The sequence below is a fragment of the Vidua macroura genome, chromosome 1, assembly GCF_024509145.1.
Source record: "Vidua macroura isolate BioBank_ID:100142 chromosome 1, ASM2450914v1, whole genome shotgun sequence".
In the NCBI taxonomy this organism is placed as follows: domain Eukaryota; kingdom Metazoa; phylum Chordata; class Aves; order Passeriformes; family Viduidae; genus Vidua; species Vidua macroura.
The window spans coordinates 8,618,733-8,762,911 of record NC_071571.1 but is presented as its reverse complement, the minus strand read 5'-3'; the positions used below and the strand labels follow the sequence as shown (position 1 = coordinate 8,762,911).

Sequence of the window (144,179 nt, the reverse complement as noted above, 5' to 3'; positions counted from 1 at the left end):
TGCTCCCAGGTTGCTTGACAATAGCTAGGAGGAGAATGAATCCATATGTCTTCACTTTATATTAATTTCTAACACTGTCAGGAAGACGAAAGGGCTGCTTTACCCCAGGCAGTGTGAGCAGAACAAAAGAAAAACCCCTGACTCTTGCACAGGTTGTGTTGTTGCTTTTGCTCAATGACTGATTAAACTATGCTCAGTTAACTCAATTTAACTGTCTAACTAAACTGATATAATACATAAGGGAATTTATTATCATCATTGGGACTGCACCAGTTTGTAATCTTCTGGTTTGGGTCTGTGCATGCCCCAATTCTTGCTGAGTTTGGTGTCAGGATGCACCAGAACTGAACAGGAACTTTTCAATTAAATCCTTTCTAGTTAGGGAAGTCTTTTACAGAAACACATCAGTTTAAAAGGAAATGTTTCCTCACTTCTGGTTGGAATTTTTGGCCAGAAAGGGGAACAAAAAAGATTGATTTCAGGACTCACCTGCCACAAGTGGAAAGGGTCCAGGTCTCTCACCCAAGCAAGTTCTGGCAGCTGCCAGGTTTGGTTAACAAGGGCTGTGGAGGAGACTTGGTGCTTATATCTGAGGCAACTGCTGTGCATAAATCACTGGTAAAGCAATAGCAATGGCACCTGAGGTAGCATGAGGACCATCAGGCATGTTAAGTTCATGGGATTCCATCCAAACCCATTGAAATATAGGAAAGTTAATTCAAGTCACTTCAAATCATGAAGTTGCTGTTGATCCAAGATAAGGCAAGTGAGACAAAGAGCAGCCATGAGATTTGCCTGCCACAGTCACAGGTAACATCCACTGTGCTTACAGAGGGTATTTCTGCAGAAGATAAAGGATTTGTAGGCAGTCTTTTGCTGAACAAATTTAACTTTCTGTTTTACTCTTTTGCAAGATCATTCAGAAATTACCTAGGAGCTGTCACTACGTAGTTAGGTCAGCTGTTTCAGCTCATGTTCACAAATTATATAGTAATTTTTCATGAAGTATTTATTCTCTCTGACACGTGCCACAAGGCTGATAGATAGGCAAGGTGAAACTTAGAGCAGGACAAATCTTACAAAATGATTGTCAGGAAAGGCCAGTTTTGGTAAGGAAAAGGAGGTATCCCACTGGATACCATCGTGTGGTGACTCAGAACAAGGGCAGAAAACACACTTCCTCCACAGACACAAGCCACACACCATCCTGTCCCTGAAGAGAAAATTAGAAGTTTAGGTTGTTGAGATCAGAGATCCAGAAAAAGGTACTCTGGTTCCTCTTCCTCACTGGAGCAGCAACTTTCACTGTTAATCACACCAAACTGGAGCTTTTTCACTTCATCCTTTGGACTTGGTAAACAAGGCTGTGCAACCATCCTTCTCCAGGGATTTCATTTCAAAGCTTTTGCAGTTTTTTCTCTCGTGCATACTTTCAGCCATTGCCAACCTTCCCTTCTTTTTCTTTCCACCTTTCCCACTTCTAGGCCTGATGGGACATCAGACCTGCTTCACTTTTTAAGGGTTTGGCACAGAGCCACCATCTTGATCCCTGTGGTCCCAGAGTAAGTTCAGCAATCCTCTTCTGCCACAGCTTCTCCTCTTCAGGAGTGGCTCCTTTTCACTGCAACTTTTTGCTGACTGTGTTGCTTGCTTTCTCAAGAGATTAATAATAGAAGGTTTGATGATTCTCTTTCCCTGCTTGCCAAAACCAAAAAACATTTAAATGCTTACCTTGCCTCGCACAATGGAAAGAACCTAATGTGCTTAAACATGGGTTTGCGAGTTCGTAGGCAAGAGGAGATTGCCAAAGTTTTAAAGTCATTCATTTCCAAAACAGAGGGAAAAGCAATTCTGTCATGATCTGTATTTTATTATCTAGCTAATGATTTGTAAGCCAGGAGGACAGAAGGGACATTTTCTCTCTCTTGGATTGGCCAGAATAACTCATAGCTCATTTTAAAATCAATTATATTACATAGCAGATTTTCAGCAGTTCAGCCTGGAACTGCTCTCAGATCTTAGAAAATAGGATTGTCAAAGACCTTGAGAAGTCCTTGATTCAGCCCCCCAGGGTGTGATCAAAAATATGTACATAATCTCTGATTGAACTTTTGTTAGCCAGATCTACTAAAATATATTTTACTGCATTAGACTTCAAGCCCCTCCTGCTTCTGGATATATCTCTGCATGCTTTACAGGCTGCTCATGCAGGAGAACTGACCTTCCTTATACAGCCCAGTCCAGGATCAAAGTTTGAATCTGTCCATTACCTTCAGTTCCAACTTTACTGTATACCTGGTGTAAAAGGTTTATTCTTAAGGCTTTGGTTTCATTCAACAAAAGTGTAACTCCCAGAAATATGTTTATTTGATGCTATTGTGTTTCCTCCATGGTTCAGTATTGGTACTGGAGGGTTCTGAATGTATAAAGACTAGAGCTACTCTTAAATATTATTTAAACTTTTTTTCAAATTTTTTTAATATTTAAATCAGAACAGATGGGTTTGTTGAATCTGAAAGACCATACAGGCAACAAATCAATAACCTTTTCAAAGACAAAATATCTGAACTCCTGGGTAAGCCTCTGGATCATGGCAAAACTGCAGATGAAAAGTGGGGCCTGTTTTGCTCCCAGCCTGCATGTCTGCAAGCAGATCCCATTCCCAGGAGCCACCTACAGAAATTCTGACTAAAAGTTTAAGAAAAGGGCTGGCCTTGGTGATTACTACCTTACTACTTTTCTTGACCCTTTTTTCATATGGGTTGAACAGAAAGAGATGACACAGCAGAGACTGGAGAGGCATTGGCTCTCTGTCCCAAGTGAGGAAATTTGTTTGGAGTGAACAACGAGGCCCTAGGAAATGAGCCTAAAACCAGATATTTGGGCAGGAGGCAGTATTTCTGTTGGAGTGGAACTAGGGATGTATAACCTCTACTGACTAACAGCTCCACTAAGTAAAACTTCACCAGAAGCTTTGAATGGCCATCCTTTTTTTTTTTTTTTTCCCTACTCCTTGTGCAAGGCTTAAAAGTCCTGTGTTTAGTTAAATAAAGATTCATTCAATTCCAGTGGTGAATGGCAGCAAAGGTGAAAATCTCAGCAGTGCCACTAAGTGAGAAACTGTCCTCCTCTAGGAGCAGCCCCATCTCTCACTGTCCTGCAGAGGCAGCTGCCAACAGTGATGGGGAGTTGTGCAGTAGGAGACTCTTCAGCCATACCCACCTGCACAACAGAGAATTTGCTCAGAAGTAGATTGCTTACCAAGCCCAAAATACCTGTGGCTGTTTGTGCATGAAATGGTCATTGCATTACAGCCAGCAGTGCTGATAAAGGTTAATTACTTAGATAAATTGAAAAATCTATGCTCATTTACAAATGGACATAAAATGAAGTCTCAATTATTATAATTTATTTACACTGTCAGCTTAGATGACAACATATTCAGAAATATTGCTGAAAGCTGGAGCCCTGGGGCTGATTCTTCAGAGCCTTACCCTCTGAGTAGCACCACTGAAGTCAAAATAGTTCAGAGAGAGGTTTGTGTTTGTGGAGAAATAGAATCTAACTTTTATAAGAGTAGAGTGTGTCAAGAATTTCTTCCTTGCCCAAAAGTCATGCATATTTGATTTGGATAGTCTAGAGGATTTTTGTGCTACAGTAAATTCACAGCAAATATAAAAAGACACTTCCATATATTTATTACTCCAGAGAGACTTGTAGATGGATTTCACCTCACTTACCATACCACAAGCAAATTATGTTGAAATCCTTCCAAGATCTGAAATGATATGTTTATAAATTCTCCTTATTGAACTCTTGGCCTCAAGTAACTTTATTATAATAAAACATTTAGGTGTTTATTTATTTATTTATTTATTTATTTAATATTTTCTGTTTACTGTGAGAGGGGTGGAAGCAGTTTGTAACTTCACGTCCGTCAGCTGAATTTTATGCTGCAAAACAATCATAAAGCAAAATGAACCAAATAAAAAACAACACCCCAGCATATCAGATATGTAATGAATTTCTGTATGTACTGTTGTTTTCATTATGCTGATTTACAGCCACTTTAATGTACCCAGCCTTCTTAAACAACTTAGACTTGATTGTTCTGGAACTAGACTGTGACTCAGGACAGCATAGTGGCTCTTTGCCATCTTTTAGGAAAATTCTAAACCCCTCTGGGAGCAAACAGCCTTGTATTAAAGAGTTTGGGCTATTCAACATACAAATGATGTCCTAGCCACTAAAAGTAATTGCTCAAATGTGGGGGAAGCAAAATCAACACCCCTGGAGGTGGAGACAAACAAGCAGTGGAGGATTAGTGTCTGCAGGTATCTGCAAATCACACCTCAGACCTTAGGTACTAAGAGTTCCTGGTGCACTCACAGTAATTTCACTTGAGGATTTGCCTTTAATGGCACAAGGCAGTTCTGGCATTGCTGGGTGTTATTTGTATTCCCCTGCAATAGCCTGGCAGAGTCCTTTTTGACAGTGGCACTCTGGCTGGTGTGTGCAGGCAGGAGAATGCAGAGAGAGCCTCGCCGCAGGAGGACTGAGCTTTCCAGCAAGGTCAGCATTTCAACCAGTGCCCCACATCTCCAGAGGCTGGAGGAATGAGACCCTCTTTGGAATACAGTCAGTATCAATGTACCTGCTACACTTCCAGGAAATACTTGCATCCTTCAAACAGCAGAGAAAAAAAGGCAAGTCTGTATGTCCCAGAGACAAATCAATGTAACTACAAATGCTGCAGCTCTGTTAGAGAAAAGCTGTCATTACTGGACACAAAATGAGTATACAGAAGCTTGGTAAGTTCAAAAGAGAAAAGGAGTCAATTTTATTTCTGATCTCACAATATATAGAGTTCCAAAAGTGACAGTGGATTGGAGGATGAAATTGCCACCTGTCCAACCACACTGGTCAAACCAACAGTCCATCAATTCTCTCTTCCCACAAAGAAGAATGCAAAACAATCATTATTTACATGAACAGTGTGTGAGAAACTCCAGTAGAAATATGTAAACATCAGAAGGCATGGAAAACTTTTAAAATAACTTTAAAACTTTCAAAAGAACTATAAAAGAAAACTTAACACTTTTAAAAATCAGGGCAACAAAAAGCATCATCCTGAGCTTTTCTTTTCTGACCACTGCCAGTCTTTCAGCCCAAGGGTGGCTTTCAATGCTGTTTTTTCATTTTCCCATCCACCCCACCACAATGTCCTGTGATGTTGGTAGGTCCCCAGTATTCCTGCTGTGGATGGGGTGTGCCAGGCCCAGCTCCTCCCTGCCTGCCTGGAGCCCAGGCTGACACAGCTGGAACCTTCCTGACCCACCAAGATGCCCCTGCTCAGCCCCTGAGGATGGCAGGGAGTAACACAATTCCAAGTTACAGGAATGCTTCTTCAGCTGCTGCTCAGCAGCTTCTCACCCAGATCAGTGCAAGGCTGAGCCAATACCTGCTTGTCACCTCTGTGATTGAACCAAATTTGCTGGTTAATGGCAAGGTCTGGGAAGCCAGCTGTGAAACTTAACTAGACAAGAAAACAGAAACTTAACTGGACCCCACAAAACCTTGTGAACCTCACATTTGCAAGAGACCATGCCAGGAGGGGACTCTGTGTTTTCCTCCTCGAGCATTTCCCTGTAGCATTGCTGCCACAGTCGCTGTCACTGAGCTCTTCTCCCTCTGCTTTGTCAAGACAGCTCTGAGCAGCAGCTTCTAATGTCACCAGCAACAAAATCTCTCTGATTCATTCCCAAATCTGACTTTTCTTGCTCAGCACCCTCTGTTCCCCTTTACCATCCAACACCCTTGCAGGAGCAGGCCCTGAAGCTACAGAGCCATAAATGCCAGCAGTGACTGCAGCAGGAGTTGAAACAAGAACTGCACCAGAGCTTGCTGCCAGAAATGTCACTGAAATTACTGCTACTCTTCTCTCTTTTAATCTTATCTCTTTTACTCTCATCAGCTTCTCAGTGAGCTATAAGTATTGTAATAACATTAATTAGGTGTCCATTAGTATCGCAGATATCACTTTTCATGCAGCATTACGGAGATACAGATTTATAAAATGTCAATATTTTCTTTCCCTGCATTATGTTAATCATGCTGTGAGTTGCCACATGAACGGGCCTGGTGGAGGCTGTGATATTTATGCTGATTTAACATTTACAAGCCGCCAGTCTGCCTGGGCACTGTGCTCTGCACAAACACATGTGAAAGGCTAATGGGCTGGACTGAAATATGTGCCTGACTTAAGTAATTTTATAAACACTTTAAGCACATTAGGACACTTACACTGCTCTGCAGACACAGGGCCTGGTCCTATTCGCTGTCAAACTGGTGGCAAAATTCCCACTGAATTCCCTGAGACCCAGTTCACTGGGCCTCAACTAAACAAATGTGCAATAAATGTGCAATAAATGTACAGTAAACGTACAGTAAATGTGCACTAAATGTGGAAAATGCAGACTCACTTCCACCCAGAGCAGAGAACACCTTGAGTCCAAGATGCACAGGGAACCTGCTGGGAGACAGGACCATGCATGGGCTGGGCTGAGCCTGTGATGTCGAGGAGGTGTTTTACACAAGTTTAATATTTGGATCAGGGTTTATTCCTGCCCAAATTCCTTCCCAGGGTAGGTGCCTGCAGTACCTGTGCCGGGTGAGTTCTGTCAGCCAGTTCCACATTTTGTGATGCCCTTCTGGGCTTAAGGCTGGACTGAGTGGACGCGTGACAGAGCTACTCAGCTGGGCTACAGTGTTGGATGGACAGGTGGATCAGGACACAGTCAAGAATATTCCCCAAATGTCACACTGCAAGGAAGTAAGGTGATGGGACATACCAACTTATCTCCCTTAAACATACTGATTACCTTCTTAAACACACACCTAGTTAGAAAAGGTGTTGGGGGACTCCGACATCAGCTTTTCTTTCCCATCAGCATCAGCTTGCCAACTCCCACTCCAGTTCTCCAGCCCCCTCTCCTTCTCTGTAACCCCATGAGTCCCCAGAGCATCACCCTCCTCATCCTTCACCTCTCTCCTTTGCACACAGAAAATTCAGCAAAGCAGAGGCCACTGCCCCTACGTTGCCCATGTTGTCTTTCGGACTGTCCTTGCCATGTCCCCCTTACAGATATCTGCTGTCGCCATCTGTGGCAGCTTTCTGAGCCAGGAGGGGTTGTGCAGGTCTGTGTTTGCTCAGCATCAAATGCTGCAGGGATTGATCCACCACAAGAGCTCCCGGGCCTGATGGAGCCCAGTAGCTGCTCCTGCTTCTGTCAGAGTTTGTACTGGAGGAGCCTTGTTTGTTTCTTTCCACGAGAGCAGTTTCTGTTGGCATTGGTTGGTCTAAATGTCAGCATCACGGTATCCTCATTTTGCAGCACTTATTTCATGTAGTCCTGACGTGATAGCTATGTCCACTTAATCTTGCATGGAAATTTCTTTTCAGTGTCCATTGGCCTGCACTGATTTATGCAGACACTGCTTCCTTGTGTCACCGTGAACTGCTCTCCATAGATTTTCTGTGTCATTGATTTGCCATCATCTCCACAATCCAATACAATTTTCCTCCACTTGCATTTGATATTCTTATGTTGACACCAAAGACCTGCATCACTAATATTGTATTAACATCATTTTGACATGGGAGGAAACCCTCACGCTAATAACATTTACTGATATTAACTCACCATAATGCAGTTACCAGTAATTTGCTTCCAGAGGATTGAGTCTTTGGACTTGACGTTCACCCATCCTCTTCAAAGTGTTCCTGATGATTGTACCCTGCAGTGCACTTTCCTCTCTAAATGAGTATTAATAATGCAATAGCAATAATCTGATAGACCAGATTTTCAAAGACACTGCAAGCATTTAATTCTCACAACAACCGAGGCAAGAAATCCTCTTCCTGTTGCATATAGAAACAAGCTGGAGAGGTTTTTAAGTTTGCTTTATGACAAACCAGTAGATGGTCCTCGGAGTAAGGAATAGCCCAAGAGCTTTGTCAGTTATGTGAGAGACTCACAGCCCTTCAGCTCCTCTACCTGACCCAGACAGGCTCCAGATGGCTGCCCTGACCTGCTGGCCATTCCCCATTCAAAGATTTCATTTTTTTGTTACAGTCAGAGATTCTGGCTCAGGCCCTAGCAATCTCTCTCAACAAAATTTAATCAGTACTGATATGTTCCCATGAAAAGTTTCAGTTTTAATAAATCAGCATTTTCCAAGAGAAAAACATCTGGTTGGAAAACTCCCAGCCCACTCACATCTCTGCTATCAGCTACAGAAAGTCAATATTATTCTCCATCATCAGGACCACCTTCTACACTCCAATTTTTTACGAAAGTTAAACTAAGGTCCAGGTAAAAAATACTATTTTTTAAAGGTGCCCAAATGATGGAAGACCCCAGCAATTTCATAGGATTCCTGTTCCAAAGTCACTCATAAGCTTTTGAAAATCCCAGTTTAAATCTATCATTTTGAAGTGCAGTTTGTTTTTACAGTCTGGGATTCAAAGGCATGGCAAAAGCTAAACAAAGCTTTTTTGAGACCACAAAGCAAGATGATACTGTACACAGAGTGGTGAGAAGGGGAAGTTTTGAGCACTCCTCTCTTTCACGTGTGGGTAGGGCAGCAAACCTGGGCTCTTGGCAGGTGGAGACAGCTCTTTTTTCTTTTTAATAGCCATGTTTGTCACCTGGCCTCAGTTCCACTCATTTACCAATGTAATTTGAACTGTCAAAAAAAGCCAGAGCAGGGCCCCTGCCAAAAGGTGATGTTGGAGCCATGACCCACAGGTACCTTTTTGAAAACTACATTGAGCTCAGCCAGCAGAAGCTGTGGATGAAACCACTCCTCTGTGTATTACCCATTGTCAGAGTCATGGAATCACAGAATCATTGAGAGATTTGGGTTGGAAGGAACCTTAAAGATCAGCCATTGGCAGGGATTCCACCCACTAGACCAGGTTGCCCAGGTCCCCATCCAACGCAGACTTGAGGACACAAAGCAGCCCAGTATTAACTTCCAATAGCAATCCTGAGGTACTCACAGCCCACTGAGAAACTTTGGGGGAAAGAAAAGGATCTTCCAAGTTGCCCACAGCCCCTTTTCTACTTGCTGAAATAATCTATTCAGCACAGAGCTTTTAGGAGAGCTCAGTATTAAACTGTTATTTTGTCAATAAAATGTCATTTCATCAATAGTACGTCCAGGTGGCCAAATGTTTCTGCATAATTAATTCAACTGATGCATTAAGGAATGTTATACACAATATTAATCAAAAACTACTGTCAATATAAGGATCATATATAAACCCAGCTAAGAAAACTACAAACCTGTTTGAAAGCTGAGCTTTTTTTTTCCAAGATGATCCTTCAATCTACAGAGATGTGGATTCTGCTATCGAAAATACCATTAAGAAAATAGCATGATAGTCCATGGAAATATATTTTTTAATTCCTCAACTGTTTTGTCATCAGAAGGCCATTACTGGGATCTGAACTTAAATTGTACCATCGGATACCCAGGGATCACTGAGACCAGAGCCTTCAAGGAAGCAGCATTTGTGGTTTTTGGGAAACTCTGTAATTTTGACATTTGGGTTTATTCTGAATGAAAATAAACTGCAAACGCTGTTCAGCTTTCTGAGAAAACAGAGCTTTGAGAATTCTCTGTCAAGCCAAGTAAAAGCATTTTCTTGCAGTGTGGATTGAAATGGTTTGCCACGTCAAATTTTTTGCAAAGTCGGTTCTGCAGTGAAAATGAGGTTATTTAATCCCAGGATGTCAGGAATTCACTCCTCCGTGGGCGGTCGCTAAGCACAGCAGCAGCAGCTGATTGAGCAGAGCACTGACCACTGCCAACCACCACTGACCACCACTGACCACTGCCAACCATCACTGACCACCACTGACCATCACTGACCACCACTGACCACCGCTGACCACCACTGACCACCGCCAACCATCACTGACTGCCACTGACCATCACTGACCACTGTCAACCATCACTGACCACCACCGACCACCACTGACCACTGCTGACCATCACTGACCACCACTGACCATCACTGACCATCACTGACCACTGCTGACGATCACTAACCACCACTGACCACTGCCAACCACCACTGACCATCACTGACCATCATTGACCATCACTGACCATCATTGACCATCACTGACCACTGCCAGCCATCACTGACCACCACTGACCACCACTGACCACCACTGACCATCACTGACCATCATTGACCATCACTGACCACTGCCAACCATCACTGACCACCACTGACCACCACTGACCATCGCTGACCATCGCTGACCTCTCCCTCTTTGCCAGCTGCCCCGCAGGCGCTGCCTCTCACCGCCCCGCCGCCCCTCCTGTCCCTCCTCACCTCCCAGCGCCCTGTCCCCTCCCCCAGCTCCAGCATCTCTGTCTCTGGGGTCCCCCCAGCTCTGAATTTCCTGCGGTACCCGCCGGGCTCGGGAGCATCCCTGACCCGGCTCCCGCTGTCCCCGCTGTTCCCTCGCTGACCCCTCGATCCCCTCGCAGCGGCTGCTGCAGCCCATGGGAGGCAGAAAAACCAGCGACAGGGAGGGAAATCCTGCTCAGACCCCGGCCAGGAGCGAGGGCAGCCCCTGGGAGATGCAGCTAAGCGGGATGTGCAGCTCACGGAGGAGCCGCTTTGGAAAGTTTTACGATTTGGCCAAAGGCTGGGTTTGTGGGATCAGTGACCGGAGGTGCGCCCTGTGCCGGGGGGGCCGATCCCGGCCAGCCGTGGCTGTAAATCAGGGCTCAGTGGGTGTGCAAACACCCTCACCGGGAGACTTTAAACCGGCTGAAAAAAACTAGATTATTTCTTAACCTGGGTCTTCGAAATGGCTGAGCCATTTTTGGTTTTTTTGGGTTTTGTTTTGTTTTGTTTTGTTTTGTTTTGTTTAAAAAAAAAAAAAGCAGGCAGATATTTCAGATATTCAGGAATTTCAGTCCACTCTGATCAAATGTGTGAAACCAGAAGCAAGTAAAAACAGCTCTTAGAAAGGGTATTTTAGGAATATTTATTTTCAGATAAAGTCAACAGCTCTGCTAACAGTAATAATAATTCAGACAGGGAAAATACAGCACCGTTCTCACTCCTAAGTTACCAGTATAAGACTCAATGAACAATGCAGCACCATCTACATGAGCTCTGCTGCATTTTATATTGACAATATATATAAATATTTTCAGAAAATTTTCAACCACAAAAATTACTCCACTGTAATCAGCTGCAGAAGCAAAGCAATTTAATTCTGCTCTTAAAATGAAGCATTTTATTCTGAAGTTAATAGTATGAACTTCAAATGATTTTCTAGCCTTCTATAAACAAGATCATGTTCTAGAAAATTTAATCAGAAATATTTTTAATTCCATTACCTCCTTGTAATTATTTCCTGTCCTTAACATGGAAAAAATTATTATAGGCTGTTATCTGTCCCCAGAAAATTTTAGGTGTCACAACAAGTTGACAGGTTCTGCACAAATAAGCCACTAAGAAACCACTTAGATTTATCTATTTTATTTGTGTCTGATATTCTCAGTGTGTCTGCATTTTAAATGTATTTTAATGTAAAGGTTAATGGAGTTTTAATAAAGGGCAGATGGCTACTCTAATTGCAGAACACACAGCATACTCTCTTAAAAACCTCTTTAGCTGGCTAGACAGATATTAATAATTCTGAATGCCATTAGAAAAGCAGAGGTTTGAATCAAATGATTCTTTGAAGTTACATTTATTATTAAACCAAAACTGCAATCATTGCATGCATTTTGCAAAGAAAAAAATTGTATTATCAATATATTTCCCATCAATTTCCCATCAAGTAATCCTGTGAACTATCTATTGTCTATTAAAATTATTTGTATTAAAGCATCAAGTCTTCAACTTCCTATTACATATTGTTTTTCATCCAGATGTCAATTTTCAGCCTTTTTTTTTTTTTAATTATCTAAACATTTTGCTAGGCACTCAGTCTGCTTCCCACTCCACTAATTTGATTTTTTTTTTTTTTTTTTTTTTTTTTTTTTTTTTTGCAAGAGCATGATTCCTGGCTCACATACCATTATGCATGCACATTGCAATCCCTGGTATATGTCTTAAAAAAGAGAAGAGAAAAGGAAATAAAAGGCATGAGCTATTTTGTACTAGGCCCTGCGCCAAGCAGAGCCTCCTACCTCCGGAAAAAACAGTGAAAGCAAACAGTATCCATTAATATCTTCAGAGTACCAGTTCACTGGGAGTGGAAGGTGGCCAAATTCTATGCAGAAATCAAGAAGCCACAGGTAAAAATACTGTGGGGTTTATCACCAAAATAATTTGATTTTTTTCAGCACTTAGAGTCAGGCATTTCAAAGTGCTGGTTAAATCCTCAGGAGCTCTGATGTGAATCTGAAGGCACAGCAGAATGACCATGTAACACCTAAAATAATTTAAACCGGACAGCAATTTTCTGCTTTGGAAATAATTCCTCTAACCTCTTCCTGCCCCTACTGCAGACCCCTCAGCACAAGCCCATGTACACCATAACCACCCTCATCACCCTCTGAAATGAGCAGTTACATTAACAAGGTTTTGAATTATTGGCTGGGATGCAGTTTGGGGCTCTCCAATGGAAGAGAAGTAAGTTTTATACCATTTTATGAACGGATATTAATCAATGCTAAATCACAATGAGAGTCTTATGGAATCACATATTACAATCTCCTGAATCACAGGAGGAACTAGCTGTGATTGATGTTACTACAATGGCATTTGGTGCCATCAATAGTGAGAACAGCTCACGTTTAGGTTTTACCACATTAGGAGCTTTTCTGAGCCCACCATGGATGGGAGGGACCTTTGGAGCCCTGGCCAGGAAACAATAGTATTTGCCACATTATTAATCTACCCTTATGATTCATCTTTTATCCTTCCTGGCATTTATGTTCCTCTGACATGCACAGTGGGTGCCCAAAGAGTCCCAAAGCTGAAGAGCCTGAAGGTGAAGAGAGGCTGCGTGTGTATCCTGGAGAGGTGGCAGGTGTCCCACTCTCCATCCACATGGATCTCTTATTTCTTCAAAAATTCCTCTAAAATAATTACAAGAGGCTTTGCCTGGTAGGAGAGAGGGTCCCATGGAGGCAGGGCTGGAGATGGAGATGGGAACCATCTAAATATGGAAGCTGAAGGCAGCCTCCAAGATCTATGGACCCTGGCACATTCCCGTTTGGAGAGTGCAGGGACACCAGTGACAGCCAAGTACAGCTCTGCCTGCTGCAGGAGGGACTCTGTGCACAGCTTTTCTTTGCCCAAGCTATCATGGAGAGGTCTGGCATCACCCCAGATGGGGGTGGGAGACAACCTCTGTGATGATGTTTAAGCAGAAATCAGTGAAGGACCACCCAGAAAGCCGCAGGATGTCCCAGTCACTGTGTGCAGTGTCTGACACACTCAGACACCTCGGTCAGCCCCACAGTGGCCCTCAGGTGCTGGAGGGTAGCATGGGATGGGCTGGACCAGGGAGAAGGCATCAGCTGAGGGATGTAGCAATAGGAGACCAGGGATGTTCGTGTCCATGTGCACGAAGGGGGAGCCCCAGGGGGATAGGGGAGCAGGAAACACAGCATGTCCTCCACAGTCCTCCATTGTCACAGCCCTGTCACAGCCATACTCACCTGCCCACACAGGTGTTTCTGGCAGACCACTCCCGGCACCCTCCCTGCTCCTGGGGGGCTGCTTCGTTGCTCTTGTGTATATTCTGGTGCCTCCATGGGCTCATGGAGTCCCCTCAAGTGCCACAGCATGGGGACAGAGCCAACCCAGCTCATGGAGAAGGTGGGACCGCATCGAGTCTGTGGCTGTTCAGGGAGGAGGGGCGCACCGGCGGTAGGATGACCTGGGAAGGACTTTAACAAGATCATCCATGTTGCCCAACCTGTGTTTTAGGGCAGCTCCAGCGGTTTTTCCTGCACAGGAGAGGAGACCAGAAGGTGAAAATTCACCAGCTCCCCCCTCCCCCAGCTGCTTCTGCCACAGGAGGGACACACATCCCCCTCCACCCCCAGCCCACCCCCTGGGCAGTGCTTTGGAGGAGGGCCCTGCAGGTCACCCCAGCCAGGAGAGAGCTGGTTATTTAATACCCAATTACTTACATTTGATACATATTTAATTCCCTCTTTAGGTCCCAGCCCCGGCTCCTGCACGGGACAGGCAGCAGGGCAGGGAGGTGTCCCTGCCCAGCCCCTCAGCTGCCGGCACTGCGCGGGCTGCCAGAGGAGCGGGGACGGGGGAGCCCCAAGCGCGTTTTGCAGCCCCCGGAACTGCGCTGGAAAACAAAGCAAAACAAAGCAAACCCTCAGCTTTCCCCCCAACCAGCCCGGTTTGCCCGCAGCGGCGGCGGGAGGAGCAGCGCAAGCGATTTTCAGAGCGTCGCGCTGCGCGCAGCCACCGCGGCCACGTGCGGAGCGCGGCCGCTCCCCAGCGCGTAAAATACGCGCGGTGTTTCCCAGTGATGCATTTAGCCAGATGTTTAAGACGTATGAGAGAAGAGTAGTTAAAACCCACATTATATAGTTCTGCCTAGTCTAAAATTGCACGCGCTGACCCATATATTTTAAACTGTAAACGGACTCCAGTCACTTAAAATATTGCAACGTCGATAGGACTAATTAATTGGAAATAAGAAACGAAAGAATACAATTAAACGAGGAGAGAATCATTTTCTAATTTAATAGCGGGACATTTATAAAGATCACAAGCTAAAAGGCATCGAATGATCCTATCGACGGAGTGTTAAATCAGCGCAGCTGGAGGCGGGGAACGGCCCCGGCCCCTCTCCCGCTCCTCCGGGCCGCCGCTCCCATCGCCGCCCCCGCGCAGAGCCGCGCCCCGGCCCGCGGAAGCCCCGCGCGGTGCCCTCAAATGCGGTGATGTTTTATTAGCCCCCATTTCCTAACAATAATTTATTGCGATAAAACAGACACCCGAGGTCCTCTTAAATTGTCTTTTTATAATGAATAAATTTAAACTGGCTAATTAATATATAAACTAACCCAATTTGTCAGGTTGATTTGTATTTTAGTTAATTGTGAAAGTAATTACCACACGGGCAAATTAACAGCTTTCTGGAAATGACCAAGGCAGGGTTTTTATTTCCTTCCTGGGTGAAGAAAATTCATTTTTCCCAGCTCTTGATGTGATGAATAAAAGTCATAAATCTGGGTGATTGGTGCAGGCAGAGTCTAAATGGCTTCATATTTCATTTTAGGTTTAATAGAAATATTCATGCTCTGTTTTAATGAAATTAAATTGAAGGGGGGTGGACTGAGAGGCTGTCGGTCGGGCTTAAAGGGGCAGCGCACTCTGGGTGGGCTTTTTGTTGTTTTCCTGTGGATGAACAAAAACTGTCCAGCGGCCGTTATTCCAGACAAACCGCGACTGATGCGGGAATTGCAGCGGTAGCAGAAATAAATTTTAAGTTTTTGTTTCATATTATCTGAAGAGCAAGTCTAAAGCAATCCAGGCAAAACTTTGGAAAATGGCTTGTAGGGAAGAAAACAACAAAAAGAAAACAACCAAAAAACATCTAGAAAAAGTATCCTGGCCTCCTAAGGCATGGCCAGCTTTTTGTTCAGATGTGGGGTCTGAGGTGAAGGCAGGATTTTGGCAGACCGGCCCCTCTCTGCAGCTCGGAGATCTTGGAGTGCATGAAATGCCCTTTCCCCGGGAGGGACCGGCGGAGGCGGTCGCCCCCCGAGACCCCAGGAGGGGCAAGGTGCTGGTGGAGACCCAGCCGCCTTTGGGACCTGCCCGGAGCTCTCCCGGCACCCCCAACTTCTTTGCCGGACGAAAGGAAAAAGTTTGATAACGCAGAGGCATTTTCCAAGTGCCTGAGGGTGTTCGTCCCAGCCCAAGCACCCGGAGGGGCTCATTTCCCCCCCAGAACGGCCCGGGGCAGCCCCCGGCCCAGGAGCGGCCCCGGCGAGGGAGCTGCCGGCAGCCGGGGCCGCTCCGTAATGGATCTGATCTGTGACTTGTTGATTTCCCCTGAGCAAATAAGGCTTTGATGCAGTCCCGGCGAGAGTGGTTAGCTGATGAATTGACAAAAACTAATCAGCTTTATTGGGAAACAGGTTAAGGGCAGCAGAGTGTCAATAATTCTCCGCCTGACCCCCTCATCCATTAGGAGAGGCAGCTGATTAGACCGAGAAGACCCTGTGCTTTTTGCACTGAAATTGCTTTCATAAACTCACCATTATTAGCAGTCAATGCAAGCGGCTAATTTAGAGGAGACATCCCGACGATGTCACATTTATCAGGGAGGTTTATGTATCATTATCTCATTTACAGAATGTCGCAGTGTAATATGTGTTTTTGGCAATAACGCTGGCCCGCGCCTGCGGTGTGTAGCGGCTTTGGGGATAGCGGGGGAGTTAATTCGGAAAAACGAGAGACACCCCCATCGCAGGGCTCCGGGCGCTCCGCTGTTCCCACCGGGATTTACCCCAGAGCCCCACGCCGCCCCCTGCGTGCACCGCCCCGGCTTTTCAAAAGGCGAGATAGGCATCTGTTTGCCCACGGCCGGGCAGCGGGGGCTCTGCTGAAAGGGACCACCCGGAGGTGTCGGGGGAGCGCGCTCCTTGCGCTATCTCCGCCGAGATAACCGCGCATTGTTGGCTCCCGGGCAATATACTGGATCAACACAGGTGCGGGAGCCGCGGGGAGTTCAGCAGGCCCGGATGCCCTGCGGCACCTGTGGGGACAAACACACGGAACAGAACTGTGCGGGGGAAGGAAAAAAAAAAAGGCTTTAAAAATTGCAACAAAAAAGGAAAAAAAACAATAAAATGGTTTTAGAAAAAAAAAAAGGAAAGGAAAGGAAAGGAAAGGAAAGGAAAGGAAAGGAAAGGAAAGGAAAGGAAAGGAAAGGAAAGGAAAGGAAAGGAAAGGAAAGGAAAGGAAAGGAAAGGAAAGGAAAGGAAAGGAAAGGAAAGGAAAGGAAAGGAAAGGAGTTTTTTTTTAAATTGTACTCTTAAAAAAAAAAAAAAAAGTCTAAAAATCGAAATCCTTCTCCAAGCACTAAATATCCATCAGCCAGAAGATGCGACACCCGGGCCGGAGGCGCGGGATGTCCAGACGGGGCGGCCGGCCTGAGTCCGCCCCCGGGGCGGTGATGGACCGGGGTCGGGGTCCTCGTCTCCCACCAGCCGGCCTCGCCTTCTGCCCCATCGCCGCCTGGAGAAGCATTCACGGCACCGCCCACCGTCCGCCGCGGGCCGCTGCCAGCCGCGCATCCCTCCGGCGGCGGGCACGCGTCCCCACGGGGGTCCCGAGCGCAGCCCTGCGCCCATGGCTCCCTGCTGACACCGGATGGCTTCCCCTGTAGCTCGGTCCCTCGTCCCCAAAACCGGCCCGAGGAGGGGCCGCACGCTGTACCCAAAGCAGTGTCCCTGCGTGCGGGACAATCCGCAGCCGCCACGGGCCCGCGCAGCCCCGGCGCCCCCGACCCGGGCATCGGGAACCGGCACCGGCTCTGCCCGGGCGCCCGGCCGGTGGCAGCCGCGTCCCCGTGTCCAGCGGGCTGGACATCACACATTGGAGGGGGGTGGCCCTCATCCCTGGCGGGGCCGGGACGCAGGGAAGGAGGCGGGTGCGGGTCCATCACCCTCCTCCTCCTCCGGAATCTGTCACAGGGACAAGCCCCTGGTCCGGCCACTCGCTGCTCTGGGGCTGCCCGTGCGTGGGGCCAAAGTGACGGTCAATGGGAAACGTGGGGCCGGTGGGGATGCCAGGGGCGACGGCCGCGATCCCGGGGCCATTCCCTGGGGCCTCCTCAGCCCCTCGGCGCCCGGACAAAACCGAAGCGGCTCATTAAAAGAGACTCGGTGTCCCCCTCTTCATCCCAGGGAGCGAGGGGCACTGGGGTTCTGTGCAGCTGCGAGGCTCGACTTCAGCCCCCGCGGCGGGTGCGGGCTGTGCTCGGTGCGTTTTGGGGTTTCCCGGGCGGCAGCGGCTCTTCGGGAGCGTCTGCTCCCCGGGGCCCGTGTGCGGGTGCTGTGTGTGTGTGTGCGGGTGGCTCTGCTGTGCCACGCGTGTGCATCGTGCCAGTCCTGTGCACAGGTGTGGCCGTGTGCCTGCAGGAATCGTGTCCATATGTCTCTCCTGCTTGTGTCTGTGTGTCTGTCGCGCGTGTGTGTCCGGAGGCTCTAGTGAGGTCAAGGGGCGGGGGGGAAGTGCAGGGGAAAAGGGGAATACGAGGGCACTGAGCAGAGGGTTCGTTGTCTGTACGTGTGAGAGGTGCTCCGGGCCTCCCTCCCACGGAGTAGTGGCAAGGGGACAGGGCCAAAGTCGTCAGATATTTTGTCGGTTGTGTTGGACTCCGTTTCTTTTCTCCATTTTTTTCCCTTTCTCCCTTTCTTTTCCCCTTCTCTTTTCATTGCTTTTACTTTTCCCACCCCAGGGGCAGAGGCCGGGAGGGACAGCGCACTCTTGTTGCGGTGGCCCCGGCCGCCCCTGGGGCACAGTCTCGCCGCCCCCAGGGTGCGGAGCGGCCCCTCCCGGGGGGCTCACGGTGATGGAGCCGCGATTTGGGCATTTCCCGCAGCCAAGACTCTTCTCCACGGGGGAGAACATTTGAAAGGAGATCGTGTTTGTCTTGGCAGTGCTTCGTGCCGCAGCCTGACCTTTCGCTCACACGGCCGGCCCCCCCGGGGAAGCGGGACCCTGGTAAGGAGAGACCCCTCGCCCCGCTCTTTCCCTTTTCTGTCCGAGGCTGTTTGCCTTAGATAAGCAGGTGTAATAAGGCTGTTGACAGACCCGGGATTTGGTGGCAGGGTGACTCCCTGACCCGCAGGTGTTTATTCTTTCCGACTCGTTAAAAAGCGGCCGGCGGCGCGTTTACGGCAAATATTTGCCGGGTGCGGGAATGGTGGAAAACTGTCATTGGACACACGGCGGAGCCAGCGCGGCCGGCGGAGAGCCGCACACTGCCGTGGCTGGGAGAGTTCTCTCCGCGGGGAGCAGCCGGTTCCGCATGGGTGTCCCGGGCTGTTCCCCACGGCTGTCCCGGGCTGTCCCGGGCTGTTCCCCACGGCTGTCCCGGGCTGTTCCCCACGGCTGTCCCGGGCTGTCCCCCGGCGCCGCCGCCCGCAGCGCGGGTCGCGCGGAGGGGGCGGGCGCTCGGCGGTGACGGGTGGGCGGCGCGGCCAATGGCGAGCGAGGCCGCAGCGGCGCGGGGCCAATGGGAGCCGCCTGCGGGCCTTGAAGGGGCGCGCCGCGGAGCGCGGCCGCACTGCCGCCCGCCGCCGCCGGGAGACGCGGCCGGCCCGGGGCAGCCGCACGGTCCCCAGCCGCCTCCCGCCGGCGCTCCCATGGAAAAATCCAAAAATTTCCGCATCGACGCGCTGCTGGCTGTCGACCCCCCCAAGGCGGCGGCGGGGCAGAGCGCGCCGCTGGCCCTGGTCACCTCGCTGGGCGGCAGCGGTAGTAGCAGCAGCGGGAGCGGCAGCCCTCCGTCCTCGTCCTCCTCTTCCTCGTCCTCTTCATCCTCCTCCGAGCACCCCTCGGGCGGCCCCGCCGACTGCCTGCGTACCGACAGCCCCTCTCCGCCGCGCCTCCTGGCCGCCCACTGCGCCCTGGTCCCCAAGCCCGGCTTCCTGCCCGGGGCGGGCACGGGCTCGCACCCGCACCACCACGCCTCGGCGGCCGGCATGGCCCTGGGACTGCACCCCGCGGCGCCCGGCGGGCCGGGCATGCCGGCGCAGGCGGCTCTCTACGGGCACCCGGTGTACGGGTACTCGGCGCTGGGCGGGCAGCACCCGGCGCTCTCCTACCCCTACTCGCAGGTGCAGGGAGCGCACCCCTCCCACCCCGCCGCCGACCCCATCAAGCTCAGCGCCGGCACCTTCCAGCTCGACCAGTGGCTGCGGGCCTCCACCGCGGGCATGATCTTGCCCAAGATGCCCGACTTCAACTGTGAGTATTTGCTTCCCTCCTCACCGCAGCCGCGTCCCCTCCGTCCCCTGTGCCGCTGCACGGGCCTACCGGGAGCCGCCTCCTTCCGAGGGGGTAGAAGCCCCCTCCTGCCCCGCCTAAACAAGCTGCAGACTTAAATTGGAAGAGACCCTTTTATTTTTTGCGAAATTTATGTTAGAAGAAAGAAGTGGGAAATGGGGAATGGGAAACGGGTGTGTGCGGTCACATCGCCATTCCCTGCCCTTGAGGAGCCCCGGGGAGCCTGGCCTCTCACGGCAGGTTAAACGGGAAGGTGACAAATTGCTCCCTGCCTTTGCAAATGCCCTTTCCCGCCGTTCCCGGAGGGTAGAAGCCGCCGGGAAGGGGAGGTGGGAGTTGGTCAGAGGCCAGGGGTCCTTATGATGTCCCTAAAACCCCAGTCTCAATGTAACCCCCCAAAAGTGAGGTGGCAGGTCGCATCACTCACCGTCTTTAATTTTATTTCTCCTTTATCGGAAATGGACATATAATAATGATGTCAAGCCTCCTAGGCAAAGGAATGTAGGGAGAATCTGAGATCGGCCAAAACCTTGGGGTTCTGCATCCCCTGGAGATAACGAATAGGAAGGAAGTACAGTCGGAAGGGTTTAGGTTTGGGCCCAGGAAAGGCTGGGAGTGCTGGATGGAGCCAGGCAACCCCGGAGTCCCAGCAAAGCAGAGCTCTAGGCCTCGCGGCGATGGGGAACTTGCGTGCATCTGGTTTAAGCAAAAGATCATTTTCGGAGGTGTGAGCTCTCGGTGGGAATGGCCGGTTTAACAATACCGGAGGTGTAGTTTTACGAAAATCATGCCAGGAAAAGAATTGCGATTTTTTTTTTTCCTCCTTCTCCTACTCAGCACACACATTCGCAGACAAAAAAGTCCATTGTTTTCTCTCGGATTTGGATTGTTTAGACTGGAACATTCAAGAAGAAAAAATAATTAGGAAAGCTGTTAGAGTCCTGCCTCTCAAACAAGGGGCAGAGGGGAATAAATAACCAAGCAAAACGAGTCTCGGAAAATCGCACCGCGGTGAGAAAATCTCCTGGGCGCTGCGGCCGGGAGCGGACACTGTCCTATTCTTTCTGTCGCTTTAGCGAGCTGTCTCCAACCATGGCCGGGGAGCAGAAGCCGCCCTTTCCCAGACTTCTTTTATTTTTCTAAACCTAATAAGCCTAAGTATCTAAATAATTTGAGAAATGGGCAGTAGCGCTGCCAGGTCGCATGTCCAGAGGTGTCGGGGCCTTCAAAGAGGCTCAGTTCCCGCTTTCTTGTGACTGATTTTTTTTTTGTTTGTTTGTTTGGTTGGTTTTTTTTTGTTTTGGTATTTTTCCCCCTCTCTAATAAATACTTAGTTTTGATTATTTTTCAATGCGGAAAACACGCTTTTTTTTTTTTTTTTTTTTCCCCGTTTCCAATACAGTTTTCTAGTCCTCGCTGATGATTTACTCTCCGAGGAGCGGCCGACACTCGCAGGGCGCAGAACGGGCCCCAGTCTCGGTCCCGGTCCTGGTTCCGGCCGGCAATCCCACTAATTAAACGGATATGGGCGGGCAGGGAGTGCGGCAGGTTTAACTAAAACATTAAATGGAGCAAATTGCCGCTCCCCGGAGAGCCCCGTGCCCCTTCGCCGCGATCCCTGGCTTCGGTTTATTGTCTCGCGTTTGTTAGGCTCTTGGGAAATCAAGAGACATATTTTCCTTTATTTAAAAGATTTAATTTAATTCCTCTTTTCTTTTTTTTTTTTTTTTTTTTCTTTTGGTCCCTGTGGGCGGTCCCCTGACACGGCGGAAGCCGAGAAACCCCGGAGTCAGAGGGCCTGGAGGCGATCCCCGCCTCGGTCCGCGCTCCGGTGGATAATGGTCCAGCCTTGCTCCAGTCTCACACGCAGAGCCTTTCCTGCTTCCCAGCGCCCTCCCGGGGGCTGCGCGGCCGCGGCAGAGCGGCTCCGCGCTCACCTCCGCGCTCCCCCTTCTCCTTTCCCAGCCCAGGCGCAGTCCAACCTCCTGGGAAAGTGCCGCCGACCCCGCACGGCCTTCACCAGCCAGCAGCTGCTGGAGCTGGAGCACCAGTTCAAGCTCAACAAGTACCTCTCCCGGCCCAAGCGCTTCGAGGTGGCCACGTCGCTCATGCTGACCGAGACACAGGTGAGTGCCCCCGGCCCCGCGAGGGCTGGGCGGGCGTGGCTGCGCTGGCGGGCGGTGGATGAGGGGATGTGTTTGTGTCCCGTGTCCCCCAGGTGAAGATCTGGTTCCAGAACCGGCGCATGAAGTGGAAGCGCAGCAAGAAGGCGAAGGAGCAGGCGGCACAGGAGGCCGAGAAGCCGAAGGGGGGCGGCGGCGAGGACAAGGGGGATGAGGACCTGCTGCTGCCCGCCCCGGAGAAGAGCGCCGGCAGGAGGATGCGGGAGCTGCCCGACAGCGAACCTGAAGACGAGGAAGAGGAGGAGGAGGAAGAGGAGGCGGCGGCGGCCGGGAGATGCTGCCCGTACCACTCCTCCGACTGTTCCGAGGCGGACGAGGAGGACACGCAGCCCCGGGGCCGGCACGGAGCCCCGGCGCAGTCCCAGTGAGCCCCCCGCGCGTCCAGCTCCTCCAGCCGCCCCGCCGCGGGAGTGTCCCGCCGCTCCTGGTTGGCACCAGTCCCGCTCTCCCCTTGTTCTGATTTCTCCCTGCTTGGAGAGGGATGGAGAAGAGGATCCTCCGTATGCCGGGCGGGGAAGAGGATTTATCGTGACTACAGTGTTATTATTGACTGAAAAACCAGACAAAACTTGAGCTCCCCCACCTCCCATCCCTGCCCCCTGGAAGCGCGTTCCTTTCGCTGAGTATTGGAAATGTTTTGTTCTTACTATATATTGGGAAATCTGTTTATGATGACATTAACGTTAAAACTGCTGGAAATCTCAATACTGTCTTTATTTTTGTATGTTGTATTTATAAAAAAAAATTACCTCTACTTATGCATGCTAAATTATTCCCCAGGTCCTCCCACCTGCGCGATGGGGGGAAAATAAACGGAGTTTTTTACTGGAGGTGTTCGAGCGCGGTGTGAGGGGAGGATGCTCGCCGCTCCCGGGCCAGGGCATGCCGGTACTTTGGGAGGTGCCAAAGCGCTCGGGAGGGAGTCGGGAACCGCTTCCTAATCCGAATTTACTGACGTATAATGACTATACTGAGAGGATATTCCCGAGAGGAGCGCCTCAGTACAGGGGCGAGCTTCCCCGGCAACAGCGCTGCGGGTCCCAGGCGGGTTTCGGGGAGGCGGCAGCGCTCCTTGCCGTGCGACGCTTTTGGGAGCTCGGGGACTGGCGGCGGCATCCCCTCCCCAAGGGGCTGTGGCCTAGGAAAGGAGGGAGCAGCGCTGCTTTCCAGGGGCGACTCGAGCTCCGAAGGAGCAAGGCCTTCCCGTGCCCTCCCCGGTACCGAGGACGGGACCCCCAGCTCCCCGCCCCGCGGCGGTGGAGCGCGGCGTTTTCGATAACTGCGCGATTTATCTCGCCAATAAATTTGCAGATCAATTCATCCCTGTCACCGCGGCTCTTCCCCAAATCAATTATAGCGAATTTAAATATAATCACTGGCTCATCCCCACCAGCTCAGGGCCACGTCTGGCAATTCATCCCCGTGAATGAATTACGGGGCGGCTCCGCTCCGCTCCCGCGTAGGGCCGCGCAGGGGGGCGGAAGGACCCGGCTCCTGCATCCCGCCGCTCGTGGGGCACCGCTCCCCCTCCTAGCCCCGGAGGATGAGAATGAGGAGCTCTGAAACACAGAGCTTTCCCACTCCCTTGCACTTTAAAAATAAAACAATAATAATTTTAATGAAGATATTTCCTACAAAATCGCGTTAACCTGTCCTGTGAGGCCACAGCGTGGCTCCTCTTAACGGCTTCTGTAAAAGTCCGCCCAGTGAAGCACAGGCTGGCGGATGCATGAGATTATGGGATGAGATTGACCAAGGAAAAGTGTTATCCCTCACGGAGAGCTTCAGGTGGCTCGGCTGGAGGTGGCATCCAGGCATAACGCGGGTAGTTACCAGCTCACCCCGTGCCCCGGGGCGACACGCCAAAAATCACCATATATCAAAAATCTGAACAGATCCCATATGTGAAAAAACTTGATCGGGATAATCTCGATTCGGGCTTGACCGATACCTAACCCCTTGCACGGAAATGATCGCATCGGAGGCTCTGATTTAAATTTCTGAACGATTTTCTTTTGGTCACAGGCTGTGGAGACTTCAAGGCGATAGAAAAATAAAGGCATTAGTATCTCTGTGGTTCTTCATGCCGCTGGCTGAGGCTGCATCTTCGTGGGTGAACGGCCGGGCAGGAGCGCCCAAAACCCGCGTAGGGCCGCGGTGGCTTCTCCGCCCTAATCCCGGCCACACGTCCGAGTTACTGTCAGCAGGATTTGCCTCTTGCTTAGATCTTAAAACGTCTGAACCGTATCAGTCTGGACGACACGTTATTATCTAAAAAAAATCAATAAATTAAATATAATGCACAGTTTTTATAACAACACCAATAAAACAACAGTAATAATAATAATAATAATAATAATAATAATAATAATAATAATAATAATAATAATGCTACCTGAGATCACACCCCCCACAACAATAAAGATCCTCTCTCAGTCATTAATTTCCAATTAAACACCCATTAATTTAGCTGGCAGACGTGCCCCACCGGGCCAGAAATATCCTGTATGCCCAAGAGATGTGTGTCCAAACTCGTCTCAGCCCCACGAAAACCAGCCTTGCGGGTACAGGCAGCTATTCACGGACTCGGTATCAAAGTCCTACCGGTGTATTGTGTCTGTCTCAATAAAATTAATCTCTTTAAAGCCCAGCGTCTCACAAGAATACCTTCAGTGTTCCAGACTAAAAGGGCAAATATGTTTTTCAGATTCTGTTTTTATGGACGGATTAAAGTTTATTTTCCATAATAGGGCACCTAATAAAACTCATAAAGCTCTGTCAGTCTTACAGCTGGTGGCCTCATTTAACACTTTCACTTCGTAAATCATTTTACAACTTACCAGGTGTTTCCAAAACTGAAAGGAAAGGAGGGGGAGAGAGAGAAAGAGGGGGGAAGAGAAATTAAAGTCACTTAAAATATAGATACGGTCCTTTGGCGCTGGGTGCGTTTGCATTGTCGCTTGGAAGGGCTTCAAAGAAGGTGTCGGTCCCAATGGGGGAGAAAAGCCTTTTAATCAGGATTTCCCACGCTCTTTTGAAGTGCGGAGGCTCGTCCCCACGTGCAGGGCAATCAAAGGCTCAGGGTGATTAGCGGAGCCGGTAACGTGTGCGACACGTTCCGCACTCCGCGCTCCCGGCCCGGGGAGGCTCCGCGCCCGCTCCCGGAGCGCCCCGGGCGGGGAAGGCTCGGCCGGGGGGGCAGCCGGGAAGGGGCCCCGTTCTCAGGCACAAGCCAGCCCAGCCAGCGGCTGGGGCGGAGCGGACTCGCTCTCTGGCTGAGCCTGCAGCAGGCTCCCCCCGCACCAGCTCCGGCGTGTCCCCGCGTCCGGCCTCATCCCCCGGCACCCTCACCCTGCCCCAGGAGCCGCATGCCCCCAGCCCACCTCCCCCCACACCGACCCTCCTGCGAGTGTGGGGCCTCCCTGCACCCGATTCCAGGGCGGCCCCAACGCCCAGCCCCGGGTGCCCCGCTGGTGTTGGTGCCCAGCACAGGCAGGACTTTAATCTAAACTCCTGTTTGTAATTTCATTATTCAGTCGGTTCCCTCCCCAGACGCAGTAGGTAACAAACCTCTTAAAATTTTCATTGCTGTACTTGAGAAGTGGTAAGTATGAACACGGACCTTTGGTAGACATTTTACTTTAAAAAGCAACATGGTTTAGGCATGGATGTCATTAACTGGCAATTTCACAAGCATTAAGTGCTAAAACAAAAGAACCAAAACAGGATCCATATGTTCGAGGTAAACCTGCTAAAAGTCTTTCAAATGGGGAACCATAAATATATAATCTCCCTCAAACTCTCCGTGAAACTGCTGCGAATGAAATACTCCGCTAGCAGAAAGACTATTGACTATTTCGGGAGTCCAGACTGTTAGGTCCATCCAAAACTAAGGCATGACTGTTCTATTTCTCAGTGGTTTCTCTAGCTCTCTATCGGGTCTTCCTCCTCCTCTCACACTCCTTCCCTCGGTGCCTGCGGGGCTGGACACGCGTGGGAGGGCTGACACTGTGTGCCTGCTGCTCCCGTGGATCCTTCCCGCCTGGCTCCTGTCACAGCTCGGATTCCTCTGCCGGGGAGCTACACCAAGGCTTTCCAGGCGACACCAGAGATGCCCCAGGACACTGAATTTTATCGTAGATGCCCTTCTTCCTTTCCCACATTTCCCCTCGAGCGCTGTGGGTGCCGAAATAACCACACCTTGCCTCAGCTGTGAAAGCAGGAAGATAATTAGATAATTCCTGAGCCGTGCATCGTTCCTGTGGGTGCAGGGAGCTTCTTGGTCGGCTGTTTGAATCCCAGGAACAGCACACAGGACAAAGAATGGAAGGGATGAAGCTCCCAAGCTCCTCAGTCTCCCTTGGGTGTTGTGTAGTGACCAAATTACAATCTTTCTGCCCCCCAAAAATGGTCAGGTCTGGTCTGGCCAGAGTTAAGTACCAACCGCACATTACTCTGAGAATCACTCAGCAACCATGACACAGATTTTTTATTTTTCACCAATACTCATGCAACCAGAATCACAGCAACAGTGGATTGAGGTTGTCCCACATTAAGAAGAGGTGGTTTTGTCTTCTCTGGGACTTCTTACTTCATTTTTCTTGCCTTGAGGGTTGTGTAATGTCTCTTTCAAACAATTCTCTGCAAGGGCAGTGGATCCAGGAGGTATTTACTGTCTTCTCCCTACTCTGAGGACAGAAGAACTTTAAATTAACTAAGTCCTAGGTGGAAATGGAAGTGCCTGTATGGAAATGGGATCACCTGCAACACATAGGAAATTAGAGTGGTTTTTCCCTGATCACAAGCTACTATAAAATTTGATTTTCCTCTTCCCTTTGGTAAAAAACCCCCACATTTTGCTGAGTTAGTCTAACTGGCACTGGTCTCTAAAATGCGTAAAGAACAATGCTGCTTTCCTCTAGTAAAACTCAGCAGAGGCAGTGGCTTGCAATGGATTTTGTAGCAGCAAGGCTTAGCTCCATTTTACTACCTGCAGGATATTTGCAAGATCACAATTTCCTCTAATTAATCCACTATTTTAAATTACTATTCATAGGACTTCTGTTAATGTTCTTGGCCAGTGGCACCTTTTGGCAGGTGGGACTCCTGTCTGAGGAGGGAGTATGAATGCACAATGCAGAAGTTCCTGATTCAGCTGCCTCCTCTCTTCCCGCTCAGAGGAGATGGGGACGGAGAATTCCTGTCCCCATCCAGCCCTGCTTGGCTGTGGGTACCATTTCCATAAATAATAATGATAAAAAAGAGCATCCAGCGTGGATTTTGATGTAAGGTTAGGGCAGGGGAGTGATCTCAATTTAGAACACCTCAAAGGATGGGGCAGATTGTCCATTGCTTGGTATCCCTGGATGGCCTTTCTGGAAAGGACGTGGAAGCCAAGCAGAAGCTGCCGAGCTGCCTCTGGTGCTGATTTCTGCAGTGTAATAGTGGCTGGCAGAGTGCTGGGGCCTGCCTAGACCATCTAATGATTCTTTCTGGACTTCAAAATGATAGATCTATAAAGCATGTATTGCTGTAGCAGCTAGGTGCAATTTTAGAAATGTTAATGAGTAATTACATAAAGGTTGTCCACAGTCATCGATGTTAATCACTGTTCTTTTGCCAGGGATAATTAAGATGACACTTCAGCAGCATCAGCCAGTGGTTCCTGCTGTCTGCGCTGTCTCCTTCTCCCCTCCCAGCTCCTGCTGCAGCTCTCACCCTCCTTCAGGGATCTCTTCTCTCCCTTCATTCCTCCCTGGCTTTTCTGAAGGGCCTCCTCGTTCACCACAGCCTGAGGATTTTTAAGCTGTTTAATAGCATTTCACATGGTATTGTAAGGGTGAGCTGTGGGTGCTGGGAGAAGCAGATTTGGGTGATGTGAGGCAGTGATCTCCTGCTCAGAGCATGAGGGCACTCAGCTCTATTCTGCAGGTAACTTGCTTAGACAATGTGTGCAAGCTACTTCACCTTTCTTGAGCCTCCAGCTCAGGAAATGGCTGGTCTTCACACCTTGTTTTGCCTATTTGTGTGTCTTGGAAACCTCAATAAGTGACAGTGGAGGAGATGGAATAACAGCTATCTAAGTGTGTGGTTTGCTGTAATAAAACCTGTGAATTTTATCCACATTTTCACTCTTCAGTCTGTGCTCAGATTCCACTCAGTGTAACACAGGTTCCAGGTGATGGAAAGCCAATGGTGGAGGTTTTAGCAAAGGTGAGATGCCCTGTCTGTGCCTCTGAAATGTGCCACTCCTGCAGTAACCCAAAACCTCATGGGTTCCTCTGGCTTTGGGGTGGGAGGAAGAAATCTCTTTCATCAGCTAAGGATGGTAAGATACCTGAATCCCCCACTCCTTTATTCCTCCAAATCTTCATCTCTAGGACTGATTATTACATCTACAGGTTAGATTGGAGGGTAGATTTTGGTAGCAGATGAAAATGGGATAATGTTGAAAGTCATAAACGTGTTCTTCTGCAAAACCTGTTACTCCTGTGCCTCTGACAGCTCCACATCAGCCCCGGGTAGCCCTGGCTCCTCCCTGGAGGAGGCCATTTCGGGGAAAGTGTGAAACAGCTCCTCTGAGGGTGTCAAAAACCTGGCCAGGAATAAAGGTTTGCTTCTCCAGTTCTTAGCAGTCAGAAGGCTCCTTAAACTCACAAACCCAGTGTGAGGCTTCCCAAGAACCGGGCAGCCCAGAAGCATGGATGGGTCTAGGGTCTCTCTAGATCTGATTCTCACACAGATTTCAGAGCAGAGATAAGAGATTTGAACTGTTTCAAAACTCACAGCAGCTTTTGAGTTGATCTATTGCCTTCTGCTCAAGCTCTGAAGTGCTGGTGAAGAGCTCCCTAGAGCCTCCCTCCACAGCTTTTATCATCACAGGAACAGTTCAGGATTCTCAGGTGCTGTCCCTGCCTTTCTGCACTGCTTCCTCATTCCTGACACACAGTACCTGCATAAGCCCTGGCATAATAAATATCCACAAGGGGCCAACAAAAGTTGGTTTCAAACCATTTAGGTAGGAAAATTTGGAAAGTAAATACCATCTAGCCAATTTTAGGGGTGATTTGAACTGCAGAGTAAGGAAAAAAATTCCACTCAAATCTAAGGCTTTGGCTGAGGAGGACAGATAATTTTTTGAAGATGAAAGCCTAGAAAATGCAATCAAGGTGGCTTATTTTTCCTGAAGGTGACACCAAGCATATCTTGGGTTATTGTCTCTATATTAGAAAAGCATATTGTTCTGTCCCCTGACTGTAACCAGTGGCTGCTCTCCAGTGAACTTCAGTGCCTCCAACAATATTTCCTGCTATTCCACACCAGAGCCATGAGGGCCTATGCATCCAGGAGAGAATTGAGGGTACTCTTATCATCTGAACCATAAAATGTCCATAATGGAGTTTTTAATGAAAAATGTGTAACACTTGGAAATCTTTCACTTACGAAAATGAAGCAACCATTTCACTGTAACTGATAAAAGACTATTAAGGAACAATTCAAAAATGGTATCTGTTTTAATTTTGCTCTGTACCTCTCATTCTAGTTACATTACTCAGTCACTTTTAATTCACTTTGAAATGAATTCCACTCAATTCACACAAGGTGAGCTGGTTTTGGTGTGCTAACAGTTTTGTCCTAGGACGCGAATTTTAAGGAATTTTTGGTGCCAGCTGGCTCTTCCTAAGCTTATCCTTGATAGATGCTCATTCATTTCCTTAAAGTGTTATTAGGGAAACCACGTGGTATCCAGTTTGGAATTGTGCATGCATCTAAATTAGGGGAAGGCTACTGTAATTAGCTTTAAAGCAAGGCTGCAGGTCAAACCAGAATTTGGGGATAGCACAGCTGTTTCATACAGGCAGCTTTCAGCTGTTTCATACAGGCAGCTTTGTTGTCCATGCCTGCAAGCCTCAAACTATGCTTTACTGGAGGGTGAAGGAAAGCTCCCCCAGGAGATGAAATCACAAAAAGTGTCATATAGTAAAAGAGTCATATCTCTACCTACAATCCCTGAAATCAGTCCAACACAAAAAGTCTTGGGTAAAACGTACACTCAGCCTTTTGAAAGTGATCCTACGGATCAAATTGTCTCCTGAAAACAAAATTGCTTTATCAACTGCAGGAAAAAAATCACATATTAACTCACACACACGGGATGTAGCTGGGCACTAAGCTGCAATTACGATCAGTGCAACAAAAATTGGAGCATTAGAGTTGCCACTCACATGTTTATTAAGCTGAAATCACTGTCGTGCACCGGCTGCTGCTGCCGGGCAGTGGCTTTTCATGTGCAAAGTTCACCCGCAGAACAATGGGAATGAAACGATCCCAGATGTGCTCTGAGCACAGTATTGGGTTGCACACCTTCGCTAGCAGCAGGCAGGGCAGCCCCGCTGCGTCTGCACCTTGGGAGCACGACTGACATCAGCCCCTCATCCCCGGCGTGCAGGACAATGGAAAAATGTCAAGTGAAAAAAAGCCCTGCAGATACTTGGCTCGTTCAGGTGCGGTGCTAAAACCCTGCCAAAGGACTTGTGTGTGATTTATCAGCGTAACACTCCGGCCAAAGCTAAAAACCAGACTTCACTGCCCTGTTAATTTTGATACAGAAAACAGAGAAAGTTTAAAACATTGTTGTCCAGCTTAAAAGAAAACAAAATTCGAAGCTGCCATAATAGCTGTGAGTGGATTGTGCTGTTTAAAGGGGGAATTGAAATTTTCTGCCACACAGCTAAAAAATCAAACATCCGGGTTTTTGTTAAATGCATCTAAAGCAAGTCTCAGCGTGTTTTCCACTGGTCTGCTGGGAGTAAGGATTAGTGTTGCAACTGTAGCTGCTTGGCTTTCCAGCATATTGTATTTTGACCAATCCAAAACCCTTTTCTTCTCATTAAGTAGCAACTCTCCCAAACCTGTTGTATGGAAGAATTTGGGACATTTTAAGTGGCATCTCCATGATTGGAATGATCAGGGACCATTTCCCACAGGAGTTTGACGTGGGCTGCCAGACTAATACTCAACAGGAAGAAACCTCAATGGGCTGTATTCTGTGTATGTTATTGAACACTTATTCTGTGCAGACAAAGCATGATGTGTCCCAGCCAGGTGTAACTTCCCCAGCAGCCTCTGCTGGCAGGCAGTGTTTAAGTGTGCAGTCCTGCAGGAAGGCAACTGCCAGCATTTGGTCTTGCTGCTCTTACAGAGACCTTACAGCCCTGCTAGAAGAAGGAGAGACTCTGGCAGGGCCAGCTCTGCTGGGACAAGTTTTTTCTCCAGGGTTAGAAGTATGATACATGCAAAAATTATACATTGTGTATAATGTATAATATATGTTTAGACAGGGAAGCATACATGTAGAACACCTCTAAAATACATTAAGCATATATATTTTAATATAAATACACATATAAGTAAGTACAAAATCTCTCTGCTTTCCTTTTCACACGTGCTTTATATCCTTGGAATGTAACGACCACTGAAGCAACAGCTTGCAGATGCTTATGTACATCAACAGCAGAGTCTGCCAGACCTTCCACCTCTGTCAAGCTGTGGCAGTCTGGCCAGTAGGACCATGGAAAAAGTTGTTAAATATGACAAGATCCAAGACTCAGGAATTCACATATATCTTGGAATTGTCAAATTTCTGTCAGACAGTTATTCCCTCATTGAATCACAGTGAGAGGATGGGACTTACGCAGAATCACTCACAAAACCCATTGCTGATGTGACTACAGCACTGTGGGCTGGCAGTGTATTTCTGCTTCTTTCCTTGAAAAGTGGTGGTTTTTTTTTTTGTTGTTGGTGTTGGTTTTTTTTTTTGGTTTTTTTTTTTTTTTTTTTTTTTTTTAATGAAGTATACATAAATCTGTTGAATGCAAAATCCCAGGCAGGTAAAATTCGTTTTCTTCAGAAACAAAACAATGGCTCTGATAACACTAATTTTGAACAAAGCATATGAGCCCTTTGGGAGAAATAATAATTCATGCAAGTCTCAGTGTGGGGAAAAAAAAAAGCAATTGTAATTCTTGACTGTAAGGTTAAAACCATCTCCTCTAATTGCACAGCAACACCTGCATTGCACCACCTCAGGCAGCTGCAGCAAGTGACTGCTCACACCCATAAAACACTTGGCAGTGCTGCCACAGCAGCAAAGCAGGTCAGCTCCCATCACCAAGCAAAGCCCTCACACCAGGCAGGAACAGGCAGCCTGGCACCTTTGGGCTAAGGAAGAGGATTCAAAATTTATCTCCAGCAGAACAATTGCCTCAACCTCCCTGCCAGAGCAATGTGCTTCCATTTGTGTATTATTAAACCACCAACATGTTGACATGCTGGGTCTACCTAAACTCCTGCAAAAAGGGCAATTAAGTGGCTGCTGCAGTGTAGGGGGAACAATTTTTACTCACAGAGTCCCATGTGCTCCACAGCAGCTATTTCTAGGAGCTGGCACAGATTTTCTACTGAGTCCATACTCCAAACCTTAAGTATAAGGTTTGGCATTGTTGGTTGTAAGGGGAGATGTTTACACACTCCCTAAAGTTGTGACTTCTGTAAACACCAAAATAGCATCAATTCTGCTGCTGCCCACTTTGTTATTTGGTATGAATTCTAGAAAACATTGTAATTAATTTTATCACAATTAAATTTTAGGTTTTGTACACTTAAAAGCTGCCAGTAGTATGAAATAGGCTGAAAAAAACCAGGCTGAAAATAGCAGGCTGAAAAAAGCATCCTGCTTTATTATTTTGATAAAAACCTCTTCTGTTGTTACTTTGCTAGTGTAACCCAGAATTTTGAAAATGGGTCTCTGCTCCCAGGATACTTTTTCCTCTAAAGCTTGCCCTATCCTTTCAGAGGAAAGGTGAGAAAAAACAGCTCCCTGGCTGTGGGGGGAAGCACTTCTCCACCTGGAAACAGTAGACCTGAGTAAGCAGAATATGCTATTTTTAACAATTTGATTAAAAAATAATTTTTCCCAACAGGGACAGATCAATTGGTAGCAAAGGCAAATTGGGAAGCACCATAAGTAAATGGCCCATTGAACATCAGAGGCAAGTCTGGCTACAGAAAACAGGGCTGACAACTCCAACACAGGTAGATCACAGATGCACATGCAGACAAGAAAGCACTTCCCTTCTCCACCCAATTTAAGGTCATTCCCTTCCTTGCAGGCCAGCCAGAGTAAAGCTAACACAAACACCAAAGCATTTAGAAAAATGGCAGTTTAATGTGTAGTGGTAAGGTGGCAAAAGAAACAAACCATTTACAGAGTGTTACAGAAACACATGTGCCTATTTTTTCTTTAAGCATCCAAATGAAAAATCCGAGCAAACTCTTAAGGGAGGTATTCTCTTCTTAAGACTCATATTGATGATATTGTTTATGTCTAGAAAAATCTGATTAACACAAGTGATTTGGCAACTCCAATTCTAAAGCTGTGAAAAACAGGCTAAAAAAGCCATAAAACTATGCTGTGATCTCTAAACCCAATATAATTGGGCAAAGACAGATCTTCAAGTTGTTTTGCTACAGCTTTGAATCCAACTGAAGATCTTTTCCTGACCCACAGTCAGGGAATCAATTCACAGAATTAGCAAATAACTTCCAACACTTTAAGAAAAAAGTCGATTTCTTCCCCAGCCGACTCACCAGTGCTTGTGCCATCTAGTGGCCCCTTTCTTCAGGTGAGTACCATGGCTCCTTATTAAAAGCCTTTAGTTAAGGCTGCTTCTTTTATTACTTTAAATGAAAGGCTAGAATATGCAATGCAGAACACCACCGCTAACAAAGAATCACAGAAGAGAAATTCACCCTCTTCTCCAGATACCAACCATCAACATGAAGCACTTGTCCCAAAAAGGGACATGACAAAACTGCATTTTCTCTTTCTTCAAAAAGGCCTTGTATCCCCTTCAATTAAACCTCTAACTAGCACATAGAGTGAAGTAACTGTTTACATTAAAAAAAATGGATCCTTTAGAGTAACACAGCTCTCCTCCTTAGGTCTGAAAGACCCCAGATCGGTTTTCCTGTATGTTTTATTAGAAAAAATATAACTATAGCTTCAATTTGGGTTCTTTTGCCTCTAAAGCCTTGGTTGCTAGTTCCACTCTCTCTTTTAACAACCCAGCTTCTTCAGCACTCTTTTGGGCTTGGGCATGTTTCAGTAAGAAGTGGGTAAGGAAGAGTTTCAAGCCTTCCCGCAGCATTCCCAGTTTGGGGTTGTCAGATATCCTGCAAAGATACAGATCAAAAATATAATTTAGTCTTCCCCTGTTTCAGAAGTTTCTTAATTTTATCATCTTCTTCAAATAGAGCTGTAGGAAAAAATCCAGCCTATAAAAGAGGTTTTATTGAAGAAGTCAAATTACCAAGTATACCTTGGTTTGGCAAAAGCCCAAATACTTGACATACAACTGGCCTCAACAATAAAATGGAATATTGCAGCCTAAGGCTTGCTTTATATAAACAATTACATTACAGCAAAGAACAAAGCAAACACCATGTTCAAGCTTCCTTGTGTTGCTGCATGACAGCTGAAACATCACCACCTAATTTTTTCAAACTTTATGTGACATTGCAAGGCTTATCCACTCAAGTCCTAAGCATCTCTAAGGATGGAAATTCCCCAGCCTCTCCAGGCAAACCTGTCCCATATAAAAAATAAGGTTTTTCAGAGAACATTGATAAAAAAATCCATTAAAAATACCACAAACATTTGCCTCTTTAGTATCCCTTTCTTTTTCCTTCTTAAGATACATCCTAGCAATGACAGCTGGGAGAGTGAATTCCACTGCACACAGGTGGTACAGCAATAAGGGAAACAGGGAATTACAGAGCTCTGCTCATGAAAATCCTATGACCAAAATGATACATTGAACATCTGGAAGCCTTATTTTGTATAACACAGTTGCATCTCTATCAGAGCCTGTACCAACACACATATGACACACTGGCCCCACTCAGCCAGGAAGAGCTCACATTTTAAGGGATGGAGGGCTGATGTGTGGAAAAGGCACAGTGTAATTCCAAACAAAATAGGCAAACTTCTTATCTTCTTAATTACTATTCAACAAGGGTTCTCTGGAGATGCCAGTGATCACTTACTTCATAAAAATGTCAGTAATTTCTTCCTCATCTGCTTTGGTTAACAGCGTGCTTAATACCTGCCGTAAGAAACGGACTTTGGGTTTGTCCAGTTCACTGAATTCAATCACCTGGCAAACAGAGAGGGAGAATTAGATTAATTCAAGTATTTCAAACAGCTGGTCTTCTCTCCTAAATGAAGAACTTTTAGCACATCAACTGGCCTCTGAATACACTGAGCCTTGAGTTTAGCACAGAATAATTACCTGGAGAAGGCTGTCTCCAAAAGCCAATCAATAATGAAAGCAAAGAACCTTCTAAGGAATAGAAGTCTACTGGTACCAGAATACCAGATGTCCTTTCTCAATTAGATAATACTTTGTAAGTACCTGGGACAATCCATTTAATTGCCTGTTTAATACATTCCAGTTACTCTTCTAATAGAATTCTATGGACTACCCATTCTGAAATCCAAGAAATCTACTCAGCACTTTCTTGTCTAATAACATCAGCTAAAAACCATAGCACAAAAACCACAGGCAAAGCCTGCTAATGAAGGGGCCTCAGTTCCAACTCTGGATACTCCAAAGGAAATAATCTCACAACTGCTCTAGATAAAGAAATGTAGACTTTTTCTATGTCTGGGTCACCACAGGTTCCCTTCCCCAGATGACAGCATTACCATAATCAATTGGAACAATTTGGTAATTTTAAAACAGGTTTGTCTTAGGATAATCAGCTAAAGTGCCAGAAAAGTAACAGAGAAAATATGCCTTCCACAGAACTAGCAAATGCAGAGAAAACACAGAAGGATTTGAAAAGAAAACACACCAACCTTGAGAACTGAAAGTGGCAGTGATTTTGTCCTTATTAAGTGAGCCAGCAGTGAAACCAAGTTGGAGATGGCAGCTGCTGAGAGGTTTTCTAAGTCTCTGATTTTGTCCCAAATACTAAACTGAAATGTCACCTAAAAGTCAAAGGGAAAAAAACAAACCTACAAATCAAGGGGCTGTTTAATTGAGCAACAACATAACAAACCTTTTGACCTTGTATTCTTTATAAGCCCTCCTTTAATTAACAGAAATGCTTGATCAGGCCGTTCCAATTATTTTAAAATGCATAAAACAGAACAAAGAAAAATTCAGCATTTCTTTTTCTATTCAGATCTGACCATGAGTATGCCTTACTGAATGCTTAGCCATAGCAGCAGAATTTTTCCTTGGGATCAAGATCCTAACAGGCATGCATCCATTCTCAGGTATGCAGTAACTGCCTTCCTAACCACAGTCGTGACACAAAACATGAAGCAAAAAATGAAGCAACAGATTTGTCTTTACCTGGAATCTTCTTTCATATCCACAAAACTTGTTAGCCAAAAATGCATAGAATGGGTTGAATGTCTTCTCCTGTAAGCAGCAGTAAAGGATGACATGAACTATTTCTCTCTCCTGCTGATCCTTCAGGCCAAGCCTAAAATTTAGCAAGAAATTGAGAATTTTGCAAGGAAAAACTTGCTGACACAACGTAAGAGCTACAGTCAACATCTGAGAGTAATACTTTAAAACCTCTCCAAACATGACATTAAATTTTACTTGTTACAAAGTACCTATGAAGTCTTTAAAACTCCTAATGGACTCCAACCTTTAAGAGTGTTGGCTAAACAAGTATCCTGGTATGGCTCTGTAGAAATGCTGAAGCACTATGGAGGAGGAGATGCAAAAGTAAGACCTCAAGAAACAGAAGTGGAATGATAAAAGCATTATCATTGCCCGGGAAAGGAAAGGTATCCCACTCCATGTTTGCAACAGTAGCACTGCTGGTACACTACCACAGATACCACCACAAGGGTTAAACAGTGAAACAAAGACTAAATAATGAAACAAGAACTGTAGGGTCCCATTGTGATAATCTCATGCTTGTACTTATGGTCATGGGAGGAAAACCAGCCTTTGGATCAGTGCAAGTCTATTTGGAGAAACATTTCCAGGGCCCATCACTTCTGTGTTACTTAGAAGGGATAAGAAAATATTCTTAAATGTTTTTCTCACTTGGTGATATGAATTTTTAAATCTCTGTGTCAAATCCATGCTACATGATACATTAAATTATTATTATTTTTTTTTGATAGTAGCCTAAGGGGATACAGTCAGTGATTACAAAGCACCTTAAAAAAAAAGGCCTGGAGAAAACACCATCTATGTATCTATCCATCTTATGTTGGCTGCCTCAGTATGAAGGCCAAGGACTGAGCAGCTTTTCCACTCCAACAGCTGACCAGTGTAAAAGAGGGCTGAGACACTCTGGCATGGAATGGTGACTAACTCACAATGCACCTAGTCTGTGAATAATATGATTCAACTTCCTAATGCTGCCAATTGCTTGGCAACATTAAAACCAATTAAAATGAAAAATGCATCATATTAGAATCTGAAAAATATAAAACAAAATTCTTCTCATTGCTTCCAGTTCAAATTTCACAGAGTATTAGTACAACTCAAGAGTACTTTCAACCAAGTTTGACTCCACTGGAACTTGCTTTACTGTCTGTAGGGTAGTTGGTCATTACTTGATGCCAATACCCCTCCTTTGGACACATCTCCAGACATCTGCATTTTGCATGTGACCACAGACACCCCAGATTAACAGAGAAAATTCTGTGTTGAGCCCAAACTCCCTAGAATTTAAAGTTTTACAGTAGGAAAAGCTGGGATGATTTCTAGGCTAATGAGCAGTAAAAATTTAGAAGTCTGCTCTTCCAAAAGGGGTCAGTACTGAAAGTGCTGTGTCTGTCACAACCCACCTGCTCTTCCATCAGCCAAGTTCCATCTGACTTCAGAGCAACAAAAAGTTTTTTTACAAGTATACAGGTTTTCAGCCATCAGATTTGCATTTAATAGAGGACTTGGGAAGTTACACTGCAATCACTAGTTTGGCACACCCTCCTTCTACTTGTTCACCATCACTCCTATCATGATTTGCTTATTTAGGAAATACTCATGTTGCCAGAGCTGTAACCAAGTGACAACACTTGGATATTCAATTTTCTTCTTACCTTCACTTCTTCACAGAACTAGAACTCCTAAACATCTAAAATTTAAGAGTCTGGACTGTCTTTCACTGCTGAGCATCATCATAAACCTGTGTGGATTTCGTAAGCCTGATATTTTTTGATAAAGAATGTGAAACCACCTCACTGACTCAATTATGCATGAGTTACAGTATTCCCATGGACTTGTATATCTTGATCCTGCTGTAAATGGGATAACTGCCTCTGAAGTAGTTTATCTGTCACCAGCAGAAGCTTGCCTCCAAGTAGGTTAGTTATCATCAGTTGAAGCCCAAGACTATCACTGCCTTCAGATCAAAACCAGCAACTCTTAAATCACCTTTTAAGTCACTTAAAATTATATTAGTAGATACACTCACTTTGGTAGTGAGTATTTAGCAAGAAATTGAGTCATTTTGTAAGGAAAAACTTGCTGTCATAAAGTTATCCTGAATTACAAATCTCACTCCAACAGGATAGCTGAGCCTTTCACGAGTGGCTCAGTATTTTCTGAGATGTGAAGTTTCTCAAATTCTTTATGTCTACAAAATAACTTCAAAAAATGCCTCTCCATCAAACTTAACAGCATTCATTCTCTCTCCTGAGTGAAGCTGTGGTTTGTGAAGGTGTGGCCTCTAAGCTGATGAAGAGCATCCAGTCTCACTCCCTCCTCTTTGTCAGGCGTGATGGTCCCAGCCCTCCCTCTTCACTGACACTTCTGCAATCACTGAGCCACTTCAGGGAGCTGTTCTGGCTTCAAACTAATACTTTCATCTGCAGTAAGGAGGAAAGGGACTAGAACTATAGCAGCCTGGATTTCAAATAGTTTAAATCATCCTTTAACCACACCTCAACTCTGCCACAGAACTAGCAGCAGATGAATCAACAAGAGTAGTTAAAATATTTCTTATATGCTCTTCCCCATGAGACATCAAACATACAAATACAAATTCCCATACACTCTGGAACACATGTTCACACTGAAGCTAATTCCTTCACTGACAATTATGTGTACTTTCCATTATACTTTGCCAGATGTGGGCAGATTTAAGAATTCCTCTCTTTGAGTTTGCTGTATAAACATCAGCACCAACACACACCAGGCAGCCTGCAGAGAGATTTTCTGCCAAGCCTGTAAGTATTCAGATTTGGGTACTAGCTTAAATAGCACAGATGAGAGTCAAGTCCAATTTGCAAATTGAGCTGCCAGGTCTTGGCAAGAGCTGCAGCAGCAGCTAATTTCTTTTAATTGAACAGACCATATTAAGATATTGGAATGATTCCATCACAGTCTCAAGTCCAAGCAGTGTTTTGCGAAAGTGGCATTTAATCAAATATTAGTTGACTTTATTACAAAGTCTGTTTTGGTTTGGTAAGCAAATTAAATAATTGCATGCCATCCTGGTAAGACAATACCCTTGAGTTACAAGGCTGAGACAGAAAAGTTCAGATCTGATCTCTCCCCTCCCAGTTCCTACAGACTTACAAATAATATTCTGACAAACACAAGGAATGGCTTAGTTTGAGCTCTTCCCTGATCACACCTTTTGAAGAGCTGCTTGTCAAGGGGTAAGTGAACCGGTCTTCATGTGAAGCAAACCCAAAGCTAATAAATTCTGCAAGAGGGAAGTGAAGGTGCTAGAACACTACCAGGTCATGCAAGTATGGGCAGAGATGGCTTAACAAGATGGCAGGAAGTCAAAGAAGTGGCAGCAGTACAGAAATCACAGCAATCCAGCAAAAACCCAAAAGATGTTCTGCAAGGGCTTCTGGTCTGCCTCTGTAAGGAAAGAAGCCTGCAGCAGCCTTCCATCCACTTTACTGCGATACACAGCTCCAATGCAAAAAGACACATGCTCCTTACATGAAAAGATACTGCAAATCACAGTTACAGCCAGGAGTGACAACAACAGGGGCTATTCCTTTCCTCTGACTGCCAGTCAGTTCTGCCTGCCCCCATTAATCCTTACAGCAGCGTTCCAGTCCCTTCTCCTACCCTTTTATCCTATGTGGATCCCTAGCTATGCACTTCTTTTAATTGCATTATCATCTGAATGTTTTTAAGACCAGAAATGCTGCATTTTCAACCTATTTTTAGTTCTGGGCTGATTTCTGTACTAGGCTGTACTTACTTCAGAAGTTTTTCAAAGGCATCCATGAAGTCCTCACTCGTCATCAAGACACAAAAAATACTTCTCCTGATATCAGTGTTCATTCTCAGCTTACGAGCAAGCTCCATTATTTTTGAACTCACCTGAAAATAAAGTTATATGCTATTTTATTTCTGTTTGCCTTAAAAAAAGCTATTTCTGTACAGACTTCCATCAGTGAAGTTTTCCAGTAAACCATGAATCACCAGTCCAAAGGTCCTGAGCTTTTGTCCAGAGGCACAGCCATCATCAGGAGCTTTTTCAACTATGGAAATACATTTTAATCTACTTTAATTATGCCAATTAATTTTAAGACATGCTTCTTTAACATAAGTAATTCACTATGACCATCTCATCACATTACTTTTGGGATCAGCTTAGATATATGCCACAGACAGACACCACAACCTGTGAGAATTCCTACTAGCAAACCCACTGTTGAATCAAATCGCTTCTTTCACCTTAGCAACTCCACTGGATAAGAAAAAACAAGCTATACCATATTTGTAGTAACAGCTCTTATAAAGCACATGAGTACAATGTTTTTAAAAAATGGAGAACAGAATTTATAATCCAAAAGCTTCCTCTTACAAGAGCATGTGGAGGTTTTTTTTGGTGGGCGCTGAAATGAACTGACACATATGAAAAATCTTCAAGAGATCACAAACACTTAGACTTACAATTTGGATTTACCTTTCCTACATGCAGCTTTTGCTGAGCCTGTTTTTTTGTATCACTGATCATTGGTGCTCCACTCCAGGATGATCCCACAATCCACCAGCGACCGACCTGGTCAGCACTGAGGAGAGACTCCAGGGACACGCGGAGCTGGGTGTCTTTTCCTGAACCACTGCTGTGAACCTTGAATAACGAAACAAAAATAAAAATAACACAAAAGCTTTTATTTGAAACTTTATTCTCTCTTCTTACAACAATAAAATATTTTAATTACTTAAAATTAATTTTAAACAAAAACTTTAAACATATAATCTCTTCATAAAGATCTTCCCATGTTTCCTCCCTAACCTTTGTTTCAATCAGCAACCTGAAAAGAAAGTACAAGTTTCCCATATGCTGTAATTTTAAAAATTTATAGAGTTGCATAAATCTACATGTAGAAGCTCTTGGGTTTTTTACTTGAAAAAAGAGATACTAATCTAAAAAGTAGACATTTTCCAGTCACAAAGTTTAATTAGAATTCAGAGGATGCTGACACTGCAGCATCCTACAATCTGGTCATGATTTTCCTTTTGAACACCTGTGACTACATAACATGACACAACAAACTGCCTTGTGCATTGTACAGCTCAAATAACAAAAATTTTAAACTCTGAACAAAATAAGAATTTTCAACAACAGAGTCTAGAAGCATATCAGAAGGAATGCAAAAATTTAAGAGAGGAAATCCTACAGAACTCGGTTACCCAGCTTGTTTTTGCCTGGCCTCTTAACTTGATATGCACATCCTGCACTGATAAATTACTCTCATCCCTTTTATACTGGGTTGTCCTAGACAAACTGCCCATTCTGTCAAAAACAAACAAACAAACAAACACACACAAAAAACAACCCCAAAAAACCCACAAAAAAACCACACCAACAAAAAATCCCCAAGAAAGCTGAAATCCAGTACAAATAATTACTCCTAGATTAAGAATAACAAGGCCACACTAGCCAAGACAGTTCTCACCAGTGCTCTCTGCAATTTGCGGAGTCTTTCAACCGGTTCAGGATCATAGCCAGGAATCTTACGCATGTCATTGTTCCTAAGTGCCAGCATGGTCTCCAGCATAAATCGAACCTATTGGGAAAAGAAATAGTTCTGTAAATTCTAAGCCGTGGGTTTATTAATTAAAGCAGAAGAGTGTGCTTTGAAATTACTATTATGTGAGAATAAGCAGCTCAGCTGCCAATATACACCAACATTTAAATACAACATGCTTACTTTTATCCCTATTACATTAATTAGTGTACAAGCTTCATCTGCTAAACACCTGACCATTTTCTGAAGTGTACAAAGTATCACAAAACAGAAAAACTGTCCATTGTGTAAGACACAAACCAGTCCTGCCTCACCCATCATGAGCATTTTGGTGTCTGTGTTCTAAGTAATGCAGAAAGACAAGAAGAATGCAAATAACTGAATGCCACACTAATGGCAATTTACAACCTGAACAGAATACAGCAGAAAACATTTCTGCAAATTAAACTATGTATCCAAGTACTTACTACAAGCTGTTGAGAATATGAAATCTTTAGAACAAACACATACCCTTGTCTGATCCTGGAATTTCTTCTCTGCTGTGCTTGCTTTCCTCTGGGCTTCAGTGATCAGTTCTTTCAAAGCCAATGCATCATCTTTTCTCAAGGAAAAGCCCACATTTTTCAGAAGAAACAAAATCAGCTCAATCTCTTTTTCAGTGAAAGTGCTAACAAGCTTTTTCAGAATATCAAAGATCAGCAGGCAATGAACCACATGGAAGTTATACAGATGAGCAATCAAGGCAAGCAGATTTTCACATTCCTTCCCTTCAGCATCACTTTTACAGAGTTCATCAAATTTCTTCACCACAGCTTCCAAAAAGTGAGCACCGACCTGGCAACAATTCCATTAAGGGGGGAAAAAAATCCAGCAGTTAACACTAAGTAGATTTTACAGACATCTGTAAAACTCATTTTTGGGTCACTGCCACTATTAATTTTAAAGAAACACTGTTGCTCCTTTCAACCAATAGGGATGTTCTACATTTACATACACAAATATTTAAGTGGTGTGACATTTTTGTAGAAGTCTATGTTATTTACACTTCATATTTCATATCCAGGTGCCTTTAAAAGCCTGTGCAAGAAAAACAAGTATTATGAACCTACCATATACACACATCAGCATTTATTTACGTAATATTCATGGACACATATTAGCATCTTTCCAGCTGTCAGACTAGCATGCTGTTACTGCTAGTCATTCATCCAGGAAAAGCTGCATGTCAAAAAGCAAACACATTCCTGAGTTTGGCATTCCAGAACAAAATCCTTAGCAGAAGGATTAAAAATAATATTGTGAAAAAATCCCCAAAATACCAAGTTTTCACAGTTGCTGAGCATAAGGTGAAGCTGCTTTTGAAGTGGGATAATTCTTAGATGTTTGTCAGCAGTATAGCTGGGAAAAGAAATTTTGGAATATATTTATTTCTGAAGAGAGAACTGATGCTAAAGGCTGGGATTAGAAAGCCTATAGGCTCTAAAACACAGGGAGGTAATGAATACATTGCTGCTAAGGAAGGCCTTCACCCATTATTATTGTGTTAAAATCTGCTGACCTTAAGAAAATCAGGAGTCCCAGCAGCAGTACCTACCTGCATTACAAGCCTTGACTCAGCTTAGGTGTTAACTATCCAATGGCTGCACAAATTTATAAACACAGGGCAACTTCTGCATTGCTCAACCTAATCTTCAGTGCAGCTGTACTATCACATTTTCATGTAATACATATTGTACACTTATTTTACAGAAACATTGCATTTGCAGTCAGAAATGCCTTTCAAGCAGCAAAGAGGGACAAAATAAAAGTTTAATGCCAAAGCTACAGGCAGAAAGCTGTTTTAATTGCATCCATCTGATATTTAACATGGTTTCAGAGCCAGCATTCAGGCCACAGTATGACAAACTGAAAAAACTTGCATTAATACACCTTTTGCATTGAGATGTGGGGGGAAGAAAGGAGTCATCTAATAGGAACACACTGCTGAAACAACTTCATGTCCTGACAGACATTTCACTGAAATTAGTTAAAATATTCCCTTTGACATCAGGAACTTCAGCACCAGCTTGGGCAAGAGGGATTTTACCTCATTCATCGGGCTTAAAAACACAAAGCAAAATCCCCTCCAAAAATTGCTATGCTTTTTGAAGGTTTTAATATTCCATGTTATAACTACTTAATTCCACTGATGATTTGCCTGATTTGCTTAGAAAAGAAGTTTATCCACCATTTTAAAAGGATTCCTGTAGTTGCAACACTTTTCTTATCTGGATATACAGATAAGAATAAAACAATAGCCTCATGTATCCATGAGAACAGAAATGGTTTAGTGTAACTAAAGGGAGGAGAAGCTGAAGGTTAGAAACTTTTGATTACTGGTTGCAGAAAGATTGTGATGAAAAAATGATGGGTTTATAACTGACTAGTGGTAACTCATGGAGGAAATAAAATCAGACAAAGCAACGGACTTAGACCCTTTCACTTATGGAAGCCTTGCAAATACTGTGTCCTAAGAACTAATGCAGAAAGACAGACAGAAGAATGCTTAGACCTTTTCACTTGTGGAAGCCACAAAATACTGATGAAACTCAACTCAAGGTGCTTGTCAGTGCCACATTGTTAAAAATGACAAGGTAGTTCAAACAAAATGTCAAGAAAAACACTCTACAATATGTATTATTATACAAAATTTGTCCCCAGCACAAGAATTACCTCAATTCCTACATTATGATGAAGGATGCTGACCAGAAGGACGTGCTCCATCATGAGTCTTGCAGGCATGGCAACTGCAGTAACACAGGCATTCATGAGAATGTCTGTCAGAGTGTCATTCATGTCCTTTCTGCTGTTGGCCATGTAGAGCTCTTCCATCTGTCCACTGATGGAGGATAAATTTGGTTCACTCAACCTATGGAGAAACAAAATCCAATGTTCACTCTTTCTTCTCCTTACATGGTTCCACAATTTTGAGTTCACTCAACAAACAACTAATCTTTTTAGAGAAACTAGTTTGACTTAAGAAGAAAAGGTTGAAGATTGATGACTGGAAGGAATCTTTTGTATTTTTCTGTGTTTACTAAACTAAAAAACTATAGTACATTTAATTCTAGTGTAGTTTAAAAAAATTACAAGTAAAAACATGTCAGCAGCAGTATTTACCAAGCACTGTCAATCTTCTTGCTGTCACACTGAACACATTTATTACGAAAAGAGACTGGTTTTAGTAGTTTTAACTGTGGCACATCACAGTCTTTGAAGACCTTAAGTATGAAAATAATTCATATTTTAACATATATGGTATATCAAATTTCAAATGACTGAACAAACACTAGTCTAGATTTTACAGGTAACAGATGAAAATTGCCAGTAGATTTCTGATTTAAAAAATACTCTAAAATTGAAATGAATGTTAATTACTTTTTCTGTTCTGCAGTACTTTAACCGAGGAAAGGTTGCTCCTCCTCAGTTGTAGCGTAAATAGGAGAAATTTAATTTATTTTAAAAACCCCAAAAGAAACCAAAACCTGTTTTCTTCTGAGTTTTGTTTGTTTTTTTTTTTTTTTTTTTTTTTTTTTTTAATAAGCATACTCCAACTGACACTTAGTGAATTATACCTAGCAGTTGCAGGGAACTGCTGTGTGGAATCCAGCCCAATCTTAAATTTATTTTCTAGATTTTTCAACATCTATAATAACTAACTTTGAAGAATTTACACCAATAAAGATAATTATTCTTAACAATAGCAGACATGATTGCCAACTTAAAATCAGTTTGTGAAGAGAAAAGTCACATCCTTGCCACCTGGGCTTGAATGATGAGCATTGTCACATTGATCCAGAAAGATTAATGACTTTCCTCATTACACTACCTATTAATGAGGCCATTCACCATTTTCTTCAGTCTTCCCAATTCTTCTCTTTTCTTGTCATCTAGTGTCTCCTGCGCTTTCCTTATTTGAGGAGGAATATACTTTGTAGCACCGTGATTATCACTCTTAGGAGGAAAACAAGAAAACAAGGTATCAGATGAGACCAGTATCTTAAACACTTGAACACAAATATACATTTCTATTTAAGACTAAAGTGCCAAACTTTTAGTTAAAGATATATCTTACCATCTAATAATCAACACAAAAGGAACAACATGAAGAAAAGAAGCAGGCAAAAAATTACCCTTTATGACAAACTTGATGACAGCAAAGCCCCTCTTCCCTAACTTTCTTTAAGTTATGGTCATTAAAACCTGGCATCTTAAGTCTTGGTTTTATTCAAGTTTTATTTAGGCCCATGAAGGCTAAATGACCTGTGTGACCTCCTCTTCTCTACCTATTCAACAAGACCTAATACTGGCAGAACCTCTAAGATCATTCAGAAAGTAACACTTCAGTGTGTAACCGCTGCTGATTTCAACACAAGCTCTCTTTGCAGAAGGGCTTGATCATATCCTTACACTCGAATGCCAGGGCAGCTCCTTTTATTTGCAGATTTCACACACAGCTGCAACATGCGTTGTGCTGTAGGGTATTATCTGCCACCAGCCTCACTCGGTCAGGCTAACGAGTGTCTCCAGGACCTGGCAGACCCCTCAAGTCAACACTGTCGCTGGGCCCGGCTGTTTTGAACCAGGACAACACTCCACGTGGCCCGACTGGACAGCGAACACCTGGGCTTAACAGCGGCGATGCAACTCTGCTCTGTGTGTAGGCTGTGGGATGTGCTTTGGGAAGCAGATCTGTGCTAGCTGAACATCCTACCTCTGCCTCCTCCTCCTCGCTCGAGGGCTCGCTGGCCTCTGGCACCCCGCCGTCCTCAGGGGCCGAGCTCTCGCTCTCCCAAAGTCCTTCCACGTCATCCGCCTCGGAGGCGTCTGAAGCGTCTTCCTGAGCCTCCTCGTCCTCACCATCCTCTTCGTCCTCACCATCCTCCTCCTTCCCCGGCGGGCGCTCCCGCAGCCCCGGCTCGGTCTCCTCCCGCTCCTCCTCGTCGCTGCTCTCGCAGAGCTGGCTGAGCCCGGCCCGTGTGCCCAGCGCTCCCAGCACGTATCCCAGCCCGTCCCGCAGGAAGCTCTGCGGCAGCCGCTCGGCCGCGGGCCCCTCCTGCTTCTTGCGCCGCTTCCCGAGCCCCAGCTGCCGCTCCAGCCGCCGGATCTCCTTCTCCTCCTCCTCGTTGGCTTCCAGCAGGGCCCGTTTCCGCGCCGAGGTGGCTGCGGCGGCGGAGGGGGCCTCAAGAGCTGTCGATACCGGTGCCGACACCGGCCTGGGCCGCTGCTTCCCAGCGGCGGGCGAAGCCGGGGCTCCGGGGCGGGCGGCAGGAGCCGGCTTGGCCTGGGCCGGCTTGACCGGAGTGGGCTTGGCCGAAGCGGGTTTGGCCGGGGCCGGCTTCGCTGGAGCGGGCTTGGCTGGAGGGAGCTTGGCCGGGGCGGTGGGAACCTCCACCAGCTCCCCGCGTTGGAGTCGGCGGCGGCGGCTCCGCTTTAGTCTGCGCTTCTCCTTCCTGGCGTCCCGGCGGCTCCTGCGGTTGTGCCTCTCCGAATCTTTGAGCAGGGCCAGCGGCGGCTGGCCGCCGGCCGCCTGCACGTAGTCCTGCACCGCCTGCCGCAGCCGGTCCAGTTTCCCGCCGCGGCGGGCGCGGGCGGCCGCCCCCCGCTTCATGCGGCCCGCAGCCACACCGCGCCTGGGCGCCGCCATCTTGGAAAGGGGCCCGGCTGCCGCTTCCGGCGCGCGGCCGCCATGCCGGGCACAGCGCCCCCTGCTGGGCGCGGGCGGCAGCAGCTCTGAGGGGACGGGGCCCTGGAGTGCCGCACCAAAGGCGCTCGGTCGGTAGAGATGCTCTCGTTTGTGTGAATGTATTTAAGAATCATAGAATAAATTAGGTTGAAAAGGACCTCTGAGATCATGGAGTCCAGCCTATGACCGAACACCATCATGGCAACTAGACCGTGGCATTAAGTGCAGTGCTTAAGAAAACGCCTCCAGGCGCCGGGACTCCACCGCATCCCTGGGCAGTCCATTCCAGTCACCGTTTCTGTGAATTTCTCCTAATGTCCAACCTGAACATCCTCTCTTCAGGTTGTTCCCTGTCCTATCACTTGTTCCCTTGTCCTAACACTTGCCCTGGGAGAAGAGCCCGACCCCCGCCTGGCTACACCCTCCTTTCAGGTGCTTGTAGAGAGTGATAAGGTCACTCCTAAACCTCCTTTTCTCCAGACTAAACAACCCCAGCTCCCTCAGCCACTGCTTATAGGATTTATACTACAGGCCCTTAACCAGCTTTGTTGCCCGTTTTCAGACATGCTACAGAAAGAAAATGCAAGGCTTGTCTGTCTTGCACCAGGGACTGGAGCAATTTGTCCGTCACAGCCCTGGCTGTGGTCACAAGGCTCCCATGGGGCACGAGGCTCTTGCTGATGCCTCTTGAGGAGCTGAGGGACACCAGCCCCTGGCCACCCCTCCACCTGCCAAGACCCACATTTTAAACCCCTTCCAACACTGCCAAGCTCAGGTGTCTCTTTCTGAGTGTGCCAGAGCCAACATCCATATCCATGGTCTTCTATAGAGGAACTTGGGGGTGCTGATGGATGACAAGCTGTTCATGAGTCGCCAGGGTTTCCTTGTGGCCAAGAAATCAATGAGATCCTGGAATGCATTGGGAACAGCATTGTCAGCAGGTCACGGAGGTGATGCTGCCTCTCTACTCAGCTCTTGTGAGGCACATCTGGATTGCTGTGTGCAGTTCTGGGCTCCTCAGGACAAGAGTCATGGAGCTCCTGGAGCAAGTCCAGTGGAGGGTACAAAGAGGATTAAGGGACTGGAGCATCTCTCTGATGAGAAAGGGCTGAGGGAGCAGGGCCTGTTCAGCCTCTAAAAGAGATGACTGAGAGGGGACCTCATTAATGTATATAAATGTCTGTGGGAGGGTGCCAAGAGGATGGACCAGGCTCTTCTCAGTGGTACCGAGCAATAGCACAAGAGGCAATGGGCAGAAACTGATGCACAGAAGTTCCACCTGAACATGATGAAGAACTGTTGTGTGGGTGACCATGCACTGGAAGAGATTGCCCAGAGAGGATATGGAGTCTCCCTTACTGCAGGAATTCCAGAAGCATCTGGATGCAATCCTGTGCTGTGTGCTCTGGGATAACCCTGCTTGAGCAGATGACACGCTGTGGTCCCTTCCAACCTGACACATTCTGGCATTCTGTGACTGGTGCCAACTTCTCTTGGGGCATTTCCACCCTCACCAGCATTCAGGACAAGGTGATGCCACTGCTGGGGCCTGTGTCCCTGCAACAGGCATGCATCCTCCTGGCTCTGCACAGCTGGTGACAGCTTGTCTGTCATCCATGTGATCAGGGGAAATTAAATGTCCCATGGCAGTTTGCTGCTGTCGGCAGGAAAACCAATTGGTCAGTCTTATTTTTAGTCTCTGCTGTGCTCCAGGCTTATGGAGCCTGCTGGATATGTGCCATTCATGTCTGGCAGATGACTGGAGTTCCCCAAAACTGAATTTTCCCAAGTTTCATTGAAAAGCATGCAGAGGAATTTCTTGGCTGTACAAAGAGCCTCAAGGTGAGGCTAGACATTAGCAGACATAAGAAAAACACAAATGAAAGCCAGCACACAAGACCCAGTTTCAGAAAAAGAGTTGGTCTTGAACCTGCTGTGGGGGCCAAATCCAGAGGAAGTCAGGTTTCATTTTGTTTGTCCTGGTACTCCTGACCTCTTTTGGACCTCTTTTTGGAAGTACTGCACAGGACTTACATTTTACCTGACAATTTAATATGGCTTTATTACTCAGAAGATTATTTTTGTCTTTCTATGCATGTTTCCATATTCTCTGATTACATCATATGTCCTAGGTGACCCATGCCTCAGAAATTCAGCTTTCTCAAGGCTGATGCATAATGAATCTTTCATCCTCACTGACAAAATATGTTGCATTGATTTGTCAAGGCATTCCTTTTGCTACATTTTAAACTATATATTATGTTGTAATTTATTGCCAGGCCACTCTTTATTCATGCACAGACAGCTCACATGCATTTTGCATCCTATTTATAGATTTATTGATAACAGTAATCCAGCAGCATGCCAGAATGCAAGATAAATACAGCTGAATATAATTTGAGAAAATATTAGGTGCTTTTAGAACCCTAAGATTTGCATCTTCCTTGTGTCTAAGAATGTAATTTGTTAGTCAGGGAAAGAGAGCTTTCCAATAATGGGAAATTTCATGTATCTTCAAAGAGAGAAAATGCCATTATTTGCCTTCTTCAATAATTCATGTCACAAAGCAAAATGTGAAGAGCATGTATTTTGCTAAACGCCATAATCCCAAATTTGGGTCAAAATAGGCATGTTACTTTTGCAAAATGTGTGGATAGAACTATTATTGCCTGTTTTGAAGTAAAAATACTTTCAAAGAATTAAAACAATATTTCAGGCAAAATATAAATATCATAGTCAAGAAAATGTAATATATAAAGAAATACTAATCTGCTTGATAGACTAATCCAGCATTCAAATCTAATTATGCCATATTAAGAAATACAAAAAAGAAATACATTGCAACAAATATTTCAGATCCTATCCCAGAATATTGTGGTTTATTATTTTACATTTACCAATTTAGCTTTGAGTACCTGGTAAATACAGTCTTCTTAAGGTCTAAAATGTGAATAAATTAGAAACTCTTGCCAAGGACTCTTCCAACATCCTGTGTTGTCTAAATACCAGAAAAGGGAGGAAATCCAGTTTCCATTTCACAAATTTCACTTTTAGATCTCTGCATCATGTGAGCATCACTTACCAAACAGGAATTTGGAGTTGAGGGAACATTTTGTAATTGTTCTTTGTTTTGACAGTGATCCCACATCAGAGAACAAGCCACGAGGGCAGGCTTCACATTTGCAATGAAATTGAGCATAATGGCATGATTCACTGGAAATGTAAGTTCATATAGAGTTGTTGCTTCCTGCTGAGATAATCTTTGTTAACAGGTTTTCTTTCCTATTACTTTATATTAATGGATTATTATTTCCCAGCCCTCAGCAGAATGAGCAGAATGCAATTCCTTCAGCTGCCTGTCTGCTATTGTCTCCTGATCACCTCCCACATGCCATGAAAATGTGCCTTAGTGACTACATAATGCACATAGGTAGATTCTGGCTCTTTTGTAATTTGCAGCTATTGAGAATATTTATCACCACAGGAAATATCAAAGCAGCACCAGAAAGACTTTTAGACTGAGATCATAAGGGTGGCTCTTTGTTCTCATCAATGGAGAAAACAACCTGAGTAATGTAAGCACATGGCTTTAAATACAAAGCCTTTTTTGACTCTACAGAATAAAAGCTTCTTGCCAGAATGAATTTATTCTCAGCACTGAGAGCCCCCAAACAGTGCAAGTGACTCTGCTATGAGTATCTAGCACAGCATCCATCTACTGCCTCTCCCCATGTCATGTAGTCACCACTGGGATCAGCAGAACTGAAATTCGGTCTGCTGGGAAAGATTGTCTGTGGGAGGACACTTTTCTTCTGTAAAACATTTTCCAGAGTCTTAAGGCAGTACAAAGTTGCTGATTCTTCAGATGTGTTTCAGTCCCATCTATTGCAGAAGGTATTGGTAGGTGAAGAAAGTGGTTTCTGTAATGCTTTAGAGATACATCCATGTTGCTTAGAATCTTGGTTGGGGTTTTTTGGTTGTTGTTTGTTTTTGGTTTTTCTTTGGTATTTTTTTCGGTTTTGTTTTAGTTTTTTTTTTTTTTTTTTTTTTTTACCCCACAGGGTGTAGGTGCTAAGCAATTCCTGCAGTCTTGGTAGACAGTTTAGCCAGGCATGCTGAAAACTGACTACACAAAGAGTCTGGAAAAATATATGTTCTGGCACTTTCTCCCACATTTCCATCATCTTTGTACCCGACCTTGGGCTGGTCATTTATCTTCCCTCTGCTGCCTTTGTACAAAATGAACTTCCTTCCATCGTTCTGAGACTAAAGCCACACAAGTGTGTCCTTCTGTATCTCCAAGTTTGTCTGAGGAAGTTCCACCCACAGCACCTCCCCTTGAGGTGCAATTCCTGCTTCTTCACTGGGGCTGACCCAACAGATTTGCTGACTGAAAGCTGTTTGCTGAGTTTTTAATGTAATTTCTCTCTTTTAGTCCCTGAAATCAATGTCATTTGAGTCAGTGCTCGCTGGTGATACTCCTTAAAAGAGATCTGCCATTAGTTTGACCCCATTTAGGCCTTTTGATTGAGACAAATCAGAAAGTAACCATGAGTATTTCACATGAGGATGTCTGTAGCTTTCCCCCTCCCCTCCAAAAAAGCAGAAGATGAAAGTGGAAACCTCAGCTGGCAAAACTCAAGTAGGGAAAAGATGCATATTCACTGATTTTAATCATTAATATCTTTTAGTTCATTGGAAGGAAGGAGTGGGTACTAAAGGTTATTATTTAGATAAATGATCCAAAAGACAAGCATAAAAAAGACAGATATGCTGAGTGAAAGCAGAAACCCATTTCCCCAATCCATTAGCATTTTTAGTTTTAAACTATAAGGAGATTATCTAATGTTGCACAAGGATGACTGAAAAAATGCAATCAGATTACTTTCTTGCTATTAAAAGGAAGAGGTAAATTTCAACTAAAATGAGCTTTAAAATTAGTGTTTTGTGCCCATCATAGTTTAAAAAAAACAATTGTAAATCAGAATAGCACCATTGATCAAAGTCCCACATTATGGCACTTTGCATTTTTCACACAAAATTTATATAATCAAAGCTTCTGTGTCAAGAATTGTCCCTGTGGGAGACTTAGTGCTAAACACCAACCTTATCTAATGAATACTTCTATTGTCATCTAGAAGGCAGTTTTCATCAAAAACCTGTACATACATACCAAGGGATCCTTTTCCCTCTGTTCTTTCTCCTTTGTTGTTAATTACTTAGCGTTAACATCCCAGTTGGAATTCTGTTCCCTGAAGTTCATTCTTTATTAGCTATTTCTTTAATTCTGACAAGGCAACTTTAGAAAAAGAACACTTAGAGTGACACTCCAGAATAAATACCTGGGAAGGCTTGAATTCAACAAATTCCCTAAACTAAACAGGTACTGTTACTTCGTTAAAGTCACCTTTTATCTATTTGTTTGTTTATTTACTTATAAGAGTGAAGACAGTGACAAGAGTACATGCTGTGCCACTGACACAGAAGCAGTGGCAGCAGTAGCAGTGTGCAGTGCTCCTCCTCATCCCCTGTCTCTGGTACATGGTGTAAGGTGATCATTTCCAGAGACAATCTCCAGCAGCCTTTTCAGCTCAGTGAGGTGCTCCTAGCTATTAACAAAAGTCTTACTGCATTTTTCCCAAGGCTTTGCTAAACATGCAAAATATGATGTATGTCTGAGCCAAATACAATGAAACATTTGGAGGTCTCTCCAGGGTGTCAGCAACCTTGTACTGAAACAATGATATCAATTCATACATTTTGGCTGCCATTCTATATTTTAATCCCAGTTCTTATGAAGCATGATGTTATTATGTATAATGTAGTATTGATTTAAGGTACAGTTCCTGATCAGGAGCTCTATTTACATGACCATAAGCAGGGTGCAGCGGTGGACTGTGCCTGCCACATCTCTAGTTACAGACCCTTCTCTCAAAGTACTTTGAAATAGCCACACTGATCTAATCTGGACAGACAAGGAGATCTTCTCCCTCAGTTTAGACAGACACCTACAGCTGAGCCAGTCTCCTTGCTCTCTGTTTATAGTCAAATGGAGTGAAATAATGACTTTTAGAAACAAAAACCCCTCATCTAATTCATCTTAGGCTTTTGCATCAGGACAAGATGATCAGTGCCTTAGACTACCTTAGCCCAAGGTGAAAGGCTGCCTTCCATGACTGGCTTACCTGCAGGCAATGGCCTTGCAGATACATCATTAGGTGACTCATGCAAAGGTCATGGCAGCAAAACAAAACCATACTCACATGACCTTAAGTAACCTCGTGTTTACACAGTTTGTGTCTGGCAGTATGTAAAACTAGATATCACCCTAATCTACTCCTTCACTTGATGACTTCCCCTTTCAAGTGATTGCCATCTTTCAAACCTGCAGTTTTGCAGCTTCTTTATGTCAACCTCAATCTGCCACGAATTTGTCCAGGTAATGCATTTCCCCATGTTAACACCAGGAGTCACAGCATAATGCACCAAATTCAAGATTTGATCCGAATGGAACAAAAAAGTTTTTAATTTGGCCTGGCTTAATTTTGCGATTCAGCTACACAAAGAGGTAGCTAGCTGTGGGAAAGGGAAGAGAACTTCTTCCAGTAGCAGCACAGAGCAAGACCACTTATAATCAGTTATGAAACTACACTATTAGCAGATTACAGAAATTACTGTGTGAGAGTTATTTCCCATGCTGCTTTAAGGGAGAATTCATTATTCAACAGCTACAGCTGGCCCTTCTGTTGCCCAATCCGAAACAGGTTTTGAAACACAGGTGAAAAAAGGAACAACTACAAAACCCTTTTTTGTGTAATTACATTGCCATGAAAGGGTTTGTCTTCTTTGCTCTCCTTAATAGTTTTCTAAAAAAGCAAAGCACACTAACAAGTAAGTTAATGTTAAGATTAAAGCCTACACAAATCTATGTGTGTGCCTAGAGAGCTGGCTGACTCTGTACAGCTTGAATTTTTGTTTCCTCAGTGGAAATTTCCTCCTTGTTTACTGGTGGCAAAGGTAAGAAATCTATTTTTAGGACAACCTCCATTTGTCTGGATACACTTTCAGAATGGCAGTGTTAAACTCACTGCATCCTATTCCTCTAAGTAATCATGGGAAAACACACACTTAAATTGAGGCACATGTAATATCATTTAGAATTTTATGATTACAGAAATCAACTGAAGAGACAGTTTTATTCTTCATCTTATAATTGCAGTTGTAAATTCTTAACTGCAGGTGTGATATTTTCATTAAGTGTTTAAATAAATCCTCACAATTGGGACCCTCATTCCTGATGTGGGACTCCTGTGGCCCCATAATGAATAAGAAACAACAAAACCAAGAATAAATAACTGTGCCCTTGCTTTTAAGGCATGTCAAGGTGTTGGTTTGAATTCTGAGGTCTTTAAGTAGTCCTGAATCCTGCACAAGTAGTTCCAGTTCTAAGACCTGTTACCTTTGTGGTGACACTTCTGCCTGGTTTTGAACTCTGCCGATGAAAGAGGAAACTTGAAAGGAAGAGAAACATATTAGCAATTTGACCATATATATATTTTTCCTTTTTCTTTTCCTAGTAGAGGAGATAGTTAATACATATTAATGCATGGCACTAGTAGTGATGATGATATCTGTCTATGGATGAGCTGCCCATATGCAGAACTTGTTTTCTTCTCTGGCATTCACAGAAGGAGAACAACACCAGCTTATGTGATCTTAATGTTCCCTTTCTTGGTAAATTAATCATGGCTTCTTTCTGTTTCAACTTGGGTATTGAAAGAAACTTGATCTACACAGGACCAAAGACATGATGTAACTGAGTTTCAGTCCTGATGTAGTAACATCCTCTCTGTAGCCTTGGGCAGGTGACTTGATCTTTGAATTTTACAGCTTCATATTTTGTTATGCAAGTTAATTATAAAGATGTTGTGATGTTAACCCGAGCTGCATTAGTGGTGGGAGAACTGTTTAGATGTTCTTCATAAAGGATGGTGAAGAGGAAGTTGTGCTAAGCAAGAAGTGTTATTAGAGATACATGTGAGTAGCAAAATTCAGATACTGAATATAAAGAAGAGAAAGCATCGGGAGCTGGGGTTCAATATGACATTGACTATTTTTTAACTCACAGGATCAAGCAGTTGACCTGTTTTGTTAAAGATTGGAATTTTGTTTTTCCATGCCTTTCACATGCCTAATTTCAATTGCTTTTTCCTATCAGCGGGAAAGGTCATTCTCATTAGGAGACAAATAACGCAAATTGGATGCATTCAATTTGCATGTTTGAATATGCGAATGAACACACTTCCCGTTTTTCTTCCCAAGGACTGACCTCTCAGTCAAACAGAATTTATTCTACTCTTAGCTGAAAGAGAACTTCTATACCATAAAGATGGCTGGGAGTCACAGGGCATCTGACATATTTTAGCTAATTATGATTCTAGATATTTGATGGCAGACAGAAAACCTGTGGCCGGATTTCATAAGAATGAAAAATTAGAAGTCAGCCTAGATTCCAGTTTTTGTGTAGAAACAGAGGTGATTAAGTGAAATTATTAGACTTGTTCAAGGCCAACATAAAAAATAATTTTAGAGACTCGTGTATAAGATTGATGTTATCAGCAGCCTCTTGATGCAGACTGGGAACATAGCCATGGAACAATCCCAACCTCCAGCAATAAGGAAGCAGATTCAAGGTCACTTGCAAGCTGAGATGCTTTATATAGCACATCTTAATGCTTGCTTACATTCTGCACTGACCAGAGGTTCTTGCAGTACCAAGGATTGTCCTTTTATTAGGTAATCACTATGAGTGATTATCAGATGAGAAAAACCTTGCCATCATTATCTGTGATGGACAATACACCATTATTCTGCAATAGAATTTAAAAGTATCACCACACTATATTCTTTAGTAACTAGATTGAATAAGGGTGTGATCCAGTATTACTCTCCAGTTCCTTCAAAAATAATTACGCACTAAAAATTGTAATACATCAAAAATTTAATTACACTAAAAGTGCTTACTAATGTTTTGTTATTACTCTGTTTAATCTTGGCATCTGCATGCCATCCATTAATTTATTTCAGTAAAAACTATAGGTCACATTGTGGAATTATTATTATATTTCTATATAGTCAAAACTCCCATTTTTTTCCAGAGCATAGTTTAAGTGAAGACATTGATTTGAGCTACATGACTTTGTGCATGCACTGATGCATCTAACAGGGGAAGATAACAAAGATAATGCTTTAGTTTGTGTATATTTCAGATTTGTCTATAATAATTTTTTTCAGTTTATAACACTTTAGCTTATTAGCTCTTATATTATATTAAGCAGCCATTTAAATATTTTGTCCATTTTTAAATAAAGAATTTATTTGGGGCACAAACGTCAATGCTCTTCTTAAGGAAATAAAATATAAACTGCAGAATATAATGATAAGCTGAAGAGGCACTGCATAACAAAATGATAAGCTAAAGAGGCCCTCCAACAGTAATTAACCTATATTTTTCTTTCATATATATACTCACACAAACTCACATGAAAGAATAATATGAGCTGCTGCTTCATTGTAAAGGCAAAAATACCATTTTCAGAAAATTCACTAGACCATGATTTTGTAAAAAAAAAAAGCTCATACCCCTACCTTTCTTGATGTTAAGTCAGCATACAAATTATGTAACTTGGCTCTTGTAAAGAAATTCTCTAGAGGACACTACCCAATGATCTTTTATGTACAAGCTTATTTTAGTACTATAGAAGAGTAATTATATTTTGGAGAATTTTAAATAAAAATAAAGATTTTAAAAATAAAAAACACCACACATAGACTCATAAGTACACAGACCCACACTATGTGTAAGTATGCATACAATATATAAATTCATTCAATTATGTGAAAATGTACACTTTAAAATCTACTACATGAGTGAATATTTGAACAAACTCTTAAAAAATGCAATAAACTTGTCCTGATGTCATTCTGCATATGTATGTGTTATTCCACAGCCCAGGGCAGGAAGAACTGTCTGAAAATTTTTGTCTGTAGTTATATCTGGACTCATAAATCCTCATAAATCCTTTATGAGGATTGTGATTACAGAGCAAAAGGACAATATAGTTTCTCACATTTTCTATTACTATCAGTACTACAAATGACATTGGCCAAACAGAAAAACATATTTGTGATTGTTTTACATGTACGCTGTAGTTCACAAGCATTTCTCCTTGCAACAGTGATGGCTGGAGTAGCTCTCTGTGCTCAGTTTAGAGCACTCCTTCTGTTGTGTGAATGTAGATTGAACTGGCTCAGAGAATTCATTCTGATTAAATTTATTTTTGCTCAGTTGTTTTCCCCAGGTCTGATCAGCCATGTATGGCTGTGCCAGTGCTACTGGGGGGTAGTGGGAATAAATTGAACAAGAACAGAGCTGGACAGGATCAGCACTACTTGCTGAGTACTTTTACAAAGTGCTCAAATGAAATCCTCACTTGGGTGCTTCAGAGGCTCTATGGAGATTATTAGCCTGCAGTAATATAAAAATCAATTAGATGTAGGGAACTTGGAGTTGTACAGTGTCTACTGCAGGATTCATTCACAAGTGCCAAATTATGTGAAAATTTTAGAACTTGAATAGACAAAATAGTTTTTGATTCAGATATTCTATAAGGTGCTCTAGGCCACAGAGAAGGAATATGAGACTTCTTGCAGAGCTGTTGACAGGAAAGCTAATTTCCCTCAAGCCTGGCATGACTCAAGGTCCATTGAGAAAATATGAAGGGATGCATCAGCAGATCCTGCTGCGTGGTGGTGGTGTTAAATATGGGAGTCATGGTGGGGCTGCAAGACAGAGCAAGGCAAGGAGCAGGGCTAGAATTTCATCTCACCAAGGTACTGCTGGTGTTTTACTGTGGCCTGTGGGATGAGCCTGGAAAAATGATGAGCTCACTGGCGTGCTATCTCTGTCACGACAAAAAAAACCCAAACAAATCCAACTGTGTGTCATAGCCCATAGTGTTATTTAGGACAAGAGCAATGTTCAATAATTAATTCCCTAACAGGTTTGCTAGCAGCCTGAATGCATTCCAGACTAACTATCACTTAGAGTCGGGTTGTTTTCTTACTTTGTTGACAATATCCAGGTGTTAATACTCAATGAGACAGCAAATAGGTCTGAAAGTATATTCTAAGTATGCTAATTTTGGGGCATGTGACTATAAATGGACTAAAGGGTGCTGCAGGCTAGGATTTAAAGGTGGGGATGATGTCAGGTTAGCATATGCACAGAGTACTGGCACTTGGATACCCCCAGTGATGACAGGACAGAGTGTGGGGTAGGGAGATGGGCTGTCAGGCTACAGAAACAGACATGACTGCATAAATAGCAAAGCTGTCATATGCTATGCAGCATTAATGGTACTGCAATGAAAACTACTTCCTCTGCAATGCTTTACCAGTGACTACAAACTGCAGAGTTATTTCTCATGGTTTGTTGTTTTTAATATTCAGGATGAAGTGACTCTTTTGTATTCAGGTTTTTCTATGTGCCTTATAGTGACTTCTAATGTACTCTTTTAATTTATGTTTATCTATTGGCAAATAAAAAACAGCGCCAAAAATATTGTTCCTGTAAAAGCAAGTAAGTGTTGAGGTGTCAACACACATGATGTAAACCAGTATGAATACATCCTATGAAACTTTGTTGACTTTGTACTACCTCTGCAACTTAGGTAAGGTAATTACAGAGTAAGACGAAGTATATGGACAGTAGTCTTTAGACAAACCTTGGATTCAGAGATTTTGTAGGACAGCTACATGCTTTTCTGTATGTTGTGTAGATTGACCTTTCCTCTTGCCCAGGCCAAGGACTACAACTCAATAAAATGGGGAAAAAAATCAAGGGGCCCAGTGTGATAGTGATTTTCAAAGGGATGCCTTATGGAATGGAATGAGGCTGTGTCAGGGGAAGTTCAGACCGGACTTCAGTCAGGAAAAGGTTCTCCACTGACAGGGTGGCTGGTTACTGGAACAGGCTTCCCAGAGAAGTGGTCATGGCACTAAGCTTGTCAGAGTTCAGAGAATATCTGCACATTGCTTTTAGTCACATGGTTTATTTCCAGGTAGTCCTACAAGGAGCAGGGAGTTGGGCTTGACAATCCTTATGGGTGCCTTTCAACTCAAAAGATTCTGGGTGACACACCACATATAAAATGTCAAATATCACATAAGTGCCTTGTAGCATAGGCAGAGATGGCGTATCAGCATGCAGCATCTCTGCAGTTGCAATCACTGGCAGGGTGGGTATCATTTGAGTTCAGTGTATGGCATACAGGACCTAAAATTAGAAAGATGAAAATATTTCAAAGAGTTGGATGAATCACAACCTATTCCTTGTTCTGTCCTCCTACTGTCAAGTGAAATGAAATCTCTGGAGCCCTCCATTCAAATACTTAGATATACCCAAGTGACTAGAGATGGCTTTTGCTTTTATATGAGGGCCAGAGGACTATATATCATCCCAGGGACTGAGGATCCTGCCATTTTTTTTTTTTCTTACTTGCAGGTGTAATTACTGTAATGTAATGTCTACTTGAGAAAGGAAATTAAACTCTCAAGAACAAATTAGCTAATTTCACATTAATGGCATGATTTTTGTTATAAGGCCTGCTAGAGCTGAGTCCAGTTTCTGAAAATAAGTATTGTCTTATGGTATAAATTAACTTGCTCTCTTGATGTCAGCATTTTCTGATAGACCACTGGTGGAATGGAGGAGTGCCGTGTCCTCTGTGGATCAATTACTGGACACTGGAGCTCTATGAGGAGTGTAGTCTTTGATGGGATAACTGCATAAAATTCTCCTAGTCAGGAGATCACACCTGACAGAACTTTTTGGTTGTCCAGCCTTTGGTAGCTTTTACAATAGCAATAATCTTATACAGCAATGAGCAACTGGCAGATGCTGTAAAAGTGCATTTTATATATGACTGTTGCAGGAAGGAATACCTGCTGAAATTTATTTGCTGTGTCCTTGAACAACATTGAATTCTCCAGATTAGGTGGTGCCTGTGGAGCAAACCTATTCATTTTGCTAATGAGACAGAGGAGGAAGATAAAGATTTAAAAAATGCCTGGCATCATATTTTATTAGTCACCCAATATAATTATTGACAGGGATCGAGGATGTTAAGTTCCAGAAAAGGACTACTTATTATCTTAACACTCCTGAGATGCATTAAACACATTTGAATTTAATTAGAAAGGAGTATCCATGATTTAAGAATAAATCTTGTACCTATTAATTTAAGAAATTAAGATGATTAATTTCCTTTAAAATTTCTAGCATTTTGGATAAAAGTCCTTCATAAAAGGTGCACGGCTTACTTTCAAAGACTAAATTTATACGATGTGATTTTTGTCACCCAGACTGAAAAACGGTTGTAGTTAATACTGGATAGATTTTTGAAATGTCTTCCATGTGATATTTAACAGTACAACCATCTTAGTCATGATGAGTCAGGTGCTGAATTTAGAGGAAAAAAAAATTATTTAACTAATACCAAATGTTATTTTATTATTGTTTAGGGACTTCACAGTGCAACCTCTCTTCTCCAAAAATGTTAAAATTCCATTTCTCAAAACTGTGTAACTAACAAAAAATAGCTTGAGGATAGTCCAGAGTAAGCACAGATGGCCCAGCAGATTAATGATTTAATTTTTTTTAAAGGACGATGATTACAGCCACGTTAAGTAGTCAGGAACTGATCACATGGGTGGATATTTGCAATTTCGTCATTTATAATACAGCTAATGCATGATCACATCTTTTAGAATCAATAGCAGATTGGCAGACTCAGATATCTAATGCAAGCTGTTGACTGGCCCACAAATCAAAGGAGAATATTCTGAAAGGAGAGAGAAACACTGTAAGTAACAAGGTGAGTGACCAGCAAAGCTTGTGGAGAAAGCCCAGGGGCAGACTCTGCAGCCCGTGCTCTGTGTAGATGTAACGTGGTGCCATGTACACAACAAACCAAAGGGCAGCAGGGCCTGGGCTCATCTAAAATGGGACCACGTGGGCACTTCAAGAGTGGGAACTAAACAGAGGCTGAAGAGAAAGCGCAGAGTGAAGAGAGCATTTCTCCTGGAAGAACAGAAGAATTGTTTGTGACACTTGGGTTTCAGAGACACATTTGGTGCTACTACTCAGCCAGTGGTAAAACAGCATTAAAGCTTCTAATGATTATTTGCTAACAGAAATAATATTGACTTCACTCTCGGATAAGTCTTAATCCCCTTATGGTGTTGCCATGGAACCAACCTGTGATCTTGGCAAACTCCTATTACATATGGGCAAACATAACACTTGCAACCAGTAAGATAATTATTTTATGTAATTAGTACATCAGGAACTTTCCAAAGATGAGGAAAAAAAGTAAGAAAAACTTTAAAAAAAAATCCCACTGAGATGGTAATGACGTTTTTTAAAAGGATGTATTTATTCTGGTCAACAAATCACTGCTAATGCTACTGTCAGATAGCACAAAAATGCTGGCAAATACTGGAAATAGGAGTGGTAAATTACAAAGATGAGCTAATCATACAGAGCAATCTGAAATATTTGGGAAGCAGAAAACAAAAGAGGCTTGAATTCAGTCAAAAGCCCATGAATGCACCAGGAGCAAGGGGCTGAGGTCCTTTCTACAGGGCTGTATCTGCAGGGCAGTGATTCAGAATAGAAATTACAGATTGCTGCTGGTCGGTGAGTGAAGTTCAGAGGTAACCACTATTTTGTATGTCAAGGAAATGATTGCTATAGCATTTGGATTAAAATGTCCCTAAAATTGGCTTTACTCTGTAAGGAAGTAAGTGGACATGGCAATCAAATCCACAAGGCAGCCTTTTACCTACAGCCAGGCCTCTGAGAGCAGGAAGACAGGAGTAGATACAAGTGTCTTCAACTGCACATTCCATTTACTTCTGGGAAGTAATCATGTTTTTCACCTCTGAATCTGTGTGCTGTTTTCCTCTGTAATGATTAAATGATCTGTAACAAAGAGCATAAAATAAGGTGATTTTACATCTCTTCATAGAATTGCTGAAACTGAGCCTAGAATACTGCTTTCAGTTCTTGTGTCTGCATTTTAATAAGAAGGTTAAAAGTTTGGAGACAATTCAGGGATGAAAGGAAAAAAAAGAGTTCATGGTTAAGAAAAATCTTCAAAGGGTAAATTTACTTAGAGTAAATCTTTTTAACTGACTGAAAAGGAGATTTTGAGGAGAATTGTGATTAGCAGGAATTAAATATTGAGCACACCATAAGGAGAAGTAATGAATTTTCACTCTTTTCATCCATTCACTCTAGCTGAACCCTTTTCAGAGGCTGATTGAGTCTAACACTAATTTCTGGGCTAAAACCAGATATAGACTGATGAAAAGGACATTTTTTTTTTTTTTAAGTTGATTTAGTTCTTTGGTTCTTCAACATTGACCCAGACAGCAGTTCCAGAATTTTACCAATAAATACCTATTTGAAGAATCAGCCCAAACAGCCATGGGCACACAGCACAGAACAGATGACCCTGGCCTCGTTCATATCTACACAGCAGGTGAACTTTGGCCTGCAGATGCAGCTGCATATCCTTGAATATTACCTTTCATTTTATTCCTAATCAAGTTGAAGCTGCAATGTGGTGTGAGTTTTGCTTTGTTTTGATTTGAGGAGTGCTTTGGGTGCTCCCAATGGGATATGAAAAACCCATTAAAGGTGAATGGAGGCAAAATGAGCTTTCAGTCACTTCATGCTGCCTAGATATGGAAGAAAAACTGTTCTAGCTTCATGGTGTGACTCATGCTTCCTTTACCTGACAGCACTGAACTCCTGCAGAGTTTATGCCTTCGATCATAATAAACTCTGCAGCTTTTCTGACTCTAGGCTCCTATCAGTGAAGGAAACTTAAAGATTAGAAGGGGTTTTATTCATTACTAAATCCAGTTCCTTGTAATTGAAAGCAATCTCATTTAATTTTTTACAAGTGAACCAACTTTAAGTTAGAAATAGTGTAGATTTTTACTAAAATGTTAATTTAAAAAGCTTGTTCAAAATGGTAATACTTTGATGTTGCTTTTTTCTTCTTTTTGGGGGGAGTATATATTCATGAATATATTTATGACTATATATATATATACATATATAAAATCCAGCACATACCTATGTGAGCCTATACTAAATGAATTTATATCCTCTTTTTTCATGCCGACATTGTAATTTTTGATTTAAATTTCTTTCCCTTGGCTGTTTCAAAAAGTTAATATATATATATTGTGCTATAATACAGCATTTAGCTGGGGAGTTATTGTGACTGGGTTGATGCAATTAAAATACAGGTTGGAAGTATTTGGAACCAAAAACTCCCCTTCTTAAAAAAAAATAAAAATAAAAAGCAAAGAAACAGAAAGTATAAGTTAGCAATATTTTAAGCTGAATCCAGATCCAAGATTGATTGAGCTGAGTTTCTAAAGTTATAATGCAATTCTTGCTATGCTTTAGCTTACCACATATAAGACACTGAAAAAAAATCACCTAATAAATCAACTTAATGTACATAATTATGATAACATTATGTTTCTTTTATACCATGATCAAGATATTTTAACTTTTGAATCTTTCTTTTTCTCTTCTATAATTGGCTTTTGAGTATAAAGTGCTGGATCTAAACTGTAGTATGTGTGTACCCAAAGTTCTTTTAAAAGTCAGTGGTCATTCTTGAAACCATATTAAAGTGGGCTTTGGGCTTCAATCTGACCAATTCTTTGATAATATCTTGAATATAAGTATGCAAGTAGTCATACTAACTGGAAGAATAACTTCCTATTTTTTGTTTAGTCCAAGCTTCATTTGGCTGAAGGATGATTTGAAAAGAAGGTATCACCTACTCAAATGCTGTGAGATAAATTTAGATTTAAAGGCATGGTGCCAATTTTGCATTTATGGTTAAAGAGTGCTTTAAAATCCATTGGCAAATTCTGAATCTTCCTAGAGAAACAGTTCTAACTTTAGAAAAATCTATGCTTGACAATTTTAATGAATTTTATTAGCTTGAATATCCCAACATTTTTTTCTGGAAAATCTCAGAGGTAACTCTGTGCACATAAAACCCTCCTTGGGCATTCAGGGTTCCATTTACTTACTGGGTCATCCTGGAGCTGAAAAATGGTGTTAAAACTATGCTGAAAAGCAATAAACTGAGCAAAATCTCACAAATCTTCTCAATTTTTATGTTGAGGGATTAAGGATTACCAAATGTAAGTTTAAAAGAAGTCTGGGTTTTATTACTGCTTTTGTCTGTGTGTATCCATACATTACCAGTGTGAGAAAGTTTTCTATTTACACCTAAATCATGTATACCTTGCACCAGGTCCCTTAGGGTTAGTGAGGAGGTCCTAAGAATGGCTGAGGACAGCCCCTTCAGCACTGTCTCATTTTGTCTGGGATATGGATGAGAAACACCTAGAGACCACTCTCTGGTCTAAAGTACCACAGACTCGCTTTGGTAGTTTTACATCTAGTATGCTTCAAATTTCTACTTTTGTACTCTCATCAGATCAATACATGCATCAGAGCTGCCTACTGTAGACTGAATTTCCTTTGGTATAGATTTTGCTGTGGTGGCTACTCTGACCATTCCTTTGTTATGTAGATACCTCAGAACTGAGCAGTAATTTCTACCCAAGAAAGGATTGAAGCTATTTCCACCCCTCCCCTGCCTTTTCAGCAAATATAAATATGTATGTTGTTTCTGATGATTCATCTGCTAGAACTGGAAGAAAGAACTTGACAGTCCACAGTATGAGACAAATTATGTACTATATCTCCTCCTTAGGTTTACTTCAAATTCAGTAAATTAAAAAGAACACATTGCTCATGTGGGAGTGGAAGCTTCAGGTCTTCTAAATCTCAATTTCTATAAGCTACAAAAACACAGTTAATTTTCGTTACAATCTTCCAGTGTTTAATATGTCTGTAGATAAAGTTAGAAATGATTGAATTGCTGTTTCTTGACAGTGGGTGAGTAATTTCCCAGGTAGCTCAGGAACTAACCCTCACCTCAGGCTTGGGCTGCTGGCTGAATCTCTGGCTGTTCCTGTTCTTCCTCTTCGATTGGGCCATCTGGTCTCCTTAGTAAAGTGGGTTTGCTCTGGTGACAGCATTTCTCTCTTTGTCACAAATCCAGTGAAGGCCTAACAGTTCCTAACAGCCTGGCTCCAATATCATTGGCATTTATTGTGTGGGTCTTTTATATAAGATGATGAAAGTTGGGATCCTGTCTGTTCTATTCCAATATTTCTATAGGCACCTCTAAGAGAATTTGGTTTCCCTGGGGTCAGGTTTGCCCATGCCAATTGTCTGTTCTTGCCAGCTGTGTTTGTTATAAGAAAAGGTATTTTATCTACCTATAACCTTGCCTCCAGTAACACTGTTCAGTCTGGACCAGCTCCTGAGCAGAGAACAGCACTAGCCTAATTCTAGTCCAAATTAGAACTAGGCTTCAACTAAAAGCCTAATTCTTTGTCAAATTCGTCTTGGAAACTAGGGATGCTTTCATCACTTTCAGCATGTGAAGAAGAAAAGGAGATTGAACATAAATGGGAATACAAGTAATAATACCAGACAGAATCAAGTGCTGTGCAGAAAACAGCTGTAAAGTAGGACAGCTTTTCCCAAGAAGCAGCTCAAAGACTGTGATCCCTACTCCTTCAACTCTGTTTTTAATGGTATTCTGTTCCTATAGCCTCAATGAGCACCTAAAGTCTCCCTCTTTGAGCAATGAGCTTTGAGAGGAGAGAGCATGGGAACATTTCTGGCCTGGTGTGATTGTGTCTGCAAATACCTTGTCTATGTCTTCATAAGTATCAAAAGAACAAGGGTGGAACTGTGGCCATACTGAAGCTGCAGGACCTTCTGCATCCGTTCAGGACTATGAGAAATAAATCAGTCAAAGATTACTTTTTCTAACTCTAAACTTTCATAAATACTTTACCATCTGCTCTTAACCAAGAAAATGGGCCAGAGACTGGGGAATCAATATAACTGGAATTATAATTGGCATAGACAACATGTATAATCTATCAATAGTTGTAAATAAGCAGAAAATTATGATCCTTATTTTTGAAACTTCTTTAGACGAATGATACCTACTTGGATTGAAATAAAAGTTTGATTTGCTAAACCACAATCTATAATTTATAGTGTGTCCTAGATTAATAGTCTTCTGTGTGTATTTAGACAATTGATCTACTTGCAAACTCAGAAAAAAAAAAAAGATTGCCCGTGCATGTAGAGGGAACAGGAATAATGGGGAGATTGTGCCTTCTCACCAGAGCACTTGGGCAAAAAGCAGAAATCACTCAATCACAAAAACCTGCTCCAGGGAAGTGGAATACAAGTCATGACAGAAGTACAGTCTTTCAGACTAGAAATTCTGATGCGTTTACATCGTTGAGTTTGAGGAGGATCAGCTAGAGCCGAGCACTCCGGGCTCCCTCACGTTGCTGACGGGCTCAGTGGCAGTGGCGGCTGTCCCGCTCCCCGAGGGGGAACTGCACCCCTGTCCCCGCCCGTCTCTGAGGGGCTCCGCGGGCTGCTCCGGGCGACCCTTGCAAGTGACCCCGGGGTCCTGACTGCTCTGCCGGCTCCCCTCACTGGGGAGCTCCCTGTAGGGCCCAGGGCTGCAGCTCTCCCCATGCCCACCACTGCCTCCTGCCCTGCCTTCCCCCCGGAGCTCCTGTCCCGCCGCTGAGTGTCCCTTCTCCCATGTCACCTGCTCCCTGTACCCCAGGACACACAGGGGCTCTCTGTCCCTGCCAGTCTCCACACGGGCACAAACAGCTGGCCTGTTTCCGACAGGATGAGAGGACACAGTCTTAAGGTGCGCCACGGGAAGTTCAGGTTAGGCATTAGGAGGAAATTCTTCACGGAAAAGAGTGATTCGACATTGGAATGAGCTGCCCGGGGAGCTGGGGGAGTCACCGTTCCTGGGAGTGATTACGGAAAGACGACGTGGTACTTAGCGCCACGGTCTAGTTGACGCGGCAGTGCTGGGTCACAATCTGGACTCCCTGATCCCGGGGGGCTTTCCTGCCTGAACAATTCCGACATGCTGTGACCCCGCCCCGCCGGCAAAACGAGCCCCGCCCCTCTCCCCAAGCCCCGCCCCACCAGCCCCGCCCCTTTCGCGCCCCGTCCCCCTGGCCCCGCCCCATCAGGGCCCCGCCTCCTTGTCCCTTTAGCCCCACCCCACGGGCGTGACTCCGTTAGCCCTTGGCTTAAGCCTAAGCCACGCCCTCCGCTCTGGCCCCGCCCCTGCCGGGGTCGCTGCGCGGTGACGCAGCAGGAGGAGCTGAGGCGGTGCTTCCCGCCCTTCCTCCTCCTCCTCCTCCTCCGCGCCCGCCGGACCGGGACAGAGCGGCAGAGCCAGGGCTCCTCAGCCGCTGCCGGGGCCCGGGGGAGCAGCCGGGCTGCCTCCGGCCATGGTGGCCCGCTCGTCGCCGGCGGGGCAGGAGCAGGCGCGGCGGCGGCGGCCGCCATTGCTCGCGGGGGCCGCGGTACTATGAAGGATGGAAGCGGACGAGGTGACGATCCGGGAGCAGAACTTCCACAGCCAAGTGCGGGAGTACACGGTAGGTGCCGCCGTGCCCCGCGGACCCTCCCTGACCTGTCACTGCTCTCTGCCCCAGGCCTGTCCCCGGGCACGGGCGGGTTGTCCCGCTCTCTCCCGCTGTCCTTGCCTGCCCCTCGCCCCAGTGTCCGGAGGGACTCGGGGGCCTGTCTCGGGTGGGCAGAGAGGTGAGTGCACCTTCTCTGAAGTGCCACGAGAGCTGGAGGATCCCAGCGCTGACCCCCTGGAGGGTTTTACTCTCCTCGTGCCTTCAGCGAAAGGTGGAGATGCTGTGTATGCACGCAGGGCACCGGTGCGCTCCACAGGAGTGCTCTCGGACAGGTACCGGTGCAACAACCTCGTGAGCAGTGCTCAGCCTCGGTAAGAGATGACTGCGAGCGGACATCATTTATGTGTACAAGTATCTAAAGGTGAGGTGCCAAGAGGATGGACCAGGCTCTTCTCGGTGGTGCCAACCATCTCGAGATGAGGCAGTGGGCAGAAACTGATGCACAGGAAACTCCACCTGGACATGAGGAAGAACTTCTTTGCTGTGCAGGTGACCGTGCACTGGAATAGCCTGCCCAGAGGAGCTGTGGAGTCTTCCTTCCTGGAGGTATTCAAGAACGTCTGGATTCAATCCTGTGCCGTGTGCTTTGTGATGACCCTGTTTGATCAGGGAGGTTGGATCAGATGTGGTCCCTTCCAACTGTGACCCATTCTGGGATTCTGTGAACACCTCAGTCCTCAGGTGCAGCCTTGTTCCTATCAGGTGTGCATGGGATTCATGGTATTGCTTGTCGTACTGGGAATCTCCTGCCTTGCTGGGCTGTTTGCAGTGCTGTGTGTAACTTTGGTGTTTTCCCTGACCCCTCATGCCCCGTGCTCTCCCAGTGGAGCACATGGCAGTGCCTGTGCTGTCCCATCTCCCCCAGCCCTCTGTAGGCACGTACAGCACTGCACCCTGTGTGCAGACAGAGCAGTTGCAGTTTCCTCTCTGACAGCCTCGTAATTGTTCTCAGGACTATTCAAATCTGATAGAGGTGTTTTGATGGGGCTCATGTCTCTCCTACTTCAATTCCAGGAAGGAAATACAGGCTGCACAAGGAAGCCATGCAGTGTGGTGTCCTGTGAACGTGCTCTCCTGGCTCAGCAAGGGAATCGTGTTTTCCTTGTCATCCCTGTTGTCTGGGGGAAAAAATGGATTTCTTGAATTAAAATAAGATTTCACAATTTAGCTTTAAGTGTTTTTCAGCCTTGTTGGGAGGCTCTAAAATACCATCATTAACTGATTTATGTAGTGCTATGGCTAGGTCATTTGATAGCAGACTTGCTTGGAATATGTTGATTACTCTTCTATAGTATATGAATTAATGGTAAGACCTTTATTGTGAAATATTCAATTTTTTTAATGAAGAATGCAAAACAAGTCTGTATGAGGAGAACAGCTACTTTATGGGTTTTTTTGGAATGTCTCTTCTTTGGGCATGGATGTAGTGTATGTCCTGGAAGCCATGACTAGTGGTGGGGCACTAAAAGTAAAATACCTCTTTGTAAAGAAGGCTCTAAGTTTTATCTTAATCACCTTTGTGGTACGAAAACATGAATGTATGTACAAATTTTCTTTCTTTTCCCTCATGTCTGTTTTTCCATTTGTATTCCATTGTGTGCTAATTATCTCCTACTTACTTTCACCAGAGTCTTGTTCTGATAAATTGGATGCTACATATTGTGGTTTCATTCAGTAGGAAACAGATTTTTCAGTCTGAAGGACTGGCTGTGTGCAGCCTCTCTGGGTACCGTTACAAATACTGAAGTCTATTAAATTCTTAAAGAACTAGTTCATCTGTACTGCATGTACTCCTCCAAAGTTAGAGGGACTTTTTCAGCCCCTCCAGAGCAATTGGTAATCTTCCTACTGGTGTAGTCATGTGAGAAATCGCACAGGACATCAGTAACTCGTATTTTAGAGGTGCAGTGTTGTTTTGTTTGGACAGTGGACTCAGAATATTCTTGCTCTTGAAACTTCACTTTGATCTTAATACTGATCACAGGCCAGCTTTGTTATTGTTTAATCAAGAGGAATAATAATAACAATGTTGCCTTCTAAATCATATGTTGGTACAGTTGTGATCTTGTCTTTAATTTATGTTGGAACACCATAAGGTTTTATAAGTGCATAAAGTGCTGCCACCCCCATCTGAGTGTGCAGCCTCCTGTGGCTCCCACATGGCTGCAGGAGAATATTGCAGATATGAGTGCATTTGTGGTTAGTCTGAGCATGCTGGAGCACATAGAATATGTTGCTTACATGTGCAATTATGTTAACATCCTCTCCTTACCAGTCCTGCCCTTGCTGCTCATGATGTTATATGGTGAATAGAAATTCTTAAAATATGCAAATAGACAGTTGTTGTGTGGGTAGTGGGTGTAATCATCAACCCCTCAGCTGGAGCAGGGAACATATTGCACTCTGACACATACATTAAACCTTGATTCCAGCTGCAGGTGGGCTGGGGGCAGCAGAGCAGTTTAAAAGAAGCATTTGACATTACAAGATGTAGTGGCTTTAAATTGGGACAGGGTAGGTTTAGATTAGATATTAGGAAGAAATTCTCTAAGGTGAGGGTGGTGAGGCCCTGGCACAGGTTGCCCAGGGAAGTTGTGGGTGCCCCATTCCCTGGCAGTGTTCCAGGCCAGTTTGAATGGGGCTTTGAGGTACCTGGTCTAGTGGAAAGTGTCCCTGCCCATGGCTGGGGGTTGCAAACAGTTGTTATTTAAGGTCACTTCTGACCCAAACCATTCCATTCCAGTTTGTTGTGGAATATTACAGCAGAGGAGGCTCTCTATGCCTACTGGGAACAAGAGAAATATATGTTGTCTGTTAGAAGTATCTTTGAAGAACTAGTTGTGTGGCACAGTCTTTACTGGAAGCTAAAATGATGCGTTCATAAGAGAAATCAAAGTAAGCTGATGTAGTTGAAAAGAAAATCCTTTTCACTTTTCTCTTACAAATTTTCTTTGAATACATACAGAATTTCTATATTGTGCTTTCTGATGGAGTCCTAAGGGCACACTGAGTTTAGCTTCAGTGTAATGTTTTATTTCTGTTTCATGTATTCTCTGAACTGGCAAGCTACAAAGTTTTCCATAAAGTTGTGTAACGTAAAAAAAATTCAAAGCTTGTTATCCTTCTGCTGGTGGTGCCTGTCTCTTACTGCAGGTGCCAACTTCTGCTAATTCCACCTTCAAAAACCAAATATTTCTGACACATGTTTATAGACTGAGAAGGGTAGTAAAATATTATTTTTTAAAAAATACATCCTTCATCTGCTTTTGAGGTGACTCAGTGGTTTAATGCTTAATTTAAGTCAGGCCTGTTTGCTCCTGACCTCATTTGGAGTGTCTATATGGCACTTGTTTTTCAAGAGGGTGCCAGTTTGCAACAAAATCATCTGCCTTGGATTTTGTTGCTTCATGAGGATGATCTGTGCTACTAGAAGGTGGTTAACTCGCTAGTCAGGCATGGCTCTAGCTTTGGCATGGCTCTTCAAACATGCCTCTGCTCTATAGCAGATCTGTTGTTTTGAACAGTTGTTAAAAACACCAAGACTTGGTCTGAGTCTGAACTTTAACATTCAGATGCAATCAAGTGAATGTGGAGACTGTGAACTGGTGACCCAGTGTAAGAGATGTGGCACAGCCAGGAGTTTTCTTGGAAGTCAGTGAGAGCCTTGACTTCAACCAAGCAGAGTCATCCTCAGTTCTGGCTAAAGGAGGCATCTTTCTGAAAAGCAGCTTTAGGTGATTGCAAAGTACAGAAAAGGGTTTGTGTTCTGCACTTGATCAGTATTGATATGAAAGAGCTGTAAAGGCAGGACAATATTCTGTTAGTTTACCCTTCTTGGTCCTTTAGATTCATTTAGAATTTGCTGAGATCTTGCACATCCATGGAAAATATTTGAACTTCTGGGGAACTGCTTTTCCCTTGGGTCCTGTTATTATGCCTGTTTATAAAGTGTTCCATGTTCCGCTGGTATTGTTGTGAACTGTTTATTTCAAATGTAAATGGAGCAAGTGCAGTGGTTGAGCCTCTCTGTGGTCCCCTGGGTTTACTTTTTACAATATTAACTTCCTTTTTTTTCCAGTTTGAGTCTTCTATTCTGCAGTATTAGCTTGTATTTTTAAAAATACAAGCTAATTTTCTTGTTCTTTTTCCACTTAAAAAATGTCGGATTTTGAGCATGTAAAAATATGCACGTACACCTGATTATGAGGGTTCCTTGGCAAAATAAATACACTGTGCTTGCATTTGTAGTGTGGGGAAAATTGTGGAAGAACACAACACAACTACTAGGTTCTATTATTAGCACCATAGAACTATCAGTTAGGCATAAACATAGTATATTTGAAAATAAGTTTATTATATTAAATATGTAATAAAAAAAATTAGTCCTGGTAGAATAAGTTCAAATACAAAAGTGCTGTTGTAACTTTCAAGTGTTTCATGTGACTTTAGGCAGATATTGAAACTGGTGTAATATGGAGTTTTATGTTAAATGTGATATGCTTCCATTTGAAGGACTAAATGTTTTCAGGGGTGCGGGCTTCAGACGCTAAATATTCTGAGAAACTTAGTTTCTTTATTTCTTCTCTTAATTCAGTGTGGCTACTGCTGGCATTTGTCCTTTGTAAGGCTGTAAAATGAAGGAGTTGGTTTGAGCACTTGATGTCTGTTGGTAGTGGACTCCTGTCCGTGACCAGCTGTGCATCCTTAAAAACCTGAGATTTTCTCAGACTCTTCTTTCTGCCAGCAGTGATGATATTCTGATTAGAGTGTGGGTGATTTGTAAGAACAAACTTACTACAAATACTGAAATGTTTTTGTTTGAATGCTTATGCAAGTTTATTTTTTATTTAAAAAAATAATGTATTTCAATTTCTTTTTCCTGTACACTGAAAATTAGAGGACTCCTTAATATCTTAAGTGGCTTCTTGTATTTCAGAAAATAACTTTGCCTAGATTTCTCAGTTTTGCTTCCTTTTTCTTTTTTCCCTTAAATATTTTGGGGAAAATTTGAAGAAGTATTTGTAACAGTGATGTGAGACAAAGCTGAAAGATTAGTGCACATTTAACATAATTAAATATATAAAATGTTGGCATAATTCTGTTGTCTTAAAAGTATACCTTTATTTGTAAACATGGGTGCTGTACTGAACTTTAATAAGTGATGAATCATCATCTGGCTGTTGGTCCTGGGGATCAGCACTGTGGATCCATCTGGAATCAATAGGCATCTCAAAATACTTGGCATGGACAAGTGCAGAGAGATACTTATTCCCAAAACAGAAATAGCTTTTGGAGAGTTCCACTATTTCTGTTTACGTATCATAAGCATGAAGGGATGAAGTGTAAAAATTTGCAAATAGTTACAGTTCAAAATAATTCCTTTTGAGTTACTGGTGTGTTTCTTTGGAGGAGCAGTTGACCAAAAGGGCAACACACTTCATGGAGGGTACAGGCATTTGTTTAAGAAAAATTTGTATTAAGGTGTAATTAGACTTGAGAAAATCCAATGAAAAGAGGAAGAACTGGCAGCAAACAAAACCAGCTTTTCATAATGTGACCTAAACCAAGCATATCCATCTTGGGTTTTGTTTGAGTGGCCGGGCACGGAGTGGAGGGACTGGGTAAGATGGGAGGGTTGTAATAACAGCTCAGTCTTTGCTGTGAGGAGGTTGCTGAGTGTTCCTGAGTTCATTAGCACAAGACCCTCTGGAAATACCTGGAAATACAAAACACCTGGAAATCGGTGTTTTCAGAGAGGTTAAAGAGAGTTGAGAGATGAGTGACTAGGTGACCAGAGTAGCAGAGGGGATGGTGGTAAAGTCAGAGTGGAGAGAGAATCTGAAGCCTATTGCCAGTGACATTATGATAAATTCAGAGCTCAATTCTGTAGACATAGATAGAATTTTGGGTTGAGGAACACTAAAGAAAAACATTCCATTCAGTATAAGTTTACTGGTTGTATTTGGAGATTATTCAAGTGGTTTTTTTTCTTTCCTTTCTTCTATACTGAAGTGCTTTTTCCTTTCCTGTCTTTCAGCCTTTCCTATTTAATTTGGTATTTATCCTCATTTATGAGGGCAGTGATAACTTTTGTTGAGAAGGTCTTAACTTCTGCATCACTCTCTACTCCTGTGTTCTCCCTCTTACCTTGAAAACCACTGACTCTTTCATGTGTGCTGTCAAATTATTTGGGGCCCTACCTATTTAGGAACAGCCGTGCTCAAGAATTTAAACAACTTCTAACACAGGAAGAGGAGAGACTTTGAAAGTCGTGACTGGAGTTTGTTTTTATGCCTCCAGTGACAAACAGCCTTGGTTGTTGTGTCACTGGAGGCTGAGCATAGAGCCAGGTAGAGGTGACCTGGAACAAGCTGCTGCTCTAACCCCCTGATGAGGTGTGACAGGTGAGATTGCTTCACGCTTTCAGCAGCTTTGACCTGTGCTCTTTGGGACCCAGCTGACTCTCAGAAAGATGGTTTCACAACTTGCTGTTTTATCAGCTGGTGTTGAACATTCATGTATAATAGTGTTGCTCCCCACACAGAGGTCTCTAGTTTTTTGATTAGCTGGATATGTTAAAAGTTGTTTCTAACTACCGTCAATGTGATTTCAAGAGAGAGCCCTCTGCTTTGTAATGTTCTAATATTTGAACACTTGAATATTTTTTGAAATTTGAATAATTTTTGAAGATTTTGATTAACTGGAAAATACAGAACTATGTTCAGTTTTTCTGTTTCCAAATCATGTGTGCTCTTGCAGCAGGTAGTATGTGTATTGATGGCACTGAAGTTTGCATATGGCTGGGTTAATGTACAGAGGATAGAAGCAGTGCATGTGTGTGATATTTTTCCCCCCTTTACATTCTTGTGTGGTTTCTAGGACAGGTTTCACAATTGTCATCAAAACATGGTGCTTCAGTTCTACCATTGATTTTAAGTGCCTGCTTAGGCCTTGATTATCCAATTTTTTCCATTATCTAACTGTAATTTCTGTTTTTAATGTATTTATGGGAAAATTTGATGCTGATGAGTTTTAGTTGAATTTGACAATAGGTACATATCTGAAATATTTGCTGAGTTTCAGACTATGGTAACTTGTATCCAGTAGAGAGTCTGCATAATTGGTGAGAATTATGAAAACATACAGCTATTGCAGTTTAAGTATGCTTGTGTTTTGGGAGGGGGGTGCCACTTAAAAATGCTCCAGGATATATGTGTGAGAAGACAAGGATGAGTATTTTTATGTGTTAGGATGAGAAAGTTTATTAGCTCTGTCTTCTAAGATCTTCTGCATCTTTCCCTCAAAATTAATATTATCAAAGAAGCTGTCTTAAATAAATTGTTTACCAAATCTGTATTAATGAGGCTTTTGGGGTGATTTTTTTCAGAAATGAATTTTTAATGGTATGGCTCTGGAGTTTTAATATAACCAATTATTACAGCCTGACTTTCCAGTGTCCCTCATTCAGGGACAGAATATTAGAATGATCTTGGTTGGTGCTATGTGTTAATTCTAGAGAGTGTTTTTAAATCTTGCACCTATACTGAAAAACATTCTTGACTGAAGGGCTGTAGAAGCTGGTTTTTATCTTCAGCAGAATTTCCAGTACACAGAAATATATTTATAATATATTTATATTTATAATATATTTATCTATATTTATAAAATATAATATATTTTTGAGTATTTCTTACTTTCTGTTGGATCTTGGTTGTTTATTCTAGATGAGCAAGTCTAGGCACCTGCGTCTGAACCATTTATAATTTCTTCATGACTTGGGAATCAAAAAAAGTGGGTCAACCTCTTGCAAATGTTTTAAGCCAGGGAGGAGTCCTGAGAAGAGACCATACGTGGAGGGGAATCATAGGTATGGAGGGCAGTGTTAATGGGCAAAATTAATCTATAGTCATAGACAGTCACAGAATATATTTGATATTTTCTGATGAGATTAAATTTAGTGTGTCATGCCAAGTGTATAAGGCTGGCTGGTTTAGAGTGAACTTAATCTAACCACAGCAGAGTTAATGTCTCATTTGAGAAAAATGAGATTTCCAGAGCAGATGATTCAATGGATGCCAAGGTCAAACTGAGACCATAGATAAAATTTTCAGTTTTCTTTAGTGTGCTTTGTTGGTTTGTCACTTACTCTTGACACATCCAGAACAGGTGGAATGCCTTATTTGCTTTTTAGGTATCAGTGGGATAATTGAGTTATTAGAAATAGACCAAGCAGAGCTGCTTGTCTCCACCTCTATTTTCTTGCTGTTTACTCCTGCCATTTTTTCTATGAGTAAATAAAAGCAGTTGCCAAGTGGGACAGTAGGAGGAAGCTTTTTAGTTGCCTTGTGGTATGGTAATGTACATTAAAATACTTCAGCAGCATTAGAGCAGTAAGAGATGGGTGTATAATGGTGTGTTTGTTGTTCTCTATTACAGAAATTAAAACCCAGAAGGGCAACACTATTATTTTCTGTAGATAGTAATCACAGGCAAAATACTGACTGTTTCATTTTCAACACTTAAACATGTAAATAGACTTATTCTACATGATGATATTACCCAGAGTGATCTCTGCCTTCTCTTTTATCTGTGCTGTTTTTTTCTGTTCTGTTCAGGGTAAAGGACACATTCTGTAAAGTAACAGCCAGAAGTGGAGATGTTCTTTGTTACCTCTGTAGCCTTGTTTTGTGTATCATTTGCATAGAAATGCTTCTGGATGTAATAGCAGTAACTTTATTTTAATACTGACACAGCCACTTCATTTTAAAGTTATTTCCTTTCTTCCCTTACTCTTTGGAGCTTCTTGATCTTTCATTTCATACATGGCATAGTAAAATGTTGTTTGCAGCTTGTCTTTTGCTCCTTCACATTTTCCCTGTTCTACATGCTGGTATGCAATCAAGTTGGAGGAAACAATCACTTATTTGCTTTGATGCTTTTCAAGTAGAAATGAACCTGTGTTGAATTTGTTTCATGCTTGGAAGTGTGTTAGGTTAAAGAGCATTGCTAAGGTGTGGGACTTCTCCCTGTGAAGGAGTTCTGTGGTGGTTCCTTGCTGCTAAAAGTTGTTGTTTTGCAAGATGTCAGGCTCTTTCACAGTGGGAGGAGATCCCTGACACAGTCCTACAGGAACCTACACTTAATAAACACATTCATAAATGACCTGGAGAAGGGTATAAATTATGAAGTGACTAAGTTTGTAATGGTGCTTTTTTAGTCAGGAAAGTAGAAAATAAGGCTGAGTGGACTGCAGGCTCCTGCTCAGGGGAGGGTTAGTCTGGTATCAGACTACTTGGGGCTTAAAAAGCTCCAGGAATGGAGATTGTGCAGCTTTGCTGGGCAACTGGTTCCACTGCTTGGCTTTCCTCATGGAGGGGATTTCTTAACTCCAGTCTCATCCTCCCACTGACACCACGGTCAAGAGCTCAGCTCTGTCTTTTTAATGACCTCCTCATAGGAACTGGCAAGCTGCTGTCAGGTCCTCCTGAAGCCTTGCTGTCCTCAGGCTGAACATGCTGAGGTCCTTCAGCCTGTCTGCACCAGGCCAGTGTTCCAGCCTCCTGACCATTGGTGATCATCCTTTCTGTAATTGCCAACTCCTGTACTGGTGGCTCAAAACTAGACACAGCAACTACATGTGACAGGGTGAATGCTGCTTGGAGAGAGAGAATTGCTTCCCATGATTATTGGCTTTGCTTCAGGTAATACAGCCAGGGATGCTCTTTAAGGTGTGTGCTAGCAGGGCACACTGACTGAGAGGTAATGAACAGTTACTGGACAAGGCACCTATATGCTTTTTTTCTAGTGTAAAATACAGCTCCCTCACAACTATGCCGCACAGTTGGGCATAATTCCATGCTATATAAATAGAATCCTGTCCATAGAAATGCAGCTTTTAATGTGCACACACACAAATTGCAGTTGTAAAAGATGGTTGAATCTTGTTTGTAAGAGGGGAAAAAAAGAGAATCTTACATGTTTTGAGCATAGTTTTTCTTAGCATGAAAGTGTAGCTTTTACACTTGCAACAGAAGATGATTCTTTCCCAATCTGAGGCATGAATTTCAGTACCACAGTTTTAAAGATCATCCACGTGGACAAATGAGTGTCAGCTGATCTTTAGTAATTGTCAGTGGCATAACTACAGTGTGATTTGACCTGGTTCAGACTGTTATTGCTCATGTAACCTTCAGTGCTGGCCCCTAAGAGGCACATAGTATGCAGGTAATCTCCAGCTCCATTCTCACAGGAGCTGGGAGATGTGTGGTACAGATCCAAAAGTATGATGTGGATCATACTCGGATGACTTTGGATGAGAGATGCAAGGGTATGACACTGTGGAAGAGTTGGTTACAAGAGACAAGAATGTAGTGCAGTGTGTCTCCAGAAGCAGCCTCTCCTGGTGTGTAATCTAAGCAGGAGCAGAAGGCATTTCCTTTCCTGAATAAAGATTAAGGGCTTCAGGGGAAGACAGGTTTCTTTTTGCTTGTCCTACCAGAAGTTGTAGTTAATCTGTGGGAAGAGATGTAAATAAATTATATGCTTGAGGTTTGAAGATTTCTTAACGTGCCATCTGTTAAAAAGGAGCCCCAGGATGTGGCACAGAATCCATGTGTCTTGTTTTCAATTACAGAGTGGTGTGGAGGGGACATGCACACAAAGATATTACAAATTATTAAGAATTGCCAAAATAGATCTGTTTGGCTATAACCATAGACAACTCTTGGTCTCCTTGTAATTTCCTTTAGATTTTGATCCACCTGGTCAAACATGGACTGTGTATTTTGCCTGTAAGGTCAGAATGTACCCTAGTTGTGTTTAAAATAGCTTCCCAGTCTAATTATGGCAACAACTAATTAGATCTACAACTACTTAGTCCCTCAAATTTGGAAGGAATATAAGGACATAAACTCTTAAGATTGAAATGTATTCCTTGTTGTGAAGTGGGGGATGTCAGAAATCCTTATTCTTCACAGTTGGGTACATTGTCTGCACAGTGTCTTGACTGTCTCCCCAAGTAAAACCTGGAAAAGCTTCATTTGAGCTCCAGTGAAAAACTCCTTGCAGAGAAATTTGGGATCTGAGGAATACAGCTTGTCCTTCATTTGCTGTATTTGCAGCATCCTTTTGTCAGCTGCTATTGTAGAGATGGGTGATGGCATTAATCACTGCTTTTTGGTTGTAAACAACTTGCAATATAATTTGGATTTAACATTGTATTCCAATGCTGCCTCCAATACTGACACACCCAGTAGTTTCTGAAGGAAAGATGGAATTAACAAATAATTTTGAATTTTTGTTTTTACTGAAGGTATCAGTGTAGTTTTGTGCATGGTGTTCTTTTGTGAATAGTGCTCTATTTCAGTAGGACTACCCATGCTTTTTAGTAAGTGATTAGAAATGGAATTGATAGATGATTGTATGTAGTGGACGTTAAGGTGTGGTTTTAAAAAAAAAAAAAGACATGGTGATGAACTTTAGCCCTAAAACCAAGTTTCTACTGAAAATCAAGAGCTACTCTGCTGTAAGCAATTGGGGAGGACAGTGCTGATGAATCCAGTGACAGGAGGTTAATGCTGAGTTACTGGTGTGGTTCTCAGGTTGATGCCTTAAGCAGCTGGAACAGAGACTAGACAGAGTTAAGGGGAATAAAGAGAATACTTACTGAAGAGCCTTCAAAGGCCACACCCTGGCAGTACCAGAGCCACAGCCGTGGCTCTGTCAAGATGGCTCCAAGATGGGAGCAAAAGAGGGCTTGGCCACAAGAGCTCACATTTTTGTAAGTTTTAGTCCATTAGCATATTGGAGCTAATTGTCCAATTACAGCCCCAGCCCATGAAGTCCCATCCTTCTAGTTTTTCTCTCTTCGGTCCACATTGTTTATACTCTTGGGCCTGAGATCCAGATTGGCTGTCCTTGGGTCCTCAGCTAGAGGAGGATTTGTTGTGTCTACCTACTCTGTGAAGAGAGCTTACTGTGCCCTAATATGAAACCCAGGCCCACACCTTACTATCCCTAAATATGAAACCCAGGCCCACACCTTACTATCCCTTATATGAAACCCAGACCCACACACCAAAGCAGCACAAAATTGGAAAAAGAGGAAAAATAAAAAGCTAAAACCTGAGGTATCAAGGTGAACGTAGAGAAGCATTTTCAGTGCATCAAAGAAGGACTTAGTGCTGTTACCTACAGCTGTAAAATCTTACCTGGAGTGCTGCATACAAGCCCAGACACTCATAATTGAGAAACATGAACTGAAACTGTAGCAAATACAAACAAGGCTGGATAGTTTCTTTTCCTAATATAAAAATATCCAAAACAAACAGCAGTATGAGGAATAGGAGCCCAGGGTTGCAGTGCTGACAGGACAGTGGAGCCTATTCTTCAGCTATCATAGGCAACACATTCCTTTTCCCCAGCTTAACTGAGTTCTACTCTAAAAATAGTTGGGATGCTGACTTGAGCTGTTTCCTTTAGAAAGCTATTCAGAATGCATGGTTAGAAACAATTCAGGATCAGAGGTTTCACTGAGTGTAAATTGAGACTGCAGTAATGTTTCTGAGTTTGCTGTTTAACTTGTTTTGGTCAGTAATGAAAGACTTTTAATCTGAGTTCTTTTTTAAAATCATAAAGCTCTCACTTAATAGAATTTATTGCCAATAATTTCAAAATTTTCAGAATTTTCAGTAATAAACAGCTTTATCAAACATTTAGAAAGTTCTCAAATCTGACAGAAGTAAAGGGAGAGTTACACTAGGATGGAGAGTTACCCCTTCTTGCTGGGTTGCAGAGTAGCTGTTACCTAAAACCAGAAATCCAGCATTTGACAGTTCGTGTTACTGGACAGCTTTCGTCTGCTCTGCTCTCAAAATGCCTCAGTTATCTCAGTGGTACCTTGTAAGTACAGACCCACATTTTCAGTGTAACCTTGCTATCACAGATAGAATAAAGGTCAGCTGTTCTATTTGAAGGTGTAAACAAGACTGCAGTAATTTTTATTCTTGTTTTAAATAAAACTAAAAAATGAGCTTAACTATATTTTTCTTTTACACAGGTTACACCGTGTTACTTGCATCTGACAGATTTTTAAAGAATTCACTTATCCTGTATATGTGATACCTGATTTTCAAAAGTTGGTGCCTAAAATTAGATGTCTCTAGCTGTAGCCTTGGTCTAGTTTTCAGGGGAACTGGAAGCTTAGAGAAGGATTCTCTTTCAGCACTGGTAATGTGTTTTCCAGTACTGACAGGACGAGCTGTGTCAGAGTACTCTGAAAAACCAAGGCTGTTCTCAGTTTGTTTTGTTCTTCCCTTTTCAAAAATATACCAACTTTTTTATTTAATCTTAATAACATTCTTCAGAATTACTTATTTAAAGGACTGAATTCTTTATTCTTCTCTTCTTCTTTGAGGCATCCTTAAGGTTGGAGTGGTAAGCTCTATTCAGATTAAAGATTGGAATTCAGAGATCTAGTTATGAAATCTCATTTTCAGTGCCTTTATTTTGGGTGTTGCTGCTGTGTGTTTCCTGCACAGAGAATGAACTGGGTTGCCACTTTCAGACAGCACTGTTGTACTTCTGGGAGGTACCTGGAAGTCACCCAAATGCCATACTCAGACTCTTGGTTATACTTTTTTTTTAAAATCTAAAATGTCTGACTACACCAGAAAAATAACCTTTTCAGTTTATATTTATCAGTATTTCTTACAAAGTCTATCTTTCGTGAATAATACATTATTCTCCACTGTGATTTGCTGTTTTGGATGCAGTATTGTTATTTAGAGGCAGATCTATCAGGGCTATGATCACTACCTTCACTTTAACTTTTCCCTTTCTCTTAGGGTAGCCTTTCTGCTCTTGATGTTTTTTTTAAGATAGTGAGTCTTAAAGGCAACAAATCTACAAATGATAGCTTAAAGAAATAGGTCAACTATTGTCCAGTGAAGTAAATTTCCAAAACAGAATGGCATGCTTGCTTCTTGCTGCATTTCTGACTGACTCATGTTTTTAATAGGCATAGGCATCCAGGATTAAGGAAGCAGTGTTGAGCCACTGATGCCTCATTCAGGAGCAAATAAAATGTGTGGGCTTGCTTTTTTTTTACACCCCACAAAGGCTTGGAGGGTTCAAACTTTCCTGCTGTTCAATTCCTTTCCTATAGTATTTCCAGCATTTTTTAGGTGTTCTGGTCTTATCTTACTGTATTGTAATTGTATTGCTAAAACTTATAAACAACTTAGTCCAAGGCATTGTGGGCTGAAGGTGCATCTCACCTAAATAAACTGCCAACCTCGTGAGAAGGGAAGTTGTGCCCTTGGCTTCTGACTGTGAAGGAAACATTGTGTTTGATGAGCTCATGCTTGGACATCCACTGTAGGCACAAGTCTTTCTGTGTGTGTTGTCACCTGGAATTTGTTTGATTCAAGGCAGGATGCAAATAGTAAACATGTTTGTTTCTTTCCACATGTGCTGACAGCATAGCCTGAAATAGATCCTCAAGAGCTCCTTATATAAAATACAATTACCCTTAGGGTATGTTTGAAGGGGATACAAAGCCTGATAACTTCTACAAATCAAGTAGATTCACACTTCAAAAAACAGCCTATCCCACCCCTCTCCACTCTACTCACTCCTCCTTCAAACAAAAAAATCACACTGTGAATAAGTATTTTCTTTAATTTTAGAGTAATACTTGCTGACCATATAATTGATGCATTACCTGTTACTCTAATCAAGCTGTTTTAATGGGTTTAACTTTCTGTTAAGATATAAAGCATAAGAGTAGTGAAATTTACATAAAATATGCTTATGTTGATCTGAATTCAATTTTAAATTATTTAGACTAGATTTACTGCTTATTATAAGGCATTTCTTCATGACCTAATAAATACAATTTTTTTTCCAGATCTGTTTTCTCCTGTTTGCTGTTCTCTACATAGTTTCCTACTTTATAATCACAAGATACAAAAGGAAAGCAGGTAAGCATAGCATTTTTAATATGTCAAGAAAAAATTGTTTTTCAAATAAATAGATGATTCTTTTCCTGTCCATCTCCACAAGGAAAGTGGAGAAACCAGAACTGTTTGTTAGGCTCCTGGTCTATGGCAGCCTGGATTGACCTGGTTGTGTATGGCAGCCTACATGTAATTGTTTTGAGATGGAAGAAAGGGGTTAATGTCAAAGTAGATGCTTCTGCCTCCCTTGCCTTGAGATCCTGCTGTTCTCCTTTCACATCAGCTTTTCCAGGATAAGTATCTTCAGCTGTGTTTTAGCAGCAAAATCAGGTTCTGAGCTTTTGCTAGTAAAGTGAAAGGTTGCCAGTGCTACAGAAGGGAAGTAGCATTATTTCTTCAAAAAGTCCTGCTCTGATCAGGTACAGTTGTTATTTCAATTATCTTAACCTGTTTATGACTTCACCACTTAAGTTTGGAAAATACCTTGAGATAACACTATTTTTTTTTCCCTTTGGAAACACTGTCTAGTTTCCATTCTAAAATTAGTCTGTAGGAAGTCCTGTCATTTCCTTCAATATTTTTTCTAAAGACAAATAGCCTAAAAATCAGTATAAAATCACAGAATCTTTGACTTTTGACAGCTTATCTGGGACCTTGGTGCTTGATAATAGTCAGACTTCAGAAACATTCTTGTGTTTTGTGATCTTGGTGCTTTGAACTTTATTGGAAACTGTTTATTGAGTGAGCTGTGTTATGATACAGCTGCTGTCATGGATGGATTCATGTTTTTAAAAGTAAACTTTTTGTGGAATTTAATTCCTTGAAAAAAAGGTACATCTCTGTAAACATAGGAAGTAAGGTAGATACTATCTGCTGATCCAGATGTGTATTTTGGACATTACAAAGCTGCTACCATTTGGAGATGGAGAAGAACAGGAAAGGGAAACTGGTTTGGCAAACACTGTTGGACAAGACACTTTTATTACCTTTTGTTGGCAGTTATCTCCTCAGCTGGGAAGAGGAACTGCTCTGCAGCTGTCCTGACTTTATGAAAGTTTTGTGAGCATGTACTTAGGCACACTTTGTAGCCTGCTATGATCTTCCTGATGAGAAATGTTTGAAGAGTTAACACAGCTGCAACTCTTTCAGGACAAATTGTTCGCTGCTTTTCCAAGAAGCTTTTTAGCCAAAATGATTCATAAGAGACCTTTACTTAGTCTTTCAAAACACCATGAGATATCCATCAAAAAACCAACAACTCCAGGTTCTGTCACAGAAGAATTTCAAAATAGCATGAGGTTATTTGCTATGTGTTTATTTCAACTGTGTGCATGCCTCTCAAGAACTTACATTTATTTTAAAATTTAAGAATAAATAAAGTAAGTTGTTCTATCTCGTACAGAAAATAGGAGAAACTTTAGAATGCTGAGTGTAAAATTATTTCAAATTCAGAAATTTTTATTTCAAAATGCCTACATTATTTCAAATTTAGAAATGCTTACATTTGTGTACTGATGTGCATAAAGAAGGGTGTAACAAATAAATGAAGGATGTGTTAGTGATTCATCTGAGTTAAATGTTGATATTGTTTGAAAAAAATTGTTTTAGTGAAGTATTAATTGAGAAGTAGGTGAATAAAAATGGTCTAAAATGTGAAGTATCAGAAGGAAGTCATGGTATCTTAAATGCAAAACAAATAACAAGAATATAACCACCTCTACTTCCTCCCCTCCCCCAAATCCCCAGGAGCTGGGAAGAGGGGTAAGTAAAGAGAAGCAACTGAGTAGTCATCACTATTGTTCTGGGTATGCTTTCTTGTTTATAAAAGATTGCAAATGATTCCTAGCAGTAGTTAGTATGGATTCTTAGACTTCCCTGTAGCTTGCCTGCTCTCTGTGGTTCGAGAGATGCCCAAAGGGGCAGTTTCTAGCAGTAGCTGTGGCTGTAGTAGTCTGAAAGCATGTTTGCCATGGAGACCTCTTACAGAGGGCTCTAAGAGGTTTTGATCTGCATTTTTAAGTAAAGTGAAATAACTTTGTTACATTGATTGAAAAGAGTTTGACTAGCGAAAAAACAGGGTGAGAGTATGCATTTTTGGAAGGAACCTTCTTAAGATATTGATGCTCATGAATTGTATCAGTACATCTGAATTTTAATTGTAAATTAAAATTATTCCTATCTATATACACTTTACCCTGAAGAAAGACAAGTGATTATTGAATGTAACCTGATGTAATTTAATTTTCAGATGAACAAGAGGATGAAGATGCCATTGTTAACAGAATATCGTATGTATAGCTCTTCTTGGCAGAACTTCTTTACCTGAATGTATTGTTATGATAGGAATCTTCTGTGCTTCCAGATAAATAATAATCTATTTGAAATATTTAAATGTGTTTTAAATAGATTGCTAGAGGTCAGGGAAAAAGATTTGGTGTAGTGGCACCATGAATTATGAAGTGATGTGAAAGTTGGTTCTAGGCCTTTTTTCACCTGTAGTTCTGCTGGTAGGTATAAAGTTGGCCAGAACATTGCACGAGGACCTGATGCAAGAGGTGGAACTGAGTGCAAGACCTGCATTTAGGTCTCTGAGACGTAGATGTTTGGATGGGAGGTGTTGCCACAGCAGTCAGTGGAAGGGAGGCAGTGGATCCTGTGAGCAAAGTTAGCTCTCTCTGAAGAAGATATCTTTGACCAGTGTAAAAAAGCTGCAGAAAGGTGACAAGTGGAAGACAAGCACTTGCCAGACCTACTGGTCTGCCAGCAGCTCCCTCCTTATCCTCTTGCTGTGTGAAGTTGGGTATGGATATCTCCTATCCGAGTGTGCCTCAGGATGTGCAGAGCTGCCGTGGCTGTTGTTGCCCTCTCAATTCCATCATTGGCTGGGCCATGTGAACTGGCTCCTGTTGTGTTACAGTGTTCTTGGCTCTTCCCTGGTGCTGCTGTCATCCCCTTGGAAGGGGAGCTTGGAGAAAAGTGTTGTTGTAAATAGAAAATGTTATTTTTTCTTTCAGACTAAGCTTCTTTAAGTGTGCCTGTTATTTTCCTAAAAGCAATAACTGTCAAACATATGTAAATAGATTTCTCTTCACATGACATAATTGTCAGGACTTGAGGTGTGGAGGGATGAGAAAACAAAGCCAAAGGGGGCTGCAGCACTTTGCTGTAGTTTGTTAGGTTTCCCAGTTCTTGCTTCAAATACTTAAGCATCCTTAAATAAAAGAAGAATTCTCAGAAGCCAACAACAACAACATAAGAATATTTTTAAAGTTAAAATTACTTACTCATGCTTTCTTTCCTAAGTATGGTATGAATGAAAAATGGATTTGTAGACTATTAAAGAAAAGTAAGATTTCTGCAAGCAGGTTACTGATGCTGCTGTTGTAGGGATGTCATATTTGTTTTGTCATACAATTTTGCATTGAGAATTATTTCTAGTTTTATTATAGCATTAGATTACTTCTGTAAGAAAGTTTTGTTGATTTTATTTTTTTAAGGACAGAGTTCTTTTTAATGCCACAAGATGGCATTTGGTGTAAGTTGTATTTGGGATCTAAAAAGAATAAGCTTAAATATTTGAAACATTTCTGACAATTTCTGTATATTGACTTTACATCTATGAGATGAGAACTTGAATAACTCCTTTGTGAAAAAAATCCAACTTCTTTTTTTTAGTTTGCTGTTCAAATATTTATGTATAATTGTACTCACTCTTTAGTTAGAACGTTGCTCTGCTTTAAAAAATGTACTAAGAATGTAGAAACTGAATATTTTTTTGTGTATGTGTCTATGTGGGAAATTAAAACTGACAGAGGAGACTTGAGAAAATATATTTAATGAACTTCAGTAGTTTAAGCTTTGCATTACAATAGAATTGTAATGCAATTCTATATGCAATTCTTGTGCCAAGAGAGTAATCATGGTAGTTGGTAAAAAATTATTTATATTGGGTTCTGTAAACTATTTTAAATTTGCCTTTTGAAAGTCAAATGTTTTGGAAATCCCACTTTGTCCTGCCCACTTACAATGTAAGAATGTATTGCCTTTAGACACTGATTACCAGGTAGTTTAATTACTTTTTCCCCTGCTGTTCAGAGTATGTTGGTGGTAACAGTGGTACATTTCTTTAAATTTCAGGCTGTTCTTGAGCACCTTCACTCTAGCAGTTTCAGCTGGTGCAGTCCTGCTTCTACCTTTCTCAATAATCAGCAATGAGATCCTGCTTTCTTTTCCACAAAACTACTATATTCAGTGGTTAAATGGCTCACTAATTCATGGTTAGTACTCAGCATAATGTAATGAAAATTAATGTCTTCATTGTATGTGCACAGATATGTTCTTATTTTCAAACTGATAACTCATTTTCATTTAATATGCTAATTTTTAATGTGCTGTTGTCTAGTTGGTTTTGCTGCTGTGTGATATATCACAAAAGTCTGTCTTAACTGTTCTGTTCTTTTTTTAAAGAATTATGCAGACTTGATGGAATTAAACCAAATTCACTGCTTCAAATATTAATGTAAATAAGAGCTACTAGAAGCTAACTTGAAACATGCTGTTCACACTTCTTTATGTTAATGCAAGATTCATATGCCTTTCTCTTTATGATGATACATATCAATTTATTCTCAAAAACGTGTTTTAAGAAACTTGCTAGCTGTGGGCAGCTCAGACTAGATAGTTACATTCAGCTGTTGGTGATTTATGTGCAAACAAGGAAAATTGTGGAATATAAGTATTGTGATAAAGATGTGCAATAAAATAACTGGTGAAAACAGGACATTCTTTTCTAGGTTTGTCTGCAGAAAGTATGTTCACTATAAAACTATTTAATCTGGTACAAATAATTTACAGGTTAACTGGTGTTCTCTTTAGTCTTGTGAAGAGAGAGCAATTTGGCTTTGGAGGATTTTTCTCTGAAAAGTGCATACTTTTTGCTAAATGTCTAATAATATTCACACATAGCAAATTCATGAATTTCTGGATCCCCGACTTGCAAGGATTTTTTATTTTTTAGTTTGGGTTTTTTTTGTTTGGTTTTTTTGTGAAGTGAGAGGTGAGAAGTGATGTTTGTAGGACATAATGGAATAAATCTTCACAGCAGGGATGGTTGAACAGTGAAAAAGGCACTGGGAGATCTTGAAAGTTTTCCAAAACTCAGGTGGCCAAAGCCCTGAGCAGCCTGATGGCACCTGCAGTATGGCTCTTTAAGGGCAGGTCAGACTAGGTGACTTTACAGTCTCTTTCTAGTTCAGTTGTTTTATGATGTGTTTTGTGACATGTCATGGGGAATTGCTAATTTGTTATGTCTCCTACATGGGAGGAAAAAACCTAAGCTAAAGAAATGTTTTTACATGAATTTAGCTGCTCAGACATTTATATTTTTTATTCCCAAATATGAAAGAAAAAAATATTGGAAGATAATCCTTCCTTCTGTGTCTGAATCATCTTTGGATAAAGGGCAGTAAAATCCATCAGAGACTTACGTAATAACCATTTCAGAATTTTTTACTGTCACTTGTTGCTCCAGAAAATTTGGGTTAGTAAGAAAGCTGCTATAGTTGCTGTTAAATAGGAAAACCTTTGAATTTGCCAGCGACCATCTTTAGTGGGATGATGTTTGGAAATACCACTTTATGGATACACAGTATAATTCCTATTTCGCGAGTCCAGCAGCAGCGGCTAGCAAGGAGGGGGATCGAGCATCGTGCTGTTTGCAGGCGAGGGCGTTGCGGAGGGGACGCTGCGCTCGCGGTCAATGAGCTTCGGGCGGCTCCGGCGCCTTTGGCTCGGAGCTGGCCCGGGCCGTTCCCTGGGCTCGGGCTCCCCCGCGTGGCCCTCGCCGGGATCGCCGCGCTCGGGGACTCGCGTGCGGGGAAACCTGCGCGGCTGTGAGAGCTGCAGCGCCCGAGCTCAGAAATGCTCACAACCCCCTAAGACTCTGCCTGCACAGCCTTCACCTATGGTTTGGGTACTGCCTTGAAAATGTTGCCAAATCGGAGCACTTGTGTTCCTTTAAAACACTTCATTTTTTCTAGATTTATGGTTTACAGCCGTCATCTGATGTACTTGAACCTGACACTGAGGGGTTTTATTCTGTAGATTGTTGCATTACGTCTGGCAAGTAAACCATCAGAAAGTACATGCCTGAAACTTCTGAAGCTAGGCAGAAAGGCCAAACCTGGATCCAGTATAAACACACTTAGCTAATTAATATGTGCTGAACGAATCCAGAACTAGTTCTGACAGTGGTGTTCCCTTGTGCTGCTTTTGGCTACAACCACCAGGTGGGGGTAAAACGTAATGAAACTGCCATGAATAAGAAAAATGGAAAATTGCTTAGGGTCTAATCTGTTTTCCAAAGACTGAGAAATTTTTAATTTTTATGTTTTATTAACTTGTTTTATGGGGGACAGTCTTAGGTCACTACAAATGCAAATGAAAAAAAGTCTAATTGACTGCTTAAAGATTTTCTATATGTTGATGTCAAGTGTCTTATGCAATTTTATGATGCAGTCAGTATAGTAGAAAAGAATTATTTTTCTGTGTCTATTTTAATTTGATTTCTGAACTATCAAATTAAGAAATAGAGAAGATCCTTACTTTGAGGAAAGTGCATAGGTCTGTCAGCAGCAGAACAGCACTGCCCTTGTCTTTCCTAACTTTATGTGCCTGTTGTAGCTCTGTAGTTTCATATTCTGTAAATGTGTTTCCTGTAAGCTACTAATATGTAAATTTCTGCATTTTAACTTTTTTAAAATCACCCTGGATGTGCACCAGTCTCCCCTCCCTTAAAATGCTCAGTGTTCTCTGGAGCTCCTAAGCACTGTTTTCTGTTGTAAGATACTCATGTAATAGAGCTGCTGAAATTAGGATTTGCAGGTATTCAGCTTTGCATGAGGTAACTGAATGCACTCTGTCTTCAGTTAGAGAAAACTGCTGAAATAAGACTCCTACCCCCATTAAGTTGTGTTTCTACTCTTCCTCTGGTGTCTTTTTTAGGGGGGAAAGAAAAAAAAAGTGCAGACTGCTGGAGTTAATGTCCCCTTGTAAGGGCTGTTAATGACATTCCTGCTGATGTTGCTATGCCTGAATGTTTCTCGAATGGTAACAGGAGCTTCCTGGCAAAGCAAATTCAAAAGGAAAAATCCCTCTCTTTGTTAACTGGAGTTTAGCTACCTTTAGGCACTCTGTTTTCTTTAGCAAATGAGTGTTATATTTCACGCATCTTTTGGAATTTTCTTGGTTTGTTTTCTGTAGTCTGTTTGGCTGAGTTTGGTTGCTGGTGTCCTGCTGCTGTCAATTGCTGAAGTTCACTTGGTCCCCTCTCCCCCTCCTCCCCTCTAGCTTTTTTTTTCTCCTTTAAATTTGAATGCTGTCATTTAAGGAAAAATGAAGTATATGGTAGAAGCATTTTTTTAGAGGGGGTAGGCAAAAATCACTGCTAACGTTTTTACATTTGGATCTAATTCAGAAATTTCTCTTGATAATGAATACCTTGGACATCCAAGGTAAAATGTCTTTTTCCTTCCCTATTCTTTACAAAATGGCCAGTTTCAAAGAGGAAAAGGAACAAGCCTGTACTTGGGAAGAAGGAAACAAACAAGTTCAAATTTTTTTATCATGGAGCAATATTCTTTTTTGAGTAATATTCAGGTTATAGAACATAGTCCTGCAGAATTGTGGAAATGTGTGTGGTTTGGGGAAGGTGGGGAATGAAACCTGTTTTTCTCTACAGTCTTTTTTTTAGGATGCAGAACATGTGACAGTGGTTAGACCTGTTAGCTACTAAATTGCAGATAAGCTTCTGCTTTTATAAAGAAGAAACACTGCATCCTGCACAACTTTTGATAGGATGATTGATGATGGATTCATGTTTAGGCACAAGAAACTGCCTGTTCAGAAAGTGTTCATCTTTGAAAATCTTAATAGTGCAGATACCCTAACAGAGATTAGCTATCACTTCAGCTTGTTTTCTAAACCCTTTCTCTTCCTGCAGATGTCACATGTGTCTTACAGATGTCCTTGTTGTAGTCAGTGTTGATTTTTCACATAGATCACAGAATGGTTGAGGTTGGAAAGACCTCTGGAAAAAACCTGTTCCAGGCAGGGTCAGTCAGAGAAGGCTGCTCAGGGCCCCCCACTTTTAGGTTTGAGTATCTTGAAGGATAGAGATTACAAAACCTGTGGGCAGCCTATTGCACTGCTTGAGTACAGTGGCAGTAGAAAATGTTTGGGATTTTTAGTTTGTTTGTTTTTTCTTTCCTTTTATGAGTAAGTAGATTTTCCAGTTTTTCAGTTCATGCTCATTGCTTCTCCTCAGTTCAGTGGATACCACTGTGAAGATCTGACTCTGCTTTCCTTTGTTCCTCTCTCATCAGATATTTATATATGTGGATAAAATCTCCCTAAGTCCTCTCTTCTCTGCTCTCTGTCCATTTGCCTGTTGAGGTTCATCAGAGTTACAGGACACTGCTGCTCCCCATTTTGTCTCTTGAGCAGATTTGTTGGGGATGTGCCCTCTCCCACCACCCAGGTCCCTAAAGAAGGTGTTTGACCCACCATCAGCCCTAGGGTGTCCATACCACTGCTGACACAACCCTGGGAGCCCAGAAGCTCAGCCACTGTTCAGTCCACCTCAGAGTCCACTTACCTTGCCCAGCCCTCATTAATTAAGCTGTGAGGGGGTTCATGGGAAATGATGTTGAAAGCCTTATAAAGTTGAGATAAAAAGATCTGCTGCTCTTCTTTTGCCTACTGAGCCAGTCATCCCATTGTGGAAGGCTGCTGTTACCATGATGTCTTCTTCTGATTTGGAGGTGATGATGGCATTTGTGTACTGCTCATGTTGAAATCCATGGTTTGCTTGGAAAAATATGGGAGAAAGGGAGTATACAGAACTGGATTTTGTGAGATTCACCAAGAGTAGTAAAATACTTTCGTCCTGAGAACTTCTGCAGTGGTTCTCTAAAGAACCTTCAATGAGATTGTGCAAGTGGTACACCTGAGCTTGCAGTGTGTCTCCCAAGGTTTCAGACATTTGCTATTGAAAGGTAAGTTGTATCCAGGTTTTGTTTGAAAATCATTATGCAGAGAAATGGATATTTTTCAGCAATGACCTGTAAATAACTATATCCATAACCCCCTGGCACTTGTACATATATTACATTGTTATATGCAAGGGAGGAAAATGTAATATATTTAACTGTGAAACTTACAATGTGAACTTCTTGTTTGTTGCAGGTTTGTGGAATCTTGCCTCTCTTTTTTCAAATCTGTGTTTATTTGTGTTGATGCCCTTTGCATTTTTCTTCCTGGAATCAGAAGGATTTGCTGGCTTAAAAAAGGTAGGAAAACACTATTAAATACAGAGTAATTGCAGTGTACACTTCATTTTCAACCTTGTTTCTGATGAAATTGAAATTACAGATTGGGGAGGATTTGATGCTGGCATATGTGTGTTTATGTGAAGGTCATATACACTGCACACTCTGGCACAGGCCAGGTATACTGGGGGAAAAAAGACCCCTTAAAAGCCATGTGTACTAAAATAAAGAAAATTACTTTTTTTTTTTTAATGATTCAATTAAGATTTTATCTCTTGGAAGATGATTCTGTTGGGATGTTAAAAGGAGAGAAGGTTCAAGAAATGCACTAGAAATAAAATAATAAGGAAAAGGACAGATTTCTTGCTAGTGGGAAGAGTGGTTAAATAAGAGATGACCCTGAGATTACAAGCTTGATTTGTGAATTTTAAAGATTATGGATATCCCAAAAAAAGGTTCAAATATGGTCAAGATTAACAAGAATATGTTAAAAAACATGTCTTAAAATATTCAACTGAGTTGAATATATTCAGGTTGAGAGGGCTGAGTATTTCAGTGAAGCAGGGAACTTGACAAAGCAATTTTTGAACCATAAGATGATAATATTGTAATATTATATTGTAATATAATATTGTAATGTAAGATGATAATATTGTATGTGAACTAAAGAAATACAGTGAAAAATTACTATAATGGGAGTCACATCAAAATTAATTTCAAATCATAAATATCAAATAGATTAATCTGAAATGACTGTCTGGGGACTAATTGTAGCACTTTTCCATTAATCTTTATCATCCAAATGATTACACTTTTGTTTTTAATGATACTACACTTGAGGGAATTCTGCTCCCTTTGGATGACAATTGTCAGAAAGCAAAGGGTCTTGGAAAGTGATCTTGAAATCTGAGAGTTAAAATGAATTAAAGATGGATGCAAAAGACTATGAGTCACTGAAGCATGGCATGTAACATAAAGCCACAAGGGGATAATTGTGTTTGGAAGGAAAATATCATTGCTGGTTGCATTGACAGGAACTGGCATGAAGGCAGTGAAGTTGCCATTTTGGTTCTTGGTGGGATTGGGGAAAACTCAACTGAAGTGCTGCATTCAAGTTGGGGTTTTTGGGCTCACTTGAGAAGAAGCAGAGGACAGCAAAACAAACTAAAAACAACTTAGGAACTACTGTGTGAAGGAAAATTTTAATTCAGAGAGAGTAATGTGGAGAAACAGAGACTTTATTCCGCAGCAGAAGGTACTGGCCAAGCAGCAATGTTAGAAAACACCTGCAGGGCCTGGCCCAGGTGGTGTGTAAATGTTGTCTGGTGTCACCTGGGCTGAGTTGATGCTGCTGCAGCATTGCTGTGCATTGCTCAAACTGCAGAAGTAGCCAGGTCACTTCAGTTACGAGCTTGGGTGACCAGACTAATGCATTCAGCTTCCAAGGAGTTTGGTGATGGGCTGCTGTGTTATACTTGTCCATCTTGGCTGGAAAACACTTTCCATTCTTCTTCATTCACTTCAGGTCTACAGGGCTGAGAGCTTTTAGCAATTCCGTTTGTCCTTCCAGTTTTCATGTGGAGGCCACTCCATTTTCCTTTTGACACTTAAGTATCTAGCCACAGCTAATATTTATCTTTTCTTCTTAAAAATATATTAACTGATTTCATGGGGTTTGTGTTTCCTGCAATCCAACAAAACCAAGGATTCTCTCCATTAATATACTGGGTAAGGTCCTTCTGCTGGTGGAGTTCTTTTGGTTCCAACAGATGCTTTGTGTATCCCAGCTACATGAAACTTGCACTTTACAGGAAACTTTTAGTAGTTCATGTGTAACTTTCTTATGGTAGTGGCTATCAATAAATCCCATTCAAGATCAATCAGATCACTATTGCATATTTATGCTTGAAAGCATTTGTGAGATGAGATGGATAAGGTAGAACCATAATCTTCTGCAGATGCCAGGGGAAAAAATGATTTTTGATGCTTTGAAGTTTGCTTCTTCATGGGGGCAGACCAGATTTTAGTATCAAAATCCACCTGTTGGAGGGGAGGAAATTCCATTCTGGGTTTTTTTTTTTTTTTTTTTTACTTTGAGTTCTGGATGTCTTTGGAACATCCCAGAAGCCAAGTATGATTCCTGGTACAAATACTCCAGGCCTTTATGCAATGTCTGTTCTATCTCACTGCTCTGTTTAAAGTTATCCAAAATGGATGGCATTGTTTTGCCATCCATTTGGAGTGAGCCTTAAAGCTGCTGGTCAAGATTCAGGAATTGTTAGATGTTGTAATATGAACATACCTTGTATTTGATTGCTTTTCTTGGAAAGTAAGTAGCAGATGGCACTTCTGGACTAAGGTGTTAGTTAAAATTAAATGTGCTGTTCTTTTCAGATGCTGATGTAGATAAAGGATTCTACTTGTAATAATTGCTAGATATGTTTTAAAGAATTACATCACATAATTGGGTGATTAGAATCTGGGAAAATTCATGATTAATCAAACTCATGATTACATGAAAGGTTTTCAGTTCTAGCATCTGCAAAGGAAGAGTATTTCCCATCCAGATTTATTTTCAGTAGATTTTTGTCATGTTTGTTACCTCTTTTCCAAGAAGATTTTGAGACCATGATTACTTTATAGAATTTTTCGTATTTGAAAAAACTATTTTGTGTGCATTTAAAAAGAAGTCATATTTTGTCATTCATCACATCAAAGTAATGGACCAGAGACATAAAACATTGTTCAAATGCTATTACTGTTCACTGTAAAAATCAGATTTTAGTGATCTCAATTTAAAAAAAACATTTTATACATTTGGCAAAAGTTATAGCATTTAAGAGAAGAATGATCTACTGTAAATGTGAAGACATTCAGTAAAAAGGTTTGGCATGGATCTTTAATCTTTCAGTTGGGAGTTGGGAAAGCAGTTGGTTCTAGATATCCAGCTCAGATAAAAATTTGGATAAAAAGACTGTTCCAGTGGAAGCTTTTATGCAGGTCATTTTGTCATTGAATTGCCTTCATCATAATGATTAAATAGGTCACTTGGGATATAGGTGTGTGCACTGAAGATGCCTATTTGAAGGTCTTAATATATCAATTACTTGTTGGACTTCCATAAAAGTTTTGAAAATGCATAATTAAAAGAGGTTCATTCCTGAAATTGAATTTTTTTCGTTTTTTAATGGCTGCCTTTGTTAAGATTAAATAGCAACAGTAATTTTAGTAATTATCACATGTGGGTCTGACTCCTGAAGATTTTAGCCATCTGTTTATCACAGACTGTGCTATAAAAGTTGATTTTTTTTTTTGCAAGCTCTGATATTTCAGATAGCTCATAAATTACTGTTGTGAATTTTGCATAACTTCTCATTCCATGTTCCTGAGTGGTTACATTGCTCCTTTAACTGTCCTGAAACAGAATGGGCTTGATTAACCATCTTCCAATTTCCTATGGCCATTTTCCCTGGCTGCTGGTATCCTTTCTAAGTGGCACATGGCCCCTTTTAGAGGTTCCCTTGGCTTCCCCAGGGCAGCAGTTTAAAACAACCAAGGGCTTGCATATTGTGCAGAAGAGAGAAATAGGGAAATGAGTCACTGGCCATGGATGGATGCGGTGCTGCACTGGAGTTCAGACCAGGTCTCTGCTAGTTTTTCATGAAATCCACTGTGTGAATTCAGAAAGGGCATTTTGGGCCTGAGGGGGCTGAGCATGCCCTTCTAAAGAGCTTAAATGCTGCTCTTTGCTCTTGTTAGTTTCCATTGAATGACACTTGAACAGTTCTGATGTCAGGACAATAATAATAATCCATCCAGTACTGGAGGTGTATAATATACTTACGTATATATATGTATGTGTCTGTGTATCTGCCATGTGTGTATGCATGCACACACATTTGTGTGCACGTGTGGATTGGATTTTTCAGGACTTTGAATCATAATTGGCAACTTAGCCAATGCTGTTAACTAAGCTGTTGGTGTACCTGATATCACTTTAATTTCCTGCATCAGTATTAAAAACTGTTTTACATCTTTCTCTGTTATTGTCTTCTTTTGTAGAGACTGTGCATAAAGTTATGTTTCTGTTTAGATGATATTTTAATTCTTTGTCACTGATGTGCTCAGATTGTAGTTATGAAACAAACTTGTCAACAGTGTTTCTTAATGTCAGAATTAACCTCATTCTTTATCATTCCCTCCAAAAAAAGAAAAATTGTGCTATTTACAGTTGAGTAGGTCACAGTGCTGATGTTTCCAAGTGTGGTAACAGACTGCATAGAAAATTACATGTGTGCTGCTGTGTGAAGGAGGCAAACATTTTTGAGGAGATAATTGCCATATCTTTTCTTGACCTTTAAAATATGGCCTTTCTCTTGATGTAACTTCAATGGAAATTTGTATTTATTTGAAGCTGACAAAGAGAAGGATGTTTTTGAGTAATTTCCTTTTAAGAAAATACAAATAGTGCAATTTACTACTGTGAGAAACTGGAAAAACTAGGTATTGCATAATCACAAATGTAGTTTTTAAAAGGCTTTATGAAGTATATTACCTTAATACTGATCTTTGAACTTGTAGTCATAGCATAAAGTTTAACATGAGCGACAGCAACATCCTGACCAATTATCCAAATTATCCAGACATCCCAAAATGTTCAGAACACAACACACAGAGTCTTTGGATTAAGAGGTTAACTCCTGGAACATCAAAAGAAGTGCATGATAATAAAAACAAATAGTACAAAAATTTGAGGTAACTTCCTTGCTTAATTAATTAGGTAGACCAGGTGGAAGCGAAGAGGCCAGAGCTGGTGCTCAGTATGTCTATAAAGCTGAGCAACATGACAGCACAATGGAGGAGGAACAAAGATTTTTTTAATATACTTCTATCCTGTGTCACAGTTTGAAATTGTCCTGGTTTATGTCCCTTTTGGCAAACTTACATAAAAGTGACCCTGTACTGTATTTTATGACCAGATGACTTTTTTCCCAGTGGCTAATTTGTATCAGACCCCCATCTTAAAGAGACACAGAAATGAGTAGGAAGTCCACGCCGGTTTGTCTCAATGAGCTTTCATTGCATGCTTTCATTATTTTTGCTCGTTTTTGCCACTGATCATCCATAAATTGTTGGAAATGAGTGATTAAGGAAGTGCTGCTTAGTGTTAGTGGCACATGCACATTCTTGGTATGTTTTTTGTGGGTGAGAGGAAATCGTGTACTGCACAAACAAAAAGGAAAACTCCTGCTGGGAACCTTTCAAGGAAATTTAACTTGCGTAATGTTTTGATCTTGGTGTTTATTACAGAAAATAAGAGTAATATTTCACCAGCTATTGTTATGTGTCAGCTAGTCTCTCCATCTGCTTGCCTTTCCTTGATGGCTCTTCCCAAATTCTCAGTTTATTTTAATAAAAACACCACTTAAAAATGTAGCAGTTTGTTCATATGCTGAAGGCAGGTGAGCTGGACCAGTGGTCAGAACATTTATTGTGTTGTGCTTGCTACTGTAGAAAGATTTGGCTGTTGTGGCTGCAAAGCCCTGCCTGTGTTAGCAGCTGCAGCTTTAACCCCTGCAAGTAAAACATGGGAGTGCAGGTTCCTCACAAAATAGTGAAATGCAGGAGTTTCTGCTTTTAAAGGCAGATTTCTTCCCTTCATCTCTTTTAAAAATATGTTTTGTAAGTAAAATTACTTTTCTGGGGAGAGGGTTAATTGTTATTAACAATTTTGAAACTGCTTTTTTTGGCTGTACTGTTGGTAGCTTGCTGAACAACCATAGTGTGTATGTCTTCCATCTACTCAGTATTTTGTCTGATCCACTTTATTAATAGCAATGACTTTTCCTATTTCATTGCACTTTGAAATAGGACTGAACTAAGCTTAAGTTTCTGATGTATTGTGTTGCAGTGCATTGTATGTACAAATTCCAAGTAACTAAACAAAGGAATAAATACAGTGAAAAGTGAATTTCTTGGTGGGTATGAAAATTCTAATTTCTGTATTCTTCCTTATAGAAAATCTGTACTCCTAACTCAGTTGTTTGTACCAGTACAACTTTGGTACAACTATAGGTGTAGACTACTGTAAAAGACATTTTACAGTGTGTCATGACAATGTAGGAAGTATGTTCAAAGTTAGCTTTGAAGTATTTACATTTAGAAACTTTTTCACTTACGTGAAACAGTTTTCTTTGTAAAGAAATTGTTCCTATATTGCAAAGCACTGGAAAATAAGTGGCTTGGAAGTATTTTCCAATATGAAATCCTCTAATTAAGATTAGTTTTTAAAATTTGCCTTGATTTTTCTGTAAAATGGATTTGGAGAGTTCAAGATTCTTGAACATTGTTTGCAAACACTATTTGACTGTGCTTTATGCTTACTTCTACCCCTGACTGCAATACCCACAGGCCACTGTGTGTATGGCTCACCAAATAGTCTTGAGGTGCCCTGTTGACAGTGGATGTTTATTTGGCATTTAAGCTCATATTTATTTGTCTATAAAGTCATTTAGCATGAACTGAGACTTTAATGCTCTGATCTCTATGAAACGTTTACCAGTATGCAACTGAATTATTGTAGATTATATTACAACCCATTTACTCATTCCATTAGTAATACCAGAGACAAAAATTGTTTAATCAGTCACATCAAAGGCAGCTGTTTGGGTTTGTATTTTTAACATAAACTAACATGTTAAGTTCAGATATGAAGTCCAGTTTTTAAACTGGAGTCCTTTAAAATGACACCACCTAAAATTTATTAGAGTTTGTTGTTGTTTAGAAGCAGATCCTGATGATTCTGGAATTTGATTTGGCAAGTAGCTTGATTATGGTTTATCCTTCTTCTGATTAAAATAAAAGTATACTTAGCTGACAGTTGTACAAACCCATAACATAATCTGTAGGATATAAAGTGCAGAGTTAAGGACTCTAAATGTAAATCTTGCATTAAGGATGGTGCCTATCCTGAACCTTTCTGTGGCTGCTGCTTCCACTAAAATCTCAGAAACAGCTTGTGCATGGCTAAATGTAGAATGTGTTTGTAATTTGCAATGTAGAGGATAGCCCCATCTAATATTAACTATGAGAAGAGTTTATAGAACAGCTGGGAAGGGAAGATGAGAAGGTTCAGTATAACTTGTTGGCTTGTAATATTGACAAGTGTTACACTAAACTTTGAAAACATGTTCAAATTACAGCTTTACGCTACCAAGTCCTTCACTTGTACTTCTGAAGAGGAAAAAATATTCTTGCCTTACAGGTATATGTATTAGCAAATTAGAGTTTGGTGAGTGTTTGGCTTGCTTTTGTGAATCTGTGACTGGAATCTGTAACTCTGCAGTAGATTAATGTGAAATGAAAATACCTTTATAAAAGTCACATCTGTTTGCAGTGATGTCTGCTGTCCTTTCACAATGACTGTAAGAGCATGAAAATTACTACAAGTAAGTCAAAAGAGGTTGGCAATCCTGCTTGTGTTATTTTTTGTTTTTCAAAATCTTGACTTGAAAACACATATTCTTTTTTTCCCTAAATGTCTGAATTTAGACATTTAGGATCAACGGCCGTACAGGACAGGTAAATAACATCCATGTATCTCTCAGTTTAAGGCCATACCGTGTTTCACTGAGAGTGAGGTAAAAAGAAATTCAAGAATCAGTGGCCAGGAGAGAGAGACTTGCTAGATGAGGAATAATGGCTTAATGTGAATTTGGTTTTGTAGCTATATAAAATATTTTATCAGGTTTTTATAAGACTTCTTGCTTAAGTCAGTTTGGGACATTATATGCAAAAATCTGCTGTTTTTATATTAGCATAGGAGATCAGTGGTTTGTTGAATATAAGTAACAGTTCTGTATCTGGGGACAGCTGAGGGGGAAATAAGGGGATGTTTGGTTGTTGCACACATTGGATCAAGATGTGATGAGATGTGATCTGTGCTCCGTTTCATTGAAGTAGTTAAATGTCAGTTGGTTGCTTCCATAAATTAGATGGTACTTCGTTTAAAGAGGCCTCAGTGTAAGGTACAAAAAAGTAGGCTACCAGGAGATAGGCTGATGGTAAAGTTTATTTGGTACAGCTTTTCTGCACTGGCTGTCTCACTGCCACTTCGTTATCTGGGCAGGGGTTCACCCTTTCTGCAGCTGTGAATGGAGTTGAGATTATAATTACTTTCTGTGACCAATTCTGTAATGTAGATAGAAAATCAAAATGTGTCAGGTTAGTTTGTGTTCTGGCAGTGTTTTAATGTGTTTGAGCTATGGAAATTCATAGTTGAACCGATGATGTATTTTTACCCCGATATTAGTAACAACAAGATGAACCGAGTGTTGTTAGTAATACTGGGGTAAAAATACTGTACAAAGAAAATGTTATTATTTTGAAATCTGGTTTTCTGACTGACTTCTCTGGCACGCTGTGAGAAACTGCATTAGGTGACACATTATGAGTAGTAGAGGCATCTGTAAAACTACTCACTTTTGGAAGCTAGCACTGGAGCATTAGTTATTCCACCTCACCCCAGCCAGGAATGGGCTGCATTGCTGAACTTTTGTGCTTTCCCCACGCCTACGTTGCCCTGAACTTGCACGTTTGTGCTGTAAATGTCGCATGCTTATGCTTTGTAGAATTTCCACCGTTTCAGCTAAGAGCCTTAACACGTAGCTGGAAGCCTGCAAATGGAATAAGAGGAGAGTATTTTCCTTTGCTGCTCTCTTAGTGGATAAATTGAGGATTTTTTTTACACTTTTTATTTGGTTTTAGAATAGCTTACAGAGTTCTGCATGAGCAAAAATGCTAAAACATGTTTAAACATGTTAAATAATTCTACTGCTTGTAAAGTGTACAGATGGTACAGCTACCAATGCTAAGGTTGAATCTCTTAGTTTATCACTGATATAACCTGAAGCACTGGCTTTTAAAATATTTTTTTCTTCCTAAGGCACTTATTTTTAGGCAGAAATAAGTAGCTTTTAAATTTTGTTTGGATAGAGCATTCTTAATGCCCTCTGTAGGCCTGTCTGTTTGTGGTAAAGGACAGCTGTGTATCTAAAAACCCAGAGATGTATTTATTTTTTTCTTTTTTTTTCTTTTACTTGTTAGTTTATAATAGAATTCATGTAACAATTTAGTTTAAAACTGAAGTGTTTCATGGAAAAATTTGCCATCCTTTGGGAAGGAAGTATTCACACATGCAAGATCCCTGAAATGGCTGTGATTCAGACCCCTTTCTTAGTCAATGGAAACAGGCAGCTGCCTCTAAGAATTTGGCATATCTGAGTTAGAGCCTTCAAGAGGCAATGTGAGCATCTTCCCATCTCAGTGTGTTTGGATTTATTTCAATAAATGATCAGAAACATTAAATAGATTTGCTGTTAGTTTTAGTTGGAGGATGTGATTTGTTGTATAAAAGTAGCTGGTTTATGCATGAGGACTATCTTACTAAGATTTGAATATTTAAATATTTCCACATTACTGTCTTCATTTGAGTCTCCATTGACATCAAATAGTGACTGTTCAGAACAAGCAAAACTTTGTCTCTATTTTAAATCTATTTAAACACTTGTGTTGCTTTATAATAAAATTTAAAAATACTTTACAGATTTACTATAATTGCAATTTTAATTCACAGAAGAAAATTTCCAGGGTATTTTGTCTTAATAGTTGAAAGGTTTAATATAATTGTCTTAATCATAGAAAGGCAATAAACATTTTCCTAATGGATTTTCATTTATTAAATGAAACTTTACTAGGCAGGCACCACTTTTCATTCCTTCTCTGAAAGCAGTGGGTTTTTGATACTGATAACCATGTGATATTTAGACCTGTCGTCTGTATTACTTAGTATTATTGAAATTACTTTACGTTATGAATTGCTCTATATTTGTAATCGCTTATTCTGAACTTACAAGGAAGGAGCTTACACATCTGTAGTGAAAATTTGTGAGACAGAACAATTTTATTTACAAAGGAGGGGGAGGAGGGAGAACCAAAGACTTTCTCCCATCCCTGTTTTTTTTTTTTTTTTTTTTTGCTGCCTTTTTCAAGAGTTTCCCAGCTTATTAATAGGAACTCCCAGCATTCTGGTGCTTTGACCAGTTCCTAGAAGTGTGCTTTCTTCTTGAGCTTATTCACCCTATCAGGGCATTAGTAATAGACATGACTTCAGGGGATTTACTTTTGTTTTCTTTACTTATTTTAGAACTTTAAAAGTGACCTTTGTGCTTGTACATGTCATTTGCTTTTGGTAACTGTCTTCAGGGTTTCATTCTGCCAGAAGCACAATCACAAATTCCAAATCTTTCTTTATACTTAACGTTACTTATCTTAATGCTCTGCCAAGCTACAAAGAAGTTGGAAAACATCTATTTATCTTCCTATCAGGCTAGTCTAGCAGGAAAGATTCTTTCTGATCCAAAAGTAAATGATTAGAGGGAGACTCATAGTGTCAGAAATCCCACAGCTCCCATGGTGTTGTTGCAGGTGGCATTGGAAAGTCTGGGAAACTTGGTAGGTGGAGGGAGTGGATCCTCTGAGAGCTAATAGTGAGAGCTGGGCTAGTGAATGGAACAACAGAGCAAACTTGTAGGGGAAAGGGAACTGGAACAGTGACCATTTTACTGTGATTATCCTTTCATTTCTCATTTCCGTTCTCCCCAGAAGAGAAGTTGGATGTCCACAGATCTGCATCCATCCCTTTTAGGGCGAGCTGCAGCAGGGTAGTCGTGTGCATCTGACAGCTGTAGGTTGTGATGATTTTATTCCAGTTAGTGTCTGCTTGCATTTTGGCTGCTATACTGTCTAGCTTTTCCTCATTTTAAGAAATTGGTATGTATTTGGTATTCTGATAAAAAATTTGTAAGCAATAATACTTCATATGTACTATTTCTCTGTTAAATTTACAAGAGTGATGCCTAATATGGAAGAGCCAGCTGCTTGCTTGAGTTATTTCAATCCATGTATTTGAAACAGCACCTTAACTGCTAGGCAATAAATGAATCCCATCTTATCATTCTCACTGGAGTCCATCTTGCATTGGATAATTAGATAGATCCTAGGGAAAAAGGGAGAAAAAACTGTTTTTTATTCTGGTCCCAAGGACTCAAGTCTGCAAGGAGTCCATCTTGGTGCTTAGGTTATTTCACTGAATTATTTGTATGCAGTGGTGTCAACAGGAATGTTTGATGGGTATGGACCCCAAACCATGCTATAGCATTGTGGTTTGGATGTTCCTCTGGGACACTGAAGAAGGGACATAAGTGTTCTTTGGCAGAGGAGTCACTGCAGTGAGTGTACTGGATCCTGAATAGATGGCCTCCTCCCCAGGCTATTAAGTAAAGACATCTTTTACTTGAGCTCTACTTGAGGGAATTTTGGTCCTTCACTTCTAACTTGGAAGGTATAACTCTAATGCCTATTGTTACATGTCTTTAGCCAGTACCCAAAGAAATAATTTTGGGTTTTTTTTGCAAAGAAAACTTTTATTTTTTCCAAATTTTGAGAATTTTCTGGATTTTATTACTTAACCTGTGTGGCTGTTAGGTTTGATAGGGTTCAGTATTTTGGCTGCCTATTCTTGCTCCATTGACAGCATGGTAACAACTGTGAAACCATTTGAGAAAAGATACTAACAGAAAAATCAGCTGAAAGTTGCTGGGAATGTTTTATGACTGAATTTTTCATGTTTGTATTGTGTGGAAAATAAATATAAGCTTTAAACTATACTTGTAATGAAAAGTGCTCATTTTAATCTTAAAATCCCTATAGGCTGTGAAGGTTCTGTGAGGGAAGAGGTGGTGTAGGAGAAGATAATGCTAGTTATAGCATGAAGTATTTGATTCTTGTATGGGCAAGGAAATGTTGGTTTTCTTTTTCCCCTACTTCTTGAATCTGATGCCTGAATATATTAATTTTTTATTAAAATTTTCTTAGCTTGCTTCATGAAGGTTCTGAATCATTAGCAGCTACATTTTTAAAATGAGCTGAGTTTTCCTAAAACTACAGCATCTGTTTTTGACTTAGTAATTTGTGTAGTTTCATGAGGTAATGACCCCTTGACTAAATATCAGTGTGCTAAATGTAGATTGTGTTTAATGTTGCCTGATGCAAAAGTGTTCTCCTTTACTTATTAAAAACTTGTTTGTGGACTGCCTTGAATAGGTCACAGCAAAGATTGCTCCAAGTCTGATGTCAAACCATAGAAAGGGGTGAAATGCTTGACACTCATCTCTTCACTAATGCTAACAAATTGAGAAAGAGGGGGTGTCACATGCTAAAAATGTAATTGGGGTTAATATATAACATCCCCAACCTCATACCCAGTGTAATTCTCCCTTTTTTAGTGCCTCCACTTCTCCTGCAGATGTTATCATGTGTGTTTGTTGCCATCAGCCCCTCACTGAACAAATCTTGAGGTTACTAAGACTCCTTTCTGTCACGTGAGAACAATGGGTGTCGTGTGTACTTTAAATGTGCCATGATTGCAGAAATGTTTCCCAGGCTTTCCCCATGGGTCAGGGCATAGTGTAAAAAGTGGTGTTTACCTACTTTGCAAGAGGTCAAGATGTCCAAGAAGAACTGTGTTGACATATTCAGCACCATAGAAACTTAGTACTCTCTGGTTTTGTGTGTAACATATAATTTTTATTTCATTGATGATAGGGAATTTTATTATTTTTTTTCCAGCACAATTTGCAACCAGATTAAAATGTTGAATCAGTAAAAGCCATTCCATGCCCTGCATGAGCAATGTAGATCCAAAAATGTCAATTTTATAGGAGCTAATAATATGTTCATCAAAATCTCTATAGTCTGGTAATATTCCAACAAAGAAATGCTTTTTTTTAAAGTAAGGATGGGGCTGTAGTTCTTTCAGTTTACCAGGAACTTTGCCTCTTGCAAAAAGAGATGATAGCATACTGAAAGGTTTTCTAATCATTCATTGTCATTTAAACAAAAGAACTCTTGGTAAATATCTCTATATATATATGCTAAAATCCATATAGCATTAGACAGCATTAAAAACTATGCTTAAATTTCTGAAGAATGTTTTCCTCACAATGTGTTTCTTCTCACAACTGGCAGAGCAAAAAAATTGGCAAGAAATTGCTTGATTGGTTTCATTTATTTATTAATTCTTTCCTAAAAAATAACAACTTGTGATTTTCTGGCCCAGGTTTTGCCACATTATCTTCCACAGTGTCTTTCCTGGAATATGGTGCATGTCTTACCTTAGCATTGCTAGAATGGCAGTTGTCAGAGATTTCCTTTTAAACTTTCCAGAGTTTCCATGAGGCTCTTAATGGAGAGAGGAGCAGGCAGGAGTTTTCTTGCCTATGCACTGTCCTTGTGAGTCAGGAGAGATCCCTGTGCCAGCTGCTGGGTATGTCAGAGGCCTGAAACCTGGTGGACAGCCAGTGTACAAAGCAAGGTCTTCACTTGTTACTGGTACCAGATTAATGGCAAAGAATGTTGTGTTGTTACATTTGTATAATTCAAAGTAGTTACAGAATTTTAAATGGAAAAAAAAAAAAACCACCCAACACTTTTGTCTCCATTATCAAGAAAATTCCCCTTTCCTTATTGAAAAGCTGTAAGGACCTATCACCAGACATGTTATCTTCTAAAGTAAAAACAGTCTCTAGGTGTTATGTGTTGACACATACAACACATTAAGACTTTTCCTGCTATACATGGCATAATAGTCATCCCTCAACACAAATATACTGCAGGGGAGAGGTGGTTTCCTTGGTAATTATGCTGAGTTGCTTGTATGACATCTGTTATTCCTTCAGGACTGTTATTGCCATTTGTACTTCATTGGGTTTTTCAGATGAAGAATTACCTTTTTTGGCCATGTGTTGTTTTTTAATATCTTTGGCTATTTGTCATCTAGGATGACTTATCTGTGTTAATCATAATAGCAAAGAAACATGGTAACATTTTGATGATACAGAGTAGCAATTAAAAATTTGTCCGAACACTTGAAAAATAATTAAAACCGTTCCTGATAAAATTAGGCTTTTCTGGAAACATGAACCCTTAGGCCTGGTGCTCCAGGCAGCATAAGTAGCTCAGGATTAAGCTATAAAAACTTCTGATTGTCTTGACAATTGAATTTTAAAGAATTAGAAGTCTGAGAGTCAGATATCGCTAAGGCTGTACAAACCACAAGATCCTTAGAATGTGTTTGTAGGACAGCTTTTATTTGTAGGCATTGAGAGCTTCAAATGCTCTTTTTTTTTCCACTCCCCCCATTAGTGCAGAGAGAAGATGACAGATACCACTGAGCTCCTGGCAAGTTGCAGTCTGCTGGGATTGATGTGTTAAATATCTTTCCTTTAATAAAATACTTCACTTGGTTAAGTGCTCATGTTAAAGAACTAGGTGGATTTTGAAAATATGCTGTGAGTGAAAGTGTAGGTGATCTGTGGACTTCTAAGCTGTGAAACTTTGAAGTTTAAAAAAAAAAAGAGGTGGGGGTTTGAGGGTATAATCTGTCAGTTATTTTACCCAATTCTCTTGATAAACAGTTAAATTAGTTTCTATTAGATTATAGTAATTTGCTTCCAAAATTCTTGTTTATCATATTTTTTTCCTCTTCCACAAGAGACTCCTTTAATGTGTCAGTCAGTCTGTAAGGTGTCAGAATTCTGCTTAGGAACAGTAGGGAACCATGCAGGGCATTGACTTTCAGGAGTGGCTTTTGCTTTATGAATAATCTGAAACTCGGCTGGAAGAATTTGTAAGGTATTGGGTGTGTTTTGTTTTCCTGCTCAGCAGTTACCAGAGATGTTGTTATGGGCTTATAGTGCAATGACAGCTGGTACTTTATTCTAGATACCTTCATGGAAAAAGACTTCAAAGAGGAGAGCTACTAAAACAAAAATCACTTGAGAAAGAGAAGTACTGTCTTCCTTCAAACTGGCGGTGTTCATGCTTCCTAAACACTGATCCTGAGTCCATTTTGGAAACGTGTCCCTCTCCTTTACTGACATGCAGAGAAGTTTAGGTATGAATTGAAGACCAAAGATCAGACTCTTTTTGACACTTCTGCCTTTCTTTTAAGCATGAATTAATTTTTTAATTTTGCTCTTCATGGTCCAGTTCATCTCTTTCTCCCTCTTGGTGTACACAGCCTTCCCTCTTCTCTGGAGGGAAGCCTGCCCTCTTCTCTGCATGTCCCTGGAGAGTAGGAATAACCCCAGTGAATACAAAAGTGAGGGTGCTTTCTGAGCCCCTTCTCTCTGTTCATGTCACTCCTTTTTTTTTTTTTTTTTTTTTTTTTTTGATATCTTCAGGGACTGTTTGAAGAACCAGCCATGCTTTATATAACTTCATCTGTTTCCATTGATGAAAATGTGTCCTGGTTACAGATTCAAATTTTCTAATCTTAAGAGTGGCAAATAGTCTTTCTAATAGTAGGCTTTGTGTTAGACAAGATTTTTTGAAAAGGAATATATTTTTCCAGGTCTTCTTGCTTCCCTTATTTCTTTCCCACCCTTTTCCCCTCATGCACAGAAATGTAACCTGAAGTTGTAGCAGTATTCATAGTGTACAGCAGTGAGTGTATGAAAGCCCACCACCTTAATATGCATTTCCATTGTCCACTTAATTTTATAATTTCGAGCTTAATTTTGTGTATATTGCGATTTTTTTTTTTTTTTTTTTTTACTTCTCCAACTTAATCAGGATCCCAGCATTATTTGGCCAATGAAAAGTAAATGTCAAATGAAAATTTGACTACCTTAAAATAGAAGTACTCCAGGGGGTAGCTTGTCTTACTGAAAATGAAGCCAGAGGTTGTCCAGAGAGGTTTTGGAGTCTCCAAGCTTGGAGGTACTCAAAAGATTCCTGGGCAACCAGCTTTAGGTGTCTCTGCTTGAGCAGGGGGTGGACCAGGTGACCTCTGGAGGTCCTTGCCAACCTCAATTATTCTGTGATTCTCCAGAGGTTTTCTCCATGTGCACAGGGGGGAAAATTCTGTACCTTTCAGTCTTTTCAAATAGCAGCTATTTGGCAGGTACTCTAATGTATGTAAGTATGAACTAATGTGCCTGGAACATTAATGTTTTCATAGGGCACAATCTTATGGGTGCCTAATTGAGATTAAGTATTTACCTATGTGCTTTAAGTGTCTTAATTTCTTTTTTATCCTGGACCATTACCAAGTATTCATTAGTGTCTGTGACAGAATATTTCTATTTATCACTTCACTGAAGTTCTTTAAAGTATTAAGATTTCACTATATTTAAATGAGTGTGAATCCTAGTGTGTGTGTGCTGTGCAATATAAAAATTTTTCTGCCTTGAGCAGAATGGAGTGAGTTGTCAGTGGTAATCTTCCTGTTCTGCAGAGGATTGGTGGAGGAGAGGAACAAGAGATCAGTGCTCATGGTTAGGATGCCTGGGGTCCTCGTTCATGGTTGGATGCCATGATTATATAGAGAACATAATTTTCAGGGTAAATGTCATATAAAAATTACCCTTAAGTAAACCCCTACTTAAGCAGCAAGGGAAGATGTGATAAAAATAGAAAAAATAATAAAGTGAAACAAATTTTCTGCTTTTAACTATCAAGTAGTTTTTGTAATGAAATATCCCCAAGCTGGGGTGAACCTGTATGAAAAAGAAGTTGGATTTGCTTGTGGAGATGTATACTGGCAAACAAAGAAAAAAAAAAAAAGTAAAATTATTATTTAAATATCAGTCTGATGGTTCCTTAATGACCCGGATGCTTGAAGAAAGGATCCCAATCACTCTATTACTCCAAATTAGTTAAATGAGTGATACCAGTAAAAAGTAAATCTGAATTTTTTGTGTGTGTTATTTGGTGTATACATATTTGCGAATCAGCTGGCGGAGCGGTTGTTCCACTCGAGCAGGCGCGGCGGTCCGTGGCCTTGCGGAGCTGCGCGCCGGGCACGGGCTGGGAGCCGCGGCCGGGCGGGAGCGGGGAGCGGCAGTTCCGCAGCCGAGCGCTGGAGGGCTCCGCAGACTGACGGCTGCCCAGCGATTTTCAGGGAATTGCTGCATTGTACCTGCGCAGGGTTTAATGCTTGCCGGGCCATTTGGCTATTTGCCATAATTGGCTTTCCATTCCCTTGATTGGAATCATAGATAAAAATTTGCTAATCCACTTTCTTTGCTGAAAGTATTAGAAAAGTAATCCATCTTTTAAAAATGCTCGAACAAAATCATATGGTATAAAGAGTACTTTATGGAATAATGAGATTAATGAGAACTGTAAGTCATATGCAATTTAAAACGTTTTTCTATGGGTTTAAGGGGAAAAATGCAATCTGGGCACTATAAAGCCATAAGTACTTCCTTTTTTTATGCACTACCTTTTAAATGTGCATTACATGTTATGCTTTTGTCTACATGATAAAATGTGAGTATGTATTTAGGAAGAAGGATCTGCTGTTTACTTGTAGTTTTAAAAGCGTTTGAAAATACCTGATTCAAACTTCTTGGCTGTGTTTTTTTCCTCCCTCTCCCCTCTTCTGCCCACAGGGCATCAGAGCAAGGATTTTGGAAACCCTTGTAATGCTCATTCTTCTTGCACTGCTTATCCTTGGAATTGTATGGGTGGCTTCAGCACTCATAGACAATGATGCTGCCAGTATGGAGTCTTTATATGGTATGGAATGCAAAAGAACCTTCACCCACTTCCATTGTAAATACAGAAATGCGTGTTTCCAGTTAAATGTATTTCTAGTACATGCTATGTGAGTATTCCACAGGTTGTGAAGAAGGTGTCTTAATTCAGTTAGCACCATTTTGATGTTAAATTCTGTGACATAAGTAGCCTCTTGGTAATTAGCTAAAGCTGTGCTCAATGTTTTCTTTACAGACCTCTGGGAATTCTACCTCCCGTATTTATATTCCTGTATATCATTGATGGGATGCTTGTTACTGCTGTGTGAGTATTTTCCTCATTATTCCAAAAGATGAATGTTATTATGGTGGGGGATTTTTTTGTGTATTGTGTTCAATTTTTTTTATGGTTAAAGGAAACTTTTTGATTGTGAAAGTAGAGTGGGATTTTCTTTTTCTGATTAAATTTACATTTAGGTGTGAATTTGTTAGGTTTGGGTTCTGAAGTTTAAATAAATGTTACCTTAGATTTTCAATTTTTGAGAAACTTCACAACTCACCCAATTTTGGCTAATAACTTGTTAAAGCAGGTAGTTGGAAAATAGGGACTCCATTCTGCAAAGAAAAGCACAAATTTTAAATGAAATGTCTGCAGGAGGCTGGTAGTATGGTGAGAAAATGATTTTGGAACATTTTGTCCTATATTCAGTAAACTACCATTCTTCCTTTTGTAATTGAAAATGTTGCTGTATAGGCAGGAGTTGGAAGACAGTGCAGCCAGCTTTCATAATCACACAGCTGGTCTCTGGCCAGTCTGCAGGTCAGTTACACAACTGCATCTGAAACAAATGCAGTAAAAACCCAACCTTACACTGCTCCTAACCAGAGTTCAGTCATCCAAGTTTAGTGGGATAAGAAACATGATGGAAGGCTCAAAATCCCACTTATAGTCTCAGCCCCCTCCTTGAATAATTTCTAGAAACTTTCTGAGAGGGACAGAAGATCTCCCTTTTTAGATTACTATGGTTTCATCTATTCTCCAAGCTTGACAGGTTCAAAGCTTACATGGGGCTGTCACGGTGGAGAAAGGGTGGGGAATGATAATTTGTGATATCCTATAAACAGATCTATGAAAGAGACCTCGGTGAGTCTCCTTAGGTTCTCTGTATGTGCAGATTCTCAAACCCACTTTGGAGGAAGGTGGGAGGATTAAACAATGGGCTTCTCAACATCTTGCGCAGGCTCTTCCAGAGTGGCATTCACAGAGGTGCTGAACACTTTAATAGGAAGTTGGTTTGCAAAACTTAAAATCTGCCCTGCAGTTTGCTTCAGCAGAGCTGAAAACTCAGCCTCTATGCTGGGGCTGTTGTAAACCAGTTCACTGAAATCATTGCGATTAAATGCCAGTTTTTGGAAATGTGTAACTTAAGCAAATCACTGAGGTGAAGGCCCTCCAATCTGTTAGACCTGTGTAGCTGAAAGGGCAGTATACAGCAGTGGGGCAGCTGCTGGGACAGAACTTTAGATCTTCAGCTGGTTTAATTGCTGAAGCAGTGTTTGAGTAAAGCCTATTGCAGTGGTGATTTGGAGCATTACTTTATCTTTTCTCCTTTTCCTGCAGGATTCTTCTGCAGTAAAGGCAGACTAACTTAAGTCAGATTTTTGAATACTCTTGGTTTTTTATTCTAACACTCAGTAGCTACAGTGAAACACTAATTAATAAAAATAAATGCAATCCTCACAATAAAATCTTGTCTTGTTTTTTTTTTTTGGCAACAACGCTTTATTATGATGGAAACTATAGATGTTCATATCATCCATATTGTTATGAATTGTTTCATCTCTGACACATTTCAGTATTTGAAGGCAGTTTTCCCTAAACTGTTGTTTTCTACTAATAATTTTCTATTATCATGGTTGAGCCTTTCTCTCAAGAAGCACACACGCATCATCCCTGAAAACCGTCACAGGCTAGGATCAGAAAGGGCCCGTTGTTATTTCACAGAAAATAATCTAAAGTTTGGTAGCTGAGCCTACTATCAATGGAAGTTCAAGGATAACTTTCAGCAGAGCAAAGCAGCTTCAGGATCTCTTGGCCTTGCAGCTACACCTGTGCTAAAAGATGAACCATGCCCGGGATGTTCTCTAGTGCTGTGGCCAACCAGTGTCACTCCATCCAGGATATTGCAGTTGGCAGGTGTCTGTGCAGCTTTGGCTCGTGGTCATGGTCCCTGGGCTGCCTCAATTCCAGAGCTACACTGAGAATCATTTGGGGAAGTGTTAACTGGCCCAGGGCAAGTAATGCCAGGAATAGTTCTAACAATTTACTGGTATAGGCAATCCAATCTTAAAGCCCAGGAATGCATCCTGGCACTGCTGAGTTTACTAGTGAAGACATAGCCTCTGGTGCCACATGCTTTGAATAAATAAATAATTAGTTGAGCAAGTTCAAGATCTCTGATCAAATGGTGGTCCTTGTTGACAAAAAAAGCCACAGTTAAGGTCTTGGGAGGGGAGAGATGCTTGTCTTGTTCAAAATCTGTATGATTGAAATGTGCTTAAACGTTCACGTTGGAGCTTTAAGCTCTTGCAGTTCTTTTCAAAACCAAAAATTGCTTATATGTGGAATAGCGCACTTAGCATCCAAATAAAACTACCTAGTCTTTGACTTACTAATGACTGTTTTGCATGCTCTTCCTTCCCCTGCAGTGTGCACACCAGTGGGGCTCTCGCGGATGTTTACAGTAATGGGTCAGTTGCTGGTGAAGCCGACAGTAAGTGCTGCCCGGTTCTGTCCTCCTGTGCTGCCCGATTTTGTCCTCCTGTGCTGCCCGGTTCTGTCCTCCTGTGCTGCCCGGTTTTGTCCTCCTGTGCTGCCCAGTTTTGTCCTCCTGTGCTGCCCGGTTTTGTCCTCCTGTGCTGCCCGGTTTTGTCCTCCTGTGCTGCCCAGTTTTGTCCTCCTGTGCTGCCCAGTTTTGTCCTCCTGTGCTGCCCGGTTTTGTCCTCCTGTGCTACCTGTGAGAAGGTGGAATGGTATTTGGGTACTTTCTTCTAGAATGCTTACATGTCACAGAACTCTTCAGTTCATCAGAGTTTCTATAACCAATATTTATGTACTTATTTCACGTTCCAGGCACAAAAGCCTGTTTCTGTTGGAACTCTGGTTACTGAGAATTTTAGACTTTCTGTGCTGACAGGCACTGACCCCCAAGAGAGCACTACATTTGACCTGAGACCATAGAGAAGGCATCCAAAATTGAATGATAGAACTAAGATTGAGTGTGTAGTTTGAATAAAAGTGTGTAATATCACATAGTAGAAAACTTAGAGTTTAAACTTTTAAAATATAGTAATATATATAAAAGAAAATTAAAGTTTTAAGACAGAAGATAGTCCTTCTTCATAAGTTTAACTAGTATTGTGTAATTAGATAAAAAAATCCATATTGCAGGCCACGAGTTATTAAGTTAAAAGTAAAAATAATTGGTGTAATTTCTTAGACAATTTATGCATAAAAACCTTATAGAGAGAGATACAACTCCATTTCTAGTTTGTTAAAGTGAAGTACTGTAGAACTCAAAGTGAAACTGTCATATAGATAAGAACTAATAAACATCTGAATCCAAACAAATACAGTCTCATGCATTTAATCCCAACCCTGACAAAAAAAAAAGTTAGAACTCCACATGTTTCATTACAAAGTTTTTCTTATGATAATACAGACTTCCTCTGATTTTTCAGTTTATCTCAATGCTACTAATATTATTTATTACCAATATTTCCTGGTGTGTTTTATCAGTGCCTGAAAAGTGTGGGCATATTCTGAGTTCAGTAGCAAAGAACACAAGAGCAAACAAAGTCTGAATAACAAAAAGGGTACCTGGGGTAGACACAGATGGGTGAAATGTGGGTAGTTGTCATCTTTAAGAGCTTGTTACACACAGATGCTCCTTGGTTCATGTTCTGAATGCTGTGAGGGAAGGGAGAAGTTTGTACCACATACAAATGCTCTCGTGACTTGGGTGTCACATGTCCTGGTTTGTATTTACTAATATTTGGGTGCAGTTAGATCTTGCTTTCCTGTTCATTAGTCAGTTCAACCCTGAAAATACAAAGAAAATATCTACTATTTTCATCTTTAGTCTCAAAGCACTGGTAGCTGAGGTAGCTCAACTTCATTTATTTGGTTTTAGCTTCCAATAGCAATTTATATTCTCATGAAATACTGGGTCATGTGGAAAGTTGCTTTTTAATACAATTTTTCAAAATATTTAGTTATTTTTGTTTAAATTGGGTGTGAAGGTTGATATGATTTGAATGTAGGTCAGACACACAGTTCTGTCTCTTTAGATTGAAACTGAACATAAAAGCCTTAACTTGAAATAAAAACTTTGCTTACAGTAAAGATACAATTGTGTAACAGAACTGTATAATCTGTGAAGTTCTTATTTGTGTCACTTTTGTAAAGTTGTAGAGTGTATATTTACAGTACAGGTAACAGGAGCAAAGTCAATCTAATTATGTAAGTTCAGTCAGGAAGACAAGTGTGCCTGATACTCAGTTCATGTTTCTGGTTCTAAATACAGATCCTGGAAGACCTAGATGAGCAGATGTATATCATCACTTTAGAGGAAGAAGCAATTCAGAGGAAGCTTAATGGTATGTATGCTATACCTGTAATGGTACTGCTTCAGATACAGTATTCAGAGTAGAGTGGTTCTGGTCAGGAGTCTCACTGTTGGTCAGCCTCTTCTGTCAAAACAGAAAATTTCAACATCTTAGCCTGTAACAAATGTTACAGGTGTACATTTCCTCACCAGGTTTTCCAAGATTGTCTCTTGTATATGTGTGATTTGCTTTGGTTTTGTTTTTGAGTTGTTCATCAGCTCTCTAATGTGGGAATGTTCTGAGCCTGAGAGAGCAATTGAGTAGTTGTCCAGACCTACCACCCTTACTGCAAAATAACTTGGATTGGTAAATTACTCTATTTCAGCCTTGTTTGAAGGACAATTAACTTACATTAGCAAGAGGCTTGACTTCTGCAATATGAGTTTTTGTTCTTAATTTGGAGGATTTTTTATGTTTCAATTGATTGTTATTCAAAATCTTAGGTAGTAATCCATTAAAAATCAGAGCACTCCTTTATATTCTAGGAGTTATTTGATGAATTTAATAAATAAAAACATTCTATTAATAAGTAATAAAAATAATAATTACAAGAATATTTTTAGATTTCCTGTATTTAGTCTTAAAATCTTGCATTTCTTGATAAGGTATTTCTGTTATGAAGTGTTTAAAAAACAGGAAGTATGAAGTAAAGTATGAAGTTTTGACTTAGAATAGAAAGAAGTGTTGCAACAGGCAGGCACCAGTTATGGAAAATGTATTGGTTCTGTAAACCTGGAAATCATGTTGTACAAATCTTCTGACTTGCTTTTAACTGCATGGATAAGCCATCCATCCATAATTTATGCAATTACTGCAGTTTTGAAAACCAAAGAATTTTCATGTATGATAGCACAACAATGTATGTGTTATGATGACTTATTTTAGCCTTAATTTTAAAAATTTTATCTTTTTCCTCTCCTGCTTTTCAGTCTTCTGTCATATATCTTAAGCTTTCCTTCTCTGAGGTCTCATTGAGTCTCCTTTCAAAGTTGCTTGGTCAGGGGAAGTATCTTTGATAGCAGAGATCATGGTGGTCATCTTTATTTCAGTGCTTAAAATTTGTGGAGGAGTAGTGACTTTGTGCTGAAATCAGCCATCGCTTCAGTTTAAAAGTAACATTCACCTTTTCAGATCTTTATAGTGACACGTTTGTATGTATGTGCATTTACACAGGCACACAAAAAGGTGCAGCAGTGAGTGTCTTTGAAGCTGTGGTGGGGTAATGATAATCATTCTGTGTGTTTGATGTTAGCTGGGAACTGTAAAATATTTGTTACTGAATATTTTATGTTGTCATGGTGATTCTGCTTATGTACAACACAGAGCAATGACCCAGTAGTTATTCAGGAATCTATTGGAAGTAGGGTTCAGCTGGGGAATGTGATTATTTAGGTGATGCTTGGCTGCCCTTTTTCTTGCAGAAGTCTCTCAACAGTTGCTTATAATGCAGTTTAATATCACTTGTGGAGTGGACCTAGGCTGTTTGTAGGTACCTCCTAACTGGGTATATGTTTAGGATGTGTGCTGGGAGCACCCCTAAACATCAACCTAGGCTGTTTGTAGGTGCCTTCTAACTGGGTATGGATTTAGGATGTTTTCTGGGAACTCCCCTAACACCAGCCAAGAGACTGGATTTTCTTTCAGCACATGGCTTGGTATTCAGTGAAAGGTGGAACTGCAGCCCAGCCATATTCCATGGAGCACTCACCAGCCTGCTCTTGAGCAATGAAAGACATGGGGCTTAAATGTCCTGAGACAGGAGAGGAACTGGATTCCCACTGTTTCCAATGCTGAGGGAATGGCATTGACACCCCAAAAGGAATGCTTGAAAACCCCTAGGTTGATGTACAGGGAAAAGTAATAGACATGAGCTGAAAAGTAAATGAAAATATGAACTTGCATATAGCATGTAGTTGGGGCAAAATGTTATATGTGCAAGAAGATACTTTGCAGGATTTTTGTAGTAGTTACTTCAGTAAATTTAAGCACAGTTCTTATTAGGCGAGCATGGAAACCATCTCCTCTTCCAGAAATCTTTCTAATACATACGAATTACACCAGAAGCATTGACATCATTATTGCCAGAACTATGAAGGGTCATATTTACCATGTTTATTGCATTTTAAAAAGTGTATATAAATGGGGGTGTTGCTAATTACATCAGTAAGTGTCGTGCTGTGATGTTAGAGGCCATAGTCTGTGTTTTAGCACACAGATTGTCAGTTTGTGGCTATATCACAGTGGATATATTCAGCTACACACTTCCTCTGCCTTGGCTGTTGCAACTCTTCCACCATGTTGGTGGTGGAAATCCATAGTGCTCAAGTAACCCTGCTGGGCAGGTTTCCAGTAAAGTGCTCTGAAATATGTACTTTATTTATATGTATAACTAAAGAGTTGAATTTTGATTAAAATGAAGAAGACCAGAGCAGAGGCTTAAGTGATACTTGATGATTGTAAAGCTTTTCATATTTGAAAATAAATCTATCTGTGAAACTGTAGATCTTCTTTGTGGGAACTAATTTTCTTCCTCCTCAGGTGTCTGCAGTGTCTAACTGAAAATCGGAGGAGGAGGGAGGGGAAAGTTTGATTGTGTTATCTACACTAGTATTTTTATCTATTGAAGAGATACTGGGCTTTGGGAAAATGTTTGTTTCCAGTGTATTATATTTCAGTACCCACATCACTCCTACAGTTGAAAAATAAAGCTGGGACTTTTTTATATTAAAAGAAAAAAGTTGCCTTCAGCTATTAGTTTTCCTGAATCCAAAGAGACGGGTGGGGTAGGATCAAAAATACTTACTTGATCAAAGTTATTGGCTCTGAAGGTATCCTTACCTATGTAAGAAAGATGAAAGGTGTTGTTTTTATTGCACACTAGTAACAGTGTAATTTTGAACTAATTGGTGGTGAACTGCCAATCACCTTGGGGGAATGCAAATAGATACTCTTACAATTTCCTTTGAGGTACTGAAATCTTATGTCGGGGCTGGAAGAAAAACAGAATAATACCGTTAAATTGACCTTAAATGAGCTGCTTTGTGGCTTTCTTGGAGAATCCCTTCTAACTTTTCATTGCTAGTCCAAACAAGTCTCGTCTACCAATTTGATTTATTGGCTAGACAGCGCTGACATTGAACTTTGTGCGTGTTTGAAATAAAGCTAATGTAAGAGAGCTTTTAAGAATTTAGCTGCATCCTTTCCAAATACTCTTTTGACTGATCTGAAACCTTGCCTCTCTCATAAAATAACCTTTTGTATAGCAACCTGTTGTTTGCAACTATTTTTAAGGAGGAACTACAACAGCACTTAGATATGATTCAGAATTTCTACTGACCTATGTCTTAGGGACCTTCTGCGATGATGCTGATTTGTTGGATAGGCTCCCATGAAATCAGTGTTTTGAGCTCTAGATTTTTATGTTGAGGGGAGAAAAAAACCATAGATATATATTGAACTGAGCTTTTCCTCAGAGACTCCTAAATCACTTACAGAAAAGAAGACGACATCAGATACTGACTTGAGTTTTCCTTCTTGTTCAGCTGCTTCCATGAAAGTTCTTTTCCCATTGAGCTCTATTGCTATCCTTTTTCCCACCTAAGAGTAATTAGTCATTCCATAAAACAGATGTTTTAGTCTTTTCTGGGGAGAAAAGCATCATCACAAAAGCTTATCTTTATCGTGATAATTAGCTTGGGTTTTTAAAAAACTTTTTCTGAAAACTTGTGTATTATGATTAATTTTTAAAAAAACACTGAGAAATGAAACTGACATTTGTATTTCAGGCACTTCAAGCAGTAAGATGTTGTAATGGAACAGTGTCTGTAGGTCTTACTGGATAGTCCTGGGATTAGAGATATTTATATATTAGAAGCCTTCTAAATATTATCCCATACTCATTATGTCACTGATATCCAAGATAAATGTTTAGACAAAGCACAGAAGTTACATGTTATATGCAAAAATGTGTGTGAAATAAACATTCAGTTAAATTGATTAAAGATTTAAAATTTTAAAGTTGGATGTTTCATTGATGATTTGACTACATTGAACAAATCAGTATTTAATAGTCTGCAATAAAAAGAGCCACCTATTTTCTTGTATTGAGGTTGCTGGATGGATGAGGAGACAACAGAAAATAAGGAAATAATGAGACAAAGTAGTGTTGCTGTGCCAGCTGCCCGAGTGCTGTTTAGATTTTGTAGGCAAGTGATCAAGATATGAGATAAAAGCCTGGACAAGAATATTAATCTCATATAAATTTATTAGACACTGTTTTAAAAAGTCTATGGAGCATGGTGCTCTTACAGGTTAGCCCATGGCCAAAGGTGGGGCCGAGGGTAGGGAATGGCCAGCAAGTGAAAGGTGTGCATGTAAATCAGCAAAACAACAACAGAGAGGACTTTGGGTTTAAGACTTTGAACTGTCACTGCCATGGTGTGTTATTGGCCTTGAATAGATAGGGAAAAGATGAGCCCTTATTTTCAGGTAAGAAAATAAGTTTCACTTTCATCCCTTTTACTTCTAACTCATCCCAGGCAGAATATATTCAGGTTGTGATTGCAGAGAGTAAAAGCCAAAGCAGAAATTATGGGATGGGAATTGAAACAACAGATGTCTAGTCAGCATTGCAGAGCTGTGTCAGTGCCTGAACACTGTGCAGGGTTTGTAGAGAAACTGCCATCAAGGAGGGAAACCCCATTGTGCTTGCACTGGGAAGGAGGAGTGGTTGGAAGAGAATGGAAGAGAAAAAGGATGGAGAGAGAAAGTGGGCTGGGTTTCCTTAAGGCTGCATAAGGATAGGAAGAAAAGTTGATTAGCAATATTTAGGCAGAAAATTAGTAGGAAGAAGGGAATTAATATTAGGATTGTTAGGGCTAAGCTGATGTACAGGAAAAAGTGTGACAACAGTGTCACATGTATGTTGTGAACTGGAAAGTGGAAGAGGTTGGTCTCATGGGTGGTTGTGGGAATATCTGATTGTGGGATGGAGCAGGCAAACTGGTATGAGCAGAACATCAGCAAGCAGGTCAGCAGTGTGGAAACAGCTTGCTGAGGAAAGGGAGGGAGGGAGGGGCAGAAGCCAGATCTGGAGCTCTGGCCACTTTAAAGGCAAAGGTCGACTTTTGCTAAATAATAATGCTCCTGAAAGGCATCTGGGGAGTCTGTACATCTTGGTATAAGAATCATATAGAGATTTAAGAACAAGGCATTTGAGACATCCTGTCTGTCACACTATGGCTGGTCATTGGACTTGCATGAAAGTTCAGCATCAGCAAACAGGCTGGGATCACAGGAGATGGTGCTGAAACTGCTGTGCTGAACCCTTCTGGGAAGACTCTGCTGTTTGTGAAAAGTATTTGAAGAGTCCCAAAGAAACACCTGCTGTTTAAAGTCACAAGTACTTAATGTGATGCTTTGTAAATCCAAATTGTCACTGTGTGCCTTGCAGTCACATCCAAAACAAAATCATGTCTTTTGTTTTAAAAGGTGTATCTTCCACAGTGGAATACCAGACAGTAGAGTTGGAACGTGAGCTTGAAAAAGTGAGAAGCAAGAAAACAAATCTAGGTAATGAACTTTCTAGTGTTTCATGGAGATTGTAGTTTACTAAATGACCTTAAGGTGCTGTGTTTAGTTTGGAGCAGTTGCTTGATTAATTCCAGTTTGTTCTTAACTAAATTTGTGCATTTGCAAAAAACAATACATCAAATTATTGCACCCCTCCAACAAAAAAAATTAAGTGAAGAGTCTGATTTGGACCTTATTTTTAACATTATTTTAGAAAAATTGTAACACTTCTTTGCATGGAGCTTTTAATGTATAATATGCTTATGAATATTTAGGCTAATCTAGGACATTACTTTCCTTTTTGTGTTTTAATTATTTCTGTAAAATTCAAACAGTGTTTTCTTTTCTTGCACATGCAAATAATGTCCAGTGAAGTTAGTTCTGTCTTTCTTGCCTTACAAGAGGAAAATACTATTTAAGTATCTGAAATTCTGTTCTATCCCTTTAGGTCATGCTAAAATATACATGTAAACAGTGTATTTGTAAATTCAGCAGATTTTAAGCTTTGTGGAACTGTTGCATGCTAGGGGAAGAAAAAGGTTAAGGGGAAACATGCCTCTTGGAAAAACCTGCTTGTCTCTCTCTGTCTCCCCAGCCTTTCTCTATAGAGGTTTCATATTTTTGCCATTACTTTGTAGATCTGTATAGGGTGGATGTTCTTGTGAACTGATTGATGTTTGTTCCAGATCAAGATACTGTTGTTATTTATATTTATAGTGAGCTTATGGATAGCTGACTGATTCTTACTTGTTTTATTCTAAGGTGATCTATGGTATTAGGCTGATGTTTTTTCTCTTCTGAACAGAACGGAGGAAAAAAGCTTCTGCTTGGGAAAGGAATTTAGTTTATCCAGCTGTCATGATATTGCTCCTGACTGAGACAGTAAGAATTTTATTTTTTTCCCCCCAGCAAAAAGTATGAAGAGTTCTTTGGTTATTTCAGGGAATAGTTTTAAATTTTTTGAGTGAAGATTGTTTAAGCAACAATCTTGGTATTCTTTTCTTGACTATTTAGCAAAAACTTGACATTATGGAGTCTGGTGAGAATGAATGTGTAGATTTTAAAAATGTGGAATACTTTTCAATAACAAGACTATTTCTACTTTTTTATAGTCCTTTTCAGTTCTTTTAGTCGCTTTCAACATTCTTTACCTGTTGGTTGACGAGACTGCAATGCCAAAGGGATCAGGGGTAAAGTAATCTTCTCTTACAATTTTTATAATTTTAGTAAAGCTTTGGAGGCCTTGCAGAAGTGCAAGTGAGAGCTTTTGCTTTAATAGCGTGGAAACTGATGAGCCTTTACATTGACTTTGCTTCTAGGTTTCATTCCTGTGCCCATACAAACATGTATTACATGTCATGTTGTAGTGAGTTCTTACTAAAATAGTGCAGAAGCTTTATGTAGATACAGTGCTGCACTAAAGCAGATCAGTAATCTGGAGTTTGCAATTGTGTCTTTGCAATGCATTTCACTGCAGTTTGAAAGCTCTGGTGTCATTGCATGGGGTGGGACATCAGAATGCCCCTGAAACACTGAACTGAGAAAAGGCTGTATTGCATATAAGATGTTACATGTTTTGTTCTTGGTAGAAGTTAACCTTATGAACTGTTGCATCTGTCTTATTTAATTATGCAAAGTATCTTTTTCCTTGTAGGGACCTGGAATAGGAAATGCCTCCTTATCCACCTTTGGCTTCGTGGGAGCAGCACTTGAAATCATTTTGATTTTGTATCCTTTCTGAAAGAATTCTGTCTGTTAACAAGTATTCTGTCTAGTTTTCTGGGACACTGGTAATACACTAAGACACTAGCCTGGAAAGAAGAAAGATGGATCAGTCCTTCTCAAACACTTGTTTTTGTTTCTTTTTTCTTTAGTTCTTAAGACTTTTAGGAGACTGCTGAGAACTTGAGTGAAACTTGCATTCCTTGGAGGTTCCTTTTTTCCTTGATTCTCACAGCTATCTTATGGTATCTTCTGTCGTCGGCTTCTACAGTCTTCGTTTTTTTGAGAATTTCACTCCCAGGAAGGATGACACAACTATGACAAAGGTAAGGTACAATCTGGGATGGGCATGGCCCCCTCCTGTCTTTCTTGCCACCCAAGACAAACTGACTCTCTTAGTAATTGCCCTGAATGGCTCATTTGCAGTGATCGGTATTTGTTTGTAAGCTGCGTAAACACAAACTGGAAGATTGTCAAAATGCTGAATGAGTGGGAAAAAGGATGTGCTCTGTTTAGTTTGGATGGCATCCATTCACTTGTAAAAAGCCAGGAATGGCAGAGCTTGTTAACTGGCTATAGAAAAGCAAGTGAAAGAACTTCCTTCAAAGGGAACTTACTGCTAATGAGTAACTTTGATTGTGTTAACTGTACTTCAGTAGCTTGTTTGAGATCTGTACAACGTGGTTACTAGAAGTAATACAAAGTAATTCAAATTTGAATAATGAAACTAAGACTGAGGACAGCTATTCAGCAGCATTTTGCAATCTGAAGCTAATTTGACTTTCTACAATTTAGCACCGGCTTTAGAGTAACCAACGATGTTACCTAATTGGGAGGAACATGCCTAGGTTTTTGGCCAAGTATTCTCACATCTGACATGGAGAAGTGATCAGTAACCAAGGAACAGATGTTGAATTTAATTTTTTTTTTCAATATGTTTCATTGTTTTTTTTTTTTTTTTAAAGTAATGGATTCAGATACTTTTACTACAAATTGTTGGAAGTGAGAAAGTGGGTATGCACACAGAATGATTCGAGTAATACGTAGAAGAGAGTTGGAATGTTCTTAATACTGCCTATTGATTGTTTACAGTACACCAGGAATAGTGTGGAAATAAATAGTGAACATACAAATGTCTACCTACTTTCAAGTTTACTTTTTTTTTTCCTTTTGGCTTCTGATAGAACTAGACCTGAAGAAAATGATCCCTTGTGAAAGAAGGTTTCAATTACTCTTTTTAAAGGCTTTACAAGAACAAGAGTAAAATCTAACAGCTGTGAATTTTTTTGTATTATTTAAAGTAGACAACAGGCATTGAATTGAAAGGAAGCTCTTTGTTGTAATTTTTAAATAGTGCTAATCCTGCAAGCAGTTACATCCAAGGCTTAAGCTGATGTATCAGTCATCCATTCTAAGCCCATGGAATTGTTCTTTTATAAAACATTCACAGGAAGTAAGTAAACAGTTGATGCTTTGCAACATAGTTGTTTTGAATAATTTTGAATCTGAGCATACATAATACTTTGATTAAAAGCATATGAACACATATTTGATTTTTTTCTGGGATCATCTTTGTCTTATGTAACACCATGTGGAGAGGAGTGACTAGAGAAGTCAGCAAGACTAACAATGTGTTACTGTAAATTGCTTTAGGTTCAATTTGAAGAATGTGCCTTTTAAGAATTATTCTTTTTCATCTTGACTGCTGTTTTTCTTTGTGTTCCCTTCAGCAATCTCATTTATCATTTAAATGCTGTTTGTCATTTTCAAACAGATAATTGGAAACTGTGTCTCAATCTTGGTGCTGAGCTCTGCTTTGCCAGTGATGTCAAGGACACTGGGTAAGTGAAATGGAAGTAACATCATAATAAAGGGTGTTTAATTAAATTAAAAAAAAATACAAGAAAAAAGGAGAGCCTGTAGCTGTATTTTCCATAGTATGTAATTTGCCATCACTTTCAGATGAAAGAGCATGTATCTGTGGTCTTCATTTCTACACAAACTGTTGAACATACATCTATGTACATGAACTGCAGAACTTACTTTCTAAAAAGAAAAAGATGCTAAGCATTTTTTTAGAGAATATATTATTTTAAGAAGGTCAGATTTGAGACTTCTTAAAACTTGTGAGATGGATTGTGAGATTGAAAGATAGGAAAACTGATTGTCCAAAGTGGTCTGAAATAGTTTCATGTTGACTGTGAAATTAGAGCTTAGTTCCTGTAAAGAAATACTTTTGGGAGTTGGTGTCTGAAATTAGAGGTAACACTGAGTGCAAATGGCTTTTTAAGCACAGTTAATGACTCTTCATTTATTAAGCTTTTTACCAGGCTACTTTCATTTTCATTACACCTGTATTTTTGTTAACTTCATTTTTCAAATTTAACAATTTGAGTCTGCCATAGCAGAACTGAAGAACTCCTGATTTTATTGCTGAGGCTTGGCAGTAGCATTTGAAGTAGTTAAGCTGTTTTAACCAATTGGAAAGACGTGTTGTACCTTCACTTTAATTAGGTAATCTTCAGCTTGAATTCTTGAAGTTAAATTGCAAGGCTATTACATGTTTTAAGTAGTGCAGAATCCTTGTAACTAATGTGAATTTCATTGGGAACATTAAATAGAACAAAACAAAAATCTTCACCTCGGGCTGTACAAGTCTTAAGTACAAGCTTAGAAGTTTGAGCTCAGGCCCACAGACCAGCAGTGTGTGCTCAGTAGTTCTCTAGCTGGTTTTCCTTTCAGGGAGAATACTCTGGAGTCAAGAGTAGTTCATGGTTTTCCAGTATTATACTGTATATTCTCATGCTATGTGTATCTACAGAGGGGATGTTATAATAAATTATAAATAATTTCTATTTCTAAATGAAAAGCCCTCTGTAATGCATTTTGGAGTGTTGAATCTTAAAATAAGCATTCTAGAAAAATTACTTAAAAAAATATGTAGTAAAACTCCACAAAAATGCAAAAGAGTAATTCAAGAGTAATTCAAGTACTTAAAGCAGTGCAGTTTTAAAATATAACCAGTATGATAAAAGTCTAATAAGTGAAATGGTTCTAGCATGTGGAGCCAGATGTTACATAGAAAAATCACTGTTTTAGAATAGAATTGTAACATAAGTTTGTGTCCACTAAGTTACTGCATTCAAGGCTTGTTTAAAAGAAAATAAAATTAATTGTTAATGAACCATGAGATTACCAGTTGATAATAACCAGATTCTGTGGCAGTAAGTGTACAGGCTGAGTCCATTGTTGTCTCATAGGAAACAGATTAATGGTAAAACTCACTTAAAAACCAGACTAACAAGTGAAATTCCTGAATAGTTTGCCATAGAGATAAATAAAAGAAGAAAAAAGATGGAACAATTAACACACAGCTAACAAATGCACAGTCACAGCTGTCCAAACAGGATTAATAGAGTGTATTAGAGTACAGTGAGTCATGTGGTGCTTTTGCAGAAATATCAATGTGTGTTGCACTACATGCCACTGCCCTGTGGTACTGAATAGATGAAAAGAAATAAATATGTTAAGCAGATTCATAGTCTTTTCACTTTATTAAAAAAGCGAGATTCTAGACTATACAGAAAAAACTAGACTTTATCCTTATGGGAAAGGTGAAAAAGCAAAAGTTATCTAATACAAGCACTGACCTTTTTCAACTTTTCAAAATGGAAATAGTTTCTTACATGTTTCATAGCATTCTAATTAGATATGTAGGTGGTGGATGTGTCTAATCTGTCATTCTTCTAGAACTCCAGGAAAGTTTTAAACTAAAATAAGTTAACTCCTATTTTCCCAGAACTTTTCAGCCTTTTAGTAGCCCTTCAGAAATATTTCCCACCAGCACCATATTGCTAATTGCAGAGAAACAAATTAGGAGCAAGGCACTTAAAGTCAAGAATACAAAAACAAAGAGTTCCAGAGAAAATTGAACTTTCTAGTATATGGAAGCTTTCCTAGAATTCTACACTTGAGTATTATGTGCAAGTAAATGGGGATTTAAAATTTATTTGTGTGTGCTAAAACCTACTATTTGTTTTTTGTTTAATAGTTTATTTGGTAAAATTTCATCAGCTTTTGTGTGTATATATTTGTGCCACTAGATATGCAAGTTTTTGTTCAATTACTGAAGAGTTATTAAAAGTCTTGGTTTTTTTCTTTGTGGGCTGAGTAGATACTGCTTCTGTAAGAAAGACATCAAAATCTTTGTAACCTTTTTCTCCTATGAGTTTACATACTGTTACTGTGTCACTTTTCTGATGAGCAGTGACTTTTTCTGTTTGTAAGAAGAAAATGATTGTAATTTATGGACAATAATTTTCCCACCTACTCTAACAGAAGTGTCAGGGTTCATTTCTCTTTGCCCTTGTAACACTAATCCATGGCTCATTGTTCTCCTGGACCTCTATGTGTCAAGGAATGTTATTCCCTTTCCACAGAATTCCAGTGCTCTGCCTGTTTTGTTCCTTTTCCTTTAAAGTTTTGGGAGCCTGTACATTCAAACCTGACTTACTTAATTTTCATGTGGCTTCACAATCTGACTAAAACACTGCTTCTTTGGAAATGATAAGGACACTGTTTGCCTTAAGTGGGAAAGCAGCTCTGTGTTTGTCCTTCATCTCTTTACCAGTTAATTCAGTTGGTTTTTGCTTTCTGTGCTAAGACCTTCTGTGCTTTTTTAGTATTTCTCCCTGCCTCTTTTGCTGTTTTGATCAGTGATTGTTTTGTTTCATCCTTTGAAACTTCTTTTCATTTCAATATTTTTTCCTTAGATATCAAATTCAATTCTCATGTTTTAATTTAAATGACTGATGCTGAGTATAAGTAGTGTGTATATTTTTTAACATTGTGATAACTGGCTTGCAAGTCTTAGGTATGCAGATACAGTGAGATTCCTAAGTGTCAGGTTTACTCTTGGAAGAAGTGCAGCTGAGCTTTAATTCTGTCTCTTCATTTATTACCACTTTTGAAGTCAGTTTTTAAAAGCTCCAAAACAGTTTCAAAATAAAATGATAGAAAATCAGGAGCTGTCAGGAGTTTCAGAGCCAGGGCTACTTTGTGATTGCCTTATTTGCTGCTGCCATTTTAGTTCTGGGACAGGGTCAGCTTCCTGCTTTTGCACTGTTCTGAGGGCACACTTCCCTCTGACATCATCTGTGCCAAAGGTTTTTTGGGAATACAACAGCTTTTGAATCCTAGACAATGATCATGTGGCTGTCATCTCAATGTTCTGCCATGTGTTCAGTGCACTATTCCATGACACCTGACAAAGGAACAACCTGTGGCTCTTCCTCTTCTGCCTTCTGCCATGGGCCCTACACCTTGTAGATGTTTCCATGTTTCAGAAAAATGTTGTTCACTTAATTAGTGATTGACAGGCCTTTGATCAGCACAAAGCCCAAGTGTCAGGGTTGGAGGTGCCCTGTGAAAAAAACCTGTCAGCACCATCTTTCAGCCTCTTTCCTTCTGTGCAAATGCTCCATGCTGTAGTGGTGGGTGCATCCAGGAGAAAAACTGCAGTTGGAAAGATGTCTTTAAACTTTGATTTCAAAAACAGTGCTCTGGAAGAACACTTTAGGCTTAGTGTTTACCATAAAATGTTGTAGCTCTCATAGAAAGGTTGTTTGCTACCTCTATTTTTTTTTTTTTGAAAAGCTCAAGGTACATTTCATTCTTTTCTGAAATGATTAAGTATTTTATAGAAACTGAGGTTTCAACCAGTTTTCATACTAAAGCTGATTTTTTCCTAGTTACATTTACTAATGTTATGAAAAGAGTTCTTAGCTAGAATAGACAATTCATTTCAACTCCCATTATTCAAGCATTTTACTATGAAATTTAAAAAACATTTTGATAAAGGTGTCCTACAGTTTTATAGTAACTAATAAACATTGTCATGTTTGTTTAACCATGTGTCTTCTGGTGTGCTGTCTGTAAGAATTTTGCATTCAAATGTAATAGAAGGAAATTTTTGCATTTCCTAAAAAAAATGTTATGAGTATTTTGATCTAAATCTTGCATGCAATTTAACAGGAATCACCAGATTCGATCTCCTTGGAGACTTTGGAAGGTTCAACTGGCTGGGAAACTTCTATATTGTGTTATCTTACAACTTGCTCTTTGCTATCATGACAACGTTGTGTCTAGTCAGAAAGTTCACTTCTGCTGTGCGAGAAGAGCTCCTGAAGGCATTAGGTAACACAGCCCTGAAAATCCTCTGTGTGCTTGACCACTCCCTTTCTCCACCATTGACACCTTGGTGTGCTACTGGTAAAGTTCTGTCACAGCTCACAGAACACTTTTTTTTTGTGGAAATTTATCTAAGCTAAGGTGTGAGGATGAATAACATGTTGGTTTTGAAGAGTCCAGAGCTAAGGTACAAAGTTGATTTCAGTGATATGTCTGTGCTACTGAATGGTCTGCAGCTGGATTTTCAGTCTTTGGAGAGCACAGAAACATTCTCATTGCTATGAGCAATTATTCCACATTAAAACTTCAGCTTGTGTATGGATTGTCTTCTTTCTCGTTTAAAGCAAGTTATTAGTTCCCTATATTTATAGGAAGACTATAGGTCTATAGGACTGTAGTCCTATATATATAAGGACTATAGGTTCCCTGTATTTATAGGGAGTCAGCAGAGATCTCAACTTTGTTGTCATACTTTTTTTTTGAACATCTATTCTGAAAATAATTGTAAAACATCTATTCTGAAAATAATTGCACACCATGTACAGAACCTTAATAACTGGCTGAGTAAAACCTGTACTTGATATAATCAAAAATTTGATCAAATCTTGCATTGATATTTCTTGACCACAGAAGAAAGGATTTAAACACATTTGATAAAATGTGGAGGATAAAATGTTTTTTATTTTTTTATTGTTGTTGCCTCATCTTATCTTTACTAATTAACAAAGGTCCTCTCTCTTTAGATCCCTAAACTAGTATTTTATTAAATTGAGAGGATTAGTGGTGAAACTTTAGTGTTTCTTTGTAACTGAGTTTGCATCATCTAGAAGTTACTCATGTTAGTTTTCACTGCTTTCAGAGTTGTGATGCTGAAACAAAATCCAAGCACTTCCCAGAGTACTGGTGAAAGATTAGCTTAAAATAGTTGTAAAATAATTAGAAATAAAGTGTTTAATAAAAAAATATAGATGTTGAAGGCAGATTAAGAAACATAAAAATGCAGGCATAGTAGGGTAATGGTCACTGGATTTGACACAAGTAGGGAGTCACAAACCCTGAAATGTGCAGGTTCCTGGCACAAACTGGGTTTGTTTTCAGTGCTGTACATCACAAACAGTGTCTGTTAAAAACTGTTCCATGGAATTCAAAGAATGAGAACCAAAATTTGCCTATGACCAAAAAATTCACGTATTAGGGCTACAAATAAGGCAGTATTAAAGAGATTTTGGTTTTTTAGTAGTGCTGTCAATTTTGGAATTCCAATTCCAACAGTGCAAGAAATTTAACTTAGTACATCATGGCACTTCAGTGTAGTCTACACAAAATGAATAAAAAACTTGCCAGGTTTGATCCTTAACTTTAGAGACTTGATAGTAGACTTCAGAGAGAAACTGTAGCAAGCAAGGAAGGACTGACATCATGCCTCTTTTGAATAAAATATGGCTAAATTTGCCATCTTTCCTTATCTCCCTCCCCCACTCCCCAAAAAGAGTAATTTAACTGCTTGCCTGGGGCAGGACATGATACTTGAATTAGCACTCACCATAGAGAATTGTACAATAAGAACAAATGGCTGGAAACAGAGATAAATCAGTAATAGTATAGGCCTAAAAATGTAATTAGACATATAAATAGGTTAGAGAAGTGATCTGGTCATCACCAATGACATTAAGATCAGCAGTGGGTGATTTACAAAAAGATGTTATAGTTTAAAAGAAATAATTAATAATTAATTATCAAATTAATAAATAATTTTAGGCCATTATTTAGGTCTTTGTAGGCAACAGGGTAAATTATTGCAAGTCTCTCATGGTTCTTAACATCTGAGTCTGTTATTTAAGCAGTGGAAAGTTAGGGTTCTCTGTCTTCCATGCTTGTCCACTGTAATGGATTTTCTCACTTAAACAACACTGAGGGAATTTCCCAGAAGCAATTCTTACAGGAGGTAGAACATAAGTTTTGGTCTTCAGCAAATGTGAAGTCTGCAATCACAAAGCAGGATTTGGGTTGTCTGTATTCTTTTGAATACCTGTGTGCATGAAACAAGGGGAGTCTAAGTTTTTCCTTATTCTGTAATGTTTTGCAGGATTAGATAAACTTCATCTATCAAACAATCCAAGAGACTCGGAGACAAAGCCTTCTGCAAATGGCCATCAGAAAACACTGTGATAACAATCATCTGCAATCAGCAGAGCTGAAAACATCGACCTCATGGCATTCCTGTCATCTCATCAGCATTTTTATATTGCTTTTAGTTGTTAGTTTGGGTCGAGCCTTGTCTCGTTTTGATGCTGTGTGCTTCTGAGGAAGTTAGATGTGTCAGATTCTTCTCTTTCCAGTGAACTTTTGGTTTGCTTGTTTATTTCCCAGGAAGTTAATGCAGGAGGTGCCTTGAAGACTGGAAGCTGAAGAGAAAAATGCATTCCTTTTTATTTGTTGAAAGTTTCACATCTTTATTTTTAGACTTGCTACCATTTGAATGCACAGTACCTCCTGTGTTATACAAACACAGCTATAAAGAATAACTTTGGGACTTGATTTAAAAAAAAAGAAAAAGAAGAAAACATACACTTGAAGGCCAACATGACCCTTACTGAAAATGTAAAGTAGCTGGAGTAGGTACCCGTGACAGGAGATAAACAGCTCCACTGAGAGTGAGTTAAAAAAGGACAGGAGAGATCCCAGTGCTGGATGCAGTAGGCTGTGTCACGGTGCTTTCTCAGAAGGCCAGTGTTTTCAGCTCTCTGTCCTTAGCTCCAAATGCCAGCTTGCTTTACTGGTGGACAAACGATGTCTTATGGAAGTCCAAGATGAAGATTAACTTCAGTGTTAAATCTGAGCCTAGTATGCTTTGTAAAAAGCTGTGTAGACCCACTGTTACAGCTCTCACAGTTCTGTGAGCTGTTGTGCCCTGGAGGTCCCTTCCCCTACCCAGTACCCCCTATGAAATTCTTGATGAACTACTGTGTGTAAGCAGTACCTGGAATCAATGCAAGGAGCACAGGCCTAGGAGGCTGCAGTTGCAGTTTTCTACAATCTTTAATTTGAAGTAAATTTCTCTGAATTTATAGTTCAGTTACCAGGATTTCTGTTCAGTGGCATAACCCAGTTATCTGTCACTAGCCTGATTTTTAATGTGCACATGAGCATGTATATAGGCCTGTATGTGTAGATATCATAAATTAAATTCCAAGGTTATAGAGATGACAGTAGGTGGTTTAGTAAGTAAAACACGTGTGTTCAGTCTTGGTAGTTTGAATTTCTGAAGTGTTACAGTTTAACTGCTCAGAGGCCTTTGATTCAAGATGGCATCAGTGGGTGATAATGTCCTTTCTTGTAGCATTTCCTTGCAGCCTTAGGAATCCTTTAAGCAGTTTATAGTAAAGAAAAATACCAAGTAAGTATTCAAAATCTGGTTGCACTTTTGTCCTGCTCAGCCACAACAGACTGGAATGGAGATGCCTTCAGTGAGTGCCCCTTCATGTGGGGAGCCAGAAAATTTTCTTACTCATTTTCCATTTCTGTAAAACAAGTCTGCCTGTCTGTAGTTTGAGGTCTTATATTAATTGGTGACAACTTGGTTTCCAGCATGGTTCCAAAATAAGGTAAGCCTTGTGTCAGAAACTCTTTGGCTGTTCTCTTGAGATGACTGCTCTGGGCTGTAGAATTCATTGCTGTGTGTGTGAATGTCTGCTTGTGTTTTTTTTTTTTCCCCTAAAGTGCTTCAAAAATCAAGCTCCAGTACACATGAGGATTTATCTTCTTTCCAGCTGCCTTCTCTGACTTGAACTGGGGCATAATGTAAATATTTCTGTAGTAAATATGATGCTAGAGAATTACTTTTTTTGTGTGTGTGTGATTAGTATAAATTCAAGGTTTATTGAACTGACTATTGATATGTTGTATCAAGTCTTGGAAGAAAAGTAAAATTACTTGATTTCACTAAGATTTACAAGCATCTTTTCTCTTGTTTAGTGCTGACACTTTAGTGAGAAATCTTTATCTGAGTCAAAGTTCTGCAACCAATAACAGAAAGCTATAATTACAAGTTGTTCTAAAATGAGTTTATATTTAAAATACTGGGAGATATATTATTAGGGGCATCAGTCAGTTATTCTCAGAGCTTGTAGCCTTTTGTACTGGCATCATAGTTAAAACCTGGTGAAATGTGTTCCACTTTTTCATGCAAGTTGTATGATCAAAATTGTCCTCATGTCTTAATGGGGCTGGTGAACTGTGGTGTGAGGCCAGTTAGCTTTATAGTGGTACTTCTGTTACAGGGCTAAGACAGTTAATACACTGAAGAAATGAATATTAGGAATTAACCTAGGAGTATGACCCAGCATAGGTCTTGCTCTTCGTGCCTTTGGAGAGATGTTTTGTCATGGCATCAGTGACCCAAGAACACAGGAAAAGGTGGATTATAATGTGTGTGTGGCTTCTGCAAGTGAGTTAGGCAATTACTTCAACTGAGCAGGGGCAGTTCCTGCTGAGAAGCACCCAAGCTTCAGGCAAGACTTTAAAACTCTTTTTCAAAACAAATGTTACGGCCTTGACTGTCCCCACCCCTTGTGCTGGATTCTGCAGGCAAATGTGTGGGTTAAGGCTATGTTAGGGAAGACTTTACACTGGACTCTTTGGGATGGTTGAGGTGCTGTGTGGTTTCCAGGATGGATGAGAAATTCAGAACTACCCTGTGCAACTACTGACAGTGTTTTGTTTTAAAATCAACTGCTGACATTATGACACTGTCTACATTAAAATATGCCTTTGGCCTTGAAAATGACATGCTTATGCAAAGCTTTGCCACTGCATGCAAGATACAGGTCACTGTATACTATTCACAGAATCACATGGTCACTTAATTACAAGCAACTGGTAATTCATTAATGGATATTGACAATACATTCCTAGTATTTTGACTCATGTAGAGTCAGGTGGTCTATACCTTCAAGGTATATACAGCTGATCTTAGTAACATTAACATCTGCCTCACTTCTTACGAGGCAAAAAGCACATCAATGCTTCCATCTTCAACTAGATACCACACAAGACCAAAAAATAGATGTAAACGGAGTGTTTTAAGTTAGCTGTTTTTTGGCTTTTTTTCTGTGTTGGTAGCACAATATTAAATACAATTGCAGAACTGTATTATTTGTGGGGTTTCTAAGCATAAAGCACACATGCTTATCACTGTAAGCTAAAAAATAGTAGTATTGGTTACTGTGCAAGTAACAGTTTTGCATTCTTTGTTTACTGTCTGTAATGTGCTGTTTATCTTCGGCCCTGTTCCTCTGATACCTTTGACCCTGTTGGCTGTTTTAGTGTCATAGAAATTAAAAGATTTGACAAGTTGTTTTCCTTGTTTGGTTCCCAAGTACCACCTGGAGCACCAGTGGAGGGAGGGCTGGGCTGCCCATGCAGGCAGGAAGGAGCTCCTGCAGCAGGTGCTTGGCAGGAGGGACACGGGAGCAGATCCTGGGGACACATGTCACCAGGAGTGGCACATCCTTCCCTGTGTCACCAGGAGGGATGAGTGCCAAGGGACTGCAGCCCTTGTCCATCCCACCATGTCTCTGCACTCACCCCTGAGGCTGCAGCAGCTGATGCTACTTGAGGTGCTCACATGTGCCCAGTGCTGTATAGTGAAGACATGATGGCCCTTTTCTTAAAGAATATACAGTCTAAATTAGAAAGTAATGAAGTAGAAACAGAAAGCAGTTGACCTCTTCCTGCATGTGGCTTTCCTTGAGTTCTTGCAGCATGCTCTAGGTTATTTCCCATCTCTTCTTCCTCTCCCAGAAGTGGGGTGGTGGTGTATGTACAGCAGCTGAGCCTTACCCTTAGTGGACTGGCGTCTAAAATTTTGAAATAACAAATACAGGAAAACAGCTAAGTCCTGTTTAACATATTCTCTGATCTTGAAAATAACATTTTTTTTTAAATCAGGGTGAAATAATCTAAACAGACACAGGACATTAAGGCCACATAAATAACCTCTTCAAAAAGAAATGTTCTTAGTTTTGTTTAAAAAAATGTTGATGTGAACTGTGAAGCTTTAATTGTTTTAATGAAATAAGATTCCCTACCTCCTAGTATTAGGATTTTTGTTGTTATTTAGTGCTGAGTTGAGACAATGTTGCCTACAGTGACTTCCCTCCCCAACCCATGAACACTGAATTTGCTATTTGTAAGCTGGCAGGTTATTTCAGTCACTTTGTCAGATTTGAACTTTTACAAAAATGCTACTTTTGAAATTGTCCCATTCAGCAAGAGCCAACTAAAGCCACAGCCACCAACCACACAGTGATACAACTTCTACCCCCTTTACTGCCTTGCCCCCTTCAGACAGACAAAACATGAAATAGCAGAAGAATCCACAAAGATTTGATTTATGCACTGTAAAAAAACATATTAGAAGGCAACTTTAATGGAAGGCTTTTGAAATATTTCACAATTGAAACACCTAGAACTCTTCTTTCAAAGAGAAAGAAATATGTATCATTAGTATACAAATGTCATTTGTATGTTCTCTAAAATAAGCCAGTAATTCACTGACGCTGAAAAAAAAAAATTCATCACTTCTTAAAATCTCTTTGTGATTCACAGTGAAACAGTATCTTGGACTTTTATAGAAGCCTGTGAACTTCTGAAGGTATCTCTGTCTTGACAAGAGAAACCTTAGGATGCTTGCTAGTTTTGTGTTAACTACCATATTTTATCAGTAACTTTTTAGCTTCATTTATTGCTCATGAATTTTTAAAAATATACATAGCATTAAATGTTTGAAGAAATACAGAAGGTGACTCCAAACAGTCAAAGAGATAGTGTGAGAAATATCCTGTAAATGCTGATATTCTTGACATACTGAATTCCAAGCTGTTTAGAAACTGTATCTGTGTGAAGGCCTTACATCAAATAGAAATTAGGAAATCCTAATTCTTAAAGGCTTTTAGGTATCTGAATGTTGATGGGTACCTACTTGAGCAGTTTGGAATGCTGCTTCTAGATGTTTGTTGATCACTAACCCCAAGTGCTGCTGTTGCTTTTCTCCCTACCCCCATTACATTAAGTTTTATAGTCGGCACCACTGGATGAAACTTCTTTCCTGAACAGGGCTTTATTTTGCATTCCTCCTCTTCTCCCTGCTTCCACAGATACCAGCTATTGGAGTAGTGGGGCACCTGCTTTGATTTTAATGTGTTTCTTTTCCCACATAGCCTGTAGAGAGATATTCCCTAGTTAGAACTGTTCTTCCACTACAAAAATGTTCACATTTCTTAATTTGTTTTTTACCACTAGATTCCATTTAAGCAATCTTGTCACTAGAGCCTCCTCTAACAAATTGCCAAGAGCTCAATCATGAATCATGAGTGAGAGGGTTTAGCCATTGCATATATTTGTGCTTTTAGCTTCCAGTGGTATGAGGGTACAGCCCCACTTCTCAGTGAGGGGAATGAGCTGGTTTGGCCACTGGGAGCCCCTGGGGTGGCTGTCACTGCAGGGTGGCTCTTGTTGTGGAACTGCTGTGCAGCTCTTCTGCTGTGGGATGTCCAGAGAGACCTCCCTCAGTGGGAGGTGGACACACTTTGTGTCAGCTCTCAGCAGGGTCAGGCGGTGTGAGGTGCTGAGGCGAGGCTCTTCTGTTCTCTAGATATTTGTATTTCACGTGTATGAGCACCTTTTGGGCCTTCTCTCCCCATGTGAATTGATCATTCAGAGAAGTAGCATGATAGTGATACCTGTGCAGTGGATTCAGTGGGTGTATTTAAATGTTTAAGAAGAGAATTAGCTGGTGTATGATTTCCCATTTCCCCCTAAAGGATGAGTTTTTTCCAGTTTGGACCAAAATTCTTAAGAGTCACAAAATCTCTGTGAGTACTTTCTTCTCCTTGGCTTTATATAACAAAAAATTTCAGTCACTTTTGCTTTCTTAAAAGTAGCTTTCAAAGTATTTTTGCCTTACTTGGTGTGATTTATGTTCCTTTAAAGAGAAGTGGTTAGAAAAAGATGATCTATTTAGGTCATGGGATTTGAAATCTTGGTGTGTGTGTGTATGAAACACATGTACACAAAAAAGCATGTATTTCCTTTCCTGTGAGGTTTGGGACCCAACCCCACATTACCTAAATAGAAATCATGTGTTGCTCTTGTCTCCACTAAATTTTGTCTTTAAAATTCCCAGTGAGGAGACTGAGGGTGTTCTCAGGGTGCTGCTGGCACCCCGATCCCTGTTGCATGGAATTGGCTTCTTGTGTGCTTAGGTGGCATGACCATAAATACACAATTCTGAGCTGGCCTGTCCATGGCTGTTGGTGCTGCTGGCTGGGCTGTGATGATGGCAGCAGGTACCTTCACTGTGCACATTCAGGTTTTTCACTGCAGTGTTACTGGTTAATATCACAGTTTACAAAAAAAAATTATAAATTACGCACAATCTCTAAACTGCGTGAAGCTGGGAGGTGCTGAATGGAACTGGTGGTCCCCTCTTGGTCTGATTTGTGCTTTAGGTTTTGTAAACTCCATAGTCTTGAGCAGCTGACTTTTCTTTCACGTGGTTGTATCTGACCAAGGTATAACACAGCTGAAAAATTGTGCTTTGAGTGTTGCTTTAATCCCAACAATTTTTGGTGTAGATACCTTCTCCCCATCAAACCCTTCCTGGTTCATTTTAGGTCGTCCAGAATTATGATTTATAATGTTCTCTGTTGTGGGTATTTTATTGTGTTACAAAAAAAAAAAAAAAAAAAAGAAAATATCTGCTGCCTTAGCTAGGCTGGTTTTGTTTTGTTCTGTGGAAAGCAGTGGTCATGTTTTTTTCCTTTGTTTGAAATGTTACACTGATTGTTTTGTAGGATTTTTTTTTTTACTGTGTTTTCAATAAAGGTGAAGTGTGATTTATAGCAGAGTTTTGTGCCTTTTTTGTTATAAGCAATAAAAAAAATAAGCATCTGTGTCATTCTAAATTATCCTGTCTGTAATTGGTATGAATAGTTGTGTTCCTCTCTCTTTTTCCTTCTCCCAGTTTAACCTGCTTTTGAGATTCTCAAATGGTTGCATTTCTAAAATAGCTGAGGTAGGGAATGTGATGGAGATTCCTCTACACTGAGGCATCAGAGCCCTGTGTGTTAAGACAGGTGTGCAATTAATTGGAACCCTCTACTTTAGGCCAGTGGGGATTGTTTATAGCAAAGTATGCTCATTATGTAATTTGTAAGTAATTTGCAATCACTTAATAGTTTGACTGAAGGGCAATTTTTCCATGTTAAACCCCTGACCACCATGCTTCCTAAACTGTCTGTAACTTACACAGCTTCAGACTTTAAATTCCATTTCACAGGAGAGTTTAGGCTGTTTTTAAAGTTCAAGGATCACGTGGTGGAAGGGACCTGGAGATGTTTGATCCATCCAGCTGCACAGGATCAAACATAGCTGTGTTATTGCTGGTGTTTAACCAGCCTGGCAGGGGCTATCTGTGATGGGATTGCTGTGCTGTCTCTAGGCAGTATATTCCAGTGTTTAATTGTCCAAGATTTCATAAATGTCAAATGTGAAGGGTCCTTGCCCTGCTTTAAGCTTTAATTTTGTTCTCAAACATCCATAGTAAAACAAGTCTTTCTGCTTGCACCAGCTTTTTCCACACTGAAAGGTTACATTTCCCTTTATTTTCCACACTGAAAGGTTACATTTCCCTTTATTTTCCACACCTGAAAGGTTACATTTCCCTTTATTTTCTATATGAGAAGTGACTCCCAATTCACCCAAGGGTTTTATGGAGACCTCTTATCCTTTTTGCTATCTGTGGGGATGCTTATGTATTTTTGGAAATGCAGAGCTCAAGTGGACACAGAAACCTCCAAGCTTGAGCTCTGGCACTACATCATATCTTCAGTACTTCTTTCTTTGTATTTTTTTGGGCTTGGTTGGTTTGGTTTTTTTGACAGACAGTGGGAGAAGAGGCATCTTGGGTGTTGTCCTCAGCATAGATTTTTATGCCTTTTTACTGCCTTGAGTATGTTTTTGCATATTGCATGTAGGCCTGGGCAATCTCATCTTCATAGCTGAAGATGCTCCCACAGGGGCTCAACAAAATAAATACCTAAAAGGATTGCTTTTCTTGAATTTAACCATCTTGAGTGCAATCCCAGCTCACTGTGGCCACTTCCTCCCAATGTACCCCTGTATCTGAAAGCTCTGCAGGGATTCACACAAGTCTTAGACTTGTCTGTGTGTCTGCCCATAAATGTGTGCAGCAGTTTTAAAGGACATTTTGACATCTGTATCATGACCAGGCAATGTGAGCCTTTCTCTCCATGTATTTCCTGTGAGAGAAAACCTGATAGGAAAAGGAGCCATTTTTTCAGGGAGTGTGGGTTGGGAAGTGGGAGGCGAGGTGGCAGAAGGGTTGAGCTCAAGGTCAGACAGCCTCATGGCACCTGAACACTTTCTTACTGTTTTATTTTACTTTTTTTTCTTTTGGTAGCTTTTCTCTACCAGCACATCTGCTCCCTGCCAGCTGTGAAAGTGACCCTTCATAGCAGATATCAGAGTATTTAAAATTAACTTTTCTAGACCCAAAGAAATCAAGACCCCAAATCTCACAAAAATCCCTCAGAAATGATGTGGAAAACTCACTAAGAATTTATATAAACTTTGAATTTCCTAAATTTTCTGCTAACATGATCTCGTATTCTTTTTATTCTATGTTCTGATTCACTGCTGAGAACTGTTATGACTTACTGTGTTCCTAAATGATCCCTAACACAACAGGATATTGAAAGGATGTATCCATTTGTCAGTAGAAATTGGATTCGTTTCCTTGTTAGTAAATGCTGATTTAGCAATGTAACATAAAAGAAAGAAGTTCCCTGAGAGCCTTTGTATTGGGGATGTATTTAAATCCCAAAGTGATGGGAAAAGCAGCAGCCTGTACTCTGTGAGAGAATTCTGTGTAGCAAAGAGCAGGTGGGGAACCTGGTGCTTTCCCTCACGACTGCTCAGTGTCAGGAAAGAAACATCCCTGTCTCTCCCACGCAGACATTCACACTGACCTTCAGTGGTATGTGTAAAACCAAAAACAAACAAACACCAGTCCCATCACAGGCCTCCTCCAATATTTACACTCTGTGGTCTCCGAACAATCCCAACTGGTGACACCATGTGCTCTCTGAAGGACTTGTGAAATGCTGCTTATATCTTTAATATTTTAATTGATTATGTATTTAATCAATAACAACTCTGGTAAGTTGTACCTGACTGTTGTTAGCTGGATTCTAGAACTGAATCTCTGCATTGCAATTTTAACTGCTCTTACTGATTTCGTATTAAAATCTGTCTTCAGGAAGAACAAGGTGAGATTACGCCCAACTCATGTAATTTGGGGTTTCTGTTCACCATCAAGTAAAGGCTGATCCATTTGAAAGCACTTCTGGCCCTGAGTTATGCTTGGTCTTCATTTATAGTGGTATCAGACTTGACCAGACCTGACCTGGCGTTGTAAGCAAGTGAGCATCCTTGAGCTGGAACTGTAATAAACAAAAGAGGAAAACTTTTCCTGCACAAGACAGGGATCTATGAAGTTCCTCTGCTGCTAAGACACTATCTTCTTTGAGCTGCTCCTGGATTTTCTGTAGTATGACTTGACCCAACTCATATCCATCAGTCAGTAAATAAAGACTAAGGTTGGGAAGAAAAAGAAGTGTAGCTGACATTTAACCCAGAATTTTCGCAAACTGGTAAATCAGTGTGACCTATCAATGTGAAGGGAAGGGAAATCAGCATTTTGAATAATTTGTTATTGTCATGTTCTAGGATGTAAAAATGAAATTTTAATGCGTAATACTGAATAACTTTTTTTTTTATCCTAGAATAACTGAAACAGAGCAAGTGAATTTATTTCTGAAAACACCATACCCTGTACATTTTATGTCTCAGACTTCCTAAATCTTGGACAGAGTGGCATAAAGTGACTCTGCAATCCCCCATTGGTATGCAAAGCTGCATCAGTCATCTGTACAGCAGCACAGGACTATGATAAAATGAAACCATGAAACAAAGCACTGAGGTGAACTTTGTCCATGGGGAAGCCTTTTTAAGTGATCCAATGTCAGCAAATTGCTTACTAATGTGTTGACTTATGGCAGCCCTCAAAAGTAAAATGAAAAGGCTGGAATTTACAGCGTATCAATGAATCAGTTGATAAGCTTTTACTGGTTTAATATCCTCCTAGTTTTGCTGCTTGGAGCCACTTCAGGTTAGCAACAGAATGTTTACCATCTCTGTGTGATAAAGGAAGTCAAACGACTAAACAAATTCCAGGACCATTATACTGTTTGGTGAGATTTAAATTAAAATCGTTGGGAGAAATCATGTGGAGGGGGGAAGGAAGAAACTAAAGTCAACTGCATCATTTCACAATGACTTACCTCGCTTCCTAAACAATGGCAGGATTTTTAGCAGAGCTGGAGATAATGTAATGCATTAGAAAAGATTTAATTGCACCAATAAAAGGCTATACCACAATTAAATGACATACAGAGTGACATTTATAGGTAGGATCAAAGAAATTCACTACCTAACATGCTGAAGCAACACCCTGCTCTCTGTGTATAGGAGTGCTAAAAAGTAGCCTACTTTGGTTTCAGTGACCTTTCTTATCTCCTTTGATCTAGATTATTAAAAATTTTAATGCCAGGTGTAATAAGGGCTACTGTAGCACCCTGAAACAAGCAGTATGTGTCCTTTCTAGTACTAATATTTCAGACCTTGTTTTTTATTTTGTGATATTTATTTAAGTATATGAAACTTGACATTTAACCTTTGTGATCCTTCCAGAAGGCAGCAGGGTTATTAAAAAAATAATTGTGGGGTTTTTTTTGGCTATTGTGATGCCATTTGATTATGCTAATGTTTAGGGAATGACATTTTAGAAGCACAGTTCAATTTTGAGAAACAAATTCTGTTTTAGAAGAGCTTTTTAGTGTCTGGAAATGGATAGCTCCTTGTGAAAACTTTCTCTAATGTTTTAATTAACCAACACTTTAAAGTGTAAGAGTGAACAGCAGGAAAACTCATCTACAGTTCCCACTTGAAAGCCACTAAGAAAAATAAGTGCAGGTCCTTTAATCACGGCTTGCACTGAATTTATTCAAACCTGACTAATCATTATGAGAAGACTTTATAAATTTATTCTTAATAGAAGGTGGAAAAGCAGTGCCCATTTTGTTCCCTGTAAAATCCTGAAGTGTGTTACATGTGAGAACGAGTTCCTACTGCTGAGGCCTCTCTGCGGACACTGTTGGATGAAGACCTTCCCGTGGCTTTTGAAATGGGGGCAGCCAGGTACCGAAGGCAAGGGCCCTAAAGCTAGCCCAGGGCAGGTAGCTTGGAGGGTTGCTGCTGTAGCCATCTGAAGTTCAGTCAGAGAAATTTTGACCAACGACGTTCAGCTGCAGCTTTCAGCACATTTCGGAGCCTTCTCCAACCTCCTGTTGCCAAGACCTTGTTTCATGGCTTTGCGTGGTCTTGGGCCCATGGGAACCTGGCAGGCTTCTTGAGAAAGAAGCCTACATCTGCTCCTCCAGACTTGCAAACAGCAGGAAAATCCAAGTGCTGTCTGTTCCAGTGATGCTCCTTGAGGACAGTCACAATCCACTGAGAGGTTAATTCATTCCAAACTTAAGGGTTTGAGCACTTTTGAGTGTAATATCACCGTTTTTCAGTCATATTCTTTTTCTCTACTACAGGGAAGGATTTTGCATTGGTTCTAAAGAGGATGGAATAAACTGACTGACAAAACAACTGAGAGGCTCCAGTGCTGCCTGTTTAGTGTGAATGAGAAGGGATAAGTGAAAAGGGAGGGAGCTGATAATCAGGAGTTCTGGTTTAAGGAAGCTGAATCGCCCCAAGGAGAAAGACCAAGGAAGCAAATACAGCAAAATGTTTTATCAAATAGTTGCTTTCTTAATTTTCTATCCTTAGGAGGCACTGCTTCCCTTAAGTCTTTAGACTCTTTTCTAACAATATATCCCCTCCAGGAAGCTTGAATTCTCTAAGACACAATTTTGCTCAAGAAGAGGAAACTCAAATTTTTATAATTTAGTTATTTATATGAAACAATGACTTAATACATTTTTTTTTGAACTTAAACTTTCCTAGTGCATGCATTCTGTGTATTTTCTTACTAAAAGTGTAATGCATTTGGAACATTATTAAGAAATAAATACTGCCTGGTGACACACCTGTAGCAGAAGTAAGGCTTACCTAATTAATTCAATTTAACTAAGCATGCCCCATCATGTATTACTCTGGTCTGATACTGCTCTTTTCTACATATAGGACAACTTTTTACCTGTAAATTTTTCAAAGGTTTTTCAGACATGACTGAAAAAAATAATTATAATTACAATTACATACAATATATTTAATCTTATTGGTACAGATGAAACAGGCTAGATTACAGAATGTAAAAAACAGTTAATTAATCAATCCATGAACACTCTGCAACGTGCATATTTTTAAAATTAAATTGTTAAGAGAATTTTGTAAGTCTTCACATATTTACATGAAATTTCATGGATTAAATTATTCCAGGTTGGTATACTCCTGTATAGCTCAGTTGCAAACTATGTTTTTCCATATGCTTTTAAAAAAGGTTGTAAAAAAGAATAAAGTGCTTCATCATAAAATAGCTTCAAATTATATTTCTTACCATAAAAATCTGGAATCAAAATTGCTTTTCAAGATGATTACATTTAATTCATTAAGATATTCACTTAGGTAGATTAATTAAAAGACTCATGTATTATGTGCCTGAATAGTTATATAAAAATGTACTCCCTTAATGGACTACATGGGAACATGAATGCAGCACCTGTTTTTTCAAAGGAAAGAAAATAACCCCAGAACCAAACCTGACTTTAAAGCATTCTAATAGCTGAAAAGGAAAAAAATGCTGACAAGAAAAATTCTGAAAGGTCATCAGTTTCCTTCTGTGATTACTGCAATCTTTTGAGTGAAAATAAAATTAGTTTGTGAAATTGTGAATTTTGTGTTAACAACACATGGGGTGGCAGAAAGCAAGAAATGGCAACTGCTACTGGCTGGAGGAAAAAATTGTAAACCAAACATTTAAAATGAAATCTGATTCATTTTTCTCCCCTTTCCCAACAGAGACATTACATTTCAAGAGATGATGCACATCAAATGCAGCGTTTCTCACATACAATAAAACAAAAAGAGAAAGTTAAGTTGACAGGCTACAAGAAAACGTCACCTTTATCTAACCTAGATTCCCACCAAATGCTGGTGATCTCTGTCCTGACAAAAGATACAGAGTTGGACAAAAAAAGCAGTTGGCTCTTAGAGGAAGGGGAAACTGGGGAAGGAGTGAAGCCCAGAACAAGCAGTGAGCACCCTTGA

At 40.9% G+C, this 144,179-nt stretch overlaps 4 protein-coding genes across 7 annotated transcripts in view; 2 read left to right on the top strand and 2 right to left on the bottom strand.

The window, feature by feature from the left end:
- Positions 1-19,404: 19,404 nt before the first annotated feature.
- On the top strand, positions 19,405-22,631 carry MNX1 (motor neuron and pancreas homeobox 1). Its single transcript, XM_053991419.1, has 3 exons — positions 19,405-20,008; positions 22,013-22,173; positions 22,266-22,631. Exons 1-3 carry the CDS (start codon positions 19,405-19,407, stop codon positions 22,596-22,598), a joined length of 1,098 nt encoding a protein of 365 aa, XP_053847394.1. The 3' UTR covers positions 22,599-22,631.
- Positions 22,632-33,437: 10,806 nt separating this feature from the next.
- NOM1 (nucleolar protein with MIF4G domain 1) lies at positions 33,438-48,101 on the bottom strand. 2 transcript variants are annotated; one of them, XM_053993942.1, is made up of 11 exons: positions 47,028-48,101; positions 46,143-46,267; positions 44,987-45,182; positions 42,785-43,108; positions 42,203-42,313; positions 41,206-41,373; positions 40,495-40,616; positions 36,654-36,786; positions 36,152-36,283; positions 35,338-35,447; positions 33,438-34,464 (listed from the first exon to the last, which is right to left on the bottom strand). In XM_053993942.1, the coding sequence occupies exons 1-11, from the start codon at positions 47,958-47,960 to the stop codon at positions 34,287-34,289; spliced, it is 2,532 nt and encodes an 843-aa protein (XP_053849917.1). In that variant the 5' UTR covers positions 47,961-48,101; the 3' UTR covers positions 33,438-34,286. The 2 variants fall into 2 exon arrangements, with proteins under 2 accessions (XP_053849917.1, XP_053849907.1); XM_053993932.1 differs by having other exon boundaries at positions 45,020-45,182; positions 47,028-47,961.
- A 20,289-nt stretch (positions 48,102-68,390) lies between these two features.
- On the top strand, positions 68,391-137,667 carry LMBR1 (limb development membrane protein 1). 3 transcript variants are annotated; one of them, XM_053998932.1, is made up of 17 exons: positions 68,391-68,678; positions 83,635-83,707; positions 85,932-85,971; positions 87,821-87,960; positions 92,927-93,030; positions 110,526-110,652; positions 110,866-110,934; positions 113,319-113,383; positions 115,196-115,268; positions 120,768-120,848; positions 121,654-121,730; positions 121,961-122,038; positions 122,503-122,576; positions 122,806-122,896; positions 124,345-124,411; positions 128,604-128,765; positions 130,846-137,667. In XM_053998932.1, exons 1-17 carry the CDS (start codon positions 68,616-68,618, stop codon positions 130,926-130,928), a joined length of 1,467 nt encoding a protein of 488 aa, XP_053854907.1. In that variant the 5' UTR covers positions 68,391-68,615; the 3' UTR covers positions 130,929-137,667. The 3 variants fall into 3 exon arrangements, with proteins under 3 accessions (XP_053854907.1, XP_053854982.1, XP_053855057.1); XM_053999007.1 differs by lacking the exons at positions 85,932-85,971; positions 87,821-87,960; XM_053999082.1 differs by lacking the exons at positions 83,635-83,707; positions 85,932-85,971; positions 87,821-87,960; positions 92,927-93,030 and having other exon boundaries at positions 68,393-68,678.
- A 2,531-nt stretch (positions 137,668-140,198) lies between these two features.
- Positions 140,199-144,179, bottom strand: part of RNF32 (ring finger protein 32) — a 12,260-nt gene continuing 8,279 nt past the window's right edge. The window contains 6 exon segments of the mRNA XM_053992244.1: positions 140,199-140,284; positions 142,692-142,807; positions 142,882-142,901; positions 143,041-143,101; positions 143,103-143,132; positions 143,591-143,631. Of these exon segments, the coding sequence (XP_053848219.1) occupies positions 140,199-140,284; positions 142,692-142,807; positions 142,882-142,901; positions 143,041-143,101; positions 143,103-143,132; positions 143,591-143,631 (354 nt within the window).

Bases quoted from the DNA above. Each gene is read 5' to 3' on its own strand.
- MNX1 (XM_053991419.1), top strand. From the start codon at position 19,405: ATGGAAAAATCCAAAAATTTCCGCATCGACGCGCTGCTGGCTGTCGAC. The intron at 20,009-22,012 runs GTGAGTATTTGC...CTCCTTTCCCAG, and splicing joins CAAGATGCCCGACTTCAACT to CCCAGGCGCAGTCCAACCTC. The intron at 22,174-22,265 runs GTGAGTGCCCCC...CGTGTCCCCCAG, and splicing joins TCATGCTGACCGAGACACAG to GTGAAGATCTGGTTCCAGAA.
- NOM1 (XM_053993942.1), bottom strand. From the start codon at position 47,960: ATGGCGGCGCCCAGGCGCGGTGTGGCTGCGGGCCGCATGAAGCGGGGG. The intron at 46,268-47,027 runs GTAGGATGTTCA...TTTCCTCCTAAG, and splicing joins GCGAGGAGGAGGAGGCAGAG to AGTGATAATCACGGTGCTAC. The intron at 34,465-35,337 runs GTAAGTGATCAC...GTATCTTTGCAG, and splicing joins ATTACTGACATTTTTATGAA to GATATCTGACAACCCCAAAC.
- LMBR1 (XM_053998932.1), top strand. From the start codon at position 68,616: ATGGAAGCGGACGAGGTGACGATCCGGGAGCAGAACTTCCACAGCCAA. The intron at 83,708-85,931 runs GTAAGCATAGCA...TTTAATTTTCAG, and splicing joins AAGATACAAAAGGAAAGCAG to ATGAACAAGAGGATGAAGAT. The intron at 120,849-121,653 runs GTAATGAACTTT...TCTTCTGAACAG, and splicing joins AAGCAAGAAAACAAATCTAG to AACGGAGGAAAAAAGCTTCT.